General features: G+C 43.1%; 5 protein-coding genes across 8 annotated transcripts in view; 2 read left to right on the forward strand and 3 right to left on the reverse strand.

Annotated features, from left to right (window-relative positions):
* The first annotated feature begins 3,981 nt into the window (after positions 1 to 3,981).
* Positions 3,982 to 10,863, forward strand: LOC307246299 (NADH-cytochrome b5 reductase 3-like). Its single transcript, XM_080022196.1, has 9 exons — positions 3,982 to 4,139; positions 4,671 to 4,796; positions 5,428 to 5,500; positions 6,101 to 6,207; positions 6,330 to 6,459; positions 6,564 to 6,647; positions 8,610 to 8,695; positions 8,872 to 8,971; positions 9,883 to 10,863. Exons 1-9 carry the CDS (start codon positions 4,119 to 4,121, stop codon positions 10,053 to 10,055), a joined length of 900 nt encoding a protein of 299 aa, XP_079878322.1. The 5' UTR covers positions 3,982 to 4,118; the 3' UTR covers positions 10,056 to 10,863.
* Positions 10,864 to 17,655: 6,792 nt separating this feature from the next.
* On the reverse strand, positions 17,656 to 72,561 carry LOC307246233 (liprin-beta-1-like). 2 transcript variants are annotated; one of them, XM_080022096.1, is made up of 25 exons: positions 72,447 to 72,561; positions 38,105 to 38,184; positions 36,385 to 36,590; positions 34,161 to 34,250; positions 33,938 to 34,051; positions 33,712 to 33,822; positions 32,675 to 32,767; positions 31,390 to 31,492; positions 30,225 to 30,277; positions 29,946 to 30,012; positions 29,731 to 29,855; positions 27,969 to 28,048; positions 27,806 to 27,860; positions 26,505 to 26,658; positions 25,466 to 25,601; positions 25,237 to 25,365; positions 25,002 to 25,152; positions 24,517 to 24,631; positions 24,310 to 24,398; positions 23,909 to 24,031; positions 23,706 to 23,831; positions 22,805 to 22,993; positions 21,937 to 22,095; positions 21,757 to 21,822; positions 17,656 to 18,225 (listed from the first exon to the last, which is right to left on the reverse strand). In XM_080022096.1, exons 2-25 carry the CDS (start codon positions 38,166 to 38,168, stop codon positions 18,139 to 18,141), a joined length of 2,685 nt encoding a protein of 894 aa, XP_079878222.1. In that variant the 5' UTR covers positions 38,169 to 38,184; positions 72,447 to 72,561; the 3' UTR covers positions 17,656 to 18,138. The 2 variants fall into 2 exon arrangements, with proteins under 2 accessions (XP_079878222.1, XP_079878221.1); XM_080022095.1 differs by lacking the exon at positions 72,447 to 72,561 and adding an exon at positions 44,885 to 45,017.
* Positions 72,562 to 96,732: 24,171 nt separating this feature from the next.
* Positions 96,733 to 108,271, forward strand: syt10 (synaptotagmin X; the record flags this gene model as incomplete). 2 transcript variants are annotated; one of them, XM_080022030.1, is made up of 7 exons in its annotated part: positions 96,733 to 96,934; positions 98,267 to 98,660; positions 100,388 to 100,949; positions 104,570 to 104,690; positions 104,808 to 104,979; positions 106,022 to 106,151; positions 108,200 to 108,271. In XM_080022030.1, the coding sequence occupies 7 exons, from the start codon at positions 96,733 to 96,735 to the stop codon at positions 108,269 to 108,271; spliced, it is 1,653 nt and encodes a 550-aa protein (XP_079878156.1). The 2 variants fall into 2 exon arrangements, with proteins under 2 accessions (XP_079878156.1, XP_079878155.1); XM_080022029.1 differs by having other exon boundaries at positions 96,733 to 96,919.
* Positions 108,272 to 131,083: 22,812 nt separating this feature from the next.
* tnnt2c (troponin T2c, cardiac) lies at positions 131,084 to 132,302 on the reverse strand. Its single transcript, XM_080022158.1, has one exon. It carries the CDS (start codon positions 132,216 to 132,218, stop codon positions 131,418 to 131,420), a length of 801 nt encoding a protein of 266 aa, XP_079878284.1. The 5' UTR covers positions 132,219 to 132,302; the 3' UTR covers positions 131,084 to 131,417.
* A 3,922-nt stretch (positions 132,303 to 136,224) lies between these two features.
* LOC307246228 (cryptochrome-1-like) overlaps positions 136,225 to 144,179 on the reverse strand; it is a 14,995-nt gene continuing 7,040 nt past the window's right edge. Inside the window, exons 2-14 of one of the 2 annotated variants that reach the window (XM_080022084.1) lie at positions 142,338 to 142,446; positions 142,064 to 142,206; positions 141,213 to 141,397; positions 141,028 to 141,116; positions 140,270 to 140,410; positions 139,835 to 140,146; positions 139,137 to 139,288; positions 138,477 to 138,679; positions 138,266 to 138,370; positions 138,028 to 138,126; positions 137,783 to 137,851; positions 137,110 to 137,217; positions 136,225 to 136,489 (exon numbers count right to left, since the gene is read on the reverse strand). In XM_080022084.1, coding sequence (XP_079878210.1) covers positions 137,114 to 137,217; positions 137,783 to 137,851; positions 138,028 to 138,126; positions 138,266 to 138,370; positions 138,477 to 138,679; positions 139,137 to 139,288; positions 139,835 to 140,146; positions 140,270 to 140,410; positions 141,028 to 141,116; positions 141,213 to 141,397; positions 142,064 to 142,206; positions 142,338 to 142,446 — 1,711 coding nt within the window. In that variant the 3' untranslated portion in view covers positions 136,225 to 136,489; positions 137,110 to 137,113. The remainder of the gene's footprint in view (positions 136,490 to 137,109; positions 137,218 to 137,782; positions 137,852 to 138,027; positions 138,127 to 138,265; positions 138,371 to 138,476; positions 138,680 to 139,136; positions 139,289 to 139,834; positions 140,147 to 140,269; positions 140,411 to 141,027; positions 141,117 to 141,212; positions 141,398 to 142,063; positions 142,207 to 142,337; positions 142,447 to 144,179) is intronic. The other variant, XM_080022085.1, reaches the window with a different exon arrangement.

Here is a 144,179-nt window from a genome sequence, read left to right on the forward strand (position 1 = left end):
TATCTTAACGAAACAAAATGAATACAAAAACAAACCAGAGAGAGAGAGAGAGAGATTAAAAAAAAAAAAAAAAAAGCGACGTGGTTGTCGTTCCACAGGAGTCTCTCTGTGGCGGAGGAGCGCTTCGTGTATCACTGTGAACTGCCGTGCGTGCGTAGCGATGTAGACTTTTGTCACTAGGTTTAGCCCCAACCCCTTCCCCCCCGAAAAAGAAGAAAAAAAAAAAAATGTTTGTTTCGTAGTGATTGTTGTAGCGTGGACGCCACCGACCCTCCCTCCTTCCCTCCTTCCCTCCCTCCTCCTCCTCCTCCTCCTTCCACCTTGCACATGCAGCGAGAGTGCCCTGCGCCCCCGGCTGTCCTATGTGGGACACCACCGCCACCACAAAGCAACGAAAACAAAACAAAAATACGCAGCGGGCACCGTGCAATACTTGTGTGTTCATCCCCATGGCGTTATCATATGGGTGGTTCAAAAATAAAATAAAAAACAATTATATTGGATAGAGAGAGAGAAAGATTTATTTATTTTATTTGATCCTATTTATTTCTTCTCCAGAGAGAGAGAGAGAGAGATGTTCCTCCTTTCCAGTTAAAAACGGTTGGGACGAACACGGCGGCCACGTGGATTCTGCGTTAAATCCCCCATCCGCCATTCGTTTGTCATTATGTTTTTCCTTTGTTTTCCCCCTCCTACTTTCGACACAGTTCCAGCATCATACCCCTTTTGTCAGGGAGTGTTAGGGAAAAAATAAAAAAATAAAAAAACTAGACCCCCGCCGATCTTTCTTCTTCTCCCCACCTTGAAATACTACTGTATATATATATTTCCATTAATGTGTCAAAAAAAACTGTATATCTAGAAAATAAAATATATATAAAAATGACATGAATATACAGAAAATTAAAAGTGTCATAAAATGCCATTCTAACTCTTCAAATATATATATATATATATATATATATATATATATATATATATATATATATATATATAACTGCACCATAACCGCTGTTGTAATTTACATGGAGGATTTCTCATCATCTTTCTTTTTCCTGCCCCGTTGACCCTTTTATATTTGAGATGAAAACTCTGAATGTACAGTATGGACTGTGTGTTGGTGTAGATTACTTATACCGTGAGTTTAGATGTACTAGGACTTTTTTTCCTTGTAAAATGTTGATGTTGATTTTTTTTTTTTTTTTTTTCATATCTTCATTGAATTTTGTTTTTGTCCAACCCATTACGTTTGACAACAAAAAAAAAAAAGGAAGAAAACTTTCCGACCCTGTTACATTCCTAAATTACCAACTCATCCCCTGCATCAAACTGAGGGGGTTAGATATTGTATTTGACATGTTTTTTTTATTTTTTGTTTACACTGAGAATTTTCAGTACAGCTTCAGATATTAAAGGGATTGATGAGGGGAAAACGTTAAATACTGAGGAAATTAAAAATTATCGGGGCGGAAATTTTCAACAAAAACAAAACAAAAAAAAATCCTGCACAATTAACACATATGCACATGTGTCAAGGTTTTCAGGGAATTCCAGTCAGTAAGAGGCATTGCAGAACCCATTGGATCGCGGGGCCGTGTGGATTAACCACTACATGAAACAAAACAAGCCATTATCTGCACTGAAAATGCGATGCCAGCCCTTATTACGGTTTCCTACCAAAGTATGCGTGCATAATCAACCCTCCTCCCACCCCACAAAAAAATCTAAAATAATACCTTAACAGACTCAAAACCAAAGCCCGCTTCACACCAAATGCGTATCCGCATCCGACAGTCGGCGCCCCCCCCATCGGCCGAACTGCGTCACAATTCACTGACTTAAAAATGGATTTGTTGACAGTGAGTACGATGGTACGTCACAAAATTCTGACTCAGACGTCACTTCCGGTCGTACTGTCGGACCCACAACTTGTCGCATGAGTTGGGAAAAAGTGAAACCCCCGGAGCCCGACTCTCTCCACAGAGAGGAACGAAACTTCCGGTTTGTTCTTGTCGTTTGTCGGATGAGGTGTGAAGCGGGCTCACCACTTTTTCGGAGACAACGCTGTGTTAAGTATTAGAATCTGATGCTGTAGAAATATCCTAGTTGCCTTTGTGTATAATCAACTGCCTGCTTGAGTGTTTCTGTGCGTGGAAAACTTTTTTCTCTGTGATATCTCTCTCTGTGGAACTCTGTGCGGGGTGTTTTTTCTGCCATATCACTCGCTCGCCAAGTGGGACCCCTCCCCACCACCACCCGCGGGCCCCTGCCAACGGTGATATTTGCTGTGTATGCCTTCATCTTTTCTTTTTCTTTTTTTTCTTGTTTTCTTTCCTTTCTCGATGATGGGGTGTTTTACAGTTTTGTTTCACTTTGTGTAGTGAGTCACGCGGTGGAGTTTTCTGACTGTTGTTATATAACTTCATATACACAAATGATCAATAAAAAAAATAAAAAAAAATGTTTTATTTCCTGTTGATAAAGGAAGCTCCGCATGTCATCTGTTTTATTCTTGTTTGCTTGTTAAAAATGTTAAATGTCCTTTTAATACTGGGATCGCTTACATGACACCCGATTTATGTCTTAAAATGTTAATATTATTATTATTATTATTATTATTATTATTATATAATTATATAAAACAATTACACATGACAAATGTTAGAACACAAATAAAATATAAATCTAAAAATATTTTATTATTAGTTGTAGTAGAAGTAGTAGTAGTAGTGATGATTGTAGTTGCAATAATAGTAATGTTAGTATCAGTAGATATATTAATATTAATAATATTAAGTATCAGTAGTATAGTAGTTGGGTATTATAATTGATAGCTGTAGGAAGACATCCACAGCTATGTTCATGTTACCTGCACAACCTACCTTGATATGTACCGGGAAACATTATACAATAGAAAGACATGTCATTTATGACGGACAATTGCCATTTTTTTATGAATATCAAATTGTCATTTGGTCGTAATCATCTTTGAGTCACTGCTGCCAGCTAGCGGTCAGAACGGGACCCCGCGCTGAGGCGGCCCCGGTTCCATCAACACAACTTGCGTTTAACGGACGTGAAAAGGTGTGAAATCCGACGCTAGCGTTGACAAAGCGGATTCCGAAACGGTCGTCGGGGCTTGCTTCGGCATTCACCTTGTGTTGCCTCGGGTTTCCCCCCTCAGCCCCTACCAGCACCTCACGCAGAGAGCAAGATCCACGGGGTGTATGGGGCACATAACGCGTACGCACGTCCATACACATACGCAGTGGAACGTCTCCCCGCAGCGCCACCCGGAGCTTATGCGCAAAAGCTTTAACGAACCGCACACAACAGCTAAGCTCATTTCTACCGAGCTCAACGAAATGAAACGAACCGATTCCTAAAACGTAACGCAATTAGTGAATAGAATTGAATATTAATGCGATAAAAATTAAAATAAAGTAGGACTGAAAAAGATAATACAAAGCGGGGGGTACAGAACAGAAGTGGAGGGAGTAGAGTTACGTGTATGGGATAGGTTATTTGTATATACAGATATTATATATTATATATTATTATTATTATTATAATACAGGTATATACAGTGTTGATAAATACTAGTCATTGGTCGCCACTTCGTGGTTCCTGTCTCATCGTTTCATAATTTAAAAAAATATATAAATATATATTATGATGAACATGTATAATATAATATAATATAATTTGCAATATAAAAATGTTATAAAAAAAAAAACGCAGATAAAAAAAAGAATGCATGAAATAAAACAGAAAATCGGAATTTTAAAAAGATCCGCCTGGAGCGGCGGAAGCGGTCGGGGCTCTTACTTTTGGAGTATGTCGTGTTTTGCGTTTCCTCTCCGGGGGGGGGGGGGGGGGGGGGGGGGGGGGGGGGGGGGGGGGGGGGGGGGGGGGGGACCTTTACGTCGAAACTCGTCGCCCCACACTTCCGACACGGAAGTCGGCCGTTCGCCACCGCCAGAGGGGGAGGAGCCGTGTGACGCGTCGCTCTCGTCCCCACAGCGCTGATCGTATCTTGCGGCTGTTTTTTTGTTTTGGTTTTTTTTTCGAAACGCTGTCAAAACGCAAATCCCGCTTCGTCCGAATCAAGACCAAACATGCTGTCGTACATCGTCGGCGTGAGTATAAAAGTCCTGACACTGGGGGTCCGTTCATCGGCTGCGTTGTCGCGCACGTTCGCGGGAGCTGACATAGCCGGGTGGGCTCGTAGCCTCCATGCCGCGTTCGAGTCTAACCTCGCAACTCCGCCTTGTCGAGTTGCTGGCGCTCACATCCGCGGTAGCGTGCTGGGGCGTGTGTGTTTGCGTGGCGTTGCGAGCTCCGGGGGAGCCCGCGGGCTCATAAAGCCACGTTGACCCGACTTCTCAACCGCAGAAGCGTTTCGAATCGGAGCCGGGCGTGGAGGTGGGGGGCGGGTGGCGGGTTCTCCCGATTTTTCTCGCCCGCCGGAACGCGGCGTCAGTGGGAGGCGCCGGCCGAACGGTTCCTTCGCTATGACTCATGTGTTCCTAATGTCAGCAACACAAGCGGACGCAGTTTATTTATAAAAGTGGACGCTTGGGGAGGTACCACACCCCCCCCCCCCCAAAACCGTCCTCCCGTCACACTCTGGCCCGCTGAATCACACTTGTGTGCCGGGGTGTCTGCAGCTCATTCGCGGGGGATGGGACGGCATCGTCAACCTCATCCTCCGGCTGTTCTTCTCCAAGAGGAGAGCCGCCATCACCCTGGAAGACCCCAGCGTCAAGTACGCCCTGAGGCTGATCGATAAACAGGTAATACACATCACGTCCGTGCATTGCAGCCATTTAAGGGGTGATGTTCAGCCAGCCGGGTCATTATCGCGAAATAACCACCAACGGCCAAAACGACAAGATCGTTATTAGCAGATCAGGGGTCGGTATTCAGAAGCTGACCGCTATTGACCAATCAGAATCGAGTATTCCACAGAGCCGGTAGTAGTACATACATTACATACTGTATACCTTTTATTTGTATTTATTTTTTTTGCATAAAACGTATATTTAACTTCTTTGAATCTGGTTAAAGTGTAGATCGTTGACCTTCACTGCATCTAAGAGGATATAATAAAATATATATATATGTGTGTGTGCGTGTGTGTGTGTGTGTGAAAGCCTTGTTTTCCTTCATTTGTATGAATTGAAAACAATATACCTTTTTATATATTCCAAAACGCATATGTAAACAAACACGTATGTCCATTTTTTTTCAACCAAAAGGTGTAGCCAAAAATAACCCTTTCCAGCCATCCCATGAGGGAACTCGGCGCAGTGCAATTACACACGTGTCTGATTTAGTTGTTCCCGGCACTCCGCGGCTTTGTCGAGGCTTCAATTTAATGTGTCGTTTCCCACAACGTGCTTCCTGTGCTTTCCATCCCGACAGATTGTCAGCCACGACACGAGGAAGTTCCGCTTTGCGCTGCCCACTGCAGAGCACGTCCTGGGGCTCCCCATCGGTCCGTACCGTCTCTAATCCCCCTCATGTAATATCATTTAAATGTAGCAGTCGGGACCTGCATTGCACATAGTCCACACATATGAATAGGAACAGTCGTGTAATTATTCTCTTTGTCTATTGTGTCCGGACACAGTGTCAGATGACACTCTCATCCGAGGTGTCATATTTTGAATGTCAAGGTTTATTGTCCATTGTTAATTTTTGCCTAATCTTTCTTGTTTGGTGTTTATTTTAGGATTATTTGTATTGTTTATTCTTACATTTTTTTTGTTTAACTACATTTTTTGGTTTATTGTATATTGCCAAATTATGTATTTTGTAGTTAATTATTAGATATATTGTATATTGGCAAATTTTCTATATATATAATTTTGTACTTCATTTTTAGGTTTATTGTGTTTTGCAGAATATTCTCTCTTTTAGCACATTTTGGGGTTTTTGCATATTACCAATTTCAGTCCCCTTATTTTATTATTATTATTATTATTATTGCCTATTGTTCTAATGTGAACTGCTGTAACAGAGAGCACCACACCCCAATTTGGATGAATAATTAGGATGAATAAAGTATCTCTCTCTCTTCCTCTCTCCCCCCCAGGGCAGCACATCTACCTGTCTGCCAGAGTGGACGGGAAGCTGGTGGTGCGTCCGTACACGCCGGTGTCCAGCGACGACGACAAGGGCTGCGTGGACCTGGTGGTGAAGGTAGAGACGCCATAGACATAAAGAGTCACACTATACTTCAAAGATCTACATCCCTCTTTACCGCAGCGTTTCTTCGCCCCCCCCCCCCCCCCCCTCTCCCCGCGCCAAAAAAAAAAAAAAAGATTTACTTCAAAGATGTCCACCCCAAGTTCCCTGAAGGCGGGAAGATGAGCCAGTACCTGGAGAGCCTGAAGCTTAATGACACCATCGACTTCCGTGGGCCCAGCGGCCTGCTCGTCTACAAGGGCAAAGGTGGGTTCAAAAATGCTTTTTTCCAGCAACGGAAGCTTATTGTACGGGAAGCAAATTGTGAGGATTCGCTGCATCGCGTACTGCATCTAACTGTCTCTCTACAGGAACGTTTGCCATCCAGACGGATAAAAAGTCACCGCCTGTGATCAAGAAGGCCACGCAACTGGGCATGATTGCTGGAGGAACAGGTAAGGTTATCTGCGATTATCAACAGGGTTTGTTTGTTTTTTTTTTGTTTTTTTTACCAGGAGCTCGATGTGCTTGAAGTCCTTGAATTCTGTCCTCAGAAATGTCAGTACAGTACTCCTCACTCAACGACCTACCTGTTCAACTGACAATACCGCGGCGTCTCAGCGTCAAGCATCTCATCTCATCACCGTTCTCTGCCCCAGTCTCGTTCCCGCGGTCTGTCAGTATTCACTACACTAGTGTTCACAATGGCCCCCTTACCATGAAATAACACGGGTCCGAGCTTATCGACCAATTCACTTAACGACCTGGTCCTAGCAACTCGGCCGTTATGTGAGGAGTACCTGTAATGAAATATCTTGAAAAGAGCCCCTTTTGTGCTGAAGTGTTTGAAAAGTTCTTGAAAAAAGTGGTCATTGAAAACCTGTGATATTCACACTGGTTTTGTCATTCAAATCGTAACGTAATAAAATGTTTCCAGAATCACTTTCAAGACATAGATCATAGATATGCTGATATAAATAATTGACAATGAGACTTAAGATTATATGATATTAAATTAACAAAATCACATTGAAAATTTATAATTTTTTTTGCATATGAAGTATGAAAGTGCTTAACAAAGTGCCTAAAAAGTCCTTGAAAGGCCTTGAATTTCATTTTGTAATGCTAGAATGAAACCTGGGTTGCATTTTTTTTTTTTTTTCTCTCTTTTCTGAAATGACTTTCCGAGGAAGTCTACATCACCATCCCTTCAATATCTCACCCCATGTTCTCTGCCAAGACCGTATAACCTCCATGACCTTGAATTTCAGTGGATCTCAATGGGAACTTGGTTACAAGACTAGATTCAAATGCCAAACACTCAAATATACTGTGGGATGCACAGCCCGCTAAATTAGTGTACATTAGGTTTAGGGCGATCGTGCAAAATTCCAATATAAGATTTTATCGGGGCCGCTCGTGCATAGAACGTAACTTAATGTGGCAAACGCAGTCTCCCCGTTCCAGAAGCGCAGGATTTATTATTTACAAGCCAAGTATTTACACAAAAACGTCCAGTTTTTACTAAATTAAGTCCCATAGCAACGGGGAGACGTGCGACCCGACAGTGGGGACGCACAGGTTTTTTTTGGAACAGTACGGAGTAAGGACTCGGAGCATCCCTTAACTCAGTTGTGTTGAAATATGTTGTTGCGTACATGTAGGAAACAAACGAAAATAAATAGATCTAAAATACACACACACACACAGATAGACACGTATACGCACACACACAGATACACATACACACACAGATACACATACACACACAGATACACACGTATACGCACACACACAGACACACATACACACAGATAAACATACACACACAGAAACACACACACATACACACACAGATACGCACACACACACACACACACACACACACACACACACACACACACGGGAGGCAGCGTTCACCACTGCCTGGAGGGGAAACAATAAAAATACGCTCAAATTCTCTGAGTTAGGTTTACGTTTTTTCTTTTTCCATACAAGTAAGAATCTAAGGAAAAATAAATTGATCTGTAAATCTTTCTCTATGAGATGATATTAGATATTGCTATATTATTATCAGAAGATTTGCATATTGAGCGGCAGGTTCATGTGGGGGGCCCTGAGCGCCTGCCCTATGGTTCCCTTCTCATCAGGTGGATCGTGATTGACGATTTGATAGTAAATCTGCCCAGGCCTAGTGTACGTGGCATGAAGTTAATGTGTGAAAGGATGGCAGCTATTTCTCCATAATCATTTCATCATTGACTTCAGAAGGACAGTTAGTCAGAGGAAGCTTCTACTGTCATTACTCGCTTGGGTTCTGGGATGAAACAGGATGTAAAATGCTATTTCGAAAGCGGGTCACTGAACGCGATTGAACTCAGCGACACACTTGAACCCACTTCCTGTGTTTGCTGTAGGGATTACTCCAATGCTTCAGATCATCACAGCGATCATGAAGGATCCCCAGGACCCCACGGTGTGCCATCTGCTCTTTGCTAACCAGGTGGGTTTAATGAACAAATACGTAGGAAGGTCACTCGGAGAGATTTGGTTGAATTTAACATTTTGAATCTAACCTAATATATAACCACGGTAGTGTTGCCGAGGAGAAGTGCTACATTTCCCTCCTGATGGCATTAGCATCGTAGCGTAGTCATCTGTTCTCTCGTGTCTTCGCAGACCGAGAAGGACATCTTGCTTCGGCCGGAGTTGGAAGAGATCGTGGCCGTCAATCCCGACCGCTTCAAGCTGTGGTTCACCCTGGACCGGGCTCCTGAAAGTAAGAACATCCTCCTCTACGTTCTACTATCTCACACATTTCAGTCGCCACCTTGTTGTTTTAGTCTGGATGTCGGCAGGTTGGCACCGTTTCTCTTCTGTTCAGCAAAACGTTAATTTCAAACCTTGTCTTTTGGTCATTGGGAGTCAACCCGAGTGCTTGGGAACACTCCAAAAACCTGTAACCAGGTATGTTTTTGTACCTCTTACGAAAAATAGTAAAATGGTAAAAAATATATACATATTGAAATGCTTGAATTAAATATAGGTCAATTGAAACTAGCTTTTGTGTTGCAAGATCACAATTTTAAGGCTACACTAATTGATCGAATTAATCAGTTCAACCCAGAATGGCAGCTCTGTTCATCACCACAAGTTTCACACTGAAAGTGAGGACTATTACTGGGCCGTAATAGTGAGAGTGGTTATATTTTGAAGTTTATTAACGGGGTGTGTGGCTGAAGAGGTGGTAGTGTGACGCGGGATTATCTCATCGTAAAAAGTGAAATATTCGCGTTCTTGCGTCGCAAATTTGTGCGTTCAAATTGTGAAGTGCTTTGCAAACGTGTCACTCACGTTTCCCATAGAGGAGCTAAATGCAAACACTAATCAACAAACGGCACAACCGAAGGAGTAACCGTTTCCGGGAAACGTAATCTGAAATGGCAACGGCAGATGCAGAAGACACTTGTTTCCTGGAAATACGGCCGCACGCCTCAACTGGGGTGACGTGAGGTCACGTACCTGCGTTCACCTGTGGTGGCTTGCCTGGCGTACGTAAACAGGCCTAAGCGTCGCTGACCAATCTCAAAGCTTAACGAATGGGTGTCGGTTCTGACTCTCTCCAGACACCTCCGACATTCCCCATCCTCTCATTTCCCTCTGTTCCCCCTCCCTCTCCCTGCGTTCCAGACTGGGACTACAGCCAGGGCTTCATCAACGAGGACATGGTGCGGGACCACCTGCCTCCGCCCGGCGAGGACACCCTGGTCCTCATGTGCGGGCCGCCGCCCATGATCCAGTTTGCCTGCAACCCCAACCTTGACAAGGGCGGCCACTCCGAGGGCCGCAGGTTCACCTTCTAGAAAAAGAGCCCGGAAGACCGAGGATCCAAGACGGATCCTCGGGGCCGGAAGAGCTTCCCCCCACCGCCAGACACCAAAGCTTGGAAGCACTCCCACAGCTGCCACCAGCGTTGCACTATGTATTTATGATCTGATAAGAGTCACCGCATGGACCATGTCATGTGTAGAGGGAGTGAGCGAGGTGGCATTGATTGTATTTTGCGAAGAAAACACTTTTTTTTTTTTTTTTTTTAACTTTCACAGATGCACATGTCATTTTCAGCATATTAACACCCGCTACCTCCGGTGTGTGCTGCTCAAAGTATAAGGGACCTGTGACCCCAAGCATGTTGTTGTGGTGGAAATCGGTATGTGAGTAAAGCCGTAGCAGACGAAAGCCACCGCCCCCCTGGCCGTGGAGCAGGAACGATATATTCAATATTCTATTTGTAACCTCTGGCTTTTCCCTCCCCGAGTGCCTTAACACATGCAACGCTTTGGTTAAGCAACACTATTATACATTTTTATAATGCAAGCTGTGAGAGTTGTGCTCCCTCTCATGATGCGGATCATGCAAAAACGATTTCATAATCGCCATTTCAAAATGTGTTTTTGAACTACCTACTTACCGTATATGTGTCGTCCTGACGTATACTTTATATAGTGTGCAACAAACCATGTACTTGTGCATTGCAATTGACGTGGCCATAGTTACTGATTTTTATATTTTGGATTATACGTTATGGCTTCAAGTTTGGTATCCTTTGCAAAGTGTGATGGTTGTTGGTTCCATAACCAGTTGTGTCTAAATAAATATCAACTTCTCTTAGGAACTGCAAGTGTGCTTCATGTGCAAAACTATATACACTTTGTAAAACCTGTGTAGATGTCAATGGAGCCTCGGCCTTTCTCATAATTCTCATAAGTGAAACTTGTCATCTTGACCAGGAATGAGTGTAATGGGACATATGGAACATCATTGTGTAATTAAACTACAACTAGTTACCGAGAAACCCAGTGTGCGTGTGCGTCGTCCCGAAGCACAGGAAATCCCTGCGCGTCTCGCTCCAGTGGATCCAATTCCGGTTAACCGTATACCGCGCGGTTATTCCCTGGCTCCATCAGTGGCCGGCCCACATGTCTCTCCACATAAACTCGCTGGAACTCTCCACCGTGTGGAAAGTGGACCAGCATTTCGCTTCGGACAACGAAGCGACAGCAGCCGCACAAACCGCCAGCTGTTGAACAGCCAGACGGCTCCACCGCTGGGCGCACAAACACCCACGCTCCATCGGAGCAGTGTATACACCTGGCGTACAACGTTGATTGCACCCTTCATCCAGAATTGGTCACCCGGATTTGGAGCAGGTTCGGCGAAGCGGAGGTGGATCTGTTTGCCGCACGCGGAGGGTGGGCGCGTCTGAGCATCGGCCGTGGCCCCGGACGCTCCTCACGTTCTCCCACCGGTTTATTCCACGGCTGGAGGCTATTCTGATAGCCCCGGAGCGCACGGGCGGAGACTCTCTCCCTGCCAAGCGGAGGGAGCGATCAGGAATTACCCGGTGACGGGCGACCGCCTGTGGGCTTGGCTGCTGAACGTGAACGCCTAGAGAGGCTGGGTCTCTCCAAATGTTGTGCGCACTATCCAGGGCGCGGGAGCCGCTTCCACCAGAGCGTGGACAACTGTCGTGTTGTGCAAAATGGGCAGCGTTTCAACGCTGGTGTGTGGGGGGAGAAGACCTGGATCCCACGGCATGTCCCCTGCCCCAGGTGCTTTTATTCCTCCGGCTGTTGGTGGGTAGGACTTTGGCTGCCAGCGGCCGCTATTTCATCCTGTCACGAAGGTTTTGGTGACAGAACGTTGTTTAGTCACCCTTCATCGAAACGCTTCCCAAAGGGTGTGCGGAGCCACGGACCGGTGTCGCGCTCCTTAGCTCCTCAGTGGGACTTAGCACTGGTTTTACGCGCGCCGGGTTAAAGCCCCCTTTGAGCCTTTGGACCAGGTTCCCTTTGAGTTCCTGTCGGAGTGAGAGGAGGGCGACGACTCTGGATGGATTCTTCCCCCCGCGCGCACGGCGGCCTTGCGCCGTTCCCAGAGCCTGTTTCGTGCGCTACGGAGAGCGATCCCCCGGACCCCCGACCCTCCCTTGTGGGCGCAGCGCCTCTCGCACCGGCTGTGTGAGGCTGTTCCTCAGGCATATCTGTCCTCTGGGACGTACCCCCCCCCCCCCGGAGAGCATCAGGGCGGTGCACTCCACCAGGGCAATTTCATCCTCCACGGCGTTCCAGTGGAAGACATTTTGCGCTGCAGCTTCTTGGTCTCCCCCCCCGTTCTTTCATCCGGTTTGATATCCGGGATGACTTCCGTTTCTCTGCGACTCACTCTGTACTGAGGGTTTTGCCAGAGTGATTGGTACCGGGTGTTCTTCTGCCTGTTGGCGTTGGAGAGGCTCCCGCCTCCTTCTGCGCCTTGTGGGACTGTTGCAGCGGGATACCCTCGTCTCCACCCATCGCAGCAGGAGGAGTATTTGTTTCCGGCCCGCATGCCACCATAGAGAATTTACTATTCTGCGGTGCCTTAAAAGGCGAAGCTTATACTCTAGAATCTGGAGTTACAATAGGTAACTCCCGTTCTCGGTACTGAAACGCGCTTCATGGGATACACGGAGTTACTGCAGGGTTTTGTTTCGCCAGGGACATTTGCATTTGCATATACTCGGAACATGCCTCCGTACAGACCGGGCGGCCGCCTAGTGCGCCATGCGGAGGGTACGCCTGTCTCACCTGTCACACCTGTCTCCGTGGGGCGTCCAACATTGTGTTTTATTTCTTTCTTTCAAATGTAGGTTATTTTATTTCATTTTATTTTGCGTCTCCTTATGGAAAAAAACAAGCACCGTGCGTAATCATCTTATCATCTTCAACTAAACCTGGCGAAGACGGAACTGCTGGTCTTCCCGGCCAAACAAGGTATTTATAACAACGTTGATATTAAAATTGACTCTCTATCTGTTGTTCCTACCAAGGCTGCAAGGAATCAAGGTGTCATCATTGATGACCAACTTACATTCTCGGACCATGTTGCCGCCGTCTCCCGGCCCTGCCGCTTTGCACTATTCAACATCCGAAAAGTCAGGCCGTACCTGACCCAATATGCCACTCAACTGCTGGTACAAACCTTGGTGATGTCCCGTCTTGACTACTGCAACGCCCTCTTAACAGGCTTGCAGGCCTGTGCGGTGAAGCCACTGCAGATGATACAGAATGCGGCGGCACGACTGGTGTTCAACCAGCCAAAGAGGGCACATGTCACTCCGCTGCTCATCGAGCTCCACTGGTTACCTGTAGCCGCCCGCATCAAGTTCAAGTCTCTTATGCTGGCCTACAGAGTGATTGCTGGGAATGCTCCCGCCTACTTAAATGCTCTTGTAAGAGCACATGTTGCCCCCCGGATGCTGCGCTCGTCAAATGAGCGTCGCCTGGCTCTGCCGGCCATACAGCAACGGCAATCCAGGCTGTTCTCATTTGTAGTTCCACGTTGGTGGAGCGAGCTGCCAAAAACGACCAGAGCAGGGACCTCCCTCTCTGTCTTTAAGAAGCACCTGAAGACCCAGCTCTTCAGTGAGTACCTCCTCTCCTAACTTACATTACTTAGCACTACCTAGCAGTACTTATTGTTACACTAATGTCTCTGTCGCAATGTAGCTTGAATGTTATTCTCCCTTGTAAGTCGCTTTGGATAAAAGCGTCTGCTAAATGACTAAATGTAAATGAAAATGTAAATGTAATGGGGACACTCCGTGACCCTCTTAAGCCCCCCATTGGAAAAATAAAAAGCGTAACAGTCAAAATAAAAAAGGAGAATAACAATACAATTTAATAGGATATAGCATAAAATATAATTACAAAAACAATAAAATAATAGCTTCATTTATATAGCACCTTTAAAAACACAGTTTACAAAGGGCTTTGACGGATGAAATAAAAGCAGAGTGTTCAGATCATGAATTTAAAAGGCAAAGGAACATTAATAAACAGGAATTCAATAAATTAATTAAATTGGGGGAAAAAAGCTGATAAAGAGACAATACAAATAAATAAATACAAAAGGATAATAATAATAAGAAGATATATAAAATAAAAAAGAAAAGAAAGGGTCGACATCACATAAAAGCAGATCTACAAAAATGAGTTTTGAGAAGCGTTTTAAAAGAAGTCCCTGATTCTGGCAGCCATCTCTCCTCAGGCAAGTCGTTCCAAATGTTAGATACAGTATATACAAATTGACAAATATACAAAACAAAAGTCAGATAAGCAACGTGCCAACTGTAATATGTACTACTGTACAACTGGGTAGGAAACAAGCACGTGGTTCATTGGCAATTTCAGACAAAAACACACTCTCCCTCCTCGTGGGGGAGCAGTGGACTCAGTGACCGGTGGATCTAGGATGTGAGGCCGGATAGTGGCCCGGAGGACCAACCCAAGGAGACTGTGCAGCGACCTTCACCAGAGGAGAGAGGATGTGTACGTCGCCGTCAAATAGGTGTTTTTATTTTTGAACGCCAATCATCTTCGAAGTTCAAACTAAACATAGGTAAACAATTCGACCGAAGGACATGGCAATCCAGAACTATATACACAGAGGTATCATGTAACATGTAACTTTTCTAATCTCCGTAAACAAGTTTTGTTTTCCCTCGAAACCTCCACAGTTGGAACAATTGCATATTATTCTAACCTTCATAGTGAATTTAAATTAAGGCTTTTCCATGACCCTCGGATATTTTATTTTTGGTTGCCTTGTGATAACAACAATGACGAATTTCATTTATAATTTTTTCGGAAACTATCGAAAACATTCCGATTTGTAATAGGTATCACATATTTATCTAGTATCCACCTCTCCTCTATTAATTCATTAATTAATGTATTCATTTTCTTCAGTTTCTTTTTCAAGTTTCTTATTTATTCTTGCTGTTTGCATGATTCATGTCTTGCTGTTTAGTTATGTCACTTGATAGCACGGTTCAGTATACTGTTCAACTTCAGCATTTAAGTTAATGGTTTAATATATGAAGGTTTGCAATACAAGGCTGCAAGAGGGTGCAGGTTGTTGACAAATGCGCGAGGGACCATTTATTTAATAAGATAACCTATGCTCTTTACTGTGTTTGTGCATCCAGGGCCGTTTCTAGCTTTTTGGGGGCCCTGTCCAAAACGCTGTTAGGGGGGCCCCTTTTTCATGAAACCACCCTCTGAGGTAGTCCGGGGGCAACCATTTAACCTTTAAATGCGTTGATCTGGATCTAGATCCGTGAAAAACTCATCTTTCTTTTTCTCAAATTCAAATCAGCACAACTCAGCTTGACCCCAGCAATATAAACCTACAGAAAATGAATAATAAACGGGAAACACTGTGGCTCCCCTACATAAAGAAACTCCTGAAAACTTACAGGATTAGCGTTATAATATCTCCCAAATCCGCATAAATAAGACAGATGCTGCATTTGCCTTCAAATGTTTATTTTAAATGTTAGCAGAAAATTTCTTAAGGAATCAAAATGAAGGCAAACATTGCAACTGATAAATACTAAACATATCCGCCCCCCCCTAAAAAAAAACAATAAATAAAATACATTTGGCCACTGCACCGAATAAGAGGCCAAATAAACTCTTGAACCTGAATTTGGCTAACAAATCATTTTTTTATCCCAAAAAAATATTTCAAAACAAAACGGCCCATCAATAGTTGACATATAAATTTTGCAAGAATCATATGGATCCAATAACTAAACATGTGACGTGGCCAGTGACCTCACAATCTTACTTATGACTCATGTACTATGTACAGATGATTTTGTAAACCAATAGGCTTACACAGTTTTTTTTTCACATTTCACAGACGTACACACAATATCACTATTTTAATGTATATATATTTAATATAGTAGTGATTATTGGCTTCATAATCTGATCTTTGACTGGAATTCAGAGTTTAACCACTTTTTATTCAACCACTGCATCGCTGGTGGAGAGACAATGGTTAGACATGGAAGGAGGAACGAGTGAAGGCAGAGGAGTCCAACGTCCAGCCGGGACATCACCTCAGGGGGCGTGGTTCTGACCAGGTGTATGAGACCATGTGACTCAGATCACATGACTTACCTGAGTCAGGCAGGGCTCAAACAAACTGAAAACGTCTCAGACTACAGATTGAGCAAGATAATTATACGGCGTCCATTAGGTGAAATGCTGCCTTGCATCGGTGTTAAAAAAAACATGCTGGTAGTGCATCAAACACTATACTCTTAAACAGGCATTGGAATACTAACATTCTTTCAGAATTTGATGTATTTCAGAAAGTGACCTCGCTTTCATCTACTGTGATTCATAATTATTTCATCCACAAAATATTAGTAACCCAATAAATTGCCATAAAAAAACATATATTTTATTTGTAAATATGAAGCCAACATAAGAGATGACTGATGTAAGAGTTTATTATGGAGATGTCTCTGGGTGACCACCAACGACGCCACGTCACTGCAAACGCCATTACGTTACTAAGCACCTTCATCGGCATTCATCAACTTAATAATAAAATAATAATAATAATAAAACTAGATAATGCATAATAAAGACCTCAAACGAATCCCAAAGGCTAAAAAGAGAAAGAAAACAGGCTTTTAAATTAAGGCTTTGTAATTAATTCCATAACTATTTAAGGGGAACATCATCTTGTTGGTACATCTATGAACATGTTTAGTCAAATTCACATTCTTTTTTTAATGTGTAGTATAACATATGCTGTGTATACAGTATGTATTATATTTAATTGTAATGTGTATAATGCATAATAACTCAAATTAGGTTGTATTCTGTTGTGGTTAATTAGTAACCTGTTATGGCTTAAATAGTAACCCCACATGAAAAGAACCCACTACATGTTATGCTAAATCTGGTGCTATAAAATCAAATTGAGTGCATAAAAAAACCCTTTAAAAATTATATCTGTCGTAACGCCAGCAGAGGTAGCCAAACTATCCAAGGCTGGGATTGGCTGTCAGGTTAGTGACATCAGAAAGCAGACAGACAGGCTAAGAACTGCAATTGGCTCAAAACGGGATTTTGATGGATTTATGACACAAAAGAAGGCTGAATAGTAAAAGAACAGAGCTTCTCCGCAACTATAATATATGAGAACAAAGGGATGGAACATCAGTCAGTTTTGCGACGCCAACTCAAGAGCTTGTTGTGTTTATTTTTCTGATACACAATATACTTGATCGCATCAGATTTTGTTTTGTTCCAGCGGGTTTTTCCAAGTATTGAAGCCAGAACAAGTTAGAAACGTTGTGCAGAGATCCAGGCATTTTTCAAAGGCCCAGGCCTAAATCTATTTGTCCACAACAATTCATCTGCCACCTACTGTCCTGGTGGGACTGTGTTCTGCAATATGAATATCCCTATCCCTTTATAACTAAATCTTCACTACATTTAAGTCCTATATTTTACAGATCCTGATGAGTTCTGATTAACATGTATTCAAAGGACATTATACATCATACAGAGATAAACTCAATTAATGAATTTCAAATGACTGACCACAAATCATTACAGCCATTCTCAAAAGATTTATTTACAAAAATTATAAAATAGCAAGTTGTTTCATGGGTTGCTGCTACAATCCAAACCAGAAAACTCAACAAAAACGTCAGGTTCTTGTCGAGTTTGAAATCATGCTTTTTTGCATGCTGTATATAAAAATCGGGCGACTTGGAAATCCAACCCACAGACGGGTACAAAAATGTTTATGTGGAATACATTCAGAGAGGAAAGACTGACATCAACCCGAGCGACAAACTGGGGTTGAGTCAAAGCACTTACGGATATTACAAAAATAACACAAAAACTGCAGCCAGGCTATAAGATATAAAGTCACATTTTCAGTTCATGCAGTACATGTTTGGCGATCTCAATAAATATCTAAAATGGGACATGGGAATGATGGAGTTGTCCAAAACATCCATGGACGAGGGATCTTGGCACCGTTCACCCATTCACTTCCACACAACGTCGGCTTGGTACTTGGGTTAGGGACTCAGACGTTGGAGTCGTCTTCCCCGGTATTGGCCTCGGTGGAGCAGGACGACATCTCCCTGAGGAAGTCGTCGTCCTTCAGCATACTCTGCGCAACGTTAAGCAAAGTTTATTAACGGATTGGAGCCAACGTGAAAATGTCTGATTTGTTGCCGGTGGGCCAGGTACGAGACAGGTTTGTGCGCCATGGCTTTGAGCCTTTAGTCCGTTTTCAAACCTAGGCCCAATTAAAATGTTCTATTCTCATTTAACCCATTTAGCATTTTATAACACATCCCATCATTTTTTATGATATAGCACAAATTCGCCAAATATTTTATTATTGAGAAACTGACTGCTCTGCTGCAGACAGTAACAGATTGTCCATTACCATACCAATCAGTGTACTCAATTGTATATACTGTATTCCACCTGAGTCACATAGGAATTACGGTTCAGGTTGGTAGTAAATTGACAATAATTTGAGTCATGACTCAAATTAAACCATTACATTTATTAAATCATTTTAAAATGTGTTGAATGAGTAGTTGTTTAATTTTAACGCTCACAGTTAATGTTGCAACATGCGTACGAGTGAATCGCCTCCAAATGTATGCTGGGTAAGACATGCTGCCTTGGTCATCAACAACCGCCAAAAACATCCATACGTCATCATCAATCATTTGTCGAAAGTTTCGGACTCTCCTCGTCACCGTCGTGACTGCCCAGCGCTCGTTCTCCAAACTAAAACTAATTAGCAGCACAGTGGGACAGGATAGACTGAGTGGATTGGCCATCAATTGAAAATGACCGGGTGAAGAAGTCGGACATAGACTGTCGGGCACATCGTGGATGACTTTGCTGAGCACAAGGCTCGCGGAGCCTACAGTACGTAGCCTACCTGCCCTGCGTCATTAGTCGAAGCAGGTTCCAAAATTACATGATGACTGTGACAGTGAACACAACCTGTGGTGCTGATTGTACGCACTGTCATGCACGATTTGTGCTGTGCGGGCAGGCACGCATTGTAGTGTTGTTTCCCATGTTTGTCCATTTTAACTAATCAAACCACATTAAATAAGACCGATAAATAACAAACCAAAAATGGTTGAAATAGCATTTACTTGTATAGTCTACGTGTGCTGCCACACTGTCAGAGTGGCACAAAGAGACATGGAAGGGCCATCGGAAGACGCACTGGAGCCACCAGCAGGTCAACGGGCAGCCACAGCACCAGCCCTCTCCTGACTGGCAGTAGCAGCACCCAGGATGTACAGCAGAGGACTGAGGGAGAAGCAGCCGCAGTAACCACCATGGATAACCCCCTGCGGCTAGCCCCTCCGCCCAGCAGACAACGCCACCATCCAGCAGCCCAGCAACCGGGGCCACCCCTCCTAGCAGCCCCCACAACTGCGAAGCCACACCCCCACCAGCCAGCACAGCTGCCCCCTGCCCGGATTTCAATTGCTCCGCTAATGCGCCTTGCTGTGGGCGGGGACCGGTCCGCGTACACTCAGAGCAAAGGGTCAGCGTTGACGTCGGCTACCCACCTGACTCGTCTTGAAACACAGACAAAGGAGTCTTACGCACGCACGAGTCAGAGGGTCTCACAAAACCCCGCCGCGCAATCAAAGTGCGGGTCGAGGTGGGATCCCGGCCCCCCGGGGCTCAGGCCCACCTCCGCCTCCTGCCAGACAGAGCTTGAGCTTAAAGCCAGAGGAAATTCTGGTGGAGGCCGGTAGCAGTCCTGATGTGCATAGGCATAGATTTTGAGGGTGACGCAGGGTATACACCCCCCTTGATATTAAAACATGTTCACCCCCCAATAAAAACATGAAATAAGCTTTCATCAACATAAATAAAGACATTTCAACCATAAATTGATGCAGAAAAGGCACACGTTGACACATAAAAATTCCCCATAATGCAGGAAACTAATTTCCTGGGGGACGACCCCCCCCCCCCCTTGCTGTCGTGCAAATTGGTCGTCCGTCCAGGGCATAGGGGCAAAAGACTAATCAAACCATCTAGAAGCTGGTTCCCTCCAAAGTTTCCCTCAGGATAGCTGGTGCCCGACACTCGCAGTCTTATCTGGTAAGTCGCTATCTCAAACTTTGTATGTTACATTACATTTCATTTAGCAGACGCTTTTATCCAAAGCGACTTACACTTGTTCAATCACCGACGGACGCAGCCATCAGGAGCAATTAGGGGTCAAGTGTCTTGCTCAAGGACACTACAGCATGCTAGCAGAAGGAGCCTGGGATTGAACCAGCAACCTTTAGACCACTAGACCGACAGCTCTACCGCCCGAGCTACCATCCTCCTTAATGTTAACATTTGGGTGGGATTAGTGTTGGGTTTGGAAATAGGGCCTCTCTGTTGAAAATGCCAGGGATGTTTTTTGATCCCAGACCGTCACTGGCTGCATTGTGTTCTCATTGTATTTTAATGCAGTTCAATGGGACAAACGTTTAAGCCTAAAACAAAAAAAAAAACAGTTTTTTAGAAACAGGAAGCAAATAATATAGTCAGACAGTCTTTGAGTTTTTATTTTTAATTTATGCATTCACGGGGGGAAAAAAATGGTCTCAAATCTCTTTTGCACTTGGGCGTGGAGAGGGAGTGATCGGGGCGCATTTTGCACACCTGCCTCACTCCCCAACGGTACCGATGATGCACGTGCCCGGCGTGCCAGAACAATGTGTTGTTATTTTATTTCACGTCTCCTTCTGGAAATAAACCGTGCGTAACGGGGACCCTATCACCGTGCCCCCTTCGCCTATAGGGATTGTTTTAACCCTCCAGGTGGTGTGTGCTGCTGGCGGAGCCCGGAACACATGTAGAGTCCAAACAGAGCCTCTTCCAGAACATCAAGATTAGTGTCCGTTTGTTTTTTTTTTTATTTAATCCGCATCAAACTGTCCCTGATCACACAGAGTGGTGCTCCGTGTATTTGGACATATGCGACGTATGCACGCAACGTTTCTATAAAAAATAAAACATCTGCTGAACCGCTGCATATTTTTCGAATTTTAATTTTCAGACTGGAACAATTACAAGTCTTGAAGTTTAATCAAGGAGTCAATATTCCAGTGTGATCGAAGGTTTTTCTTTTGACAATTCAATAGTTAAATAAAGATTTGTTATTCATATCTATTCATGCGTCAATTCATCTCATAAGACGTAGGCCTGGCCTACAGGAAAGAGCAGTTTATATGTTGACTGTATTCAGTGTTGTGTTGGTCATACTATAAAATGATTTATTGCTTGAGTCTAGTGAATAATACAGAAGATAAGAGCCTTAAAAATTGCATACTAAATTGCAGTATTGGTCTATAAATAAAAAATAAATTTAAAAAACGCAATCAGATTACTGTCCCAAATCGTTGAGCCCTAAATATGAGTTTTAGGTTTTCAAAAAGGATATAAAATCTTTTTAAAAACTTAAACGTTGGCCCCATTGGACTGCCTTGAAGCACAGTGAGAGGCTGCAGCACAGTGGTAAGTCTCTCAACAGTTTTGACAATTTCCCAAGCATTCAGCGAGTTAGTTATAGATGATGTGAACGGACATTTTAATAAGAGCTGGGTCAAAAAATAGCCAACCCATCCTATTTAAAATAATAAGAATTACTTACTGTTAAATTATTGATACCCTCAGAAAACGCTCCTATCTCTCTAACAGTCCCTTCGGAGTCTTCCATCTGCCGAAAAACGGGAAAAAAATGTTTTAAGTTAAATGACAAGCAGGAGTGAGAACCACTACTCACACAAGTTACTTGTGCAATTTATCCTAGTGCCAAATACTACAGCTGGACCTGTTCCAGCTGGTCCAGGTTGCCGTCATAGATCCGCAGCCCACGCTGGAAGCTGGCGCTCTGGGGCATCTCCACATCCAGCGGGCAGACCAACTCCTCACTGTCCTCCTGGCGCTTTCTCCGCAGGGTCCCAAAACTAGCGAATGACAGCCGCCTGGGCTGGAGGAGGGGGAGGAAAAGAGGAGACGGCGTGTCACTCAACTGGGATTGACTGTGGAACATCTTAAAGGTAGATAGGATGGGTAGATAGAAAGAAGGGACGCTAGGTAGGTCAGTCAGTAGGTGGGTAGATCGATACATTATTCACCCCTGGAGGGACATTGGCGTATTACAGCAGCTCACACCAAGGCTATAATAATAACAATAATAATAATGATCATAATAATAACAACAAAAGAGTTATAGAATAAAGATCAATATATAAATTGACAATATGAAATAAACCAAAACATGTACAAAACTTTGGTAATAAACAATAAAATAAACTTAATATAACAATCAAACCTAAAACCTCACTAAAAGAATAGAAAAAAATAGAACATTTCTTTACAATAACCAATAAAAATAACCCTTAAAAATAAACAAAAACAAGAAAAACAACCCTCAAACAATAAAAAAAAGGGCAATATACAATAAACCTAAACAATTAACAATAAACACTTAAATAAACAAGAAAATGTGGCACTACACAATAAACCTAAACGAATAACAATAATTCACATTCGGACAAAAATAGGAAATTGTGCAAGTTACACATACATACATATATACAGTATATATGAAAATAGAAAATGCACAAATACGATCAAAGTAGAGGCATAGAGCTAAATTTAAAATAAAAATTAAAAAAATGAAAGGCCAAACCTACCTTGACCCTGGCTGTGGCGGTGAGCACGGCGTAGTCGGGGTTCTCCAGACAGTCCTGCTTCAGCCTCTGGGCCTCGGAGCCGATCAGCAGATGGAAGTGCGTCGCCAGGTGGCGCCGCAGCAAAGTCTTGCTGGGGGGGATGTTGAGCAGGAGGGCCAGCGTCTCCACGTTGAAGCGGGGCTCCAGCACCTAGGGACCGGGGAAGGACGCAAGGGGAAAGGAGGCGTGAGCAAGAGACATTTCGTTTCCGACCTGTACACACAGTGTCGGTACAGATTTTATTCCATGTTTTTATCTTGAGGTGTATTGTATATTTTCATTTTAGCCTCATTTTTATTTCCATTGTCTTTTGGAAATGTGTTGGTTTATACTTGTTGTTTATCATGAGGTTTATTGTTGAATGCCAAAATTAGTATGGTTCTGCAGATTTTTTGGTTAATTTATTCTAGTTTATTGTTAATCTTTTAGGTTTATTTTAAAATGTCCCATCTTCTATTCAGTTATTAGGTTCATTGTATAACGACCAATTTGTATTCAAATCTGTTCATTCTTTATTATTATTTTTTGTCCTAGTTTAATGTTACTGTTCATGGTACATTGCCATTTCTTTCTTTTATGTTATTTAATTGCTTTTTGGAAGTTATTAGGTTTATATTAATTGTTCATCAGTAGGTTAACAGTATTGTAAATTTTGACTTTTTCTATCTTCCAGTTGATTTTTACATTTATTGTACATTTCCAATTTTTCGACCGATACTTTGGTCTACTGCATGTATTATTTATTATTATTGCCAGTTGTTTTGCTGCCGTAACAATAGCTGCCAGGCTTGACTGTTGCGGGGGCTGTTTTGAGGGGTGGCCTTGCAATTTAATACAGTATCCATCGATCCATCTATCTCACCATGAGCCCCCCGTGCACGCCGCTGCCCCTCAAGTTGGGGGCGTACTCCGCCAGGTCGGCCGAGCGCAGCCACTCCATCACCCTGTGATTGGTCCACTGGGCGATCTCCGCTGGCGTGATGTTGTTCTGAAAAACAAAATCCACAATGACACGACTGCATCTCAGAAGTGTTTCAAAATCCGCTTCAAATGACAATTCCATACCTCGTCGGAAGGGCGACGCCTGAGACAGTTTGGCTCATAGGAGCTGAGCCGCAGGATCTGGACGGCCCTCTTGATGCTGAGGTGGTGGAGGACGCTTCCCACCTTCAAGGACAACAGGTCGTCCTGGGACAGAGGCAAAGAAGGACCATTTGTTTCATTCCACAACAACAACAACAACAAAAGACCTTATGATAATAGAACGACTGCATGTGACTTTTGAAACATGGGACAACCAGCAGATTCTGCTTCCAGTACAAAGGCTCGAGGTTTTAACAAGCCTAATGCAATTATGCGTAATTGAATTTCCAGATGAAAATAATGATGAAAACGGAGAAAATGGATTGATCTTTTCTCCGTTTTAGGAATGTTCGGCGAATGTTCCAAGATATCTCGCGACTTACGACCGTCATGAAGTGCAGCATGCGGCCGTCCACGCGGCCCTCGTCGAACTGGCTCTTGTACTGCGGCAAGCCGATGTCGTCCAGCCACCCTTAAAAAGTAAATAGATAAAAAAAATCACCGTAAAAAGTCAGCACCGTAAAAAAGACAACATTAAAAAACACCACCAAAACGTCAACTTTGTTGATGCATGAACGACAGCAACTCACTGGTCACCCAGTTATGGTCTAGTTTGCCCTGCAGGTCTTCCCCCTCCCCACTCCCTAAGGACTGCAGGGCCAGCTGCAGCTTCTTCCTGTGGAGAGGCTGCCTGATACACAACTCCTGGGGAAGGTAACCACAGAAACAGAACTCCAAATATGTCAATACGTATAAATAGGGCTGTCAAAGTTTCAGCCTTAAAGGCATTAGCGTGGTAGATGAATGCAGTTTTTTTTTTTTGCCATCTCCCGCAAAACTCGTGATTTCTACTGATGGTTGTTTTGATGGCATATTAGGGACCGTCTACAAAGTTACACAATGCCGTTTTCAAAGTGCAATAACTCAGACTACGGTGCAAATTTCAGTCAATTTAGAACACGATGCACCATGAATCTTGATTTATTATTGTAATCGTTCGACAGCCCTTATATATGGACAAGATATGCTAAACATGGCTTCAATTCTCTTAATAGTCTTGTAATATTGTTCTCACCTTCTCCACTTCGTGTTGCGACGCCTGCAGCAGGGTCTCTCCGGACCGGATCCAGCCCTGGCCCTGGGCCACGTACATCCCCAGACCCTGCTCGTGGAGCCACTCAGACACCTGGTCGCTGCTCCACTGGGAGAAGGGGACGTCCAGGGCACTGGGAAGGGGACGCAAAACAATCAATCCGGTCGCCGAGATGAGGACGGTGTGGAGGTGTTGGACCTCTGGCACTGACACCTACTTGCCGGCTTGCTTCATGTCCCGTGACCACCCGAGGCGGGGTCCCGCCGTGGCTCTGACCCCGCCCCTCCTGAACTCCATCTCGGACGCCTCGTCAAGGTTGAAGGAGGTGGAGTGGCTCCTCTTTAGCCTGCCAAAGTGAGTCCGGTCACCGCCACAAATCTGACAAAACTTCCTCTACATCGATGGTTTTCCAAGAAAAGACACTCAGATGGGTTTCTGAGGGTTACCTGCCAAAGAACTTCCTGAGGCCTCTGGACTTCTTCTTTGGTTCCGGTGAGGACGGCGTAGGAGATTCATTGGTGGATTTACGTGGGGGGACGCCGGCCAGGTCCAGATGCTCCGTGGCCTTGCGCTCCGTCTCAGCTGGGAAATATGGTGCCCCCGTTAGAAAGACAGAAACCATCCCACGACCCAACCCCACTGACCGAGAACTCAAGCTGGAATTCCAAGACGCAAGCATCAACAGGACATCTCCGAGACCACCACAACGAAAACAAAGCAAGCCAGTTGAAAAAACATCTGGGGCTAAAGGACACAGATGGTGTCAACATGATGGATGATGGACAACTGGATATCGTCTGGTCAGATTGTTTGGATTGCTGACCAATGAGCGGGGAGCGGGCTGGGAGGACCTCGCACCACAGGAAGAACCGCACCTTAAACGCATGTGAAAACTCAACGTTTCAATGGGTTTGCGGGTTAGAGAAAGGAGGTTACAAAGTCTTCTCAGCAGAGGATAGCAGACGCCTCAGCGTTAACCCGTAGTTCTCACCCTAATGCTTAAATGGCCATACTGGCGTCAAATTGAGTTTTAGATGGTTTACCAGTCAGCATACGCAGTGACAAAGGGCTAGAAAAAGGGCTAAAACATGATTTTACGCCCATCATGGTCCTTTAAAATCATAGAGCAGAAGGGGACGTTCCCTGCACCTATCCAGCTGTATCATCCAGAGCGGCAAACACTGCCCTCTACCATACCTCTGTTCTACTGTACCTAGCGTTGGCGCAATGGCACTCCGGCTGCAATCTCAAAATCCCCGGCAGAGAAACGAAACGTATAATAACTTTGAAATCGAAACAAAAACAACAGTTACGTAGGCAATCCTCCAGAAACAGAATCAATTCAGATCAATCCATCCACCCATCGAGTCCATCCATATCGAGCAATGCCGCTTCCCTCGTCTTCCCTGCTATGGCTAAAGGGGGCGCTATACTCATATTGATGAAGCTACAGTATATTTCCCCCATCAGCGCAGTGATCCTCACCCAGGTTGGGGGCGCTGGCCGCACGTTTGCCCGCGCGCACCTTGAAGAAGCCGCGGCCGAAGGAAGAACGGGTCTTCTTTGTCCCGAAACTCTCGTCGGCGGCGGCCATCGGTTTGGACGGCAACGAAGGGGAGTGTCCTTCCGCGCTTTTTGCCTGGATAAAAAAAAAACAGATGAAGACAATTGTGACACTTGTTTAGGTGGGAATTAGGGCCGTCAAATGCTAAAAAAAGAATTAATCACATGATATTGGTGCGATAAACGTGATCAATCGCATGATATTTGGTGCGTTTAATCACAATCAACTGCGAATAATCACGATTAATCAGAATTTGAAAATTTGACCGTAAAGTATCGTTTTTCTATTTAAAAAGTAGTGAATCAAGTTAGCCATACTGCTAACACACACACACACACACACACACACACACACACACACACACACACACACACACACACACACACACACACACACACACACACACACACACACACACACACACACACACACACACACACACACACACACACACACACCATACTATATCCATTTTATAATCAAGTACAGAAAGACAAAATTATATTTACTACGTTTCATAGTTTGAGCCAAACAGTCAAACTTAAAAAGTGCGTTGACAAATTCAAGAGTAGCCAGAGTATAGTTAGAATACATTGAATCAATGCAGTATCAATTAATTATATTATGTAACAATAAAACCCAGACACAGACAATAAGCTCTGTTATATAATTATAGAACCCAGACACACACAATTAATTCTATTATATACTGTAATTATAGAACCCAGAAACAGACAATTTATTCCATTATATTATTATAGAACCCAGAATTGCAATTGCGGCGCCCGCGAGCGCCTCGTGTCGATTATGCACATTTTAGTATTTTTGTAGCTTATAGAGGTTATTGTGCGTAATCACCAGGTGTCATGACATTTCACTGCATATATGTATGACCGTATGAAGACACATGTGACAAATAACCTCTCGAATCTTGAACTCAATCCAGACCATCTGCCACACACACACACACACACACACACACACACACACACACACACACACACACACACACACACACACACACACACACACACACACACACACACACACACACACACACACACACACACACACACACACACACACACACACACACCAAAAAGGAAAAACGATGTGACTTTATAATTCCACCACCGGGTGGCGCCAGTCAACAGTGTGAATCCTATAATAACAAACTGGCATTTCATAGATAAAAGTACTCAATAAAAGTATTTATCCTTACCTGGTCGATGCTGCTGGACGTTTGGCTCGAGCCAGCGGATGGTGGGAGATCCAGACTGCGGTCATGATAAACACAGATACTTCAGGGAAACAATTGACGCATAAACAGAGCAGCAACAGGAAGATGGAGTGCAATCACCCGGTGCATTGTGGGAAGGGTTTACCTTTCTGCGGCTTGTGCCTGTAGCTGTCTCTCCCGGTCCAGCTCGTGCATTTCTGAAAGCACCGCGATGCAAGGGATGGACTGGGGGGGGGGGGGGGGGGGGAGGAACATTTTAAAAAGGTCCCATCGCACGCTCCTTTTCAACAAGTGACCGGTCTCTGAGGTCCTTGAAGTTTGACGCTGAAAATACCACTCAGGCTGTGCATTCTAGCCATTCTAACCTGCCTCTAAACTCCCCCTGTTTTTCGACGTGTCGCTTTAAACGCAAATGAGCTGCTTGCTCCCCGCGCCCCGTCCGGGAACAGTTTGTGGCTTGGCTCCATGTCACCCCCGTTACACACAGGGCTTTTTTTTTTTGTTTCACCCAATTAGGAAACGGAGGAAATAAATACATCTACAATAAAAACTAGGGATGTTACGATTTTCGATTCAAAACAGGTTTTGTTTTTTTTCCCCCAGCACTGATATCTATGCCTTTTTTAGACTATCGAGTGTTCATTTGTAAAGAAAAACATTTGTTTCTCAATAAGTAACTTTGAGTCCAGTCACATTAAATCATTATGAATGATGTTATTTGTTTGTAGTGGAATAAAATATAAACAAAATATTTCATAGATAGATCATACATAAATGCTTGGGAGCCGTAAGAGCCGGCTCTTTTCAGTGGGCCGGATCAACTTTTCAAAACTACTGCAAGTGTGTTTCTCCTACTCCGCCCTCCACGTCCCCTCTGTACGTTCTTCTCTATTCAGACTTTTTTTTACTAATTCTACTCCTCACATCACAGCATCGTGTTCCGCTTAACATCATTATCTTATCCTCGTTATCACAATCCAAGTCGTATCCACAACGTTAACTACTGTTATGGAGCGCGTAGCGGTGCGTACCGGTGCCAATCACGAGCTGCCGCTCCCTGTTCTGCTCTCTCAAGTGGACAAATAAAGTGGAGAGTAAAATATATCAGATTTCATTCAGTTGGAGCACACTTTTTCTTTCAATTACTGGAACGCTGCGAACTCCAGCGCCTGTGGCCCCAACAAGCGAGCGGGTAGGAATTTTATTTTCAGATAACGTTACATTAGAGATCACATTTATTGATCCATGTCGGACAATATTACCCACAAAAACACTGGGAGTATCGCGAACCTGCTTGTGATCTCGAAGTTTGAAATCGAACGCTCATTTCGATCGATTTTTCGATTTTGAGACAGCCCTAATAAAAACACCCTGTTTTATTGGTGCTGTTTGGAGAAACGCGCATTGGATCGCAAACATCGCTCTGATTTATTTTATTGTTTTTTTTTTTTTTTTAGAAAGATTTAAAATACGTGAGAGTTACAGGAAAATATTTTTACAGGAGGACAGTGGAAGAAAAGGTTAAAATACGGGAGAATCCCAGGAAAAGTGGGATGGTTGACAGGTTTGCCAAAAAAAAAACGAAAAAATGGCGCACCTTCACAATGGTATTTCTCTTCTGAAAAAGTCAGTTTTTCCTAATATGTCCCCTTTAACTTATGCTTTAACAGAAAACATGTACTTTCTTTTTCACCTAAACCTTATTTTTTGATCATGGGGAGTCAAAGAAAAGACTCTAATCACTGGGATTAGAAAAATGAAGCTTAGGTTAAAAAGCCCTTTAGCCGTCAGGACAATTTCAGGGATATCGCAGACCTCCTCCCAGAAGGAAGAATTTGGGAGTATGTCAGGAAGTCCAGCGTCTGGGGTTCATCCTGTGTGTGAGCAGGGGTTGTTTTGGCATTTACCTCGCCGGAGCTCCTTCCCACACCTCCTCCGTCCAGCAGCGGCGCTGTCGTCTCCATGGCAACGGGGGCGGATGGGTCCAGGTCAGGGTCGGGGATGTCGTCGTAGTCGGCTTCGTTCAGCTTCTCTGTGGCGGGAAATAATGAGTTGTTATTTTTCTATTATTAGCGGACCCCTGGTTTAGGAATGCAGATGTGTGTGTTGATGGTCATCCCACCTTTGACCAGTTCCTGCATGTCCTTGTACTGGGCCAGAGACTCCTGCAGCTCTGCTATCCTCCGCTCCTGTATATAAGTTTAGTTTTTAATATTATATTTCAGAATGTTACATATTTTCATATACAATGTTTTTTTTTGGTCTAATCAGTCAACAAGACAATATAAATACACAAAAATAAAGAATGTACAAAATATGATCACACACATACACAAAAAATTATGAATAGAACAATATAGAATTAAAAACAACCGCATGGTACGCTGTGACTCCACTGTACCTTCATGTCATTGGCTGACAAAAGCGACTCCAGCGCCCTCTTGACTTCGGCATCTACAAATAAAAAAATTAAAAAATGAATGCAAAAGTCAGCAAAATAGTACAAAGCTGGAATCATTAACGTTTAAGTATTTTCAACAGTGGGAATATATGGCGCTATTAAAAAGACACTTAATTCCGAGTTAAGCTTCAACGCACTTGAGGATTCTTTCTATTGGTGAAATTCATCACCAACAGGATGGACCCTTCATTTATATAAATTACTAATGTATATACTAATGTATATTGTATTTGCCAAGACTAACTGCACATGCAATGAATTTGCGCCCTAAAAAATAAATAAATAATGCTTTGAAATGGATTGGATTCTAGTCACACTATTCATTCCTCCCGGGGGAGAAATTAACCCTTTAAGGCAGTAGGGGGAAAATGAAAAGCATCAGTGTAAACAATATACAGGAATAAATAAGTATTAAAATAACATACTGTATATTGTCTCTCTGAGCCAGTGTGGGACACCAGAGCATTTTTACAGTGTATTTCCATGCATAATGTACAGATAGTGCATATAGCATGTCTGAAAAGTGGAACAACCCTTTACCACAACATGAAAACAACAGCCATAGCTACAAGGACGGTAATTTCATCTATACTGTTTATCTAAAATAAAGTGCTGTTGCCCAGAAGCCAAAATGAACCCACCACAGATTACATCAGCTGCTTTTCATTCACCTGTCAGACACTCACACCAACCTCTTGTTTGTATAAAAATGGTCAAGATCACCTAAAAATCTTAAATGACGGTGCCGATTTATAAAGGCACATTCCAATATGTATATGTGAGAGGGAGGGAAGGAAAAGGGGAAAGGTGGTGGGGCGATCATCCATCCAGCCCAAAGATGTGTGGCATGCAGCGGAGTAGGCAGATAAGACGCCTGGGGGAGGAATGCACCCCCCACCCCCCCAAAAAAACAAATATTTACATCAATTTAGCTTTGACTGCATTTGTACGGTGAGGGATACGGGGAAACTCCAGTTCTTAGAGAGAGATGTTGGGGGGGGGGGGTGGACAAACATCTAATTATTTCAGGACGGAATGTGAAATCTCTGGAAAGGGGATCAGCGGCCCTCTGAAAAGCTATTAAAAATGCAAGTCCCCCTCCCACCTTTCTCCACTTGGTCTTGGCTGGTGAACCCGAGTCTGGCCTGGTTCTTCCTCAGTTCCCCCTGGCGCTCCTCCAGCTGCCGCTGCGCAAGCTGCAGCTCTTCCTGGGGAGGAAAATCAGTTAAGAATAAATGAACAAATAAAAGAGATGTGGAAGTTTTACAACTACCCCGCAACCCGCTGGGTCCTACCCCCCTATAAAGGGCCATTTACACGCTAAGCCTTTGTGCTAGTGCTGTAATAAATGCATTGAGGTGCTTATGTTAAATTAGAGAAGATCCAAGCATTTATGGTTTCGCAGACGGGGGTTTCATCTAAATCAGGACTAAGATAATCCTACCTAACAAGCTACTGAATCCAGATTTAAAAATGCCTTTCTGAGACGTTGCTTAATTTAAATTGAATGAGTTCTAGGACTAGGAAGTCCGAGACTAAGGCCATGAAGGACTAGTCAGCTCCTTCTGTCCGTTCTTGGTGCTGGTCTCAGTCCAGATCTTCCGTTTTCTCTATTGTCCAGGTCGACCTGCAGGCCCCAGCTCCAATCAACCAGAGATAAACCTGCCTCTGGCCAGGTTTCATTTAACCTTCACTTACACCTAGATTAGCCCTAATCTACCGTCTGGAAATCTTTTTTATTTTATTAAGTCTAAAACTAAGCCTAATCAGTGTAATCCACAAAACCCTGATAACTCTTAAATTATAAAGATGCACAAAAACAGGGGGCTGTGTCATCTCCTAAAATGGGAGAACTAAAACAATTATTCTGTGTAAAATACATGCAGAAAAACAAACATGAACGCTCTCAATTAAATAAAAAGGGTTTTGAGCTGAACCCAGACAGAAAAAGAAAAGACCCAACGCGGGGGGATCAGTGTCTCCTGAAAAATCTGCAACGAGCCAAGAGGAAGCACTTACAGGAAACGCGGAGAGAGTCAGGAAAGCGGCGTGCGGCGGTGCAGATAGAGAGCGGGTTGAGAAGATCTTTAGGATCTTTTAGGGCAGGAAGGAGGGAGCGCGGACCCCTCCGGTCTCCGGCCCCCGCCCCTCCCACCCCACCCCGGCCGACAAGGCAGGACGGGTTAGCGTTGTGGTGAGAGAAGAAGTTAGAAAACGTCAGCGGGGGGAGAGAGAGAGAGAGAGAGAGAGAGAAAGAGGGAGTGGGAGAAAAGGCTGAGGGTGACAACAGTGGAGGGTGGAAGTGAGAGAAAGTGGACCAAGTTCATCATTCTCAAAAGAAATAGGACAACCCTTGGAAGGCCCCAAGGCGGGATGGCTAGACCGCTCACTTTGGTGGCTTTCAGTTTCTTCTCACACAGTAGCCTTTCATTCTCCATATCAGTCACCCGGAAGCGCAGCTCCGTCACTTCCTGGTACAGTCCCTGGGGGAGGAAAAACAAACCCCATAACCCATGAGGGCCTCGAGGGTTCGGAGAGAACACATTTCCAAGGCACGAGACATTGACTTTCAGACCAAACGCCAACAAAATGGCGAAAAACAACCTTCACTTAAAGGGCAGCCCTCGCGGTCAATTACCGAACCACTTGTTTTTATCCAGAACCCGTGATAGCACCAGACTTGCAGTCCGGGCCAACTCTTGCTAGTTTTACGACATTGAACATGCATTTTCTTTACAATGTTGGTGTTTTGATATTTCATTTGGCACACTTTCAAACCCTCTGCACCGTGTTATATCCCCTGTTGGCAAAAAAAGGGGATATTACCGGGTGCGATATTACAGGGGATATTTCTCGACGGGGGTGAATAAAGTTCAATCCAATCCAAAAGTGTCGATGAACGGTCAACGAGAGGCGATGGAAGTCGTTGAAAAAAATAGTTTAAGTGCCTCCAACAATTTCAAAAACCTTTTCATTTTTTAAACAGTGCTGATATTCTCCAAATGTACGTACGTCCAGGCTTAGTTGACATGTTACTGTATATGGAGACTATGGCGCTCTCTCTCTTCCCTTCCAGATGGGATAGAAAAGGGACGGGGGTGGGTGGGGGGTTGAGGGGGGGGGGTTTATGGGAGGAAACAGCTGCTGGAGCCAAAAGGGGGGTGGGGGCTGACCCCTCCGTAACTGCTGGATAAGTTTCCCCAGCGCCCCGTGACAGATTTCACATGGACTCCATCCGAGTGAGACGAGAGCTCTGGACGCGGGTTTAGTGATTTCTTTTTTTAAAACAATGGCTGGACGAACGCCAGGATTCTACAAGCGCAAGTCTTAAAAAGGGCATCAGCCTCAGGGAAACATCTCATCCAGCAGCCTTGGATGAAACGCTGCAAAAAAAAAAAAAAAAAAAAAAAAAAAAAGGTCTGCTTACCTCCGTGTCCCTGTGATCTCTTTCCACGGCCGTGAGCTTATGCTTCAGACCAGAAACCTCCGTCAACAGCTCCATCTTGCGCGTCTCCAGGGCCGTCCGGTTGAACAGCTCCTGCGGAACGAGACGCACAATCATTCATTCATCAAGACATGACACTTTTTTTTTTTTTTTTTTAACTTGGATCCGTGTGAAACGTATACTCCATGCATTTTGGAGGGAGGCTCACCTGCTGGAGGAGCTCCTCGGTGGCATTCAGCTTCTGCCGGTGGTCCTCAAGGCACGTGTCGAGATCCCGGATCTTTTCCCCTTGCACCTCCACCTGGTCCGTGAGGACACTCACCTGGTGCAGGAGGAGACACCGCTAGCAACTCACTCCGGAAATAACAAGTGCCTTACTTTCCATTACGATTTTTTTTTTTTATTGTTATTTCCCCATGAAGAACACAGACCTGGAGAACCAGACACTCCTTGTCGCTCTCAAGCCGGGACAGGCGATCCTGGTAGGCCACATCGGCAGACACCGAGCTGTGGCCGTTAATCTGAAATGAAAACAACCCGTGACTGGGAGTGCGAGTGCGTTGAAGGCCTTCACCTGCCATTGCCTTTGAGATCAAATCTGATTAGGAAGAGAGAGGAGATTTGCGGTCAGATTAGACTTCCTCATACAGTAACCGCAAACTAGGGCTGAAAGATTTGGAAAATTAATCAAATTGAGATTTGTTTTAGACCAATATTGTGATTGCGATTTATTATGCATTTTTGAAAAAAAGTTCCTTATCTTCAGTATTATTCACTAGACTCAAGCAATAAATGATTTTATGGTATGACCAACACAACACTGGATATAGTCAACATATAAACTGCTCTTTCCTGTAGGCCAGGCCTACGTCTTATGAGAGGAGATGAATTGACGCATGAATTGATATGAATAACAAAACTTTATTTAACTATTAAATTGTCAAAAGAAAAACCTTCAATCAGCAGAATATTGACTCACTGATTTTACTTCAAGACTTGTAATTGTTAGAATCTGAAAATTAGCATTCGAAAAACATGCAGTCTTTCAGAAGATATTCATTATGATTTCTAAAAATGATATGTGTATATATCCACGTGTGCTTAGGGACAGCTTTATGCTGATTAAATAAAAAAGGAAAAAAGGTAGAAAAACAACAACAACAAAAAAAAACAACAACAAAAAAACAACAAAAACAGCGCTCCGTGAAAACAACCGCCATAGGCAGGGGTGGTAAGAGTCACGAGAAAGTGTCCCCATTAGGCGGTTTAGTTCCATACGCACTTATTTTGTTCCATAAGGAGATGTAAAATAAAAACACACTGTTTTGGCGCGTGCATCGCTGGTACCGTCGGACAGGGAGAGAGGTGCGCAAATATTGCCCTGATCGCTCCCGCCAATAGGAAGAGCTGAGCCTGGACAGCCCTATAGATGAGATTGTGTAACATAAAAAATAACCCCCCCCTTTTTTATTTTTATTTTTAATTATTATTATTTTTTTGTTTTTGTTTTTAATCGCAGCCTTTGCAATTTGCAAATTGAGTTCTATTAAATTGTGACGTTGGGTTTGAATTTGATTAATCGTTCAGCCCTACTCCGCACCATGTTTGGTTTTATGGCCACTTTATGAGCGAACTCACATGGTTTACCTGCATTAAGTGATTTAAGCAGCTCGGTTGGAGGTTGCTGGATGACCATCCCTCGTTGTCCACGGAAAAACAACATTCCTAATCTCCAATCGTTTCCCTCTGATATTATCAGCGGAGTACCCAGTTTTGGCAATCGTTAAAAAGGCTTAAGTTCGGTTGGAACATACTCCTTAGCGTTACAGAAAACACAATTATTATACAGAAACGATTAGGTTAAAGATGTGGAGTTAAAGATAAAGGTAAAGTATGAGGTATTGATTCTTGAAGGCCTTATTGACCAATCCCAGCTACTGGAACGCAGGGATTCAAGGATGCAGAGAGGGAAGGTTGTCTGGCGCACAATGATGACATCAAAGGGTTAACGGGTGGTTGAGGAATGTTATTCCGAGAGCAACAATAATGATGTTTATCTAGCACCGTATCCTACTCGCAGAACTCCTGTTCTGATTTACCCCCGGGGTAGACCAGGCCCGCGGATATGGATATGCGATTTGGAGCTATGGGAGAAAATCTTGAAGATCAATAGCATTCGCACATGCAAGTGATTTGGAAAATGAATCAAAGGCAAAACTTCTCTCTCTCTCTCTCTCTCGCTCAAATTCCACAGATGGGACCAGAGGACTGTGGCAGGAGAAGGGAAAAAAATAAATAACAAGAGCTCCAGTAAGTCTGAGTCAGCTCTGGCTTGGAGGACATAAACCATTTCCAGGATTCAATTTCCAGGATTCTTATAGAAACTCCATCATCCACGAGGCACGTCATACCACTCGTACAATGGATTCATGGTATATGGACTAGGTAATGGAAAACTACGAGCAGCGGCCAACCAAATCACATAAAAATGGATACACTCCAAAGCACATGGCTCTTAAGTAAAATAAAAAAAATAGAAAAATAATTTTATATATATATATATATATATATATATATATATATATATATATAAATTAAGGATTTTTTTTTTAAGTTGTCTAAATGCCAGGCTTTGCAGGGCGACCGTCCACGTACCATGCTTCCCAACAGCCACTCCGCCAGCACCTCAGCGGTGGAGTCCGGGATCTGGCACCGCAGGTTGTCCCGTTCCTCTGGGTCCATCACCTCCAGTGCAGACCGCAGGTCCTCCAGCAGGTGCAGCGCCCGCAGGCTGCCCAGGAAGGGGGAGGTGGGCGACTGGCAGTCAAACAGCCCATTGGAATAGTCCATGGCCTTGGAGCCTGAGGAGCAAGGGTGGAGATTGTGGAAGGTATAGCTTTCCTCAAACACACACAATGCAAAAGTTGTACTGACCGGGCATGAATATCAGGCCGAACAACTCAAATCTTTTAATTGAGTCAGTATTGAGAGGACAGCTTCAGCTGCCCAATAGGACAATCGCGACCGACGTTCTTTGGTCACTCGGTTTGACTTAGGTTAAAAAAATAAAATAAATAAAAAATAAAAAGAACCCTAAGCCTTAAAATACCTAACAGGCACATCATTTACAGGAGAGAAAAGAGTGTCACCCTACAAGAAATAATTAGCATTATCAATTATGCCAATCTCTGCAAAGAATTAGCATTATTTTCATACACACTCACTTTACCTCATTTGGAAATTGCTGCGTATTATATAGCTCACATAGTGTATATTTCTTTTAACGTTAACTTTCTTACTTGACCCTTTCTTAGGGTTAGGGTTGTGAACATCAGACGTATCTGACAAGATCTGTCAGTCAGCTCAAATGTCCGCCTTTGACAAGGATGTCCAACAGTAATAAAGAGGGAGATAAATTCATTATTATGTCTTTCCAATGATAGCAAGGAAAAGAAGGGGGCAGGCACGGCATTCGCTGCCATAACAGAGGCACGGGGGTGGCGGGTTGTCATGTGATCAACGTTGGAAAGGTCAACGCTATAATTACACACATCAGCGGAAAGCAAGGACATCGTGAAGGCCCGCTTGTTTCATCAGCAACTCCATTGCTTCAACGCATGACCAAAAAGTTCCCTTTTAACAGCATTTGAAATTCAAAAATCACATTAACCGGGGCCTGAATAATCATTACTTTCCAACTCGGCGTGGACTATGGAAAATTCTCATGGTGGGGGAAAATAAGCTGAGGCAGACATTGGCCAGCCAGGGCTGGTTTGCTGCGTCGAGAGTCTCACGACACGCATCAGACCATTTCATCTGGTAATTAGGTAAAGGGAATCCAATAACCTCTAACGTCATTAAGCGGGATATTAGTAGTTATATTTTAAGATGTTTGCGAAACTTTTGTTCGGTTTCCAGTCGCTCGCTTGCCTTTCGTTTCCATGGCGTTGGGATGATCGGGTAACATGTCATGTGCTTCACTGATTGGATTGGTTTGATTTAAGGTGGATCAATTGTCTTGATGACCTCACTCATAATTAAAGTAACAATGGGTGGATAGTCCCAAAGCTGGATAGTTTTTGCCCCAAATGGATCTATTTTAGACATATACCCAGTTGGTTTTGCCAGAGGCCCAATATGTAGCAGCACAATTGCATGCAGTCCACACAAGCATTCCTTTAAAACGGTGCTTCAGCCTATGTACATTTAAAAGCACTTCAGTATACTGTAGACAGATGTTAAATGTGCAAGACAAGCAGACCTCACAACCTTATGTTAGCGATATGCCTTGTTATGCCTCTTTTCATTCCAATGCTTTTTAGTCATGCTCATTAGATGTGCTAAGGCCCTGTCTCAAAATGTGCACTACGGTCACCTGCTATGATCCCGTCCATTTGCTCCAAGGCTGCAGCCAACATCTCACTGGCGTCCGACATCATCCTCCCCTCAAAGGATCTGGGGAAAAAGAAAGTAATGGATAAGAATGGGAGGTAAAGAGCAAAGAGAAGGAGGCTAAAGAGGAAAGAGGTCTGCATCAAGACCTCTCTCTCTTTTGATTCTAGACATTACCATCAATTCTGCAATTTGAGAATCTAATTTAAACCGCATTAATCTGAACATATTGGTCAACAGAACTTGTATTTTTCCCCCTTTGCCGCCAGCAATGATGGGCAACTGCAACACACCGATCAGCCACAACATCAAAACCACCTGGCATATATTGTGTAGCTCCCACTTGCGCCACCAAAACAGCTCTGACCCATCGAGGCATGGACTCCACAAGACCTCTGAAGGTGTCCTGTGGTATCTGCCACCAAGACGTTAGCAGCAGATCCTTGAAGTCCTGGAAGTTGCGAGGTGGGGCCCCCATGGATCAGGCTTGTTGTTCCAGCACATCCCACAGACGCTCAATCGGATTGAGATCCGGGGAATTTGGAGGTCAAGTCACCTGGAACTCTTTGTCATGTTCCTCAAACCATTCGTGAACAATCTTTGCAGTGTGGCGGGGTGCAAATACCCTGCCGGGAGAGGCCACTGCCATCAGCGAATACTGTTGCCACGTAGTGTTCACAACAATGTTTAGGGAGGTGGTATGTGTCAAAGTAACATCCACATGCATGCTAGCAGAACATTGCCCAGGGCATCACACTGCCTCCGTCGACTTGCCTTCTTCCCATAATGCATCCTGGTACCATCTCTTCCCCAGGTAAACAATGCAGACGCATCCGGCCATCCACATGATGTAAAAGAAAATGTGATTCATTAAACCAGGCTATCTTCTTCCATTGCTCCATGGTCCAGTTCTGACGCTCATGTGCCCATTGTAGGTGCTTTTGCCTGTGAACAGCGGTCAACATGGCCACTCTGAACAGAAAGCTGCTATGCACTGTGTGTTCTGACACCCTTCTATCATAGCCAGCATGAACTTTTTCAGCAATTTGCGCTACAGTAGCTGTTCTGTGGGATTGGACCAAACAGGCCAGCCTTGGCTCTCCGCGCGCATCAATGAGCCTTGGGCGCCGATCGGTACAAATGACAGTTCAAGTTATAGGTGGAAGTAGTATCAGATATTTGTTAAGAGTGGTAAAAATACAGTTTTCTTTAAATTGCAAACACGTCTCATAAAAAGTACTATATGCGTCTGACGGAAGCCTACAGGTGAAAGGGTCTATTATGCAAAAATATATCTCATAGATTTAACGTCCAAGGAGTTTCAATAAACTACTTACATTGATTCAGGAAGAGTTTTGAATCACTCACACATTTCAGAGTCCCGAACAACCATAATTTCCAACCTTATTCACCTCATGAATAAAAAGAGGTTCTACGTTACAATTTTGGCTACCAATGAAAGATATTACCTATTCCATCTCTGCATTTAACTTTAGTCACTAGAATATGTGCATAAAAAGCAGAGCCTGTCTGAAAGTCAGACCGACAAGGGAGCTGTGAGCGCTGTTGCCTAGGCCTTCTCTCAGGACCCGTTTCCGCCGGCCGAGTGGTCACGGGAGCCGAGGGTGGGCTCCTGTCTGGAATAATGGAGACATTCTCCCAGGGGTCCCAGGCCTCCTGGAGCTGGCATGCTCGGAATTTCCAGCTCTTATAACATTATAACACTGGACTGTGTCATTTGGATTTCTCAGAGTGCTTGATTCAAACAAGTGTCCTATGCTTACTGTTTCACCCTAAATTGAACCAAATGGCCATTTCAAACCTCAAAAGACGATTCAATGAAGAAGAAAATTAAAAGTCACCAGAGTTTGTAATTGAAGAATCCCTGTACAAATGGCTTGGGTCCCAGGGTAATAAAATGAAAAATACTAAAAACTCTCAAAGAAAATTCCATAAAACGTGGGAGGGGGTGAAATATAATAGGGCTTTCATAATTTCCTGACTCTCGAGGGTTGGAGCATGAAAATGTCGATTAAGACCACAGGTCTTAATCGACATTGCATTTGCACACAACAGTATTTAACTCCGCCCGAGCTTGGAGGGGGATGGTGTCTCTCCTCTGTTAGTACAAGGGACAATAACTCCTTCATTGCCTAATTTGAAATATATGCTCTCAGGGCAACAGTGGACCAGCTGGTGTTTGAAAACAGGGTAACGCTTACACAGGACAAATACTTTCACTGTTTTACAACCATAATCATCAATTGAAGATCGTCAGGAATTACGTCAGCATTATGCAAAAGCCAAGAAGAAGGAAAAGAAAAAAAAAAAAAAAAAGAAAATCACAGAATTATAGAGCGAAATGACAGTGCCCAGTTTGAACTGGAATTCCTGCCAGTTCCTGCCCTTAAAAAAATGGACATAAACAAAAGTACTACTCAAGAAGTATCTTGGGATTTAAGCATAGCTTTCTTGGCAAATAACTCCTAAAGTGCCCCTGGGAGTTTGAGGTGGAGGAGTGCCACAGGGATCCCCCTTAGGACCACCGCTTTTTCTTTAGAAGGCATTTCCAGGCGTAGTGGAAAATTGTGCGTCAGTGCTACCATAGTAAAAACTGTATTTGGACAGCTGCCTGATTAAACCTGTGGAAGAAACTTGAACCTTCCAAAAAGAATGGAATTTTTTTTCTAGGGCTGCCCCCTAATAGTCGATCAAACATTAGTCGACATGAATAGTCTTAGTTGGCCAAGTTTTTCCATTGGTCGGTTGGTCGCAGGAGAGAAAAGAGAAAAAAAAAACAAAAAAACCCTCCATCCAAGGAGTTGCACCTTGTCAAAATCAACCTCCAAACCTATATAGCCTGGCCCGTGTATGAAACGCTCAAGGGCCTTTCATTTGAAACCAATTTTAACTAAAAATAACAATGCATCAATGCAAATTATGTCAATATGTAATTTACATGTGTACATGAATAAAATAATAATAGGGCCTAATAAATTTAACCGATGCAATGTTTAACTGGTGTAAATAACGGGCGGCTCGCTTTGATTGTGCAGTGGTTGTAAATTACATTCATAATTTAGAGGCTGCTTATTAGGTTATACACTATGTATCTGTAATGTAGCACAGTGCTAACAATGTTAGTTATAACATTCTTTCTCAGCACTAGTATGCAAACCATTTTTTGGTGCCCCAAAAACATGTATGTAACATGTAGAATTTAATATCATAAACGTGTGTATACCAGTCGACTAATGGCTTGAACTGGCAACTAATAGTCGACTAGGAAAATCTTTAGTCGGGGGCAACCCTAATTTCTTCCATTATTCAATCATTTTGGACTATATATTTGATCTTACACTGTAGAGCCAAAAAAAAAAAAAAAAGTTTGTTATTGTAACTGTGCTACATTTTAATCAGAGGATCATGTCAGAAAAGGTCAGCAGATACTTTATGACAGATCTGGATCTCTACAACAGTCATGCAAGTTTCATGCTTCCATCTTATTTTGCCTGCTCTCTAGCGATTAAAGCCACATCAAATGACAGCAAATAATGTGTATCACGAGAACACCCATTTTAAAAAGGGAGTCAAGGCTACAAAGCAGCCAGCATGTGATGTACAAATTTTGGTCATTGCTAAATCAAATCATAAGTTACGTTAGAACAAGCTAATAAAATATTGCTTTAATGCGCCGAGCAATAAGCGCCACAAAAGTCTTCATATTCCAAGCAACCAACAGAGCTCTTGGAAATGGGAAAGGTTGGGAATGTTTCCATTTCGGCTTCACCAGCAGGTGGCTAGCGGACCAAGTGTGGACCATTTTGAAAACACAAAGTGCAGGGGAACCCTCCATGGAGCTTGGGAACTTATATTTGTTATCGCTGCGGCCTACGGGAGTGTTTGCATTGACAAGTGATAATGCGGCGGTGTGGAGGTGAACAACACACGCAAATTCCTCGCGAGGTTAGCCGTCCCTCACTCACTCTGGTGCCCGGTACCAACATCTCCGCCGACCTCTGTCACACTCATCCCTCAAAATCCACTCACAGCTAATTTACGAAACAAAAAGCAAAGGGGGAAAAAAAAAAAGAAAAAAAAACTCAAGACATTCCAGCCCACCTCTTAAGTAGACAGGCAACAAACAAAGGACTGGGACAAAAAGTTATGTCGCATTTATTTCTGTAGTCTGACAGGGATGACCAACTAGAAGCATTGCAAATAAAAATATAAAAGCTGAACCTCTCTAGCGGTCAACACTGCCCGACAGTTTGAGCCGCTTTTAGGTGTGTTAGCGGTGATTTTACGTCACAAGCAGTCAACGCAGTCCATGGCTTTTAAACCTTTTGAAGGCATTCCCATAAGAGGTGTACAGAGAAAGAGGCTTGATAATGTAAAATGAGTCTCCAAGGGCAGGCCCTGTTTAAAACTCATATTTTAACCTGTTATCTCTGTGATTTTAAATATATATATATATATATATATATATATATATATATATATATATATATATATATATATATATATATATATATATATATATTTTTATTTTTTTATTTTTTTTTTTTTTTTATACGTTTTTAGCATTTCATTTACATGCTTTTATACAATGTATATGACGCCTTATATATAAAGCACTTTGAATTGCCATTGCGTACGAAATGTGCTATTTAAATAAACTTGCCTTGTCTACAAAACAAAAAAAGCCATTTTGCTTTGTTTGTTGGTTTGTGTAAAGAGGCTATTTCAATGAAAGAAAACCCTTTTTTGCCATCACCAACCCAGCTTTTTGCTCAATTTCAGCCACGGATCGACATGTCGTGTTTTTGTTTGGCCCTATGGATGGAAGAGATATTGGGGGGTGGGCAGCCCATTTAAGAAAGAAAATGGGTCTGGACTGCATGGACCTATATAGCGTGGCCCCTATGGCATCTGGCAAACACACACACACACACTCACTCACACTCACACTTCCAGCTGTGGTACAGATGTGGCTCTCAGAAGCGAACTGTCTCCAGCAGTTGACTACTTTTTCAGTTATTACAGCAGTTATGGAACTTCGACAAGGAAGGTAAAAAATTAGCAGCGGCCCACCTGACATTAATTCAAATGGCTAGACTTGTAAAAATAATCTCTAAAAGACAGTGTGACACAGACCAATGGAGGCGTCCAACCTCTGGAACGTCAGCCTTTGTTTACACTTCCCCTTGAGAGATTGGTCTGGTGGACTTTTTTGGGGGAGGGGGAGGAGAGAGGGGAGGGAAAAAAAAAACAAAAAAAAAAAAAAACCCTAGGGTCAGGTAGCTGCCCTCCCAACGGCTACGTCAGCGCCGGGGTTGTTGCTCCACGCACGGTAGTCCTGGCACTACCGGGACACACAAACAACTCTTTGTCTCTGAGAATCACATGGTCGGGGGGAAAAAAGACGGGGACGCTAATTCCACAGCAGTGCAGTCTTTCCACATGGCCTCAGTAAATCACATAGATGAAATAGAGAAAAAAAAAAAAAAAGAAACAAAGTCACATTGAAGTGGAAAAAAAAAAAAAAGAAGGAACTTCTGGTGGAACCGGGCCCAGAGAAACTGAGTAACATCACAGCTCGCCAGCGGGATAATGGCCAGAGAGGATATCTGCAAATGTTATCAAGGTCCAGAAGAGAACCGCGGGTTTGAATTCATTCGAAAAAAACCCAGATAAAATAGGCCGTGGGCGAGCAGAGCCGACCGACCGCATCCCCATCCCATCCCACATGACCGTCCCTTCACTCAGGAAGTATTTTCTGGCACATCCTGGATAAACATCTTCCTTTAACCACCCGCAGAACCCCAGCACCATATGGAAAACAAACCCCCTTGAAACTTTTCAAATAAATAGGCAAGAGAGATAGCATCTCAATCTAGGCTCAGTTTAGACTGCAGAATACTTTTCAATAAACCCACGACACCCCCCCCCAAAATAAAAGCAAGGCCATGGGAGGTTTCATACCGCATAATGACTCTGATGACCGAGAACATTTTGGAGTTTAGATCAACACAAGACCAACTATAACAGAGGAGTTTCCTACAAGGAATGTGTGGTATGCATGGAAGGAGGTCTCCATCCGAGCATATAGGATCGGTCCTGGCTTTGAGCTCGGTCCAAAAAAAAACAAAAAAAAAAACCTACTGGTTGTTTTGTTGCACTCCACTGCTGAACACCAACCCGTGCAACATCAATGGACTTTGACTCTGTTTGGCTTTTCTGAACCACAAATCCACAAACAATAGTGAGGAGTGAAAATACCGTGTGTCAATATTAGAAGTAATAGTAATAAATAAATTAAGTATAAAAATATCTCGATTTAAATAGGTTCTAATCGTGTATTGTTATTATTAGGAAAGTATTCATTTGAAAACATAATAATTATTATTATTTATTATACAAAGGATAGATATTGTTCTTTTTCGCCAAATTACAGTCACTGGATGAACTTCAAAAACTTCCCAAACTTGTAAAACTTTTTATTGCCAAAAAGTGATTCACATCAAGTGCTATTTCCGAGCACCTTTTTTAAGCTGCGAAAGGCGAAACAAATTAAAATAGACGGGTTTAGCTCGAGCATTTCTGCCTCAAGTTGATCCCGTGGCTCCAGGTTCCCAGACCTGGCCAGTTGCTACCCTGGACTCCCGGCTTCAGAGGCTCCCCAACAACCAACGCCGCTCTCGGACTCCGGCCTCTCTCTCTCTCTCTCTCTCTCTCTCTCTCTCAAACTCCCTCAACTCACCGTTGCGGCGGACTCCGGTCTCCCTCGTCCCTCTCTGCGAATGGCGAGGTCTCAGCGGCCCCGCGTACTCACGCTGCGGGACTCCATTCCATCGCGCCGGGGCCCGTCCTCCCTCTCGGCGACTCTCCCCTGGAACGCCGAGACGCTTGTGCAGGACACCTGACTGCGCCTGCGCAGGGCCTAGCCAATCACACGCGGCCCGAATTTATGCTACGAATGCGATGATCTCGATTTGACTGAAGCCTAATAATAATAACCATAATAATAACAATAATAATAACAACAACAATAATAATGACGATAATAATAATGATATATATATATATTTTTTTGTCTTTAACAGCTCCTTGGCCCTTTTTCGGCGAAAAGTGTCCGGAACAGAACAACCCGCTGCAGGTACGGACAGGGTTGCGGTCTCGTTAGAACCGGGACATCTCAGACATCTCGTGCTTCACGTTTCAATTCGACTGCTATCGTAACTCTACGTGAAAAGGTCATAATTGACGTATACGAGACAACCTCACCTCCCGTTACTGAGACTCCAGATGTACTTAAAACAAGGTAAGTTATAGCAATGAAAATATTTAGTTTAAAGTAAAAAAAAAACATTTTTTTTTTTAATAGACGTCATGTATGAACATTTTTCTCCACCTAAATTTCAAAAACTTGAATGAAAAGGCAGAAAGTGTTTGTAGTATTGACAAATTCTTCCATAATTTTCTTTTAACGCTAATTTGTCTGACGACAAATTCATGTTAAAGTTCCATAAATGCTGTCTGCATTACAATAATAGACAAGTCATGTATTTTACTGAATTTTCCAGTTGAAGATTCTTAACAGAAAATAAACAATAAAGTATTAAATACAACTAAGATGTATTTATGCATTAAGAAATTAAGAAATAATTGTGAAATAATAATGATAGATGCTTATTTACCATTTCTGGTAGTACATGTAAAACAATTAAGCAGAAATCCTGTTATGCAATCATTGATTCCCATCGATTTAGAGCTTTAGAAATTTAGAACTGAACTATCATACGACTCTTGGGAGATAACCCGCTCCGGGCCGGTTATCTCCCAGATGGGAGCCTTTCTGTGAGAAGTTTGCATGTTCTCCCCGTGCTCACATGGGGTTTCCTCCACCTAACGTCAGTAAGGACCCCCACCAAAAACATGCACACATCATCGTCCATCGTCTGACCAGCGACGGACACTGGTCACCAGGTCCCCGTGCGGGTCAACGAACGCTGCCCACTGCTCCTGCCTGCCTCCCCGGAGGAAGGACAAGCCAGGATGGGTTAAATGCAGAGGCCTCATTTCACCGGCCACAATCCAAAAGCATGCGTGTGTGTGTGTGTGTGTGTGTGTGTGTGTGTGTGCGCATGTGTTGTAGTGTGGTGTTTTGTGTGATAATTAAAGATTCTTCTTCTCTTTCTTCTTCTTCTTATGTCACATTACAACTTCAAATCAATGGTTGACGTCTGGTTTAAATTAAAATGCTTCATATGTAAATGTGCCTAAAACGAATAAACTGGACCACGTGTATTGCTGATTATCGGTGATTTTTGCAACAAAAATCACCAATCACCGTTATGTACATGAGAACTTGGTTGAGGTCTCGTTGAAATGGGAACGTTTCATACATGTTGCCATCCGAGTTTGAGTCAAGTTTGCACCAATTTACATTTGTATCAGGAAATATTGATAGAACTTTACAAACTCACCAAAAATTGAAAAACTTGGCGCTACATTGAGAACACAGTCACTTTGTGACATCATGAACCAACGCCCTATAAATCCACGGTTCGTCTCTGAGCGGTCGTAAACCTCTAACATTTGTAACTGGGCTACATTGCACAGAATTCGGACATCTGTAATACATATCTAACATGACTAAACTGGACCCTCTGTATTGCTGCCTGCAGCTATAATTATAATAATAATTATTATTATTATGATTAATAATAAATCATAATAATAATAATAATAATAATAATAATAATAAAAACGCTTTGTGATGTTGTTGCAATGTTTCGTTTCAGACAGTGTTGCCAAACTTGTAAAAACTAAAAGGGTAACGGATATTTCTTTTTTACCTCATAAACCTAAAAAAACAGAAATGTTTGTCTTTTTTTCCTGATATAATTTGATGTGCAGTGTTTAAACATTTCTGACTGTAATTTCGTTTTCATATTGTTCTTTTGTTTTGTACTTGCCTTTGTTTACCATGCCAACAACGCTCTTTTCATTGAATTTAATTGAATTTATCAACAGCTCGAAAAATACACGCAGAAGACAAAGACGTGCGTGTCCTCCCCTGCAGCGCCACAGGGTGGAGTCATAGTTATTCTCGTCAACCTCTGAGTGCAAAGCATGAGGGGTTTTTTTTGTCCCCACTTAGCACTGAATTTAAAATAATAACTAATACATGCATTTTACTGGAATCCCCCCGGGAGATTTATAAAATCTTATCATATACAATAAAACAATAATAATAATAATAATAATAATAATAATGCATGATTATGGCAAAAATGATCACAATTATTTATCACGATCATTCATCCATTTTGGGGTACATCGTTGTTTTATGGCACTTTGTAAATCAACAGAAAACTGCCTTAACAATAATAATGTATATTACGAACCTACAGTATAAATAAATAAACTCAAATGTACAAATCGTTGAAGGAAGATGGTTATCCAGGGTGCACCAGAAAATACTTCCTGAGTGAAGGAAAGAACGTGGGATGGGATGCAGTCTGCTCGGCTCACCCACAGCTTATTACATCCAGACAAGGTCAGTTACATTACACCTGCAGGTTTTTTACAAGAAAAAAAAAAAAACAGCCATCCCCCAAGCCTCCCCAAACAAAACCAATCAAAAATGTGTGTTGTTATTAAATATGTATTTATTTTATTTTATTTTTCGACATTTACACGAAAACAAATAAAATCCCTGTGTGTGAGTCCCGGTGTCCTTGTCTCCCACGAGCCTGGAGCAAGGCAAAGAAAGTCGGAACAAACTTTTAAATGAGGTCTTGTAGATCTAATATGAATGAAGATTCCTTTACTGGGTTGCCTATTTGTTTGCGAATTTGTTCAGAAACAGATTTCGGTGGACTGACAAGGTGTAATCAGTGAAAGTCGCGGAGTAAATAGAACAAAACCTGGAAGCCATGCTCAAACGCCATTGGCTTTCAAAACCCAGAAATTGTGCTCAAAACCCATTGGCTCACGGAACCCGGGGCCTCAGGAGGGCGGCTCCACCCACTGATACAGCCTGTTTTCAGGCAGGCTGGATTGGACGTGTGTTAAAATGGCTTGGATGCGTAATCTGAGTGGTATTTGCAGCAAAAAAACTTCAAAAACATGTTTTGTGGACCTCAGAGACCTATATTAACTCGTGTAAAAAGGAGCATAATAGGTCTCCTTTAAGTTTTGTATTTATTTAAGACTGATAATTCGTAAAACAGGCAAGTTTAGAGCAGTGGCGCAAATGGAGACTCCAATACGCATCTATGCTCTGCTGTGCGTGCTCGTTTCCCGTTTCTCGATATGAAACAAATAAAAAACAGTGAGTTTTATTATTTTTAGATGTATTTACTTTTTCCTAATTGAACGAAACAAAAACACACACACACACACACGCACACACACACACACACACACACACACACACACACACACACACCCTGTGTGTGTATGTGTATGCATGTAGATGTAATGCCCTTAAAAGAACGGTCTATGTTTGCCTGTTAACCAGCACTTCTCATTGTTATAACTCACTGTGTTGCATGTGGAAATAGAGCTGCACTTTCCACTTTGTGGAAGGCGGTGATCCACTGTGTTCTCCTTTCTGCTCGGACAGTTAATAAACTGCTTGAATTTCGCTAGTTCGCGCCTTACATTCCTTTGCCTGCCAAGTCGCACAATGATGACGGAGTGACGGACAAGTGACTGACTGCTGTGTGGGGCAACGAAGATGGAGTGACGTAATGCAATGCAATGACGAATCTACTTGATCATAGTTTTCCGAGTCCTAGTTTTACGATGCGTTCCAAGTCCATGGAACGTATCATGGACTCCTACAATTTGTATGTTACGACTGGCTCCAATCCCATAAATAGGGAGGGACACAACACCGCATCTAACAGGGGGTTAGATGCAAACATAATGTGTTTATTTACAAAAAGGGCAAAAGAGATAAAATATCAAATGAAAAGCCCCGTTGATGTCAAGCAGGTAAGAAGATACACACACACACACACACACAAGGTTTGCAACCACTACAGACCTACTGTATGGAGTCTATACCACGCACATTGTACGGTGTGAATGCGTGCCCAGAGTCACAATTTGCACATGTAAAACGAATTGGATGATGCGTTACGCTCCACAAACTCCACAAAATCGGTTCATGATGTCACAACGTGCCCCACTCCACAAACTAATCAAGGTATGCTAATGTTCTTCAACTTCCTGTAAATTTGCAAACGCTTTTTCCCCAATTCCTGCAACAAATGTAGATTGATGTGGATGAGACTTGCACCAGAAGACGTCTGATACGCCCCGCCTACAACGAGACCTCAACCATAACCTTATAATAATAACAATAAATATAGCTGCAGGCAGCAATACAGTCCAGTTAAGTCGTTTTAGGTACGTATTACAGTTCGCCGGGTTCGGTGAAACGCAGCACAAGGCACAAAGTTACAAACACCGTGGTTACGTCTGCACCAATCAACGTGCACTTACGTCACTGCATGTTGCTCTTCTGGCGTTCACTTTAAATATCCCTGAAGAACGATGTTTTAAGAATTACGATCGTTCCTGGGTGACAGCAGTGCGGGCACAAAAGGAAAAGTCGGTTCCTCCAATGGTTCTTCGAACTTCCTGCAGTAGGAAAACGTCTTCTTTGAACGATTACAGTTTCCGGGGTTTTGTAAAACGCAACACAAGTTACAGTTCACCAAGTTTCAAGCGCCTCGTTCTAAGTGTACAGTATACAAGCGGCCTCTTAATTTTTATGGTACGTGCAAGTGGTCAGTCTTTATAGTACTCAATGAGTCAAGTCATTTGCTCCCTGGTGTCACATACTTGATGTCATTCATTCACCAAATAAATAACAATATACAATAACATAAAACAGTTTTACATAATATTAAATAATTAATTTGAAATAAGGATCAATGGGCAAAAGTTAAAAAATGTGTGTGTTATGGTAACATATGGTACATTATAGACAACATATGGTAATTATAGACATTTGTACTACTACTACATTGTAGTAAAATCCACACAGAAGAGTGAAGACAGCACGATGGAAAAGTACAAACACAAAAGCAGGTTTCCAAACAGGAAATTTAAGGAAGTAGCCGAAAAAGAAACAGCAAAGCTTCTAAAAATTAAGAAGAAAGGCAAGACTCGTCAGAGTTTTTTTTTACTTGGAGTACATTCTCAGTAAGTTACGTTTCCATGAAATACAAAAAACGTTTTTCTCTTGTTCGGTCAGAAATTCGATTTTTCCAATGCCTCACTGGATCTTGAACACATCACTCAGCACATTTCCGTTTCGAGTGGACGCGCTGACAAATCTTTCAGGATTACTTTTTATTGTATTTTTCATTATACCCGCAAAGTAAATTGGACCACAGATTTAAAATATCAATCCAACTGATCTACTGACATCTACCGGTAAGAAGCTATGTAAATATACACATAGTAATATACAAATTGATAGTTTGATAACGTCGAAACACTACAGAGTGACCGAGTCCATGCCGCACAGGGTCCAACTGGACATTCTCAATCGGAATCTGTACATTTATAGCAAATAATATGATGACGTCATGAAGTGTCTTACTGTAAATCTCATCTCCTTCATTTTAGAACGAGACATGTGACGTGTCAGTTAATCGAGAGCAGCTGAATATTTTGGGTCAAAATTGTTCGGTTTTTCCCTAATATCTGCTCCATATGTGGATCGATTTGGATTAAATTTGAACCATGAGATCCTTGTGACATAGCAGTTGAAACGACACCTCAACCGTGTACGTAGCTCGTGCCGAAGTATGTCTTCCACATAGTTCTAGCTGGTTTGGACATATTTTGGCGTCAAATGCATTGGCTCGCCTCTGTAATATTGATCTAAATTTGGGCGGCTTTTCGCTAATATCTGCTCCGCGTGTGGATGACTTTGGATGAAACTTCCACCACAAAGTCTTTGTGACAGCGCGGGTCAAACAAGACAAAATGAAATTGAATTGCTGAAATTGGTGTTCCAGATAGTTTTAGGCTTCAAAATTCTGAGAACTTTCACCCAAACATTAACAATAGAGCTGCCAAATAATTGCAATAGGGCTCCTACAGGCTGGACCCATAATAAACACACAATTCATACACAATATGCAATTCCAAGTGCATCACAACAAGTGAAAGAATAAATAAATAAAATAAATAAAAACTATACAACAACAATGCTGATGCTCGACTTGAGGGCTCTCCCTCGCACTTTGCCAATGGTTTGAACAGAACATAATAGAATATCTTTGTTTATCATTGTACAAGTAGGCTGGAATGAACAAAGTTAACCCTCTTCATTGGTCCCATCCTGTCATTATGAGCAGGAGGCAGCCTCCCGGGGACCAACTCCAGTTCATTTGCTAGTGCCTTGGTCAGGGGCATCAACAGCATTATTAACGCCTAACATACATGTATTTTGATAGCGTTTACTAACTAGGTATGTGTCAGCTGAATTTTCATCATCTCAAATAAAATCAAATGCCATTTTTAAAACGGAATAAAAGTGGTAGATGAATAATAAAGGCTCCTCTCTACTTTAGAGCAGAGGCTCTATATGAAGGAGCGAATTCCCAAATTCCCCACCATGCTGACAACTGGCATCCCCCCCGTGGACCCTCCTCTTCAGGGTACAGCAACACCCCCACCGCCCCCCGTGGCCCCCATGCACCCAACGGTGATCCTTGTACACTTTTTGTTTCGCTTTCTTTCTTTCTTTCTCTTCATTAACATGGCCTCACACCGAATTCCAGCCGGCGCATGACCGACCTTCAACGTTGAAATGTGGTTGAAATAATGTCAAATGTTGTTTCAACGTTGAAACAACGTTTAATGCTAAATGGTTGTAAAGAAGTTAACAAAATACTTATTACTTATACAAATGTTACTTATATAAAAACTTAGAATAACAAGATCCGTGCGTTGAATCAACAGAACGTCTTCAACAAGGTCTGGCAAGAATACCAACAGGTTTGACACTGAAGCGGAGTCCTTTGATTGAAAAAGAGTCCTTTGATTTTGCGGCTCTCGGTTAAGTTGGTGTAACACGCGGTGAGCAACGGTGGAGTTGGCTGGAAGGATGAATGCGATTTAGAGTCAGCTCCGAGCCAAGAGTGGAATTCTCACAAGAATCATTTCATGCCGGAGTGACTCTTGACTCTCGAGTCATTTCAAAGATTTGTTTGCTACGAATGAATGCTACTGGCAGGGCGTAATGATAAGCAGAGTTTTGCGGGTTTGTGACGTTTTGTCATGTTTTTAGTGGTTAGCAGTGTGGGTTGTGAGGGTTGGAGACGATTTGAGGTGTAAACGTTTCCTAAATAGTCAAATATCGATGATCCCTGACTAAATGTATGACTACAGTATATGGTCTTTCTACCAAGGAAATAGAAGCAATTCAGACAAAAACGACCATTGACCCTGAATAAATACATGAATATATATAATGCAGTGTACTGTATATCTCATCTTTTAAATAAATGTGGGCGGGCGGGGCCGGGGGGGGGGGGGGTCTCATCAGAGAAGAGAGAGAGAGAGAAAAATCTTTAATTGTCACACGACACCGATTGAATCAAGTTTCATTTAAGGGGGTCTCTGAGGTTAAAAAAGTGTTTATAAATAAAAAGATGATTGGGAACTCGAGAGGAATGTTGTAGAAGTGAGGTGAAGACAAAGGACACAATGAGGGACAAAGATGACATTTAAAAAAATAAGATAACTATGACGATGGGAGCCATCCCTGACTTAAATGAAAGGAAAATAAAAAGAATTCAATTTTGGGGAAGCTTCATTTTACTTTTCTATTACAGAGACAAAAATGCCTAAAATACACATAAGGACTTGAAAAGACATGAGATGCATCTGTATTAATCTTGACAGGGCAATCGTATCGGTACTTCTTTTAGAAAGTGGATTAACTTTATGCTTTGATTTGATCTACTACTACTTTGTTCGGATTCCCAAGCCTGCTCTCCTCCTCTTTATTTCATGGCACTTCCTCTTTTACTTCCATTACAAGTCTTTTATTTTTTGTTTTTCCCCAAGGGGAGGGGTTGAAACATGTCCGGCATCACTAAAAGCCCAAAAAAACACAAATTCACAATAACAGACAAGAATAGCTTTGTCTTAGACAAATGGGTAGTGGTTTAAATGAGCTAAAATTAATTGCGTTTGGTGTCGCTGTGTATAGCGCCGGTGAAGGTTTCGAGCCCTCTTCTCAAGTAAAAAGTTTTAGACGACAAAATTCAAAAGGCACGACTATTTTTAGGAATAAAATGTAGAAAAATACAATTAGTAATTATCATAATACATTTAAATAATTAATTAAATAATTAATGTGGAATACGTACAAATAATAATTATTTAATATAAAACCAAACTTCATATTATTTTTATGTATTCATTATTTTATGTAATTCATTCAATAAATGTATGTAATTTGATATTTATTTCATGAATAATTACAATTTAAATGCAACGTTGTTAAATTTAAATGTGTTTTATGAACAGAGAAATAAAATTATCTTTCCAAAAAAGAAATGAGATTAATAAAGTGTTATCTTTACCTGTAACCATATAAACACATTCTAACCAAATATAATGTTCTGACCCAAATAAGGAAAAGAAGTGCTGAAGTAATTTAGAAATTCCTCCTGGGTAAGTCATCCCTCATTCACTTCCTGAGGCTTTTCAGGCCTCAGGAAGAAAGCCCGACTTTTCCTTTTTTATTTCGTCACACCGCTCCCCTGTGACGAGGTCAGAGGGATCGCGCCACTCGGTTATTTCTTTCTTTTTTACGCAATGTACCTGACAGAGTGGTAATTAAGCAGACGAGGCCTCCGGAGACAGAGGGTCCCCGGTGGGTCTCAGAAACCCCTCCCCGGCTGACAGGGGCCAATGCCTGGCACACTTTGCATTGTGGAAACCATCATTGCTTTAGCCCGACTTTATCAGCCCTCTAAAGTAATGCTTTAATGTCATTCTGACGGCTGAAGTCTGCGTACCACAAAAATACATGAAAAATAGATTTTCTTTATATATTTGAGCACATTTTAATGCAAAACGAGGTTGATTTCAATGTAACATCGCTTAAATGTATAAGTTGTGAAAAAGTATAGTATATACTAAGTATACTTTCAGATAACACGCTTAAGTATTCTTGTTTTTCAGTTAGGGGCGGAGGCACCATTGCTTTGACATGAAATTTGTGGACAAAGTACCGTCACCACCGTACCCTCTATTTGAGAGTTGCCCGGCCCTATTTAGCATTTAGAAAACAAAACACTTTGACACTTTTATGATATATTATTATTGTATAAGGCTATACTTGGTTGTGGTGTGGGGATGGTGTGCTTTGAGCAGCCACACCTGCCCTGGGTCTAGGTAATTGAGCCCAGGATTAGTGTGGCTGCCACTTCGGTGGTGGCAGCCACACTCCCAAAGTACGAACAGAGTTGGCCAAAAAATGCAAGTCAATATGCTTGTTTTATTTTGGAGTGGTCTGCCTTTTATCTTGTGCATTCAGGATTATTGCCTCGTAAAACAGATTTTGAACCTCAACGGGACTAAACTGGAAAAACGAGGGTAAAGTGAGCTAAGATCAGAAGTGTTGTAAAATATGTCCTCTGACGGGTAGACAGGCTAAAACTTGATTTGACAACGACCGGGCCCTTTAATGTCATCCAGGATTCCCATGACCATTCTGAACGGTGAGGGGCGATTTTCCAGTGTCAAGACACCGGCAAACTTGTTTACAGCCACTAACAGACTTTCTATTTCTGTGTGGAATGAGTCACTGGGGTCTGCTGTCCCTAATGTTGCACCAAAGTCACTTGGAATAATTAAGAGAGGGACATGCCGCAAATAGCTCCAGTTGTCCATCAGTCCTAGAAAACCTCCTGACATCCCATAGTTAGCCCCTCATTGTCAGGGGGGGCTGATGATATAGTGGCCAATGCCAGAGAGAGAGTGTGTGTGTGTGGGTGTGTGTGTGTGTGTGTGTGTGTGTGTGTGTGTGTGTGTGTGTGTGTGTGCGGCGGGGGGCGGGAGGGCTGAAGGCAGCACTTAAGACACCCATTTGGGCAAACAAGACGGACGAGAGCAATGGATCACACATGGATGGAAATCAACACTAGAAGAAGATTAACATATAGAACAGACCAATATCGGTTTGAAATGCTCAAAAATCCCACGAGTGCATTAGGAAAATGGCTTCCAAAAAAAACCCGATGGTGTGGCCGAGAAGCAAGCAGAAGTGCAATGGCTAGCCCAGCTCCTCTACAGGCCTACCGGTGTCTGAAGCCGATCTAAAATGTGCAAAGTTGGGCGTTGCCGTTGCGATAGTGGAGCACGGGGCATAAGGAACCGCATAAAACTGTGGTGCGACCAAGTCGCAGGTATCTGATCACGAGGAACAGCTGATCTACAGGAACAGACTGGACATGGGAGGGGTTGACAATGACGGACGACATCAAGATCCTGTGGGACTTCCCAATCTAGATAAACAAGCGCTGGCCCACCAAAATGACATCACAGTAACGGACAAGGAGCCGACAACCACGATGGTGATACATGAAGTCAACAGCGTGAAGAAGGAGCATTAGAAGCTGGAGAAACATCACTGATTAGAGGACATGAAGAAGTCGTAGCGGTCTAGGAACAGCACAGATATTGGGGGCGGGGACCCTGAAACTCCCAGATCTCTGGTAGAGGGTTAGGAAGTCACACGTCTATACCACACATACAGGAGTTAAACAACAAACTTCATGGGACTCAGAGGACTTAATCTGTTTTCTGGGTGCCTTATTGCATTTTCAACCCGGACGGCTTTTGTATAATCAGAAAAAGACCAATAGACCTTGGACTCCCCCCCCCCCCCCCCCCCCCCACACACACATTTTCAATCTCCAAACAATTCAATGAAAACAGCTTTCATTTCCTCGGTTTAATAAAATCCATAAAGCCCCAAATAATTTCCAACTTGTTTGAGCCCATTTCTAGTAGACCTAATAAATAAACGGAACCCAAGACTTGGTGTCTTTGCATTTCTCTCAAGATGTCATGTAAGGGGGAAAATCAAAGTGCTATAAAAGTCAAAGTGACACAATTTCAAAGACTACATGTGGGTTATTTTTGTACTTTGACATTTTGCAACGAATGGTTTCTCATACTTGGCGACTAAGTGTCACAAATAAAATGCCATGAAGTAATGATGATGGTAATTAGCTGTTTGAAAAGAATGTGTACTACTCCAATTGAAACATAATTTTCACCACTTCCTGTGGGGCAGTGAAGGTTGTGCAAGAGTGGCCTTTCTGACGCACAATAATGCTTAGCTTCAAGATGTTTATTGTAAATTACGGATTAAATTTATATACGATTTTATATGGATTCACAAAGAAATACATCAGCAACAATACTGTGTTAATATAAAAAATAAAAAATAATAATAATAATCAAGATTATGTCTTGAAGCAATATACTGATCAGCCACAACATTAAAACCACTGACAGGTAAAGTGAATAACATTACTCATCTTGTTCCAATGGCACCCGTCAAGGGGTGGGGATATATTAGGCAGCAAGTGAACAGTCAGTTCTTGAGGTTGATGTGTTAGAAGCAGGAAAAATGGGCAAGCGTAATGGATCTGAGCAAATTTAACAGGGGCCAAATTGTGATGGCTAGACGACTGGGTCAGAGCATCTCCAAGACGACAGGTCTTGTGGGGTGTTCCCCTGTATGCAGTGGTCAGTACCTACCAAAAGTGGTCCAAGGAAGAACAAGCGGTGAAGCCCTGACAGGGTCATGGGCGCCCATGATCTAATTTTTGCAGATGGGGAACGAAGTCTAGCCCGTCTGGTTCGATCCCACAGAAGAGCTACTGTAGCACAAATTTCTGAAAAAGTTAATGTTGCTATGATAGAAAGGTGTCAGAACAGAGTGCATCACAGCTTGCTGTGTATGGGGCTGCGGAGCCACATACGGGTCAGAGTGCCCAGGCTGACCACTGTCCACTGCCGAAAGCACCTACAATGGCACTGGCACTGGCAATGTTAGAAGGTGGCCTGGTCTGATGAATCACGTTTTCTTCTACATCATGTGGATGGCCGGGGTAAGGGTCCGATCCAATCCAGCATCTGTGGGATGTGCTGGAACAACAAGCCTGATCCATGGGGGCCCCACCTCGCAACTTACAGGACTTAAAGGATCTGCTGCTAACGTCTTGGTGCCAGATACCACAGGACACCTTCAGAGGTCTTGTGGAGTCCATGCCTCGATAAACTGTATTGGTGGCACGAGGGGAAGCCACACAATATAAGTGGTTATTATTTTATATTATTTGCATTATAAAATAAGCACCGAATGTGAAAATAACGGCATATTAGAAATTCAGGGTGGAGTCCGGGTTTCTTCAGACAGTGATTAAGTCACGTGGGAGTCTCCTCCTCTTGCGTGCGTGCGGGACGTTGAAGATCACGCACCCAGCGTTCCCTCTCATGCAGAACGTGTGCCTGTCTGCACTGGATGATGGATGATGATGTCACAAATCACCCCACTTAGTGGAATTGGATGATGACGCACAAATTAGCCCACTAAATGGATTTGGATGATGATGTCACAAAGCGTACCGGCTGCACGGAGTGGCTCGCTGTACACTTGTTAATTCCAAATTTATGAATATTACAGCGATAACTAGAATTAGAGATGGAACTCATGGATGGAATTCATTAGTTCTGAATAACAATGCTGGTATTAAAATCAAACAGCATCAGTGGTAATTAAAATATATATATATATATATATTCAGAAAGGCAGATAAACAATATTTAACAATAAAATATTTTAACCAAATGGAAAAAAAAGTGAAACTACAGCATATAATACATTAGAAATATTTTCCTCTCATGAGTGTCTCGGCAGTTCTCAGTTGTGGAAAAGAGAAAGCATCTCCTCCACCTACAGCGGAGGGAAACCTAGCAACAGGCGACTTACTGCCCAGGTACAAACAGACACGTGGACACACACACACACACACACACACACACACACACACACACACACACACACACACACACACACACACACACACACACACGCACACACACACACACACACACACTCTCACATATACCAGCCATGAGGAACACTGAATGTACAATGAAAGCACATACCCTGCAAAGGAAAGGTAAGATAGATAGATGGGTAGATTTGATAGAATAAACCAACAAATACAACTAAAATAAACAATGAACAATATGAATTTGGCAATATACAATTAACCAATAAATATAAATTTTATTTTAGGTTTATATAAATATAAACATAAAATTGTTATATAAATATATAAACAGGAGCAATTTGGCAATAATTAATAAATGAGTATATACAGCTGATATTTAAAAAAAAATATATATGTATATATAGATGTATTATATATATTTGCCAGGGTTCACAGTCATATATCACAATTGCTAAAAAATGTCCCTTTTTTCAAGAATCAGCGTTGAAGGGGAACAAGGAGAGTTGCAATGTTTTCAAATGACATAAAAACTATAATTTGAATTCCTAATTGGAATTTAAAAAAAACTATGTGTTCAGCAAGCCTGTGGTACTGATCTCTTAGAGCGTTGTGTTCTAAGAATCTATCTAATATGTTTGTGTGGCTGTCTAAGCTTCACACTATGACACGAAAAGATACAGAAATCATACAATAACCTTTTGTGAAGACAAAATAATGTAATCCGATAATGTACTGTTCTAGACTACAAACCCCAATTCCAATTAAGTTGGGACGTTGTGTAACATGTAAATAAAAACAGAGTACAATGATTTGCAAATCATTTTCAACCTATATTCAATACACTGCAAAGACAAGATATTTAATGTTCAAACTGATAAACTTAGGACAGGGGCATGTTTACCACGGTGTTACATCACCTTTCCTTTCAACAGCACTCAATAAGCGTTTGGGAACTGAGGACACTAATTGTTGAAGCTTTGTAGGTGGAATTCTTTCCCATTCTTGCTTGATGTACAACTTCAGTTGCTCAACAGTCCGGGGTCTCCGTTGTCGTATTTTGCGCTTCATGATGCGCCACACATTTTCAATGGGAGACAGGTCTGGACTGCAGGCAGGCCAGTCTAGTACCTGCACTCTTTTACTACGAAGCCACGCTGTTGTAACACATGCAGAACGTGGCTTGGCATTGTCCTGCTGAAATAAGCAGGGACGACCCTGTATAAGACGTTGCTTGGATAGCAGAAAATGTTGCTCCTAAACCTGCATGTACCTTTCAGCATTAATGGTGCCCTCACAGATGTGCAAGTTACCCATGCCATGGGCACTAACACTGATACATGGCTTTCGCTTTGCATGGTAGAATTTCAACTTGCACTTGTAGATGTAGAGACGAACTGTGTTCACTGACAAGGGTTTTCCAAAGTGCTCCTGAGCCCACGTGGTAATATCCTTGACAGAATGATGTTGGCTTTTAATGCAGTACCGCCTGAGGGATTGAAGGTCACAGACATTCAATTTGGTTTTTCGGCCTTGCCACTTATGTGCAGAGATTTCTCCAGATTCTCGGAATCTTTTTATGATATTATGGACTGTAGATGATGAAATCCCTAAATTCCTTGCAATTGTACGTTGCGAAACGTTGTTCTTATACTGTTGGACTATTTGATCACGCAGTTGTTCGCAAAGTGGTGAACCTCGCCCCATCCTTGCTTGTGAACGACTGAGCCTTTCAGGGAAGCTCCTTTTATACCCATTCATGACACTCACCTGTTTCCAATTAACCTGTTCACCTGTGGAATGTTCCAAACAGGTGTTTTTTGAACAGTCCTAAACTTTCCCAGTCTTTTGTTGCCCCTGTCCCAGCTCTTTTGGAACGTATTGCAGGCAAAAAAATTCAAAATGAGTGAATATTTGCAAAAAAAACAATAAAGTTTATCAGTTTGAACATTAAACATCTTTTCTTTATAGTGTATTCAATTGAATATAGGTTGAAAAGGATTTGCAAATCATTGTATTCTGTTTTTATTTGCGTTTTACACAACGTCTCAACTTCATTGAGATTGGGTTCTGTACATATCAAACCATTAATACTCTTTGATATACAAAGGGTTTTTAATATTTCAAAGGGAATACGGTCAACCAAATAAAGTCAATTCCTAGGTTATCTTAACTTATCGAGACCTCTTTCCCGGACCACTCTACTGAACGGTAAATGCTGTTTCATACGAGGCTCGGTCATTTTACATCATGTTTAAAAAGGAACATCGTCTCCATTCCGCCGTTCATGAATGGGCCGTGGAGCAAAGTTGGCTGCTTTTTCTGCTTAAACATCCAATCCAAATTACAAATTTACTTCCACAATGATTCCACCCTTCTGAACAATTGCTTAATCTCACAGCTTCTGTAGAAGTCATTGCTAAAACACCCCGCATTGGACCCCATCCTAGCAATTTAACAGCCATGAGCAGCCATAGCAACCATGTCCAGCTCTAAAGTCAGCGCCTCGGTCAAGGGCATCAGCGGGAGGGCGAACCCGGGAATCATTTAATGGGGAGGAAACTCACATTAACACGGGGAGAACATGCCAACCCCTGCCAAGAAGGCCTTCCAAAGAACCTTCCACTAGTATAGACCTTGCACTGTGTATTTGAGCTGTACATGATGGTTGGTCACAAATGGTTATGGTTTTAGAAAGCTGTGAGATATTACCAGCTCCAACATCGAACACACGATCTGTAACATTGGACAATCAGCAACACATATCATGATGTCATTTATTTATTCAGGAAAAGTCCCATTGAGATAAGGATCTCTTCTGCCTTGCGTATAAAACACAGTGGTGGGTATGGATTCTCAAACCTGTAAAGCACAGCATCGCTGAAGAGACTGTAAAGAAGCCTGTGTTAGGCAGGGTGCATATCTTGTGCAATGAACTGAAGAACATAGGATTTATATAGATATTGAACAATAACGGTCCTAAAGAAAAGGCAATTGTCCTATATAAAACATGTAAAACGTGATTTAAAGAATTGATCATGTGCATTTTTCTCTCACATGCACTGAGACGCTATTTGTATGGCAGTGCAGTTAGCGATGGATTTCACAATTTGCGAGTGCCTTGTGAATTGGACACTTGCACCCAAGCTAATCAGCAAGTGGAGTTTAAATTCCCGATCCACCAACAGTGCCCCCAGATGCTTTCTCTGTTATTTGGGCCGGGTAAAGCAGCAAAAGCTGCACACTCCTTTTGTGAATCTTGTCATTGTGTTTTTATTTGAGATGTATCGTCGGCCCACCCCACTGCTCCGTGGATATTGTTTTGTGACTCTTTTACTCCCCCCGACCTGCTAAATTAGGAGCCTCTCTGTGATCCTGATTTACAAATTAAGCACTGCTTTCTTTTTCCTTTTTGGGGTGTGTCATGTTCAGCGTCACGAACACGCTGGAAAAGGGGTGTGTCATGGTTCCAGTGTGATTGTGAAAACATAGTGGGAACAGCAAGGAGAATCCATGCCCGCACCGGTCCTTCGGCGGTGGGTAGCGGAGACGCTCCTCCGGTTCAGAGACTGGGCTTGGGGCGGTGTCCAAGTGGCTCGGTGCCCAGCATGGAGCGTGGGGGTTCTCCGCTGTGGTTCCCACAGAGCGATCCAAACGCTAAAAACATTTTGTGGTCGCCGCATGCAGGAAAAAAGTGGATAACTTCTGATTTTGGATTCTATATCGAATATGAAATAGTCGAAAGATACATGGATATTCTTGCCTATTTGGCGCCAACGTCCAGAACTTCAATGTGCATCGCATCGAGCCAGTAAAGGGCCGAAGATTTGCGCGTCTACTCGGGTGTCCTGTTTCCATCAGAGGCGATCGGAAGTGGAGCTGATAAAAACCTGCAGGGTCATTTGTCCCGGGAATGAAACCCGGGTGTACCGGGTTTTTGGTGCATTGGGAAAGTGGTATTGGTAACTGTTGGCAATGCTTTAGTGTTTGCCTCCCCAATCCTGTAAACCAGCCGTATACAGCTATAACATCGTGCGTGCCAAATATTGTGTGCTAATTCGAGCCCCGACAGGACGAGGTATACCTCTCTTACGTATTATTTTGAACGGATTATATGCTGTGCAAAATTTTCTTTCAAGTTAAGTGGCTCCAACACCACAGAATGACAAGTTAAAATGTATAGATATTTGCTCTGAAATGTAGTGGCGTAGAAGTCAAAAGTGGTCGAATACACTGACTATACTTGAGCAGGAAAAGGTACTTGAAAAATATACTTCAGAACAGTAACAAAGTACTTGTGCTTGACACGCTTCCATATGTGAATATCTGTCTGCATGCAAGACAAAAAAACATTTTACTTGCAAAATCACAAAAAAAAATACATAAAAGGGCTTTTCATCTGGTGGGCTCCATCACTATGTGAAAAAAATTGGCATTAAATTGGCATTGAAACTTCCTTTACAGATTCTGGCAAGCACTGCTGGATTTTTTTGGGGGGAGTGGGTTTTGTATAAAGGCGACCGGGCTTCACAGGAACTCGACGGGGGGCGTAACAGTGGAGCCAAGAAAATTTGTGCTCCACCTGCGTGCCCTTCAAACAGCATAGAGGGTGAAACGGTGGGGAATGAGCCTTTTTGACAGCCTGTGGCCAAGTTACATCACAAGGCTAACAAAAACACCAAATCCCCCCAGACAAGCACAGTCAAGCTATAACTTCGGTATTTCACACAATGATTAGTTTTAGGTCTCCTGATAAAAATGAATGATAGTCAAATGAACTCTAAAGGCGTTGAAGTTCACAAATATCCATTTCTTAGGGTGTTTAGGTTGGTGAAAATAAATGTGCTTAAAATGTTTTGAAATGAAAACATTCTAAGCCTATATGTACTGTGTTTATCCTAAAAGGTCAGGTCACATAACCAGGCCGCTCATCTAATGAAAAAAAGAGAAAAATAGAAATCCAAAAAGCTAGTGGGATCCATACAAACCGTGGTTCTTACTGAAAGGTCAGCCGTCGCCCAGACAGCTCGCTTATTACTCGAATAAACCTGACGGCCTTGTATGGGCAAACTGAACACAGCTCCTGCTGATATCTACCTGTAGCCTTCATGACTTAAACAATGACGAGCGTCTCAGTTTTAATCAAGTGGAAACTTATATGAACTCTGAGCATGGCTGTCGTCATTCAAAACACTGAGAATGGTTGCAGTCTATCAACACACACACACACACACACACACACACACACACACACACACACACACACACACACACACACACACACACACACACACACACACACACACACACACACACACACACACACACACACGTGGGTGTGAATGGTTCGGGTGGCCATTCTAAACAATTTTAACCTCAGATAAAATTATAGGCACTGGGGTTTCCGGGATGAGTGGGGCGTGGGTGGTTTGGCGTGGGTGTGTCGTGGGTTAGCATGTAGCCGGATGGGCCTCCTGCTGGGTGTGCTTGTGTTATGGCATCATGGGCTGTAGGGTGACAAAATTGTTGCTCAGCAGAGACGCCAGGCTTCTCTGCGGGTTCAGGGGCTCTTCTGTGGCTGTGGAGCATTGGGCTCGGAATGTTCTCGCAGCCATGGGCCAGTTGGGAATTTGAACTCCACTGTAGGATCAGCTTGGGTGCAATGAACAATTACCAGTTCCCTCTGTTGTATGCCCTGTTTTCTGAAAGCACAGATTTGAATGAAGTCATTCCATTCAATACATAGTTTTTACTGAGCTCACACAAGTGCTTTTTCAAGGAGCTTTGTGTGCCAAGTAATATTTCCTCGTCAGAATCGTTCTTTTGAAATAAAAGAGCTGCTTCCTGCATGTCATTCCTTCGGTTCTGAATCATGAGTTACATTCCAATCGAAAAAATATTGAAAACAAATTGCACTGTGTGGTGTGTGGAACGGACGTAGGCCAGGATCACCTACAGAACGCCTCTGGCACGGCCAAGGATGTGGGCTGATGGGTAGCGGGACTGTGGAGGTGAATCGCCACATCATGATGCTGACGTAGGTTCTTCGGATGATTCGATGAATTAGAGCAGCCTTTGAATGATGGGAAGAAGGAAGGATCATCTGGCATATAGGTCCACTCCATAAATCGCATGGGATTTTCTGTCTCGGAGTTGGGTTGTAGTGCTGGCTTAAGTGTCTCATCCAGTAAGTACCTCACCCCGGAGAAAGAAACTGAAGGTGGAGAAGTTCGCTACGGCTGAATCATCGCTGGAAAATGAATAATACAGCCCTGGACAAGATTCTCTTGTCGAGGTTTTTTGGACTGTACGTGAAGCAGATTCAAATCGTGGCAGCCGATGTGTGATGCTTTCTCCTCCTCAGCCTCAATTTCCTCTTTCCATTACGAGGGACTCAAATATGCTCGACGGACTAGTAATATAATCACTGAGAATTAAATTATCATTATATTCCGCCCACTCCTCGTGTCTCCTTCGGAATTCAATACCACACCGTCTGGACAGCGTATTAAAAAATGTTTTCTTCCTTCTAAATCAAAGGTTGTGGCGAAGAAGAAGTCATGGCGTTGTCTTTATCTCTGGTGACAGCCAAGCACTTTGATCCAAGAAACACTCGATGGACACCTTTAAAGTTCAGCGTTGTACCCAACCACATCTGGCACGCGCACACACACACACACACACACACACACACACACACACACACACACACACACACACACACACACACACACACACACACACACACAGTCTAGGAGGGCCATAATGTTATGAATCCAAGTTCCATGCTTATATCTTTTGACTGATATATATTTTTCATGCTTACATCTTATACCTTTTACTACTTGGGTATCTATTTCATTCTAAATTAGAATGTTGAAAATCTTGAATTCAACTGAGTACCTCTTTGGTTTGTATGATCCTTCCAAGAAAATCTTACATTTATATTTTACACCACCATTTGGTGCTTTATATGTGTTGGTAGTTGTTCCTGTACAGCCATTAATAACCGCAACAATTTTGGAAATCAACAATTTTAACTTATTCATTTGACATAATTTCTAGCCTCAAAGTTAGGATCCATAGGCATAGATGGAAGATCCAGGGATATTCACTGTTGTAATACCATTGCAAATATTGCCCACGTTTCTCCAGTGGTATTATTAATAACAGTCATAGCGATACGACAGTAAAGCTGCTTGACAACACTTTCATCATCTGAAAGTGCATCATCGCTCCAACCTAATGGGCCTGGGTGTCTCTGCCTGTTTCTTTCTGCTCTGTAGCAACCATTTAATTCTATTAAACGATGTTTCACGCTGGAAGTAGTTTGTTATCGCTATTGTATTGTATATTTTGGACTTGTGTAAATAGAAAACACTGGCTGGTTTAATTTTAGTTGTAGGAGCACCGTTTGTAATTCATTTATTTTTACAGCAAGTTAGTTTAAATCTGGGCTGTAATCACGGTATCAAGATATAATGTACTGTATTGGGAATGGATATGAATGAACGGATATTGTGACCAAAATATTTTTTCTAGAAAATAAAGAATGTAATATTTAATATACAGAATAGATTATACTGGAAAGAAGATTCAAGATTAGAAAATGTTTATTATTATTATTACATTTATGTATTTATTTATTTTATAATTTTTACATTTTATTCTTTTGTTTTTTCAGCAAAATTATTTTAGAGCCATTATTTGACTCCGCTCCACTATTATTTGACCCATAGATTCCCCATATATTTCTTTCAAAGCGTGTTTACACAATACCATAATTGTTTATACCATAACGCTCGGTAGGCTATAGGTTACATGTCATCCACGACAGCAGCATCCAGGACGTAAATGTATCATTACACCTCACCTGAGCTGCCTCTCAGATACGCAGGCAGGTCTATGTACACCTCTGTCGCTGACAGAATTTCGTGCCGCAGTCAGTCAGGCGTGCACACAGCCAGTGCTTAACCATCCAGCTTTCAATTAACCTTTTACCCCTACGATCAAATAATTAAAATACCTTTCCCGGCAACTGGCAACCTCGTAACAGCGTTTTGTCCACACACACACACACACACACACACACACACACACACACACACACACACACACGGAAGGAAATTGTCGCAGCCAATTAAATGGAAAATAATCTCCCATTTGTAACACTTAAAGTGTGTGCCAACAGCGGTGACCAACCTTTTTTGAGTGTTTGTGTCTAATGTCCTCCACCATGACCTTCACTTTCAGTGTTTTTCTCATGACCGAGGTGTGAACACATTTTGGGATGACACTGGGTGAAACGGAACGGGACATACGGCCTAGTAATTGCGCTGGCGGGACTTTTTGTACCCATTGGCAGCGCCGGGTGAGTTGTTTGTTTGTGTGGGGGGGCTGGCTGGCTGGCAGGGAAAATAGAAGCCGCTTCAGTGATAAATGACAGCGGTAGTGTACGATTTCTATGCCCTTGAAATTTGTATTAGTGATGCAACACTCCACAACAATTTGTTTCGTAGCGAACAGATCTTTTCAATGAGTTGGGAGTCGTAAGGTCACTACAGATAAAGAGTCGTTTCGTTTGTGAACTGCAGCCAGACACACACGCTCGACTCAACTCTCAAACGAAAACAGCTGAGAGCCCTGAGGCGCGAGTGACGCATGCGCCCTAAGCAGCGGGCACACTCCTGAACCTGTTTGCGAACTGGTTCAGTGATGGAGATATTTTCAGATTGCTTTTCATTTAATGCTCACAACCAATCATGGTTTTCCTCTGTATATGTCCATATAATTAGTCCATGCTGTGTCTGCAATTCTCCAGCCTCCATGAGGCCGCACCACACTCCCTTCTCCTATTTATGTGTAGAGATAAGACAATTTGATACCCCCTTGTCGCCACTGAAACTTTTAATTGGCAGTTGCATAACTTTTGAGACATCCAGACACTCCCAGACACCAGTTTGTTTTTTTCTAAACAAACACATCATGTATTCTATTATTATATTATTGTAGGGGCATCATCAGTATGATGACACCCAACTCTGTTAGCACGCCTTTGTGCTTGGTCTATATGCACTATCTCTGATGATACCACAGCACTTGGCACTTCTCCGGTGTACCCTGCGGGGTGCACTTGGACAAGGTGCCCAGCTGTTAAGGTGCCCAGCTGTTATCAAATTTATTTAAAGCATTAAGAAGTAGTACCTTGACTTATTTCTCTCAGCATTCATCCATGCTCTTAGCCAGCGGACCTGTACAGGCGTGGAGGAGGGCTGACCCAGGGAGAAAATCTTCCACATCAGCCCCGCAGTGAATCTTATACCCACTTAAAGAAAATGATTACTGAGGATTCAGTTGATGTGAAAAAAGTAGTTTAGGTGAAGGGATTTGCCATTATTCATATTGAATGTGACTGGTTTACACTTTGCGTTCTTCCGCAATAAATAATTCTAATTTTATTCATGAGAATTTGTCACTCGAAATGGTCAAATCTCCTAAAGGAGTTAAACTTTTCATCACCAATAAGTTGATATTTGTTCATCAAACACCCGGTGACAAAAGTACAATGAAATACTGATGAAAGGTTTCACTCTTTTTTAAAACCTACCTTTAGACAGACCTATTATGCTCTTTCTCAACAAGTGAATATGGGTGTCTGAGGTCCCCAAAAGATGTTTTTGATTTATTTTTGTCCCGAAAATGCCACTCAGATTATGCATTGTAGCCATTCTAACATGGCTTTATACCATCCTGTTCCAAAACTGGCTGTTGTTTGTGGGTGGAGCCACCCTCCTGGGGGCCCCTAGTTCTGTGAGGCAACGGGGTTTGAGCTTTACTACCGGGATCTGTTGTAGTTAGGGTTAGTCCATAAATTTTCATTGATTTCGCCTCATCAATCCACCAAAAGTTTTTCCTGAACAAATTCGAGGCGAGAAATAAGTAATCCAGTTCACTCATATTAGATCTACAAGTCCTCATTTAAAAGTTTGTTCCGACTGTTCCGCACCAGGACGCGCCAGGACACAGCACACAGGGATTTTTTGTTTGATGTAAAGGTAGTCAAATAAAATTAAACTCATACATCTACAATAAAAACACAATTTTTATTGGTTTTGTTTGGAGAAACGCACAGCAAATCCCACACCGCAGCCTACAGTCTATCTACCACAGCCTACAGTCTATCTACCACAGCCTACAGTCTATCTACCGCATCTTTTTTTTTTTTTTTGAAAGAACATAGCAGAATTATTTTTTAAAATACTTACATCTCAATTGTCTGCAGTTTCTTCACGGACAGTCGGAATTAATCCCTCTCTCTTTTAAAAGATTTGTACTGGTCTTCTTATGTGATTTCTCCAGCCATGGGTAGAGTTACTCAGATGGGGGGCGGTTCTAATTCTACTGAGGCACATAGTGACGTGTGAAGGGATCAAAAATCTGAACGGGTTGGTTCAGGAATTGTTTTTTGACAAAGGTTGCCCAGAAAATAATTGTCTGGGTTGTCAGATGTCGCAGTTTGTGTGTTTATAGGCCCACGAGAGACCCAAATGTATGTGCACGAGCTCTGAAAAAGTGAGTTTTTCCATAATAGGTCCCCTTAAAGATCGGTTCCTGGCTAATTTCTCTGTAAAAAATGTAAAGAAGCAAAAAAGTAGTTTGGATTTTCAGACTCTTTGTTTGTTTGGTTCCGTCCCAGCTAAGGAGGAAGAGTCAGTTCAGCCCTTTTATTTACTTTTATTTGGTGGACCCTGCGGACGACAGCAGGGTTCCCGCTCCCGTGGCCGTCAAGCTGCCTGCTGCTGGGCTTGCGAGCAGCCCAGCAGCAGAACACCATTCCTCCTGCGCTCGGGTGGACCATTATTAACCACAATTATTATAATAACCCTCAGTGATATATAATTGTGGCCTGTGTGCCGCATATTGAAATGAACAGTACAACTTGCGCCATATCGGCGCACTCCTTAAACCCTTACTTGTGGAAAGAGACCAATGCCTTTTAACTCAATTTCCTATTTTTGTCAGAATGTGAATTACTGATAGAGAGACGTATTGTTTATTGTATTCAAAGTGTATTTTGATGAAAACTTGTTTACGTTAGGTTTATTTTTGTTAATTAATATTTTTTTATTGTTGATTAATTGAAATGTTATAATTGTTGTATTTTTAGGTGTTATTTAGGTTTTAGGTCAATCTTTTTTTTGCCTATTGTTTTGACGTATGCTGCTGTCACACTGCAATTTCCCTCTGGGGATAAATAAAGTATCTCTATATCTCTATCTATTCAATTAAACATCTGTACTCCACATTGTAATTATTTAGTATTTATTGGTTAGTAGTTTATTTACAGAAGGATTTCCCCTTCCTGGTGGCTTCACTATCGACAATACCGACTATTTCGGAAGAAATGGTAATGGCCTTACCTTGGTGACTACACCACACAGTCTTTGGAACCCGGGAGCAAGAGGCCACATTTTAATGAACGAGTAGCAGGTGGATTTCTGCTCATGTTGTTCTGCGTTGTGTTGTGTATCCGGCTGGTTATCTAACTGTACAACAAGAATAATAATAATAATAATAATAATATTAATAACAATAACAACAACAACAATATTAATAATAAATATAGCTACAGGCAGCACTACAAGGTAGTCAGCCTTTCGTTAAAGTTCAATGGACGAGTGTGCCTTGGCTCTCTGTTGCGGTGTGTTTTGTGAGTGCAGAAGTTAATTCGTTCCGGCCTGGTTACTGTGTAATTCTGCGAGCAGGCGGTGTTTGCAGCTGTGGGTGGGTTTCCTACGCCGTAACTGACAATAGTTATCATTCTGATGTAGGGCTGCACGATTATGGCTGAAATGATAATCATGATTATTTTAGTCATTATATACTGTATTGTCAGCACGATTATTCATCACGATCATTAATCCATTTTGGGGAACAGAATTGTTTTATGGCACCTTGTTAATCAACAGAAAATTGCCTTCACAATAATAATGTATTTTATAAACCGATAAAGTGCTCCCCGGGCGCAGCTATATGGCAGCCCACTGCTCCTAGATGTGCCTCAGTACTTGTACTCTGTGCAATGACAATTAGTTGAATCTAATCTAATCTAAATAAATAAACTAAGGTAAGTGGTTTAACTGACTTCAATTGTAGAAGACATATAATGAAATAAATTGCGTGCTGTGGGCTACACATTTGTTGTAATTGTACCAAATCCCAAAAACAAAAAAATAATAATAATAATAAAAAGAATGAAAATATTTCAAAACACATACACAAAGATTACACGTTCCTTGTATTATGTAATCGCTTATAACTATTGTATGGCTTTTATGGATATTAAGATTGTATACATTGCTATCTCTGGAATGTCTATAAATTCTAAGGGTGATGTCATTGGGTTTTTATTTTGTAGAACTTACTCTGGTGCATGCCGGTTGTCCTCAGAAGCGTATATATATTTGTGATGTTTAATACACTGCGCTTTGATTAATCCAATTGTGTTCTGGTAATACTATGACTTAATTTTTTTCAAACATAATAAAGATTAATAGCAATAAAATTCCATCTGTCACATTGTTATACGGTATGGTTAAGAGTTTGTATCTTATACAAATCTAGTCTTTGGTTAAGTCCAATCGCAAATATGTGTCACGTGATCTGTCAACTTGCGCATGCGCGCTGTGCGTGGCGTCATCTTGGTGAGGTTGGGATTCGCTTCGTTTCGGAGGTTGCTGTGCACCAGACACTTTCAGCCCGAAAAATGGCAATGAGAAAAATAATTATAAAAATCGGAACGAAAACAATCGTGTTCCAGCCTTGAGGGCTGGACCCCTAACTATAAAGGAATGAATCTGTCTGTCTGTAGGTTGGCCTGTATGTATGTATGTCCTTTGATTATCTCAACAACCCGATCCGATCTACTTCACACTTGCTACTATCTCTTGTTGTGGACCCAAGGACGTGCAGTGTCGAATTTGGTGCAGTTTTGGACACTTTCAATAAACAGCGTCAGGGCTCTGCGACTGATTCACAAAGAGCATCTTTCCCTGGTGTATGACTTTAACCGGCAGTTTCATCTTCCATTGTGGAACACAGGACTGAATCACCGACATTTTGTTCAGCTGTGCCATTAAAATGTAGAAAGTCTTCGATTTTGAACGGGCATGTGCTAGTTGTTTAAAAACTTAACATACCAGTACCTATACCAGCACCCTTAAAGTGATATTGATACCAATAGAGTATTTATTCCATCCCTTTTTTTTTTTCCATTTTAACCCTCATGTGAATGGAAACATTCAGTTGTGTAAAATTACACCACTCCTCCCCATCCAAATGATTTTTTACACGGATACATTTTGAAAGTATTCAAATGACTGAAATATTTATTAAATAACTGTACAAAACTGTACAAAGAATTATTTGAGCAGTGTAATTTTAAACAAATAGCCAGAACAGGAGGAACGATCACAGTGAGGAAAACCTCTATCACTGTTCATATGGACACTTGACTGTTGTTTTAACACAGACAGAAAAATTGTGAACCTGTTCGTTAACAGACTGTTGTAGCCGCCGCTGCGGTAGTGAGCCAATCACACGTCGCATTAATTCGACCAATGCTTGCCGTGATTGGATGGCTAGTAGCTGCTGCGATAGTGAGCCAATCACATATCGCATTAAATCGAAGAGCGCTTGCAGTGATTGGCTGCGAACAAAGCCATGCAAATAGCCATTTTCTTCTAGATCTGGGTGCAAAAAGGATTGAATGCAGGTATTGTTTGACTGGAGAAGTTTCGATACCACTTGCACTTGGTATTGCGTTATTTCAGTTGATACCTTAAAGGTATTGAGTACAAAAACCTAGTATAGTTGTGTAGCTAGTGAGTGAGACTCTCTCCACCATTCAGCTCGGCGCATACGTGCTCACTCAGTATACTATATAATATACAGTAGAGCTTATATTATACATACAGACCACAGTGTGAAGGTATAATGACTGCAGAATATAAAACAGTATCCAAAATATAGTAAAGCAGAATAAAGTGCAATGAAACAGTATAAAATTCTAATTCAGTTTAAAATCAAATTACAAGTTATTTATACAATGGAGACAGGACCGGCAGGTTCATCAGCACAATACAAATACATTACAGCGTGTATCACCGTCGCATAGTTTTACACAAAGAACAACGGAAAAATATAAGGTAAAGGAGAGAGCATTTTGAAAACGCGACTCACCAGCTCCGAGCGTACGTGCTCACTGACTCCCCAGGGGACCGAATGCTACAGAAAACCAATAGGGCGGAGCCTATTCACAGGTGGACACTAATTCTGGGGAAGGTCACAACCATGGAAGACAGAGATTTCAGGGGAAAACAAAAAAAAAGGGAAAGAAAAGAAAGACATTTTGGCTCGGCTGCAGAGGCGGCGGCTGACATTTAGCGCGAGCCGATCCGATTCCACTTATAGAACAGTGGGAGGACGGGGGGGGGGGGGGGAAACGCACGTGCTGAGACCGCCCCTGTCGGCGGATGCATCCGTCACCAGCGGCTGGTAATTTAACTCCGTCAACACTGAGAGGGAGCAAACACAAAACTGTGTTTTTCTCCGTCCAAATCTCCAGGAGCCTTTTTTAGGCCCTGAACCCCCTTGAGAAATTGAAAAATGCTCTTAATTGCATCGTGTTACCTTAATAGATTAGTGTTTTTTTCTACCTGGTACACCCCGAGCACTTTCCGTACACAGCTCATTTCTAGGACTATGGAAAAAACAAGTTTGATGGTGTTTCGATTTCCGGAGCGGATTTTTATGACCCGCTACTCCAGTCATCTCTCATGCTTTGTGGGATGGATTGTTTTCGTGAATGGGTTGCTTAAACTCTGGGCGGGCTTGGCGTCTCATCCATGGCCATCGATGGTCACGCAAACCGAAACGGAGAGTTATTCCCAGGAGCCTACTTTTCTGTGACATCAAAGAAGGGCAGAAGAGACGTTCCTTTGGTGTCATCGTCCCCACCGCCATTTCATCCTCCTTTCATAACTACATATACAAGTAGTACATCGAGTAGAATTGAAAGTATTGCAACCCTTTGGACGTCTTTGAAACGGGTATTGGCCTCTTTCAGGGATTCTTTCAGACCCGTCGCTAGTCAGTTGCATTTGTAATTCCCCTTTATTTACCCCTTTCTCCTCCACAACTGCATATGCACACAGTACTGTACAGTACATAGAGTAACACAATATCAAAATCAAAACACTTCTTCTTCGTGCCACCCTGTTATTGACTACTGGAGGGAAAGAAAGAAACAAGCAAGGAATGATTCTGCTGAGGGCTGACAGTAAACGATTATGCCGTCGACAAGTGTTCCACGCATCCGAGGCAGAATTTATTGTGGGGCGGGGGAAGAAACTGAGGCGTGCGGCGGCTGAAGCGGTCTATTTGAGGACCGTCTGTCAGGTGGTACATTGACACTTGAACACAATGTTCCCTGCTGCTAATGTAAATGCAGAAGACACCAACACACGTGTCCTTACGTCGCACATTTGACAGCACTGAACGATACATACGCACGGTTGGCACAAGCCGAAGTGTGTGTGTGTGTGTGTGTGTGTGTGTGTGTGTGTGTATTGCACTTAAGCATAGCCTAGAAAGGCCTCGATAATGTGACCTGATTGCGTCGGAATACATGGGGCAAAACCCGCACCATTAAGCGGCAGTCGGTTTGCACTGTCCCTGGCGGATCCAGAGCTTTCAGCTCATTACAAGGCTGTCAACCCACCATTGGCAAAACAGCGCTGTCTGTCACACTGAGTCAGACAGAGAAGTCAAAGGAAATGACAAAATTATGTACTGCGGATCAGAGAAAGCGCCCAGTTAAATGTGTCCGGGGAAAAGCCCACATGTGTTTTCCTCTGTGGCAGCTCCGCCTGCCAGACGCCACCCGAGTGGCGTTTTCAGGAACATCCGACACAGAGACACAGGCGGAGATGTTGCAAACACACCAGTTAATCGTAGAGAGTGGACAGGTGGAACAGGCCGGGAGCAGGTGGACGTGTCACGACGGAGGCTCTCCCTGTGTGTGTGTGTGGGGGGGGATGGGTGATTTACCTGTTGCCTGTTGATTGCTCTGACGAGCAACAGGCGTACAGCCAACTCTGTTCCCGCCCACTTATCTAGACCCAAGACAGGTGTGGCTGCTTGAACTACACCACCACCCTCGCGGAGATCGACGTGTGGATGGTGCATTTTCCCCTTAAACAGAGACTAAAATATCACTCATTGTGCCTTTAAACACAACTAAAGCAAAGTAGGTGGTGATAAAAAAAATAAATACATAAATGTTTTTCTCTGGATTTTCTCAATACGGAAAGCGCCTTGTGAATTTTCGTGCCGCACGCTCCGGCTGAAAGCGGTCTCACTCACCGCGCCCTATTTACTCCTGTCATTCCGTTTAGCGGTGGCGAGCCACTTACACGCCACGCCAGGCGTGCATGAGCGGCAGCGCTGCCATCTCCTGCAGAGAAATCAATTTAGCGCAGCTCACTTCGCCCCTTTTTCAGTACTGTAGCTCCATCCTCCACGCCCCTTTGTGTCTCACTTGTTCTTTCGTCGGACCCCAATTTAGTGAACACGACGACTGGTCATGGCTCCGCGTGCAGTTCATGTTTTTCAGTTGGTGTATTTTTTTGTATTTCATTGCCCCTGCTCACTGATCGGTTAATGTAAAAAAAAAAAAAAAAAGTTTTAACCTTAAAAGGTGCAGTGTTTAGAATTTACAGAACGGACTTGGCAGAAATGGAATATAATATTTATAAGTATGTTTTAATTAGTGCATAATCCAATGAAAATGTTTTTTTTCCCTCTTTCTCTCCACCTGTGACTTTCCTGTGGTTTGTCTCTATTTTTCTTGTGTATTCTTAATAGAGTTTTTGCTGTTGTGACATGACTTGCTGAAAATAAAGGAACCTTAAAATTTAAAAAAAAATTCTCTCTCTCTCTCTCTCTCGCTCTCTCTCGCTCTCTAAAAAAAACACGAAGTCCCTCTCATCTTTTGCGTCCATGCAGGAGAAGATTATCCTTTGACTTTGAAGGTTCCCTTCAGTCGGTTTTTCACCGTATATACGACTGAAGCAAATGTCCACGGTGTTCAATGGTCCGCAAAGCCGGTCCACATTCGAACGCTTAATGAGCGGTTTTAATGGATCGGCCGAGGGGTCTTGAGACCGATCACATCCTTAAACTTGCTCCTGATTAGGGAACTAGGAGACTCTTGAACCTTGAGAATTGGGCAGAACTGCTGGGGACCCCGGGAATAAACTGAAAGGCTTTTTCAGGTTATTTACTCAGGCTGCTACTGGGTTATTATTGCACACTCAACCGAAATAACCAATAACCCGAAAGGCTATTTGGGTTATTTAAGTTAATTTCCCAGTTGCTCAATATGAGCCCGAGAGCTGGGAAAGGGTCCAGGGATCCTCAAAGAGGGCGGCTAGTGCTTAGGTGATGGTCCCTGTCGTCTGACTCCTGAGTCCGATCAAGTCTTCCTTATAAAGGAACCGGGAGACTCTTGAACCTTAAGACGTGTGCCGAGCTGCAAGATTATCTCAATTCACATTTGCACTCGTGCACACACACACACACACACACACACACACACACACACACACACACACACACACACACACACACACACACACACACACACACACACACACACACACACACACACACACACACACACACACAACCTGAAAGGCTATTTCAGGTCTTTCATGTTATTTCCCAGTTGCTTGGTACCGGCCCTGGAACACAGAGTTTTCCAGCACAGCGATTTCTGTGATCCTTGAGCGACGGCTCGGATTAGACGTGGCAAAAGACAGAGATTTGTAAAGCTGACAATCTGATTTTTTTCCCGTAGTTAGAAGCGACCTGATGTTTCACACTTTGCTGGGAGTTGTCACATTGGGCCGGCGCTCACAAACAGGGCACAAATCATCTTCGCTGACACGCGGCGCTTCAGACAAACTGATTCATAGGTTGTGACATTTCGGTGTCGGCGTCGTGCACCACGTTGGCAACGGCCAAGGCGATCCGGGGATGGAATTAGCCAAGGCAGCGTAATCTGGACCCGCCGCTGACCTTTTTATGCCAAAATACAAAGTGACGGCAGAAGGTGAAATCATCTAATCCATCTTAAAAGTATTTGTAAATGATGAATTATATGTTAATGATCACAATCAGAATCAGTACATTTGTCATGATGAGAATTGGTGCATTGCTAAACAGACAATTATCATAAAAGCTTAGAAATTTGACAAAATATAAATAATTTGTCAAGAAAAAATATATAAAATAATGAAAAAATATAAAATAAATAAATAAATATAAATAAATATATACATATGGATGATATACTGGTCAGAATAATATAATGAACGAGTAGGTATGTTATTACAGCATTATTACAGTTTTATTGCATTCTTACAATATATTGCACAGTTATTGCACAGGTTGTGTGTATGTGTGGGTGTGTTGAAGCACTACATACAAATATTTGTGTGTCTAAATGTGCAAAGTACAGCCAATGCTGAAATGAAGTATTTCTTTTTTATTATTAAATCAATCTGATATATGAAATCAATGCCATTTCTTATGATGTAGAACTCAGTATTTATAATATGATACCAATTTGATTACTGCTATCAAGATTTATGAACAGGTATTCTAATTATTTTCTGTGCTTTTACAGATAAACTTTAGAAATGATCACTCAAATTGGCATTTCGCACACACATCCTGTTCTCCAGATGTGTTTATGTTTTCAGTAGAAGCCTCCTTGGTTTTTATTTTTAAAAAATAAAAAAATTCTTCCAAATCCCAGATATGATACTTTATTTAACTGTAACTTTATAAGAAACAGCCATCCAATGTATTGGTGTTATGCATGCGCTCCTCTACAGTATATGGTGTTTTCCATTGTTGGTGGTGGGGTCCACCACTGCATTCATTCTAGAAATGGGGGGCCCATTTAGCCTAGTTTTAAATTTCCTTAGAGGAGTTGCAAATATTAAGGGCAATATACTGCAGTAGGTTGACTTGCTTTTACATTACACTGGCAACTACTCTAAAAAGCCATCATTCCATAACTCGGAATTGTGAAACAGAAACATTTTTCAAGCTCCGAACTTGAAATGATATCCGGAATCATGAATCGTCATAATCCGCTGTCGTGGCGGGCCTTCGGGCTCATCACGAATGCATCGACAAAATATTGCAAATGATATGTTTTGGCTTTTTCCCCCCTGTTTCTCCAAACCCAACATCCTAAAATAAAAGCATCAAAATATATATAAGGGAGAGCCTCCACAGCAGCAGCAGAGGACATTGGCTTGCTCCATTCATTCTCAAATCCATTACCCTGTCTGATAATGCAGACTGATAAAGTGGAGATTCTCTCTCTCTCTCTCCCTCCCTCCCCAACAGGGGTCTATTGTCCTATCACCTCCCCGTAGACATCCTATCGCAGGTCCAGATAAGATCAAGCATCCAGCCTCCAGCCCCCGTGGGCAACAGGGATTAATGATTTTGAACCCAAAAAAAGAAGAGACGGCGATTTTTTTGTATTGTCGTATGGTGCTGGGTGTGTGCATAAAACAAAGGAAAATGACATCTCAAATTGGTTTGGAATTTTCAAATGTTATTGGCATTGGACCCATATATTTACATTGCCAATTCAAATGGAAAACAAACAGAACAAACAAAGAAACAAGAAAACATCAAAAACATTCATTAAAAAATATTTAAATACAGATAAGAAAAAATGTAAACGTGTATGCAGTGCAAAAATGTAATGATAAGCGAAGATAATCTAAAAAGTAGTTAATAAAAAATTATTTAATACTATAGATATATACAGTATATATATACATATACATATATACACACATATATATGTAGTGATAAATATAATTTGAATATGTGAATGTTGGAGTGAAAAAACCTATATATACTGTACATATATATATGAACATAGAAGTCCTGGAGATCCTTAAAGAGAGAAAAATCCCTGACCTGTGACAACAAGTGTTACGCAACTGTGTCTAGGTACATAAAGACCCCCGCCTCCCCGAGGAACAACCATTTAATCAGAGCCGCCGCTTTTCCCTCCCCATTGATCGCCCTGTATAGGAAAGAACATATAAAGAGGAAATCCCCGAATGTCAGATTGAGTCTGGGCACATGAATTAAAAACAGCCTCCGTCTGTGTCTCTCTCTTTGTGGAGGGAGCCGCACCCCTGCCCTCCTGCTTTGTAATAAAGAGGATAATGCCTTGTGACTTTAGGGGAGGATTAAGTGTTCCAGTATCTGGACTCCTTCTCACAGTACCATTGACTATTAAAAGCTGATATCGAGGAAGTGGGGGACTAGAAGGACCGAAGACATTGACAATAATCATTAATTTGAAAGTTAGGGTCCTACTGTATGTCTTTCATTGTATTGCTGGCGATAACTACATAGAACTGTATAACTCTGTATAAGTGTGTTATACATTAATGCAAACTTTCACATTTCCTATTTTCGCCAGTGAAATGTGCATACAGAGCTTTAGTCATTATTATTATTAATCATTTTTATATCTATATCATACAATATATTTTTCTTGTTTATTGTATTTGTTTATATTGTTAATTTTTAGCCTAGTCTAAGCTTTATTCATCCCTGTGGGGTAATTACAGCTGCATGCAGTTCAGGACAGACAAGCACTGACAGCGCAGTCCAAGTCAATAATAATAGTCCATCGTAATAATAATAATAATAAATATAGCTGCAGGCAGCAATCCACAGGGTCCATTCCATTCGATTTTGCAGATTTTCTGTACCTTTTTTATTCCGTATGTAATTTCCCATGTATTTGGCTCATGGTATATTGTTTTCCTCTTTTGTTCTGTGGGTGTTTTCTAATGAACAAGTGTTGTAGGATTAGATTGTAGTATTCACTGTACAGTATATGGTCCATATATTCCTTTTTTTTGTTATATGGATTACAACCGAGGACGCACACGCCCTTGTTGATTAATGGGACTTCTGTCGAAAGGGTGAGCAGCTTCAAGTGCCTGGGAGTTCACATCACAGAGGATTTAACATGGACTTTACAAACAGACACTCTGGTGAGAAAGGCGAGGCAGCGTCTTTACCACCTCAGGCAGCTGAGGAAATTACGGGTCTCGGTGAGGATCCTTAGGTCCTTCTACTGTGGAGCAGTGGAGAGCATCCTGACAGGCAACACCACTGCCTGGTTTGGGAACTGTACTGCTCAGGACAGGCGGGCCCTGCGTTCAGCTGAACGTACCACTGGAACTACACTCCCCTCCCTGCAGGACTTATACACCTTGTATAAGTGTATGGATGTACACCTACATCCATACACTTATACACCCCAACAACGGGCTGTTCCAGCTGCTGCGGTCAGGCAAACGCCTCCGCAGTCACATAGCGAGAACAGAGAGACTGAGATGGAGTTTCTTCCCGCAAGCCATGAGAACTGTCAATGCTGACCTCACCAGGGGTCCTCACTGAGGCACACACATAGGCTCCACTGCCTTACTGTACTGTATGTAGCATAGTGGACCGCATACTGTGTCACTGTGCTGGGTTGTTCGGTGTTACCGTATTGCAGCGCCGTACTGTTGTATACTGTGCTGTATATCTCACAAACACTACCTCACTTTATTCACACGCCACTTTAATGCACATATCTGTATATGCATAAATAGCCTATCCTATATACATAAGTCTATCCTATATACATAAGCCTATTCCCTTTATCTATTTTGTACACCCACCCTGCAATACCCTTGAGTTCTTATTTTATTTTATTCTATTCTATTCTATATATTTTCATTTTACTCTATAGTATTCAACTTAGTGCATTACGTTATAGGAATCAGTGAGTTAGTCAAGTAGAAATTCTTAGGTAGCTACTTTGTTCAGTCTAGGACATAGGACGTGTGTAATCACCGGGTGCATTGCATTAACATTTCTTGAATCCAGACTTGGATGTTTTTGTTGACTTTGTCGAGTCCATTAGCAATGTTGCCCAGACCAACTAAATTGAGTCTTCTTTCTTGAAACATAACAAACTGTGACAGGCTTCCTAAAGTCTACTCCGGTCAGCCAGCTCCCTGTCCTAGCAGGGATCGCCCCTGCCGCCATCAGAAAGGAAGCCGCCACCTACGCTCTGGCAAGAAAGGCCAAGGTGCATAAAGAGCATCTGCTAAACCAGACAACAACCACGGTAGCGCCCCCAAGCAGACTGGTCTCACTTCAGCCCTACAACCTGGCATACAGAGGTTACTGCAAGCGGCTCCAGAGGGACAGTCAAAAAGGGCATGGCTCGCCTCGTCCTGGACGGTAGAGTGGGAGACTGCTGAGCCCACGCAACTCCACTGCCACATCTGGGACCCAGGCGGAGGGTGAAGAACTGCCACGCCAACAATGGACAACACTAAACCGGCTGCGAACAGGTGTGGGTCGCTTCAAGTCCTCCATGAATAAATGGGGTCTCTCTGACAATGCTGCCTGCGAATGTGGGGAAACTGAGCAAAGAGCGGACCACTTTATCAATGGATGCGACTACCACAGTCTACCGTCTGAAGCTGGCCACTTGGAACTGGCCCTGGCGATGATGAAATGGCTATGCGATAGTGAACTGGACATATGATGTCCAAGAAAGAAGCTCATCACATTGTATGCGAGCTACTACGGCTAAATATATACAGTAATTTATCTCATTAGGATTCACCCCTTGAAATGCATCACCTCGTGAAGTTACTCAACATGTTTAGCAACTAGAGATGCACCGATTGCAATTTTCTGACCTGCAGATTCCGATTTCTGATCTGCTTTACGTCAATGACAAATACATCACCTGATGTGATCACTCTCATGTGATTGGACAGCTGCACATACAGACTACCGCTGCAATTTTTCGTTACTACTATAGTGAGATGGCTGATTTTGACACTGTGTTTATTATTGTTCATTATTCACTGTGGAACAATCATAGAAACTGTCACCGAGTTCCAATAAAATAGAATATGGACTGTCACCAAGTTTCAGGATAATTCAACCTGTAACTCTCACTGAATTTTAATGACACATCATGTAACTAACATGGTAATGTCCAGTTCAAACTTCAAATGACAGTCTCTTTCACTTTAAGTGCAAATATACATTTACATTATATTTATATGGTACTTTGCAAATAAATTGCAATCATTACAAACAAATAAACCAAAAAATAAATGGCAGACTCATCTCACTCTGGTTCACAAGTCTTCCTTCCCTCACCGTGCATTAAACCAACAGAATCAAATTGAACAACTCGTTTTACTGAGTGACTGGTCAAGAACCAAGTGTCAAAGATGAGCCAAACTTTTCATCATAAGCTGGAGAAATACAGCGGTAGAAACACAGTCTGCAAAATGTTGGAATATTGTCAGGCCATAAATAAATAATTTATCTAATCTTGTTTGTTTACCTTGAAGTACCTCTAAACAGCCGACATTTTCTTTCTTTCGCTCTCTATTTTGAGCGTCAACTACACTACATTACGTTGGTATCTGGTTTGAGTATCAGAACATTTTTACCAATAATGTACATGAGCACAGTAACTGTGTGTAAATTTGACCGGCACAGAATCTGAAAATATATTTGACACCAATTGATATAAATATAAATAATTAATATAAATTCCGGTCACCGGCCGATTGATCACTGCATCTCACGATTTATATGTTAACATCACGGTCACATTCTTGTGCTTTATTGTAACGCTCCCACTTCCTATTTTACCTCAGAAACGCAGCGTTACACCTCAGTGTTTGATAAAGTACCGCTCAGTGTGCTGCGTATCAGTGGATGTTGAGTGAGAGGAGAGGGAGGTGTTACAGAACCACAGGTCGTAGCATCTGGTCCAGTCTGGTCTGGTATTGACTGATTGATTTCCGTCATTAAATGACAATAATATAAATGTAAAAACATTTTTTTGCATTGTTTCAGCTGGCATTTGGGCCCTGCGTATTTTGACTAAGAATTGTTGTCCTGTTCCACTGACACTTTTAGTCCAAAAAGCGCAAAGGAGAAGAATAATAAAAAAAATCCTAGGGGATGGAACCCTAATAATATCATTTGAAATAAATAAGTAAATATATACATCCTACAACCATTCTAGCAATGAAAGGTTTTGACTCTTTTTTTCAGATTTGGCAAAAAGAGTTCAATTTTTCGACTTAATCAACACTTGTAGGTCAATCCTTTTGACTATTCAAGATTCAAGATGTTTAAAATGATGTTGCTGTTGCTTCTGGATCAAACAAAAAAAACAAAAAAAAAAAACCCTCTAAATTTTAATGGCTCCGTGAGCTCAGGGACATACCGTACAGTGCACTCGCAACAGTGCACAAATCCAACTTCATGAAGTTACTCGCATTTCAACCCCAACCAACGCAACCCTTCCTGACACCCTTATTCCTTCTCTTACACACCCAATGCTAAATGAAAAATCAGCCTGCTCAGCCATGTCCAAACACGCGCCACAGCGCTTAAGCACCACACGCGTCGCTGGGATCGTTTGAGAATCGTTCCGAGGCAAATGTTCGACTGATCACATTTTTTGGGCGGCACTTATTTGCTCCATTACGTTGACTGATGCAGAGCTTTTCTGAGAAGGAGCTTGTCACAGCCATACCCCCCACCCTACCACCGGTGGCTCCTCCAGAGGACCATAGAGGACGTAGCTGGTAGAGGTGGAGTTGGGTAGAGGATCCACAATCCACAGCTGCAGCAGGTGCCGCTGGAGGAGATTAGCCGCACAGTGCTGCGGTTCTAATGCGTGTTTAATTATAGCTTCCAGAGGAGAGACAGCTCAATCAAAGAACAACGCCGCTGAATTGTGATGGTCTCCGCAGGAGTCGTGCCAGGGCTGGGGATGGATGCTGATAACCATGCATGCAGCTTTCCATAAAAACATAAAAAATAACTAAAATATGAATAGTAGTATACATAACACACTAGTAACATAAAATATTAATAATATATAATGCTGTACAATATCCACATATATATAATGCCAGTATGATTTTGTTATAACAATGCAACAAGCAATGACTAATTCTAAAATGATTCCACTTAAGGAGTGAAGTATTTGGTAATGTGGTGGAAAATTACTGACTATATAATGAAATATAAGGTTCCTTGATAGGAAGTAGGGAGCCTTCCTAGGTAGGAACGAAGTAGATGCTGAGTGTTAAGGAGCTACAACTGCTGAAACATCTACAGTCTATACAATACGAGCACCAACATTATCTTTTTTACAACATGCATGAGATATCTTTCATATATGAGTAGGTTTCTCTCTGTTGAGCCATTTGAAGCTTTGTGACATGCCAGGACTTCTACTCTGTGAGGTTAGTACTAGAGGTAAGTTAAGGTAAATTTCATTAAGGAGGATTTAAAATGTATAATTATACAACACACAATTAATTGTATGGATATATATATATATATATATATATATATATATACACACACACATTTGAGTTTTGCTTTTGTGCAAATGCATTGTAAACATTACCAACAAGTCCAGAGGTTAAAATAATCCAAATCTTTGGACAGAGATGGCGCTATCTCCTTCCATGGATTCAACGGCATCTGGTTATTTTTACGCATGGATGGATGGTACAGATTGTACCTGTGGAACTCTTCACACAACCTTCCTTCAGACGCGTCCATCTTTAATTACCTGAAGTGCGAATTAAAAATTGGGAGGTGTCGTGAGCGCCACAATGACAAAATTTATTGTGTGCGCACTAAACGACATTTCGACTGCGGCGGCTATAAACCAGCCTTTGGCACTCCTCCGTCGTGCTGCGTGTCAGATGCCTTCTTTTGAGATCAATAAAGAACAATCTGTTATATGCTCCTACCCTGGTGGGTTCTAATTGTTTCTTGTAGTTTACAGTCGCCGATTAGAATTTTCACGAGAAGTAGAATGCTACAGTGATGAAATTACATCGTTGGAGTTTCGGGTCTCAGTGTGCTGCTCTGGTGGGAGTGAGAGCAGACTCCCTGAGCACGGTGGTTATTGATTAGATAATCACGGAAAGGTACACATCAGACCCACAGAGCGCACAACGCATCTCATCTGGGCGGGGGAGGGCACGCCATCATGTTTATATCGGTTGCGAAACAGAATTTCTATCAGTTGGAAAACAGAAGCAAATGAGGCTCAATTCTGCGCCCGACATGGACGTATTACAGAAATGAAAGTGTTGCTTTAATCTGCAGTTTGCCAATCGGTGGTCTTAAATAAAGAGGCAGACAGACACTGGTTTTACTTGTACGAGGGTCGGATCAGAGATGTGCTCTCGAGCAGCTCTCTGAGTCGAACAGTTTATTTTACGAAGTCCGAAACAATATATGGTCAGTTTGGCGTCACAGATTTGTACGTGTTCAAGACAAGGTGAACTCTGTGCCGGGTGAAAGAGTGGATGTTCTCGCTCTCCGCAGCTGCGTCGCGGTGAGGCCTAAACACTGATAGCTGCGTCTGGACTGTCTGTGGGAATTGACACTGTGCACTGAAAATAAAGATATGTGACTGGGGTTATATGAGGTTGTGTTCTTCATTATGTGTGTGCATATATGTTTATGTGATTACATAGATTTAGATATATTGTGACTTTTTCAAATTACTTTTGTTTAATTAGTTCTTATTGTATGTGCTACACAATGCAGACCCGGTGACAGAGTGCTTTGAAATTTGAGACATTAACTTATGCGATAAAATTAATATTTTACTCCTAACTGAAATCAAAATCATTGATTTTGACAAGTGTAGCCACTATAGCTTGAGTGTCGAGCGGGTGTAGGGTGTGTATAAGAGTAAATTGGCTCTCAGGTAAAGGTGTCACACTGCACAAAAAAGTGGGATTGTAGTGGCGTGTTGTGTTAACACCTTAGCGACGCAAGACTTGCAAACGACTCTTTAGTCGCGAACAGATCTTTTAAATGACTCAGGAGACGGGAGTCACTCCAGCAAAAGAGTGAATCTTTAACTCACAAACTGAAAATAATTACTGAGGTTTAAATGAATGTATACAAGGCTAAAAAAGACCTGGACCAAGGCAATTGGTACAATACATATTGAACGTGACTGATTCACACTTTCTTTTCGCATTCGTCTACTAAGATAAATAATTTTGACAGAATTAAAGATTTCTTGTGAGAATTCAATTCGCATCTCTTTTTGACTCTTGTTCATTGTTCATTGTTCAGGAGGTCCTCTGTGGTGTGGGGATGGTTTGAGCAGCCACACCTGACCTGGATCTAGGTAATTGGGTTCAGAGTGGCTGCATACCTGTTGCTTGGTCTAACAAGCAACAGGTAAAAACACCATCCCCACACACACTCAGGAGAGGAGCCCATGTCATGACACATCTATCGTCTATCTGCTCCAGGGCTAATTCCAACTAGCCCTCTCTCTACAATAAACTGGCGTGTCAACAACTCCGTCTTCTGCGCCTCTGAGCCGGAGGTCCCTGAAAACGCCATTTGGGTGGCACATGGTAGGTGAAACTGCCACATCCGAACCGAACCAAAAGTCTGAAAAGTTGAGCAACTCTTTTTTTTCCAGAGTTACTGCTCATGAACCGAATCTGAAATAAACAAATCCAACCTCTCATCACTAACAAAAGGTTGTAGTCCGATGGCGGCTAAAGAAGGTAACAAGCGATTAGGAGTTGTATCATCCCACCACTGTAGAAACAGGTGTTGGGACAGCAAGGAATGCCAGGCTCCTGGGTGTGACCAAAAATCCGTCAACGGTGAGCCTGGATTCTAGCAGGTCTGATTAACGATCAACAAACATCAACTTGGTGTGCACACATTTTGAAAAAACATTGTAAACAAACCTTTTTTACTGTAGATTATTTTGTCAGCGTATAGTACTGTATATGTGTGAGGCCGCGCCGTGTACTCCTCCCACATTCACTGAGTGCAAACGAGAGAAATCGTGTGGGAGGTCACAACCTTAAAACATAGCCATGACACAATTCAAAATGAAGAGAACTATTTAAGGGTTTAACGATTCACCGATACGAATCGGAAACCGGTTTAAACGTTAAAGATCCGACTACATCGATACGCGGACCCCTAGATTGATCTAAACGTATCATGAACCGGTCGATGGCCCGATTCTAGAGTAACGTCTAAAGTGGGTCTACTTTAGTATATACCAAGCTGTTGCGGAAGATTCACTGAACTAACGTTATCGGTCGTGTTACTTACAAAAATTATTTGTTTTGTTTGGAGAGACAGGGAACGGGACGCACAGTGGACTTGATGGCTCCCTTTCCATTACGCAATAAACTGTTCAAGTTCACTGTTGACCGATTCAAGGCGGAACGGGACAGTCCCTTAGTTGGGTGAAAAATGTGTCATACAAGTGGGAAATAAACTTAAATAAATAAATCAAAAATAAAAACACAGGAAAACCTGCACGTGCCTCCCCTGCTGCCCATACAGGAGGAGAACTCCACTCCAATTCTTTGAGTTTGGTTAACATTTTTTTTTGGTTAACATTTTTCATTTTCCATACAAGTAGGAAACTAAGGTGGGAACCCTGCGCTGCGTCTCAACGTGCTGTTCAGAGATTAAACTGATTATGATATTGTAATGTTCGAGACGGCGGAAGAAGCCACAGGTTGCTATTTCAAATGTCTACATTAAAACAAATGTTAAGAACTGTATCAGATTGCACCGATTCGCACAGAATCATTCCATATTAAAATGTATCGTGCCTGAATTGTATCGTAGCCCGTCGTGTATCTAGATTTGCATCGGATCTTCTTATAAGGGAGAGATGCAGACCCCTAGAAGTATTGATAATATTTTCGTCAAGAAAAGGGCTGCGGTGCCTGTTACACTTGTCCACGGCTCGTAAAAAAGACCCAGCCCAGTCCCCACATCATCGACGGTGGTGACCGACCGGTCTCCCCGGTCCTAATATGCCTCATCCTGAGCTGAAAAATTTTGGGCGCACCAAAATGATGTGCTGGTGCACAAATAAATAAAAAAGTTCAGCGCACTAAGCGGCAACAATGTAAAACAGTCTGCCCAGGAATGTGGAAATTGCTGCTGTTCACAAAGCCCGAATCGGACTTGCATCTACAAAATGCTCACAAATGACATTTTCCCCCCTCAGGGAGAGTGTTATGTTGAGGTAAATATTCAAATGAGGAAGAATAGATATGATCCTTTTTCTCGCGTGCGAGTAGAAGCCATGTAGATATACAGACCGGGCCTTGCTCTTCAAGATGGCCCTGATAGTCCACTGTAAATGTGAATTAATTGTTGTGACTGCGGCGGGCAGTCTCTGGTGGAGATAATGACTTCACCCGGGGAGGTCCCGAGCGGCAGCCAGGCAGATGTAATTGATCCGAACAACCCGGCGAGGTGTTCTCAGCGTGAGATGTGTGTGTGGAATTAGCTTGGATAGGACACTTGGAAGTACAGGTATACACTATGTGGCTTCAACTTATCTTTCCACGCATCTTGTCCTGGGTCGTCTATAGGCTCACACAGACACACGATTTGACATGACACACGATAGCGAAGCTGGAAATTGAAATGTATTGTGCGCGATGTATCACTTTCTATGCACTGCAAAAAAAAAGGTAGAAATGCATTCCAGTGTTATACAGTTTGAGTGCTTGAAAGAATGCTTTTCTTTTCCTCCAACAAATCAATCTTCACGGCTATATAAGGGTGCATCAGGGACGAGAGGAATTAAATTGAATCCGGGAATGGAATGTATTTATCGGCGACCGACAGGCGTCTTAGGCTCTGGAGCTGATAGCGATCACAGCAGGATAATTGTGTGTGTGTGTGTGTGTGTGTGTGTGTGTGTGTGTGTGTGTGTGTGTGTGTGTGTGTGTGTGTGTGTGTGTGTGTGTGTGTGTGTGTGTGTGTGTGAAAGGGTCGCATGGGGGTGTCTGGCAGTTAACCTTTGAATGGTCTAATTAAAACCATCAACCTGTTTTATAATCCACAGGTTGAACCTGCTGCATGCGGGTGGGCGAGGTATGGAGTTATTTTCCACTGGTGGAAGGCATTTTTCTTTGCATTTAACACCTACGGATGAAGAATAGAGCCTTTAAAATACAGCATTTATGAGGGTAAATAATAATAATAATAATAATAATGATAGTAAATATAGCTACAGGCTGCAATACATCCATTGTCAATACCAATTACAATTGTTCAGGTTTCCATGGAATGTATGATCAGTTTGTGCTGTCTCTCGTCTTAACATCAGCATTATGTCTAAAAAGAGAGACAATTTCCCCGAGTTTCCTTGTAATGACGCGGTGAGTCCTGGTGACACGCAGAAATTCTAATACAAGGATACACTTGTTGCGTGTTTTTATTTTATCCTAAAAATTAGAACGTGTCTGTCTGCTACCTGTAGACCACAGAGTCCTGCCTCACCGTGTCTCTGTGGAAGGAAATTACTCCGTGGGGAAGTTCCCAATAGCACAGTTCCATTCAAATGGCTTAAACACTGCATGTCCCAAAGAGACATTTCGTCAACTTTTTTTTTCCCTTTTACTTTTTGGACTTAAATAAAATAATAATTATAAAATGGACGCCATTCAGACCCGTTACTCTAGCGCTGCAAGCAAACTCCATGTGTGAGGACACAAACACAGAATATGTCTTTGACTGTTTGAGACTCCTACAGTTTGTATGTTACAACTGGCTCGAATGCCGCAAATAAGGAGGGACACGGCACCGAGTTATGTATATTATTTTACAAAAAGCGCAGAAGAGCACACACACACACACACACACACACACACACACACACACACACACACACACACACACACACACACACACACACACACACAGTTTGTAACGGTAATGGAGTCTACACCAGGCGCCACGCGAATGGACGTTCGGAACCAAAACCTGTGCATTTATAAGGAATTGGATGATGATGTCACAAAGCGTCTTTCTCCACAAACTCATCTCGCTTCACCACCCGACCTGTGGTTTTTGAACGACACCCCAACCATGTCCGTAGCTGCAGCGGTCGGCCTGTTCCAGACACTTTTAGCCTGACAAATGCCAAGGAGAAGAAAATCATAAAAATTATGGGTCCATGGACCCATAATAATAAAAATAATAGTAATGGAGTATGCTGAATGTGTAAATGCCAGCCCTGTTGTGCCTTGACCACATAGAGAGATAAATGGGCGAGATGAAAGCACTAAAGCTGCATTAACAAATAAACAGTATGGGAATGTAGAGTAACAGGCGGGGGAGGGAGAGGGGGGCCAAACAAGGCATATTATGAGTTAGCGTAAAAGGCTGTACCTGAAAAGGGCACCGAAATACAAACTGTCTCTCCCAAACACTGGTATTACCCAAAATCTTACAATATTGTCTTTGTACTGACTATCATACAGAAGGAAAAAAAAATGTGGCAAACCATGATTTTATCCGATTTCAACTGACTTCTGCGCCTTTGGCTATATCTGGCTGTTAGGGGCGGATATAGACTGGCTGCCTACTGTAGCCAATGTCACACTGTTACAACAGATATTGATGTTACTTAAACAATGTTAAAAAAATACAATGATAATGCAAGTTTCCCATTTTCAAAAAGGAACATTTTGTGGGGTTTTTTTTTAGGTCTAAACATTTGTCCCATTAGAATGCATTGAAGCGCAGTGAGAAGTGAGAAGCTGCAGCAGAGCGGTAGTAAGTTCCATGAACAGCTATAATTGACGGGAACCCATATTTGAATGTAACGAGTGATATTTTATATGTGATATTTTGGGATATGCTTAACATAACTCTAAGGCAGATCCTCAAACTTACAGTATCTACCCACACTAAATCCATACCTAGACCCAAAAGTCTGTAATGGCATGCCATTGTCATTAGCCAGCAAGTTTTGGACAGTTGTTGTGGTCATTCCAGGACAAGGGGCCCAAGGGTTGATGGGGCAAAGCAGGCCGTTGCCACCTGAAGACTACATGCGCTAGACGGAATCTTTTACTGACAGAATAGCGGTGGATATTAGTCCAAACAACCAATTTTCTGCCTGGAGTCTCAAAAATCTCTATAATCATCTCTTCTGATGGAAGGAACACTTATTTGATTGGCTGTTATGATTGCCAAATGTCCTTAGCGCTTCTGTATTCGACACTTGGCTGGTGATGGCTCATTAGGACTTAAGGCAGTCTTGCAAGCTACCTTGGTTGCCGGTTGTACAGGACCCTCCGGTGTTCTCAGGCCCTGGGGCCAGTGGACACTGGATCCATCTATGTTCCTGCGGAACAGTTGTTGGATTTTCTATTCCACCAACAAAAGCGGCTCGTCAATGCCCACGGTCAACCAACTTGTGATCACATCGTGTTCGGTGGACAGACTACGCTCCAAGCAGCGTCTACACCACTTCTTGTGGTGCTTCACTGCTTGTTTGTTAATGTGTTGGTCTTTTACCCAGTTTGCTATTTCCAACCAGTTGTGTGACAGTTCCAATATTAGCCAGTCTGCCCTCTGGCAGTAGTGTTTAGCCACCTTTACCTTGTAGTTTTATTTAAAACCTATTCAAGAGCCTCCGGGTAGTTAGGCAGCCTTTTCTGCCTGACTAACTGCCTAGCTCTATTTTCTGCACTTGGGTTCTCAAAACAACCCGGTTTTATTTTCCTGCAGTGTTTCAACTTGAGAAAGCAATCCCAGTCATGCAACAAGTGGCTTATAAATTTGCCGAATGGCACTTGGTAGGAAAAAAAACAAAAGCAGTTAAACGTTCTGAGAATCCTCGCAGGCAGCAAAATAAAAACGGTCGGAAATGAGTCACTAAATGCACTTGTTTGGCAAATGTTTCTCTTTGCGTCTCTTTGACTAAGGTCTTGCCAGGGAAAAGCTTGTAGGGGCAATTTAAGTGTTTTGCAAACAAAGTGTGCGAATTATCTTGGGGGCTGGAGCTGGGAAAACACAACAAGAAAAATAATTTGAATAAAAAGGGTAAAAAGTTGGGAGACAATAAAAGCTCTATTTTTATCCTGCATCCCCTTCAGATGGGGGACAACTTAACGGCAGGCAGTAATTGGGGCAAAGCGGAAAACTTGGTCAATCTATGTCTTAATTATCCTCCACTCCACACACAATCCACAGTGGACCGAGTTAAGCGGCGGTTGGAGCGCTGCCGATGCACACCGATTTCTGATGTCCTCATTTGTCTCAGAAATCATAAACAACGACCATCATTTGGGGGTTTTAGGCAGCGTGCGAGAGCCTCATGAATGATAATGATTAAATAATTTCTCACTCCCAGGCTCTGCTTTAATGTCAGCCGGTGCAATTTTCATAATGCGCGATCTGTCTGCAGCCCGGTTGGACACCAACGCTGAGAGGAAATACCACAACGAAAACAACAAGGAAGCCTTTTTACTTCACTCTTGTTTGTCGATGTCGAAAAAAAACCTCCTCGGTACATGGGAGGACGGAGACCAACGTGCCTCTGCTAGACATTGTAACTCCACTACTGCTCTTATTTTTGTGTGGCCATTTCCACTGACCTTTACCCGGACATTTGACATTTTAATCTAATCCGTTGGGGACCCCAGAGAGGAAAGCTGGGAGCATTAGAAAGTTTCATCTGGGATGGTTCTTGAAATTACTCTCAATCTGGACAATATTGGGTTTGAACGTTTTTCTCGTCTGCAGAATATCAAGTGATAAATCATGAGTTAACTCCTAGATTCCAGATAACTTCTCGTGGTGCAGACAGACCAAATGGAAATTCTGACTGATTCTTCTTCCGAGAAATGTCATTTTCTCTTACGATTCTATCATCACGTGTCCTTTCCAGGACGTAAGCCAATCTTTGTCGACAATTCAATGTTCCTTTAAATTCACAGAAGTGTATTTTTATGGGGGAAAAAGGCACAAAAAAAAACAACAAAACTATCCTTAAAAGCTGGTTTGAGAATGACTAACTTGAGTCCCTGGGGTGGCAATACTTCGATTTGTTTATTATAACGGTGTGCTAACTGGACCAGGGTGGTTAACTTTGGTAAAACTATAATATAGTTGCAAAGAGTATTACTTTGACAATATTTATCATTGGATATAGAACAGTGTTTTAAGATTGTATTGCCTTTTTTATTCATCATTTATTATGATTAATTGTATTTTATTAATATTAGTTGATTTTATTATTTGATTGTACTTCATCATAGTATCATAATTTTGAATTTTCGTGTCTTTTTTTAAATCGATTAATACATACATTTTTATTTTGTCACCTTCTGCTGGATTGTGTCATCATTGGAGAACAACTCCAGCAACCCATCTCTTCTTTTTGTTTGATGATCGATATTTTTTTAGATTTCATAAAAGGATAGTCACAAAAAGTGTCTTGCCTTACCTCCGTGATGATGATGGCATTGCTGTGTACGGCCACTTTGGAAAGACACGTAGGCCTCCAACCTACCACACCCTGACTTACTTATCCTTCTTCCTCTTTGGAAATGGTTGCCATTCCGCCACAGCGAGCGCACAATGGTCTTGAAGCGCCCGATTGCCAGGGCTTAAGTGACGGTCAGAGTATGAAAATAGTCATTACCACAGACAGATACAATCCACAGGGCGTAGGTTGGAAAGCCTTATACTGTCGTAACATTTTTCCTGATAAAGTGGTTTGAAAAGCCACTGAAACATGTCCCGATAGTCATTGTTCGTTAACTCCCTGTTCGTTATTCACAATATAGTCGTTTCAAAGATCTGTTCGTAACAAACAAATCGTTTGCCAGTCTGGCATCGTTGAGTCGAAGCGAGAGGACTGTGGCCCTGTCCACACGTACACGGATATTCTTTTAAACGTAGTATTTCCTCTGCTGTTCGGCCTCCCGTCCACGCGTGAACAGCGTTTTACTGTAGGTCGCTGGAAACCAAGCTTTTGCTAAACAGCCTTTCAAACAAAGGCTTCTTAAAAATCTGTCGTCAGGACTAGGGTTTAATCCTGGGAAACGTGATCCTGCAAATGTGCATTCAAACCATTCCTGTTTCCCGGGAAATAAAAACACAAAAAAGTGGATTTTTAATTAACAAACACAAAGCGCCAAAATATTTTTGTTTTAATTAGGGTGATATCTGTTTAATTTATAACTAGCCCCTGTCTGTTTTATCTATAGACCCAATCATATTTAGTTTGATTATGTATTACATTTTGTATTATTATAATTTATTTTTGCATAGGCTCATATCGCTAATGTTTCCTAGGCTATTATTTTGTTATAATGCAAGAGCACTGTAGTAGGCCAGCCCTGTTCTTAAAATGTTCGTCACGCAGGCCACTGGGATTGTTCACTGCATTGGCTTAGACGCACAATTGCAGTGTTACTTTGAAAGGCTGAAGTTAAAATAAATAAGTGTTACGTTAACTTTGAGTGATCATTGACTTTATTACTATATCTAGCGTTGCTTGGCTGCAGAAGGATCGCAGTGCGCACTGCACACCAGCAGCCTCTGAGCGATAACAGAATATGGAATCCATCTCAGTTGAATAGAATGATGTTGGAAATGCCAAATTACTTGTTTTTAACAAATGTCATTTGTTTATACAATGAAGAATTGTCAAATATGACTTCAATGAAGCCTCTCTCTCAGCAGACAGATCACAGGCAATGAACTTGGCATTTCATATTCCTCGCAGGAGTAGCAGCTGTAGTGAAATTCAAGCTCCATGCCAATTATGTTCATTCTAATGTTGATTAATATAAATGGCGTTCTTTTGCTTTAATAATTATTAATATCGCCAAATAATACACTAAGTGATAAAGCCGGGAACCCATATTTCTCCTTGTTGCATTTAGTGCTGCTTGAGATATGTGCAATGTGTTTTGACAATAGCTGAAAGCAAGAAGCCTGGGAAACAAATTAATCCGCAGCTCATGTTTCATTTGCTTTGCAGAATACGTCTGGCCACACCCATTCAAACAGATTTCCACCAGACCTGAAAATGGTCGGGCCAATCACAACCATTTATCTAATATAGGGCGGGTTTGATACGATGACGATGCAGAGGAGAGCCGTTGGTGCACCTTACCAAGATGGCTGCCGCTGACGTGACACGGTCTGTTGAATCCGCTATTGCGACAGTATTAAACAAACGGGACGGAATATTTTTTTATCTAAAAAGCTTTTGTTGATATGAAAGATGCGTTCGAGATACTTCCCACCGGATTTGGTGAAAGTTGACTGGTGACTCTGATCTAAAACTCTGATTGGGTGTAGGTGTATCCAATGCACTGATTGGGTGTAGGTGTATCCAATGCACTGATTGGTTGTAGGTGTATCCAATGCACTGATTGGTTGTAGGTCTTTCCAATTGTGTCCAGAGACATTTTGGTCTGCACCTGTTGGTAACACCCCTTGGAAATTAAAAATGAACTGAGAGATTCCAGACTAATATGCATTTGCCAATTAGCCTGGTGATACCAGGCTAGAAAACGAGTACATTTCCTGGGATAGTGTGCTTCTTTTCCCGGGATTGAAAATGTCTTATTTTCAGGAAAAATATTACACCCCATAAGTATTTCACCCTGGTCAGGACCTCAACTTGTGTCAGGAACCTACCGTACAAGTGATGGCCGGTGACCGTTGTTTGTCGTGTCTCCATTAAAAGTCTCTCCAACTTTAGGAATCCATAGCTACAGTGGTGTGTATGAATATTATGAAGAAGCTCAAAACACCTATGTTCTTCTGTGGTATTTAACTTCAAGTTATATGAAATACTGTATTCGACGCCCGCTATGGCCTGGCGCGCTCCGCCGAGCTTTTCAAGTCGTGAGCAGAGATGCGTTTTATCCATATAAATATCCATATAACACGAGGCGCATGTCTGCCCTGAATTCAGCTCGATGAAACTAAAACCCATCGACAAAAATACTTTCAAGGGAGACCGTGTTAACAACATAGGATCCACTTTGCATAATCGGCCACCAAACCCCTCTTTTTACAATCATTCAAAGTCCAATCGGTGACCTTTAACTGTCTTTAAGCTGCACTTTGAAAGGCGACCGCCTCTCCGGCAGCATACTGATGACACCGCCGAGCCCTTCCTCGGCCACTTGTTGTTTCCCTCCGCAGCGCCGCGCCGCACTTACATAAACACGGACGCGTGAGAAGACCCAGGGATCGCTCACATTCAGACATGTTCAATATGTACAATGATGAAGGAGGCAATCTCCTTCAGTGTTTGCTGAGAGAACAAATGTAATGTTGTCAAGGAGACAACCTCCCCTGCAACCCCCCCGCGCCACACGCGCGCGCACACACACACACACACACACACACACACACACACACACACACACACACACACACACACACACACGTCTGGGGACGTGGGGTTGGGAATAAACTGTCAGGAGGGAAAAAAATAAAGAAAAACCCACCGGGGGACCGTAGAGAAGCATCATCTATGTAACCTGATGGAGCAGACGGCTCAGTACAACACACAGCTGTCTGCGAGGAACATTACTGCGCCTGGCGAGAACCTCCATCACATGTGACATTTATTCCTGACTGGGAAAAATGCCACCGGTTCCTTCCAAACCAATATGCCAGCACACGTTGTGATTACGATTATTGCCAAGCTCTGTCCGAAAGAGAATTAAGAAAAAGTAAATACACATAATTATGCGACGCACGTTTACTCGGGGAAAGCGCCTCGCACCAAACAAAGTGGATTACACTACAGGTCCCAGAACTCCATTCTAAGCTCCAACGTTTTGTGTTCACTTGGAGCCACTTCTTCTGACCCATTTGATTTGGTTGTTTTGTTTTTCCTGGTCACTTGACGTGGCGGTAATAACGTTTTTTTCTTCCGGGGAGCTGTATTTTTTTTGGGGGGGGGGGGGAATGTTCATCCATATGGACAGTTTACTGACCCCAACTAGCGAATCGACCGCGGCTGCCATTCTTGCAGGGGAAAGGGGGGAACAAGCGGTTTCCTCTCGCTCTAGAGGAGCACACGCACAACAAAACGGTGTTTTGTTTTGGGGGTTGTTTTTTTTTTGGTTTTTTTTTTTAAAAGGACGGCCGGCCCGGACAACGTGTCTCCCGTGAGATTTTTTTTTCGACTGAATAATCTCGCGGATTTCCACTTTAATGACCCCATCGAGCCAATCAGCGCTTGCCTCCAGCCACCGTCTCTGGTCGGCTGCGTCGCGAATGGACCCGCACACACTCGCACAGCCGCTCCCATTGGACGGAGGCGGCGTGTGAGGAGGGGGGGGGAAGAGGCATCCACAGCCCCCCCCCACCCCCCCCCACCGTGGGGACGCACGGCGCGGCGCGCACGGAGCTTCCCCAGTCTCCGCGGAGCGCGCTGGCTATGGGTGCGGGCGCACGGGCTGCGGTGCGCGGCGCGTAACGGGTCCAGATGAACCGGCGTCCCCCAGACTCCTCCGGCGTGCAATGGCTTAACAGGAGAGACATGGGGCTCCGCACGGAGGACAGCGTCAGCCTGTGCCAAAAGGCCCTCCAGATCGTCACGGAACTTTGCCTGGCCGGACACGTAGACCGGGAGAAATGCTCGGACATATTCCCCCTGCAGAGCAATTTACCAGGTAAAGGACGCGCAGGTAAATGAGAGAAAATTACAACGATTTCTACCCCTAGGATGAGAACATTTGTGTTTTTCGAGTCTCCCAAGCGAGCGCTTGAGAGCTCAACTTTTTTTTTTTTTTTTTTCACCCCCTTTTTGTAGTTTATTATACTACACTTGCTCGGCTTTTTTAGGCTTAGGCTTCTTTCCGGTTCACATAGACGACCATCACCCCGACCCTGGCTTCTCGCCATTGGCTCGGCGTTGGGTTCAGAATTGATTTTTAGATTTTTCTGATGACTTTTAAAACCCGTCTGGGTCCGACTCCAAGCTATTTAACAGATATGTTGACCACTTATGAGCCAGTGCGCAGCCTCAGCTGGGGCCCTCCTGGCTGTTCCCAAGTCTAGACTTAAATCACTTCTCAAAATCCATTTTTATAGATCTGCTTTTATGTGATGTAACCCCCCCTTTTTTTTTAATCTCTTTTATTTTCTTCCTATTTATTTTTTGCGTTTTATTTATATTTGTTATCATATTTAATCTATTTATTTATTTTGGTCTCTATCCGCTTTTACAATTTAGATTCATGATCGGAACACTGTCAAAGCACTTTTTAAACTGTGTTTTTCAAGGTGCTGTATAAATAAAGCTTTATTATTATTAATAATGGTTATTATGGCTCCACGCACTTAATTATGGTGCGACTCATGTCTTGTCGCACCATCTGACTGATGAAATGTCAACAGGTGGTGCTGAAACGAAGTCTCTTTTCCTTTCCTTGTTTTAGCCTTTAGTCTATTTCTTTTATTTTTCTTCAAAGGCATGGCCCAAATGTGAAGTTCTCCTTGACATAATCATTTTATATTTTTTTTGTAGAAATGTTATTATAATTGCTTATAATAATTTATAAAAAAAAATGTAATTGTATTTTTAAACCATTTTATCATGGTAACAACTTTATATAGGTATGAAAGAATATGCTTTTCCAATAATCTGCACCAATCGTGTCTTGTTTTTCCCTCACTCGACGTGACTTTAATAGTCTGAGATGAATAAAAGTTACTTATGAGAGAAAAAATGTCACTACATATAGAAGGTGATGTAGAAAAAAACAGTAAAATATTGTTATTTTTATTCCAAACGCGATGGTCTTGGTGGTGTGGCACAATAGAGGTGCACATGTTGCCCCCTTTTTCTTACAGCTTGCTTTCTCTTCTTTCTCTTGCACGTGTGTCTGTCTCGCTGTGTCCTTCATGTTCTCTCTCTCTCTCTCTCTCTCTCTCTCTCTCTCGCTCTCTCTCTCGCTCTCTCTCTCTCGCTCTCTCTCTCTCTCTCTCTCTCTCTCTCTCTCTCTGGGTGTTTGTAGATATTTATATTAGTCTGCTTGCTGTGGTGGTGGGTTTCTGTGGCCTCTCCCTGTTGGTAGTGTCTCTCTTTGTGTTTTGGAAGCTGTGCTGGCCCATTTGGAGGAGCAAGGCTCTCTCGACGCATATTGAAAATGGCATCCATGTCAGTCTCCCCGAGGCGCCACCACCCAACTCGGCCGCCGAGTCCAAGTCCAAGGCGGCCGAACTGGAGAAGAAGCCTCCACCGGAAGTGAAGGTGAACGGGCGAAGCTCTGTGAAGCTCCTGGAGGCGGCCATGAAGATCAGCCAGACGTCCCCGGACATCCCTGCGGAAGTGCAGACGGCCCTGAGGGAGAAGCTGAGCCAGCAGGCCAAAATCCAGCGGCAGACCACAGAGCCCACGTCCTCTTCCAGGTAGTAGCCAAGGACCTCTACAATCCATTTCAGACCAGCACATCCCCACAGAGCATGTACCTCTGCTGGAATGCCATCACATGCAGCCCATAAATAGTCCAGGGGAAGCTCATTTCTAAGCCCCCCTTGAATCAGCACTCTATAGGCGCTTTTTGGTAGGTTTTCCCTGCATCACTGCAAGGATATGGACATAGTAAAGTTGTTGCTTATGTAACCCAAGAACTGTGCTAACAGTTTGTGACAATATGTGGCCATGGCCCCCGGAGGTGGTTCGGCACGTGTCAGGGAGTGTATGAGGGATTGGCCAGTGACCTTGGCGGGATGACGTGCACATGTCATGTCATGTGGGATGCTAGGGAGTGCCTTGCTCTGGCTGACCTGTGGGATCACCTCCTGCAGGCTCATCAGCCAGTGCGATGGCACATCGCCTTACACCTCGATTGAAACCTATAATCGCTCCAGGCCTGGCTTTGCAATAGGAGTGCATGTATGCGTGTCAAGCTGCCATGGCAACGCCGGGAAGCAATCGCTGTAATTAAACAATCAGGTCCAGTTTCTCCTTGTTTTCCAAGGCTGTGTTTAAAGGAGAGCAGCCATAATTAGCATGGCCGAGGGCAGGGGGATATCATGCTGGAAGGAAGGTTCTAGCGAGGCACACTAAGCAGCTGCGACCTGTATCTCGGAGGGAGCCATTATTGTCACTTGCTTTAGTTTGTCATTAGGAACATTAATGGCATTATATTGAGCAACAGTTCTTTATGAAGTACATACCCTCAAGGGGCACCGAAAGGGCACATTACTGATAACGTAGCTCCAACTACCAACCGTCCAATTTCTATTTATTCTTTATCCACACACTGACGCTTGCCCATGAAATGTGGTTTTCACAGGAAACATGAATAAAAAGGTGGTGTTGGAGAATATAAAATACAACAAAGTGAAGTGGTGAAGGAATAAATGAACAAAAACAATGAACAACACAACTCCAGTGTAAGTGTAAGGTTTCAGTTTACTTACTGAATCAAAATTACCGTTTGCATATACTGTAGATTCCCTGTTGTGCTGATGATCTCACCATGAATTACATCATAGCAAAAAGCTTGGAGCTTTGAGTGAATGAGGAGTGCGACACATAATGTTAGAGGCCACTCAGAGAGATTATTAGAGGTTGCTGCGCATGGTGTGCCACTGAAAACATGGGATGCCTGGTTAAAATGCAGTGATTTCTCTACCATCATCAGTGAAACAATTTTGCTCAGGCTTGTCCTGTTATATGCTGCTCACATTGGTTCTATCTGCTTTTACTGTTAACTCCTTAACTCTGAGAAATGCCAGTTGCTGAGTGGCAGCATCCATGAGTGAAGAAAGAAAAAAAGGTTTTTAAAATGTAACTCCCAACAGTCTCCAGAACTTGGCCCCAATGTAATTGTCAGTTTCCACGAAAGTATTTTCTGCTTCGGCGTAATTGATTTCTGGACCAGAAAATATCCTCTCATGTATAAAACCCTGCTGCTGTCAGGAAGTTAACAATTGGGATAAAGGAAAGTCAGAACTCAGCCTCCTCTGACAATGACTACTTTGGATTTAAGATCAAGGCTTGGCCTTACTATGTAGAACATTTGTTCTACACTTGTTCTATGTAGAACAAGTGTGCATTTTCCTCAAACTCAACTACAGGTGAAATCCAAATCATTTCTACCCTGAATAACTTCTACTCTTTCCGACAGGCACAACTCATTCCGACGCCACTTGCCCCGTCAGAAGAATGTCACCAGCGTCGACTTCAACATGGACACGCTGCCAATTCGCCAGTCGTCCACAGCGAGCATCGGAAGGATCAAACCGGAGCTCTACAAGCAGAAGTCGGTGGACTCAGAGGAAGGTCAGAAGGAGCCCGTGGAGACGTGCGGGAAGATCAGCTTCTCGCTGCGCTACGACTACGAGGAGCAGGCCCTGGTTGTGCGGATCCTCAAGGCCCTGGACCTGCCTGCCAAGGACTTCACGGGCACCTCCGACCCCTACGTCAAGGTCTACCTGTTGCCCGAGCGGAAGAAGAAGTTCCAGACGCGCGTCCACCGCAAGAACCTCAACCCCATGTTCGACGAAGCCTTCTGCTTCCCCGTGGTCTACGACGAGCTCTGCAACCGCAAGCTTCATTTGAGTATCTACGACTTTGACCGTTTCACCAGCCACGACATGATCGGCGAGGTGGTGGTGGACAACCTGTTTGAACTCTCCGACCTCTCCCGGGAGGCGGTGGTGTGGAAGGACATATACGCAGCCACCACGGTGAGTGGACTCTCAAGCTAGTGGACTTTTACCTGCTGTAAAGTAGTGGTTAGGGGCAGTCAGCCAAGTAAATGTCTAAGTGGTAAACAATTTGCATGCCGTGTTTGTCTACCAGAGAAATTGTTGAACACTGAGCTATGAGAGTGGTAGGTGGATTGTATTTCATAATTTTCTGTGCCCTGGGAAATTATACAGACCTCCCAACTTGCATGCATTTTGTGTACCAATTCAATTACCCAATTCTTAGTGAAAATACGCAGGTAAGACATTCCAGCTGAAACTACGCAAATGGTTTAATTATTTATATATATATATATATATATATATATATATATATATATATATATGATTGGACCAGATGCTATGACCGGTGTTTCTGTAACACCTCCCTCTTCTCTCACTCAATATCCACTGATACGCAGCGCAGCTGTACTTTATCATCGCCCGAGGTGTAACCGTGCATTTCTGAGGTAAAATAGGAAGTGGGGTAGTAATTATCAACCACTTAAATGAGACCATAGTGTCAATATATAAAACATGAGATCCACCGATCGATCGGCCGGTGACGGAATCGGTTGGTTTTCACCGGCCGATCAGTGTCAGATTTTTTTTCAGATTCTGTGCCGGTCACATTTTCAGCCCAAACTGTTCCCATGTACTTTACTGGTAAGAATGTTCTGATACCCAAACCTGATACCCAATAATGTAACTACCGATGTAAACCCGATACCAACTGATGTAGTTGTGTAGTTGATGCTCAAAAATGAGAGCAAAAGGAAGAAAATGTCGGCTGTTTGGAGGTACTTCAAGGTAAACAAAGAAGATTAGATAAATTATTTATTTACTGCATGACAATATTCTTACATTGTACAGAATGCGTATCTATGGTCAAAGCGGAACTCCACTCATGATGAAAAGTTTGACTCTTTTCTGAGGCTCGGTTCTTGACCAGTCACTCAGCAAAACAAGTTGTTCGATTTGATTCACTTGGTTTAACGTGCGGTGATGGAAGTAGGACTTCCAGTGAACGAGAGTGAGAAGATTCATTTACTTTATTTTATTTTTTTGTAATGATTGCAATTTATTTGCAAAGTACCATATAAATATAATATAAATGTATATTTGCACTTAAAGGAAAAGCGATTGTCATTTAAAGTTTGCACTGGACATTACCATGTTAGTTATATGTGGTGTCATACTAAAACTCATTGAGAATTACAGGATTAATTATACTGAAACCTGGTGACAGTCCATATTCTATTTTATTGGAACTCAGTGACAGTTTCATGTTCTATTATTGTTCCATAGTGAATAATAAACTATAATAAACACAGTGTCAAAATCAGCAATCTCACTATAGTAGTAATAGAAAATTGCTGCGGTAGTTGGCAATCGCAGATCAGCAGATCGGAAATCGGAATCTGCAGGTCAGACTTCAAACAAAAATCTGAAATAGCAATCGGCCAAGAAAACTGTAATCGGTGCATCTCTAGTTGGTAAACATGTTCAGTAACTTTACGAGATGATGCATTTCAAGAGGTACATCCTAATGAGATTAATGAGTATAGTGTATATAGTTAGCCGTAGTAGCTTGCATACAATGTGATTAGCTTTGTTACAGGACGGCTACAGCGTGAATAATTGATGGAGTAATTTAGCTGCAGTAACTCAAATGCCATGGAGACTGTTACACTATTGTGGTACTCAAAATATTTTCCCAAGGTTGGCAGATCTGAATTATATTTCAGACATATATTTGCCAGACACCTACAGACATTTTTAAGTATGTGAGCACTACAAACTCAAATATAGTAACAGAGAGTAGGTTGCTTGAATTTATGAATGATATAATGTACAGTATTCAGGAATGCCTCAAACCTTAAACATGAAGAAGGCACATAGATCTTAGAAAAAGCTAAGCAGTTCATTTCAAGTCACTTCTCTCCTTCCACAACACCAACTTGAAATTGATCGTGGAATTCATCACACTCATTTGGGGACAATTATGGCACAATGATTGTGTGATGAATACATTGTCCAGGGTACTGCCTGGGGGTCTGCATTTGCTTCTACGTTCTCAATTTATCAACTGCATTTTGTTTTCTTTCCTAAAAGCATTTCTTCCTTTAAAATTATCTTTATTTTTGCATCATTTGGGCGGCAAGGTGTACAGCAAACAAAGGCATAGTGAGTAAACTAGAAATATAAGAGTGATGAGCTTGAAACCCCCCATTGGATGGAAGAGTAGAGCCCAACAGGTGGAACATACGGTTGGTGGAGGGAGTGAAGCAACGCACTAAGCAAGCAGGTGGGGCAGGAGGAATTTGCTGCTTCAATAGTCCGGCCCATAAGGAAGCACGTGGCAGCGTCAAGTTGTCTGACAGAACTAGCTCTGCAAACTACGAGTCATTTGAATCAAATTGCCTCACGATATTATGTTTGGCTTGCTAATGTAATGTTACCTCTACTTTTGTACTTGCTATATCATACTTTAGGATAGTTCAACCTCAGTCTTACCTGCAAGCATTTTGCTGGTTTCGATAAACCCGACAATTTGGCTTCGCTGAATGAGGTGCCATTCTGTTGTCAGTGTTTTTTTTGACTTTGTGAAAAAATATTTATTTCCCAACTCAGGATGTCCCTGAAATCACCAATAAGATGTAATGACATTAAGATCCCCCATTTTGAATAGCTTCACCAGAGAGATGTGGGGCCACGTCTATAATAAGTCATAAGAGAGTGAAGAGTAAAATCGCTTGATCAGTAAGTAGTGGTTATGATGCCTCAAATATGACCGCCGAATGTACAATATGTGTGCAACTGACGATCAACTGACATCTTTATGGCTTCCATAATAAATGAATAAGTAAGGCATAATGTGCTGCCAGCTGGTCGTTATTGCAAAATAACCCCTGACAGGGTGATCAGGACCTTGAAGGTCTTGTATCACTTTTGAAGGGGGTTATTTTGCTATAATTGCCGGCTGGCTGCTCATTATAGAGCTTATTACACTGCTACTTATTGAATAAAACAATATATGCAGACGGAATACCAATTTGAAATGATTTTATCGCTAGTAGGTCTAGTTTAAGAGCTTCCACTAAGTCCACAACAACGCAGCTTAATGTAGTTTGCTACCAACGTAGCAAACTATTCACCCCACAAAAAAACACTTTGCCCTACATATGACTAACCGCTTTACTGATAGTTATTGAAATTTGACATATCCACATTCATCTCTATAAATCTTCCACTGTAGTTTATATGCAGCATCACAAGATGTCGATTGCCTATGACATTAGTGGTTAATTACAGACAGTGGTCATTATTCTGAAATAACTGGCCACTGATTGCCGATATTGACTTATATGAACAGGGTATTCCACAGAGCCTTGTAATAAGGCATACAAATTGTTTTTTAAAAGGTTAATTTATTCATTGCTAGGTGTGTCATGGTGACAGACCACTGTTAGAGTTACTGGACAAGGTTGAAAGCTGATCACTTATGTTACCAAACAAAAAGTGTCCCTGGTTTTGTTGTAATAAGTTGCATGCTGGGATTCCTGCTCCCGAACTTTTGAAATGAACATTATGTTCCCTGTTGCCTTCGCCTTCTCCAGGAGAGCGTGGACCTGGGTGAGATCATGTACTCGCTGTGCTACCTCCCCACAGCGGGGAGAATGACCCTCACTGTCATCAAATGCCGGAACCTCAAAGCAATGGACATCACAGGCTCTTCAGGTAAACCCCACAGTGGGCTCTGAGCACACCAGTTATACTTTTTCAGAAAGCAGTGGTGGATGTGGTTATAAGCTACTGAGGTGAATGAGTTACTAAGTAAATGTAAATGTCCCTCAGACCCCTATGTGAAGGTCGCCCTGATATGTGAGGGAAGGAGGTTGAAAAAGAGAAAAACCACGACTAAGAAGAGCACTCTGAACCCCGTGTACAACGAGGCCATCATTTTTGACATTCCCCCGGAAAACGTGGAGCAAGTCAGTCTCTCCATCATGGTGATGGACTACGATCGGTGAGCAAAACTATCTGCTTGTGCTTGATAATAGTGTATTTTTAAAAATGTTGTTAGTGATATACTATGTACACAGAAATTAATACTATTTATTAAGCGTGCTGGCAGCGCTACACACTTACTAAAATTGCACATTGCACAATTCGCAGCGCTACTCCTCCCTTTGTTTCGAGCCACATATATGCAAAATACATCTAAATGATTGGCTCGATCCAGAGGTGTGTGCTGTAACTTTGTGGAAGGTGTCAGCCTGCGGTTTATAAGATATTTCACTTCTTGCGCCAATATTTTGCCCAAGGGGTTTCCCATGGGGAAATAATAGAATGTGGCAAAGAAATACAGTCGTCATGGAAACACATAATTAATGCAGCTGATCTCACCATGTCCACATTAGATGATCATTGAATGTTGTCTGTGTTTGGCATGCACTGTACAGACAGTACAGTCCGACTGTCATATGTGATGACAATGTATTTATGTTCAGTATTTATTTTGGTATTTATGTTATGTTTAAGTATGTTTTTTATATTGCGCCTGGGGTGAGGCAAAGGAGATTTTCCAGCAATGGTTTGATAATAAGGTCAAATGATGTTCTATTCTTTTAAATATAAAATATTACATATTACTGTAATCCTCCTCATACATTGTAGCTCCAAACATAGATACACATGCATACAAACACAGGGCCAGCACACTTTTACGATTTCTCCAGGAATTGTCTAGTTATGTTAATTATTAATTTCCAGTTGGTGCATAAAAAACTGATTTATGATGTATTTGGCTTGACTAGAAATACCGAATACCTGGCAGTAAGCAATTTGTACCGATGACTTAACAAAAAATTCATTCAAATTTTAATGTTTCATTCATTCAAATCATCTACAACTTTGCAACAGCAGTTTAACATGTTTTTATTTGTTTTTATCCATGAATAATCTTGAGACCCATCTGAAATAACTGACAGCTTTTTCATTTGTACATTTAATCTGTACATAATGTGTGCGATTGTGTGTGTGCGCGTGTGTGTCCGTAACAAAAACAGGGTTGGACACAACGAGGTGATCGGTGTGTGTCACACCGGGCCGGACGCCCAGGGCCTGGGACGAGATCACTGGAATGAAATGCTCACTTACCCCCGCAAGCCCATTACGCACTGGCACGCTCTGGGAGAGGTACAGACCATCTACCGTCAACATGCTTATAGAGCTTTCTAGAAACCCTCATAATCTTAAGCCACTTCACAGGAAAAGAAAAAAATCATATTGCAAAAAAAACCCGCTCCAGGATACCACTGTGACTGAGTGTGGAGACAAAAAAACATGCAGATGTCAAAATAAAAGCCCCGAGACACATCCTCTCATTAGTTGCCATTAGGCTAACCCCCCCCCACCAACCGCATTATTCTGCCATTTTAAAAATTACATAATGGGTTCTCTCTGATTATAGAATAACTCATTTTTGAAGCCAGTCATTTTTAAGGTTTTCCATTATTACATAAATGTAGAGCAAAATACAGATAAAAACAAGAAATTCCATAACTAAGGACTTATTTGCAGCCTGACTGTTGTGCAGACTGTTTTTCCTAGCGGAAGCCCTCTTGAGATAGGCATACTAGTTATAAAATAATTTCAAATCAATATTCTGTCTTAATGTATTTTTATTTATTTATTACGTATTAGGCTTGGGTGATATCCAAAATCTTCTATTGCGATGCGTGAGGGTGACTGAGAAAGTGTTCCCATTATGCACGATGGTGCACGGCGCTTTTTTGGTTTTATTCAATTACATTAAATACATCTACAGTAAAAGCACTCTGTATTTGTTTTCTTTGGAGAAATGTTGAACCTTTATGCCGGAACACGGAGAACAGCTACAGTATATGCCAGTCCAACTAGAAAGTTGGGCGTTTGTGTAACTTGCGGCAACCAAGCAGAGTGAGGAAATATACAGTAAGCGTAGAATTAAAAGAAAATGTATTTAACTTATTTTGGAGTCTCAGTGTGAGACATACGAGGTGCGGCATGTGAGCGTGTAAACTGGTTGATATGCGAATCTCGTGGTCAAATTGTATGCTCTGAATAAGAAATATTAAAAAAACTTTTATAATATAATTTTAGGAATGCAAGTAATAACCTGGAGCTGCAACTATATATATATATATATATATATATATATATATATATATATATATATATATATATAGTAAGATTCCTGTTCTCATTCTGGAAATAAATGCCATTGTTTGCCAAGGGCACTCTGCTCTATGTAAAGTGTTGCCTGTCACTTCTATTTAAGAAAAATAAAACACATTTCTCACGTTAAAGTACATTGAATAACATAAAGCATATGTCAGCAACCATTTTAGCTCTCATTTTTCTGTCACCATATTCCTTGTTGTACCCTGTAAAGTCCTTAGACAACCACAGGTTACTGCGACGATCATTAGCACTAGTTATTAAACGGCTTGATGGAATACTCAATTCTGATTAGTCAATAGCGGCAACCAGCAGTCTGTTATTTCTGAATTATTACAGCTGGCTGTTAATCCCTGGGAAAGTGGCTCAGGAGGTAGAGTGGGTCGTCTAGTGATCGGAAGATTGCCAGTCCCTCCTGGTAGCATGCTGAAGTGTTCTTGAGCAGGACACTTAACTCCTTTAATTGGGCGCTGCAACGTCGCAGCCCACTTCTCCCTAGATATGTCAGACACTATAGGATGCGTAAACTGCGGAGAAATAATTTCTCCGAATAAAGACCGTTGTCACAGTAAACCACTTCGACTCTGGTTTCACACTTCTCGTACCACTCTGCCCACATGCTAACGCTTGTTTGCGCTATCTTGTGACGCTACATAGGAACTACAGTGGAAGACTTGAAGAGATCAATGCGGATATGTCCCGTTTCACATTAATAACAGTAAATAGGTTAGTCAAGTCAAGTGTCATGTCAAGTGTCAATATTGTCATGTCAAGTCAATATTCCGTCTCTATGTAATCTTTTATTTAGTAAGTAGCCATGTAATAAGCAGGATAATGAGAGCAGCCAGCGGGTATTATCATAAAACAACTGCCAACAGGGCGATCAGGCCCTTGTCCTGAATCGCAGTGGTCTTGTATCACTCTGAAGGGCGTTCTTTTGCTATAATGACCGTCTGGCGGAACATTATCGTTGACTTATATGAATGACTTTTTTGTAATGGTTTTTGTGTTACTTGTTCTTGCAGTGGCCTGGAAGAGCGGCAAGCTTTGAGAGTCACGGTTCATGTCCCTCACCCAAACCTCCTCTCACCCCCTGAGGTCCAGAGGTGGGTGGGGGCGGGGCGGTGACGTTGGTCCCTTAGGCAAGAAAAGAGGTTTGTTTGTACTCGTTTCAAAGTCGTGCTGCCGATTGATCTCATAAATAAATAAATAAATAAACGACTCGAACTTTGAAATGGAAATGAAAATGGACTAAAGAAACAGAACTCATGCTTCTTCTTTTTTTGATTTAAGATCAAGGTTGTCAAATCATTGTTTTTTTTTTACTTCAAGTCTGGAAGTGCTCTACAGAGCTGGCTATGCACAGCACTTAAACATCAATTCAAAGACATTTTATTGTGTTCTGCATAGTCACATGGGCAATTATTTGTTTCTCATTTATTTATTTATGCATAAAACTGCCTCTTACCAGAATGTGTACTTACCGATAGCGGGGTTTTTACTAATTATGTCCCATTTATTTGCGTAGCCGCTGCACAGACCAAGCATAATGATATAAATTAGTCCTGCGCGGACAGCACTTGGCGGCTGGGGGGATATTTCCTAGGTATAGCTCTTTATTTGGTAACCATTTTCACTATAAATGGCACAATATTAAAGGGCTCCGCACCAAGCCACGGAAAATTGTAGTGTTCCCTTTGGTGAATTTCCATAAGTTCCTCAAATTACCCTTTGACCATTGTTCGTGGTACTATAGGAAAGACCGGGGTATCTTGCCACACTTTTTATATATCTTGGGATCAATACATCATATTGTTTAAAAAAAAAATGCATACCAAATGAAAGAACAAAGTCTCAGGCTTGTATTTTGTATTCATTTCATTTCCATATCTTATTTCAGTACAGAGTTATTCAAATAGTGAGTGCGCATATGTGACATTGCCCCATCAGCAGGTCAGTTGTCACACAGCCATGTTTTCTAATATTTTCTATACCTTGGTTAGCTTAAAGCAGAACCCTTAGCAAAACACTCTCTCTCCCCTACCAAGTACAGCTGTATGATTTCGAAGGTTTTCAACGAGAGGGAGGTTACAAAAAAACGTACGAAAAAGATTACGAAAAGTGTTTTTTTTTCTGTAGAAGGTGAAAAGCGCTCAATCAGTACTCACCCCGGCTAACAGGGACCTTCGCTTTCCCCCGGACAGGATATGACATCGGACCAAGTAGCCGCACAAAACCAGTATTCCACTTTCAAGTAGCGCCCCCCGATGGCGAAAATATTAACGATGCGACAACTCCCCCCCCCCCCGTGACAAAACGCCCCGGTCTCCCCAAATGAGCGCAGAACTGCCGACAGGTTCAGAGCAACTGTAGCCAGTGCATGTAGCAACGAATGTTCCCAAATTCACCATCATCCCCAAACACATACGCATTGATTTTATTTTATTTTATTTTTTTAATATATTTTCAATACATCTCACAAATTGGTTGAACCTTTTCGAAGAAATTGAAAAGAAAAAAAACGAAACATTTTTAATGGTTCGTACCAGAGGTAAGAAACAATATCGTGTTGAAAGAGACAATATTGCTTGCCGTGTAAGAGCGCATCCTTCATCTGCCAATTCATTGTTCTTCCGGCATAATTCATTAAATAACACGTAAAAGATTCAGAGACCGGAGAGAATCACTGAGGAGAAAGCATGTTTGGTTGTTTGTATGCATTTCAGTGGATTGAAATCTGGGAAGAAGTCTGGAATATATTTGAAATGGTCTTTGGTTTATAAAAAATGATACATGTTGAACTGCAATTTGATCGAATTGGAAAACATGAATAGCACCTCAGCAAAAAGAACGACAACAACGAAAAAATAACTCCGGCAATTTACCAGAGTTGGGAAAAAAAAAAAAAGAAATCAGGGAACTTGCATCAAATAATACATGTAGACAGAGATCTCCGAGACTTAACCCTCAAACAGGTCATTTTATATAATGTATATTTTTACATTGCATTGAGCCATATGTTGAGTTGATTCTACCATTTCTAACTATTCCATCGATTGATCTTGGTGTCTGTTTACATGTGAGTAATATGGAACTAATCAGAAGCAAACATAGCAATTGCAAAAGAAAAGACAATGACTGTGTACTGTTAACTCACTTGCACATATGAATAGCGATGCTTTCCTGTTCACTGCCCCGATGTAAAAAAAAAAAAAAAAAAAAAAGAAAAAAGACTATTTTTTACATGTAGCATGCATGACACTATAACAGTGATCTTTAATTATTCAATATTGTTTGGGTTTGGCGTCTGTGCTCCACTGCTCATAATCGCTGAATGCTGAATGAGCTACAAATATAGGAGTGATGAGCTTGACGTCGCCCGCTGGATAGAAGAGTAGAGCCCAAAAGGTGGATGCAGGGGAGGTGGAGGGAGCACAGCAAAGCAGGTGGGGCGGGAGGGATTGGCTGCTTAAATAGGCCTGGCCCATAAGGGCGAGGAAGTGTGTGGCGCTGTCGAGTTGTCTGACAGGACTTGGACTTGCTCTCCAAGCTACGCCTCATTAATGAAAATATGAGTCATCAAACGTCTAGAACTGTGCATAGAGTTGTTTCCACCAGTTTGTATGCGTGTCTATATTGTATATGTATATAATATACACATACATACATACACACATACATACATATATACATATACGCATACATATGGAGTATACTGTACTATATACACTGTACATACATACATACAGTATATACATACATACAAAAGTGAAGTCGTTACTTTCTGGATGTATGAATATGATATGTAATTTATATTGGTGTTATTTTGTACAGCTTCTGCTTGCCTTTAGGTCCATGAAAACACATTCTGTGCTCGCTGTGAATAACACGTTGTGTTGGAACTGGGTTCAATCAAACGCTAGAACTCACGACACGTTTAAGAGGCTTAGTCATTTCAGTTGACATTGTTTGCACATTGGTTAAATCTATAGAAGAACAAAAAATATAAAGAAAAAAAATGCAACTACAGTTCTGAGGTGTACAGTTTGTGATAATTTTTGTAATACTTTAAAGTAAATATTTATTCATTGTATCTGTTTCCTATGTATTTTAAGTAAATAAAATAAAGAAACTGAGACAAGCTGCTATTTTCTTTTTGTTTTATCTGAAATGACGTCATTATTATCCTCATTCCACACAAAAAACATCAATAAATCTTAATTTATTAATAATCTTGTTCAATGATGATATAAATCCAAGCCCCTTTCCCTTCATTTATTGGAGATTATAAAATTTTGTACAACTAACCTTTTATAATTCTTGAAAATATGTTTTGTTTTTTCCTTTTGGAAAGAAAAGTATTCCTTCTCCTTCCATTCATTGTTCAAATCCACTAAAACTCTAGATTTTTTTTACAGATTCAACAGATTTTAATTTGAGCTGCCATTAAAATCGGCTGACATTTTCCTCGATAATGTACTTCTCTCTACTTTGACCTTTCAGAATAAAAATGTAATATGAATTGTATGACTTAAATAATAACAAAGACAAGTTATTAAACGCAAATTGTAATAAATAAGCTTTAGAGCAAGAAAAATAACCTGGACAGATTTAATTGCAGATCTGATGGTGCCAGGACACCTGGCAGGGGGCAAAAAAATACATTACATGCCGTTTGCATGCTATGTGTCTTTAAACTAGAAGCGAGGGTTGAGTGTTTTTATACAGGGGAAGAAAAATCACCTTCAATGATTGTGTCGGACCTGAGGGAGAAAATGTACAATTATCAAACAAATGCATCACCAGTTGTCTTTTTCAACTGGCAATTGCGTTTGAAAGTACCATTTAATCAACCTGGCCAGGTGGAGAATTCATGGGTGGCACAGAATTGTTTCTAGTTTATCCACGTAAAGCAATGCAGCGCACCCCGGGTGGCAGATTTGAAGGAAATTACAGGGTTTTATGTATTTTTTCACCCTTAGATAAACATATGCTTTCATCTCTTAAGGTTTATTTTACCTTGTCAAGATAAATGTACAATTAAAACTCAAAGGCTTCCCAGAAAGAATCTTAGAAAGTGACGGCCAGACTTTAACTAAATGCAATTGACATACAGTATTAGAACCTTAATGAGAAATAATCATGAAATACTGGGACCATCGATTCGCCCTGTGGTCAGGGCTGCCTATAAGGGAGGAATAAGCTTTCTTGGGCCCAGCCCCTAGGGACGCACATGGAGGCCAACAATAATCATGTTCATCCTAAATATAAGCAATGACAACCAAATTTTATTTTGAACCAAAATACTCACCATTACTTTTTACGTTTTATTTTGTGTTGCTTTTGTAAAATGTAGCGTAATTTATAACGAAAACCCCCTCTCCTGAAAATGGTTCCAGTCAATTTTTTGCACACAACGTCAAAATGTCAAAACATCAAAAGTGCACCACAGGCGGCTGGCCAGATTACCTGAGAAATTGACTGATCTAAACTAACTACTACCTAATTTGGGAGTGAATTTCTTTGCTATGCCGGGACCAGCACATAAATCGGGATGCCAGAAACAAAAAGAAAAGGAAAAGAGGGAGATGGCAAGGGATTTAGATCCAAACGATAATAAAATGACAAACATTTTTCAATCAGCTCAGAAAGCTGCTCCCAGCCAGGCGGAAGAGGCGAATGATAGCCAGGAGGCTAACAGTACAGCTAATGTTACTAGCCCAGAGGTAGCTAGCATCAGTGAAGGAGTCCCCACCACCTGTGAGAAAGAGGATGATAATCGGAAAGACGTTCTGCATTTAACCCCAACATCAGGCGGCATCTGTGGAGAGCATTGATAACGATGTGGTTGAGTCTACTTCTATGGGGCCAGAACGAAAAACATAAACTGCTAGACATGAAGGGGAAGCCTACCAGAGTGTCCCGACCCCGGGAGCAACAACGATCTAGGAAAATGGCCCCAAAAAATTACCGATATGGAAAGATAGAAAAAATTGTTAGAGCACTGGCAGTTGTTGACACCACTACTTTGCTAAAAGACACCCATGGCAAAGGATGGACAACGAACCAACGTTTTATTGAGTTTGTAGACTCTGCAAAAAAAGACAAGAAAATAAATCCCCAACATGATAGAGGAATCTCTTCTAAGGCATGGAATCGACTTAAAGGTATGCAAGCCCAAATTAGCCAAGCAAAGTATCCATGTAGTCCTTCGGCCACCTTTTCCCCCTGCTCTGTTTCCTGGACCTTGCCTTCATCTACTCATCATCAGATTGTTTGCCCTATCAACTGACTACCTGCGTACCGAACCCCCTCACCTTTGTCTACTCCTTTGCCGGATGGTTTACCTGTTGCGCTGACTGTCTACCTGTGTACCGATCCTTTTCCAATAAAGACGGGTTTCATTTATCAAGATTCCTGTCTCTGAGTCATGCAATTGAGTCCCCTTGTCTGTCTTTCCACAGACCTTAGAAGAAAATGTTATTCACAGCAGTTGTCATGTGCACTCTCTGGGTAAAAACACTGGAACACATTTGAAGATAGGAACTTGCTCCTGTGGACTGGCAACCTATCTTTGGATCAGGAAGCAGCAAACACTGAAGCACTGCAGCAGGAGTTAATTTCTTTGAGAAATAAATGTGATTCAATGCTTGCTGAAGCTCAAAATCCCATCTGGTTTACCCATAGCAGGCAGAGAAAGAGCCAGCGCACTGAAGAAAGGTCAAATGCACAGTGGACTCCTGATGTAACATTTAGGAATTCTGTGTATCATGTTGCAGTGGACAGTATCATTGCACAGCTGACTTCTAGATTTCAGTCAACCAGGGACATTTGCCATGATTTTAAGGGAATACTCAAGTTCCGGCAGTTGCGTGAGGAGGATCTTAAGTCATCTTGTAGAAATTTGATAACAAAATATTCCAAGGCTCTATCTTTAGATTTGGAAAAACTTTTGCTCCATCCGAAATTATATACAGTGCCACATTCTCAGGATCATCAACACCCACGGAGTTGCTCAGAGGGATTAATGACATGAAGCTTGAGAGCATCTACGACGACAACGAGGACAGAGTTTGGGTGCTCCACTCCAGTATTTGATCGGCGAGCAGCTGCTGCGCATCCCCTTCTAGAATGAAGGTGGTGAACTTACGATGTCCCGGGTTTTTTTTCGCGACGATTTTTTGTGACCAATCAGTAGTCTGCAGTGTTTTCACGTGACCTTTTGGTATCCCCAACAGGGGTGACAAAAACACAGTTTTTTACTAACTTCTCAACTACAAATACAGACCAGTGTCGATCAAACTTGGATCCCGGCGTGTGTGGACTGCCCCAAATACAAATCTTTTTCATTCATGTCCATGGGACCAACGGTTTCGGAGCACCAGATACTTTGACATGTGATAATGACTAAAATTAACAAAGAGGGTTCCCTGCAGGCTGGACCCCTACTTACTTGCGCTCCCTAATGAGCTGCAGGAGAGGCTCAAAAACCTGGAAATACTTGCCATTGAGTGCAGAGTCCTGTATTGGATCGGGTACCCTGCTGGTCGGATCACAGGGGTTGGATAATACATTTATTCAAATTAAATTAAAATAACAATAAAGCAAATATGGCAAGATATTGGAGTGGTATGGGAGCATTATCTATTGCCAGAGTAAGCCATGGCAATGGGAAAGGAGTACCCACACAAGAAAATAAGTGGATGTAGCCTAAAAAACTTTACCACTGCTTTGACACACAAAGCAGAGGTAATGTCTGGAATGGCTGGAATATGAGAGCCGCTTTAATCAGGCACGGTGCGTAACAGGCACGCTAACTGTGGAGATGTGCTGCTCAATATTATGAGAATAAGCAAAAAAATATTCATTTAAATTGTATTACCTGAATTACCGTCCTTTAAAATATATTATCTTAATTTCACATTTGCTGTATGAAATCGTCCAAAATTATCACTTGAAACGCACTTGATTAAGCCTAACCAAATTATTCAAACAGCACTCGTACATGCAGTTTCGATTGGGCCACGGATCTTGTGTCGACGGGTAGGGTCGGGAAGCGGAACTAATTGGACATATACTGTATGTGGGTAGCGGGGCAGGTACGGTATTGCACGGCGTGGGTGTGGGGCGGGAGCAGGTCTTGAAAATGAGACCCGTGCAGGACTCTGATAGAGTGTGAACAGGCTAAACAGATGGACCTTCAAAAGACGTTATAAAGAAGAAGAACAATCTTTATTTGTCACACAGCACACCACACTACAACACGTGCTTGCACACACACATGCTTTGGATGGTGGCCGGTGAAATGGTTCCTCTGCATTTAACCCATCCTGGCTTGTCCTTCCTTCGGGGCCACAGCCAGGAGCAGTGGGCAGCATACGTGGACGCGCCCAGGGACCAGGTGATGAGTGTCCATCGCTGGTCGGACGATGATGTGTGCATGTCTTTGAGGGGGGTCCTTACTGACGTGAGGTGGAGGAAACCCCATGTGAGCACGGGGAGAACATGCAAACTCCACACAGAAAGGCTCCTATTTGGGAGATAACCCGGCAGAGCACGGTGCCAACAACGCCGCAGGCGGGAACCGAACCCAGGACCTTCTTGCTGTGAGGCAGCAGTGCAATGCACTGCTGCCTCACAGCAAGAAGGTCCACACACATGCACACACATGTGCAATGCACACACATGTGTTACCATGAATTTACTGGACCTTTTCAGGGGCCCAGCCATCTCTGTGGGCATTACCTACAGTACACACCCACAGGCTATGGGGATGGTAGCTCAAGCGGTAGAGCTGGTGGTCTAGTGATCTAAAGGTTGCTGGTTTGATCCCAGGCTCCTCCTGCTAGCATGCTGTAGTGTCCTTGAGCAAGACACCTAACCCCTAATTGCTCCTGATGGCTGCGTCCGTCAGTGTTTGAACAATTGTAAGTCGCTTTGGATAAAAGCGTCTGCTAAATGTAATGTAATAAAGAATTCACATTAATCCCCAAGCAGCGTGACAACGGCATATCTGGCTTTATTAGAGGATGTTGCTGATCAAGGGTGTCACCAGAGTGTGTTTACTGAGGGTAAATGGACTGCATCTTATATAGCGCTTTTCCAGTCTTGCGACCACTCAAAGCGCTTTATAATACACGCCTCACATTGACCCATTCACACACACATTCATACGTCGATGGCAGCGACAACCGTGCAAGGTGCACACCAGCTCATCGAGAGCACTTTAGGGTTCAGTGTCTTGCTCAAGGACACTTTGACGTGCTGCCAGGAGGAACGGGGGATCGTACCCTCTGATTACTGCACGACCCGCTCTACCTCCTGCGCCACCATAACCCATCTTGGGGTGGGGTTTGTGCTAATTAGAAGTTGGGGGAATTATGTTTTCATGCATTACTCACTTTTGTGACACGTTGTTTTGTGTCGTGTCTTGAGCGGCTTTCTACAATGACAGAGCCACATATACTGGTAAAGATGAGATAAGATAAGATGAAAGGAGACATTGGGATCTGCAAACCGAGGCTCGATTCTCATTCCAGCTTAACCTGGGGGAGTGGAGAGTTATATATCCTTCAACCGGTATAAAACTCAAAAAAAAAAAACAAGCCGGCGAGTGTGTGCTTATTTATGATTCTGCTACCCATAAACAGGAAGCCCCGCAGTGCATATAAACATCTTTTGCATGTTCCTCATACTGCTTCTTCAAAATTGACTCAACTAAATGAAAATTGCTAAATCATTAAAAAGGGAAAGTATCATTTTGTAAACACGTACCGTAATATATTAGCTGAGCGAGCCAGATGTGATATCCGGACCGTATCCATGGTGACGGCAACTTCAGGTGGAGAGTGGAGAGACGTCCCACAAATCTCCACCCTCCCTCTTTTGTTGAGCATTGTAAGATGTTGTACTGAGTGTTCTTCACAGCTGCAAGTGTGACCTAATGCAGAGTGGCACTCCACGGGGAACATGTGAGTAATGATGCACGGTGGAGGCGTCCGGATTCAGGAGGAAAAAAATGGATGAGAGGGAGGCAAAAAATAATAATCATTGACCATCTCTTCTATTATTTTCCCATATCGGGACAGCTCATAGTGCGTTACTGCTCTTATACCACGGACACTTGACAAAAAAACAAAAAACAAGAGGCTGTTAATATTCAAGCAATGTTAACATGCTGAAAAATGAACGTAAAAAAAATGCATTACTGACACGTGTCAACTAATTAGAAACAAGTATTTTCCGTTATTTCCGTTAGGTGAAATTCGTTTTCTCAATGTCTGATAAAGGTTTATATCCAAAATGAAAAATATATTATAATATATTTTTTATTCAAATATATCATATATTATATATTTATTTTTTTCTAGTCGCAAATATATCTTTTATTTTAAATTTTTAATTAAATAATTTAATTAAATAATATATATGTATTTTTATTTCCATTTTTTTATTATTATATTTTTTATTTATTTTTTTTATTTCCAGTACCTGTATGTATGACATTCTATACCACTTCTATTTTCCTGACTACAGATCTTAGCCACCTTCTTATTTATTATACATCGACAATAAAGTAGTCTTGTATTTCAATTAACAGCAACAATCACAAAAACAATCTGACTGAATCCATCTTTCCATTTAATATATGGCAAAAGAAAAGTAGCAAAATGCCATGCCATCATCTGACTCTCAACACCCGTGCACTCACAAGTGTGTAATGTGAGTCACCTGGGAGGGGCGTTTGCACCCTGTCGCCCAGGACGAGGCCCCTGGGTCCGGGGCCCTCGCCACAACACCGTCATACTAATTGCAGTACAGCCACTCAGGCTGGGCAGCCTGATTCTTCTAAGCTTCACATTCTAAGTTTCTTCTATCGTATTGCCTCTCTATTGTTTTCCCTCTCCTTAAGGAGAGTTTGTCATGTGCCCTATTGTGATGTTTGTGCGTATTTTTTTTTGATTGGATTTTCCCTTGACTGTGGGCTCGAAAGCAAAAAAGGCCAATGACTTTGTGGTGCGGGGGTGGTGTGGTCTCAGCAACCACACCTGGTTTGGGTCTAGGTAATCGGGCCCGGGATCGGGGTGGCTGTACACCTGTTGCTCGTCAGAGCAATCAACGAGAGCTTCTGTCATGATCAGTTTCCATCTGCTCCCGGCCTGTTACATCTTGCCACTCTCGTCAATAAACTGGTGTGTTTGCAACATCCCGAATTATACCTCTGTGGCAGAAGGTCCTGAAAGCGCCACTCGGATGGCATGTGGCAGGCGGAACTGCCACAGACAAGTTCCTAGTAATAGCAGTGCTCCCAAAAAAGACACTTCGTATTTTTTTCATTTGAGAGTTGTTCAAGAGCACCATGTATGATGTGTAGCCTGCGTATTTAGTTCTGTCAGACAACTTGACAGTGGCACACGCTTCCACGGCCTTATTTGGCCAGCCTATTCAAGCAGCCAGTCCCTCCTGCCCTGCCTGCTTTGCTGCAGTCCCTCCACCTCCCCTGCATCCACCTGTTGGACTCCACTCTTCTATCCAATGGGAAGATTCTAGCTCATCACTCCTATATTTCTCACTCACTAAGCATGCCTGTTTTATACATATGCTGTCCAGATAATGCCGTCGAAAACCCTTGTCGGAGAACTGGCTCCATCTCTTTTTTATCTTCGCGTCCGTTTGATGGTCGAGTTGAAGCAGAACATTTTGATCGTCCAGTGTTGAAGACGGCTCGACTCCCCTTTGATCCGTGACATTGACGACGAGGAACAAAAGAAGGGATGTTACATAAGTTTCCTTAGTAAAGAGGGCCGCCCACTCCCTCAGCGCCAAACCCATATTTAGAGCGCAGTCGTATGTTTAGTCAGCGCGAGCCACTAGCGCCACGTGGTGATGCATGTAATTAAGCCTTTGTCATCTCCTGAATGGTTCTTTGCGCCTGGTATTTAATGCCACAGCTCTATGAAGACTTTGAAAGGAGATCAGGAATCGCTCGCCCTGTGCGTCACTTGTGCGCTCTTGCATTATTAACAGGCTGCGTCATTATTCTGAAACAACTGCTGATTCCCGTTGTTTCCCCCGTGCTCCGGTGGGTTATCTCCCGAATAGGAGCCTGTGTGGAGTTTGCATGTTCTCCCCGTGCTCACATGGGGTTTCCTCCACCTAACGTCAGTAAGGACCCCCACCAAAAACATGCACTCATCGTCTGACCAGTGATTGACACTTGTCACCAGGTCCCCGGGCGCGTCCACGAATGCCGCCCACTGCTCCTGCCTGCCCCCTCGGGGGAAGGACAAGCCAGGATGGGTTAAATTCAGAGGCCTCATTTCACCGGCCACCATCCAAAAGCGTGTGTGTTGCGTGATAATTAAAGATTCTTCATATTCAATAGAGAGATGAGTAATAATTAATTTATTGTTTTGGAGTTCGGTTTAGGTGTCTGGTTATGTAACAACCTTCTCCATCATTGTCAAATTTTACATTTGAAGATACAGGGTTCGAAAATGTCTTTTTACCCCACGGCTCCTCATTGAGCCTTCATTTGCCACTGGATATGGAATGTTTAAAGCCAAAGCCATTACTGGCGAAGGAGAGGCACCATTTCTATTCTGGGAATCATTACAGGTAAATGGACGGAAGACACTGATGTAATGTCACTGGCCATTAAAGCCTGATGGTCAATTTTTATGATCCTGAAAATCTAGAGGCCATCACTGTCACACAGTCTTGTTAAAGGTACAGATTATCTCACATAACCTTAAGCACATCTCCAATATCAAATCTCTTAATTTAAAAAATGAATGGCAACAGCTGAGAATGATAAGGCATCGCCGACATTTATTAACATCACTTGTCTTAAATTTGTAAATAAACTACGCTTTAAAAGAACTTCAAGAAAATCACATAAATAAAACAGTAGAAATATGAGCGAGTGATTCCTGAGAAGAATACAAATCTTGTACACAATATATGATATTTCCTTTGTTCCGCACCATTATCAGGCAGATTTAAAATAACGATTTTGTTTGCCGACTCATGCTTTCCAAAAAATAACTTGTGCAAACTGAAATTCTACCTCACATTAATGTGGTAATCCTCAGTATTATTTGGCTTAAAAAAATCCCATTTGATCCTTTCTTAGCTGGCACTTTGCAAGAAACAGCCTTTCAGTAAATTTGCGCTACTCATATGCTCCTCTGTATGGCGTTTCCATTGTTGGTGGCGGGATGCGCCACAGTGAATTTCATAAAGCAGCATAGATAGTTGGGGTCAGTTAAACTGTCGATATGGGCGAACGTTCACTAATAAGAACAGCGCCCAAGAATTAGCTAAATATCCCAAACCACCTCAAGTGACCAAGAAAAAGCAAACAAATCAATCCATCAGAAGATGAGTTTGACTGTTTCTTCAACATCTGGGTAAACCGTTGCAGCGCTGAGTTGCCACTTCTTCCACTTCAAGGTACATATTACACAACCTTTGGCGAGGTTGTGCCATTATCAATATATTAAGTAAAAAAAAAATAATAATAATTCACCAGAGGCCAGAAAATGGCTGAATCTCAAGCTGTCAGTGGCATGTAAGCCGACAGCTTGTATTCGGCAGCCATCAGTGTCAGCGGCAGAGCGGAGATGAAAGCTGTGAGGGTTGTGTTTTGAAGCATTTGATGGAGGGAAGCATATTGATGTAAGTGGCTGAAAATAGATGCTTTACCCCATGGGTAAGAGCGCAGGAATCCTCTTTTATTACTCTTCTCCTTTTACTTGATCCGTCTTGACACCAGCATGCAGCTCATGAATTTTCATGCAATGTTAATTCACATGCCGTGGAAATTCTGACCCTTAACATTTGTATGTTATTTAACAGTGGGGTCCCGGAGGCCTCTGTTGTTTGCATCGAGAACAAGAATATGCATCTCATGTTGTAAACAGCGTCTACGGAATCTTTGGTTTAGTTTACGGTTTGATTTTTACAAAGATTTGCAACATTTTGAAATGACTGGAAACCGTCCGTAGACATATATGTGTAGATGTGTGACATACGATCTGGACCGATGGACATATTACACATTCACATGATTTCAACTATTACCCACAAATCTATTTGATAGATATGGCAATTGGGACACGGATGATCGAACGGTTTCAAAATGTTTCATCACTTCCGATTTAGGGGCCCTGGGCACGACATGAATTCACAACAAGCTGAAAGTAGAATAGGACCATTATCATCATCATCAAGAATTAGATAAATAAGTGAGTGACCGGGTCGTGCATGAAAACTATTTCATGATCTAAGTGTCGGGTTTTGGGGAAAGGGAGCCTTCAGTGCACTTATGCTACGATCACACCGCTGGCGATGGGGCTTCTGTCGGCTCAAAATCGACCCGCTGTTGTGGGTGCGTCAAACATTTCAAACCTCTCCTTTTCCATTTTTAATAAACGTTATATAGATAGATGGTGCCGTGTCGACTTATTTTGTATTAAAATGGTTATTAAAAAGAATTACGGAAATAATCTTGTCAACCGTCCCTTGAAATTAAGAATTTTCCTTTTTGAAGAAACATAAAATGCCTTCCTTATTTTATCAACAGTCTAGGAACTCTAATCTAGGAACAATACAGGGGTCCAGGCATTCACTTTTCAAGGACCAGTGCCATTGAGAGCGTATCTTCCCTCCTATTGGCTGTTGCCCGGCGACAGATAACACAAGACGTCTCGGCCGTCTCTCAAGAAGGTCCCAGATGCGTTGTCTCACCCTGAAGCGCACACTGTCTCACAAGCTTGTTTAAATTTCCTCCGAGCACGGTAATTAACACAAGGGGGAGGTGTTGCGCTTCTTTTTCTCGCGAGAAAAAAACGAATAGTTTGAACTGCTGGCCCAACAGGTGTGTGCGTGCGTGCGTGCGTGTGCGTGTGGGCTGGCACTATCATCAGCGTCTGGAGGACGGGGTAATAGCCGCTCCGGGAGTCGGCCAAAGTCGCTCGTTCAGCGTGACTCACGGCGGAGTCGGAGCGAGAGAAACGGCAGAGCGGGGAGGAGGCGGGGGCGGAGGAGGACGTGAGCTTGAATCCAAAAAGCCACGGCCGCTCTGGAGGCCACCGTTTCCGTCGAGAGTGACGGGGTGATCGTCCGGCGGCCCGGGCGTGAATCACTCCCCGATGTGCAAAGTGAGACACCGAGGAGAGTCAAAAACACAGGAGGGATACGAGTCAAGGAGAGAAAACCAACAAAAACAACTAAGCACAAATCTGGATACTAGGTCTCGGGGGACAGATACCTGGATATAGATTCATTTAATTAGTAATGTGGATTATTAGGACCAAGCAGGTAGAGGCCTTGATTAAAACACCACGAGCAAAGTCCCGGACGATATCGAGTCACGTAGCGCGAGAACGATATTATATCGACGTATAACGGATACATGGCTGTTCCCTTTTTCGCTTGTGTGTCGAGCGCGTTCAGTACACGAGGACGCGCGTAGTACATGCAGGCGCATACAAACAGTGCACGCGTCAATCAAAAAGCGGCCGAGCAACGCCGCGCCGCTAATTTGATCTGGCAGCGCATCCCGTCTGACCCTCATCCTTCAGACTTTAGGTGCGATAGCTGGTGAAGTTAAGCCCACGCCAACTCAATCGCGCACACACGCACGCACGCACGCACGCACGCACACACACACACACACACACACACACACACGCACGCACGCACAATTTAGCCCAAGCAATCATCACATCCATGGCGTCACATCGAGGCAAGATGACTCAGACCGGTGGACTTTGGTTACGGGGATTCGTCAGACGTCACCACATAAAACTGTTCATTCCGGTTCTTATTCCGGCCGGGCAGATGCGCGGTGCCAGGGGACGCTGCCGGCTCCGTTTCTGTGAATGAACGGGCCCCCGCCCGCTCCCACTGAGCGCTGAGTGGTGAGTCACTCTTTCGGGCCCGCGTGAGAACCTAGGATGTGCCGACGGGCGCCACCGGCAGGAAGCCGCGAGGTATTGGAATACGGTTCTATTTAGAGCACGTCCTCCCGTCTCATGACAACGCAAGGACACTCACACACCCTCACACGCACTCACACACACACACACTCACACACACTCACACGCACTCACAACGCAAAGTGACTCATAGTCACAAACCCTCCACTGGAGAACACAAATACATTTTTGGTCACCACAAGGTTGACCAAGTAAAATGTATCGAGTAAATGGATATTAACTCACACAGAAATTATTATTAGTCAGGATCTAGAGCAGGGTTGTTCAACCGGCGGCCCAGGGACCAAATGGGGCCCGCCCCATCAATGTAGGTTGGCCCTTTGAATGAAATACCAATAATCTACCAATGAACTAAAATACCAATAGACTACCACTAAACAAAATAAATCCACCATAAATGTGGATTAATGTGGATTAAATGTCCTCCGACAAAAACGGGCAGTTTTCACTGTTGTCCCTCCCGCTGCCGTCTCATCCCGTCATCACTCCCTTTCTGTTAAACTATTGTCATTTTTGTCATATTTGGTTGGCAAAGACAGGCCCAAATAGGAAAACATATATTGATGGACTGGCAAAGTTACACAAGGTTTTGATTCGATGAGATGAATGTGATAAATACCTGATGGCTGAAAGTCAGTGAAAAATAAAAAAGATTAAAAAACCAAAAAACAAACCAACATTTTCTCCTTCACTTTATTCTTTTTCTACCACTTCACTGCCACACTATTTCAACAACAAACCAAAAAAAGAAAACCGTGAACCCCAGACCGGTGACGGAGTCGAAAAGTGTGGCTGCATGGTGCCGGTCGGGGAGATCCCCACGTGACTTCCCATCCCTTCCCAGCTTCCCGCTTGAGCCTCTCGACGACGAGACTCGATGGCCCTTCTGCCGCCCGCGAGCTCCGCTCAAGAGCAGTACCCGTTGAGTATCGCGGCCATTAGGCCGCTTATCGGAGACACCGGTGATCCCCGTCGCCACCTTTTTCCTCCGCTTCCACCGCAGCGCGCCGGATTGATAGCAGGAGAGTTTCGCAATCAAAATAGAGCCATGCCCCGCGCATGAAGAACGAGCTGTGTGAAGGGCCTCAGCGCCTCTTTGTAGCTCCGGAGGGATAAGGAATGTGAATTTGGGGTTGTGTCTGTGTGTGTGTGTGTGTGTGTGTGTGTGTGTGTGTGTGTGTGTGTGTGTGTGTGTGTGTGTGTGTAGGGGGGGGCCATGGAGATTAATGCCCTGTCGGAGAGGGGGATAGGGCCAAATCCTCCTTCTTTACCCCTGGATGGTACAGAGTCCCATTTCAATTTGGAAAGGACGGTCTTGGAGATAAGCCCTGGACGGCTCAATCTCCGGGGCAAGCTAATTTATTGTGTGTGTGTGTGTGTGTGTGTGTGTGTGTGTGTGTGCGTGTGTGTATGTACCTCTGGCAAGCGCGCACGCCATGTTCTCAAAAATAGGAAAATCAATACGCCCGCTCGAGCATTCAAGCCTCACAATTTTGAGGGAAAAAAATTTTGAGAATCAAGAGGGGGCGACGTGTTGTATCGGTCGTTATCGCAGAAAAACCCCGAAACAAAGTGATCAGCACCACTCCGGAATTTTGAGATAATGACCGACTGGCTGCTAATTATCCCGCTCATTACGCTCCTACTCAAATAAATGAATACATCGAGACTGAACGCGTCTAAGAGCTTCCACTGAGGAAAAATAGTCCACAACAACGTAGCAAACTGTTGTCCCCACATCCAAACCTATTTACTGTTATTAACGTGAAATTGGACGTATCCGCAGTCATCTCGACAAGTCAGAGATGACTCAGTATTGACCAATCAGAATCGAGTATTCCACAGAGCGCTGCCATAAGAATAAATAACCTCTGTTTTAGACCTTTCTTTTCAGATGCTATGTCCGTCATTTCCATCTGCTTTGTAATTTAATTAAAAACTCAAACTCAAAGCCTGCTGTGTCATAGCTGTGCGGCTATTGGACATTAAAACTAAATCAGTATTCAACCCGGGTCATGGGTTAAATGAAAAGAAAGGGAAGCTCCCTTGACCATTATTTTTTTCAAAAATGCATTATTTGCTGCAAACCTGAATTCAATAAAGTGTCGTCTCAGCTTATTTTAAAAATGTATTTTTACTTATTAATTTGTTTTTAATCGCTCACACTAAACCTCCAATCTAAAGATCAGTTAAATACATAATGTGGTGGGTACAGTAATGGAGACCATGTGACAATGTGGTTAACAGACGGATTCAATTTTTCCCGACCTCTCAACTACAGAGTGGCACCGTCAAGGACCGGTTACAAAAGCTGTGAAAAGAGCCTCATTTCCCCCAGAAAAAGAGTGACTTTAAAGTGCAACGGCTATAAGTAACGAATAATGTAAGACCAGTTGGAAATTTTTCGCGAAATAACCCCTGACTGGGTCTTGTATCGCTTTGTCTCGGCCTCAATCCGCTGCCTTTTGGCCTGAATGTGAATTATAATGCTTCCACTTTAGTCAAATGGACTGCATCTCATATAGAGCTTTTCGGGTCTTGCGACCACTCAATGCGCCTTAACAGTACATGCCTCACATTGACCCATTCACACACACACACACACACACATTCATACATCGATGGCGGCGGCGAACTTGCGCCGAAATTGCCAGGGTAAGGCGTGTAGATGACGAAATGAAAGACCGTCTAGAACACAGTGGCCGTGAACGTTGGATTCCTTGACTCTAGGAATCGGTTCCGGGTTCTCAAACCACGACCCACGAGCCTCACAGGGCACTACCACTAGTACGGGGGAAAGGTCCATTCTGCCGTCAAGTTCTTCCAGGATAAGACGATGAATCGTATTAAGGCCGCGCCCTCCATCTTGAGCTCAAGGCCCCTAATGCACAGAAAGGGGCCACAGGTTGAACCTCTCCTCTCACCGCTGACCGTTCCCCCACCCTCCGACAGTTTCTGTTGGCACACTCAAAACGTGATTCTGAGGTGGATTTTGATTAATCAAGCGCCGAGAACCGCTCGGAGCATGAAAACAAATGCCTTCCTAATTGCATATTATACTAAGACGCCTGGTTTTATTATGACGGGGAGTCAATTAGCCGGCTCTTGTCGTGCCATTTCCACGTTCTCGCCGCGGCCAGTGAACCGCGGCAGGAACGTGGGGAATGAAAACGTTACAACACACTCGAGGGAGGACAAGCGACATGATTTTCGACGTTAATTCCCAATCAGCGGCATCGCTGGAGTCGGGGCTCGCTGATCTGGGCGCATAGGGGAGAACCAGGGGGAAAATTTCCGGGCAACGTTCGAGACACTTTCGCTAAAGGAGCCACAAAGAAGCCCGACATGGGGATCAAAACTGGAGGCAAAAGATACTCAGACGGAACGAAACCTACTGTACTTCTCTATACAATTTGGATGATAAGTGCATAGTTATTATCCTGACGGGTTTCTCATTGCGAATGTTCATTTCAAATGTATTTGTTGCCTCGTATTACTTCTATGACCAAGGCAGCCACTCGTCTTGTCATTCGCTCCCCACAATTGTATTTATTTTGGGCTTATTTTAGGCTTTTTACAGTTTACCGCGAGGTGTATTCACATATTTATTGTTAATTATTATTATATTTTGATTGGGTGGAGAGCGAATTTCCCTGGCCTTCTACTTAACTTCTAATTTATTGGACAGTGCCATTTTTTTCTTGTTCGCTGTTAGAATTTTAGGGTTATTTTTTATTTATTTATTTATTATCAATTTATGGATTCCTATTTAATGTTCATGGTTAGATCTAGTGTACATTGCCACACTTCTACCGCTCATTCTTTTATTTATTTTTTTTGGTGTTTATTGTTAGATTTATTATGGGTTTATTATTTATTAACTTCTTAGGTGTATTGTACATGGCAAATGTATCCATTTCTAGTCAAGTGTAGTAGTTTCTAGTTTGTTATAGTAGTTTAGGTTTATTGTACTTTGCCAAAATTGCCTAATCATTCTCGCTTATAATTTGTGATTATTATTATTTTTTTTTTATTGTTTCCTTGTTACTTTGTGGGTTTATAATTATCGTTTATCATTTGGTTTGTTGCCATTTCTGTTATTTGCTGTTGATTGTTAGGTTTGTGTATTCTCACAGGTTCCATCTTGTCGTAACGTTTGAGGGTTATTGTGTGTTGCCATCTCTGGTGCTTATCCATCAGTCTATCTGCAGAACAAGGACTCCATCTATCTATCGTTTTATTGGTGCTTTCATCCAATTGTGTGCTTATTCTTGGGGCTTCCCGCGGCGCTTCCGAAAGGCTCTTGTACATTGTTGTTCGCCGGACGCCCTGATGGAGGGCAAGCAAACTCTCAAACTTTTAGCCGCCGCCGCCGCCCCTTTCCCGCCGCGCTCTCTCCCGTGAAATGACCTAACTTCTCACTTCTAACCTTTTAATACACCGCATGCGGCTCCGAGCGCTTTTTCGTGAGCGCAAGTGTTGACTCGTGCAGATTTCAGCCACGTCCTTCCAATTTGTCGTTAGCCCCGGCGGCACCGTCAACGGCATCTGCGTCAGGGCTCGGCTTTTTGGACTTTTTAATAGTTCGATGTTCCCCTCCTCCCGGGCACTGACAATTCCTCTTTTGAGGCGAATAAGGGGGAAAGGCGGGAGGAGAGGCGGCTGCGGCCTCTTCTTGGTTGCAGCGGCCCAAACGTCTACGCTTGCCGCTCATTGGAGAAACGCCCCCCCGTGGCGAGCCTGCAGCTGGCGCGGCCGCCGACCTGGAAGAGCATGCACCAGCACGTGCACAGACGCACACACACACACACACACACACACACACACACACACACACACACACACACACACACACACACACGCCAGACCGACACACTTATCACCATCGAGCAGCGGCTCCCAACCTCCTTTGTTCCACGGCTCACTTTTCCGAGTCAGGTAATCCCACGCCGCGCCGCCGTGCATTTGGCCGCTCGAAACACGCGCCTCGCCCGAAATCAAAATGCGCGGAGAGTGGCAAGAGAACCCAATCTCAAGGTAAAACAAGGCGAGATAAAATAAGGGGGTCGACGGATTCGACGAGCGAAGGAAGCCTCGCCACGGCAGGACGCTCGTTTGCGTTCCTCGTGGGTCCTGGGGTGGGATTTTCACCGCGCTTTCCACGGCAACACCCGGCGGAACTCCAGCGTTTTCCCAACCACCGCACTGGGGCACGTCTCAGAGGCGTTGATCGTACAGGAGCAGCGGTGGGTGGGAGGTGATGGATTTGCTCTGCCGATACTCGGCGGCACCTGATAACGGCCGGCTGTCACGCTATATGGGACAGGGGGGGTGGTAAAAAAAAAACGGGTGGTCGTATGTGTTGTGGATTGAGAAACGGTGGCGCGGCGTATTTCGCACAACCTCATCAATACCAGCCCACACATTTTCCATTGAGGTTGCAAAGTGGGAAGACGGCGGCGGCGGCAGCAGAGATGGTCTCCATGGAAACCGGTTCGCCAAAGAGCGCTGTCTGGAATGGATTTTTACAGCTGTGGAGAGCAAGAGCAACGCCGCTCAGGGCATCTCCTGCTCAGGGCCAGGCCGACGGAGACGCCCCCCTGTTCGGATACGGCCTTCACCCAAACGTATTGATTTTCTGGAGAAATAAATGGAATTCTGCGATGGGTGCAGATCATCCGGAACCCGATAGGCATCAACTGGAGAGCGGAGGGCCTTGGGCTCAATTTGGAGTTATGTCAACAATTTTGGTCAGGTCTTAAACTGGGCTGTTTCAGCTGTGTGTGTGTGTGTGTGTGTGTGTGTGCGTGGTAGCGGTTAAAGGCTTGCCATGGGGCTCCGATTCCAAACAAATCAGAGCCGGCGTGTGTTCCAACCTCTGTTCCAATGTCTGATCCAAAATCAATCATACCTCCTCCAGCCGATACTCGTCCGCCTGCTCCGACCTGGTGCTCCAGTGGCACCTAGTGATGGATCCATGTAAAGACCCGCGTCGATCGCATTCAACAGTGATTCAAAATGAACGGACTTCTGAGCAGACGCCCTCAGCTCCGGTTTTCGGAACGCCGTCTGTTTGCAGTAGCTACTCTCATGTCAAACAGATGTGCATTATTGGACACTATACACGACGAGTGTGTTTTGTGCACGTCTGAATATAATGTCAAAAACATCGCTATTTACATCAAATAAATGACTTTAATGCTGAATTACCAAAGCATTATGGCCATTTTTGCAGGAACAAAATCTAACCCTTAGTTTTACTCAAGAGGCGGAAAGTGTAAAGCATATTCATATTCATATTTGTAACATTATACCATGGATAGATAAACAGACAGACAGACAGACAGACAGACAGACAGACAGACAGACAGATAGACAGATAGATAGATAGGTAGACAGATAGATAGATAGATCCATCAATATATAGATCGATAGATCGATAGATAGATAGATAGATAGATAGATAGATAGATAGATAGATAGATACAGATAGATAGATACAGACAGACAGACAGACAGACAGACAGACAGACAGATAGATAGATAGATAGATAGATAGAGATAGACAGACAAGATGGATATAGCCATATATCAACCCGGCACAACCACTATCCTTTGACCACTAGAAACATGTAGAACATTTCTTATTATCAAGACTCGCAAACTATTCGTCCGTCGCGAAACAAATCTTTTCATTGACTCTTCAACAGAGTAAATAAACAAACCGTCTTATACCGAGTGATTCGTCAAGAATGGAATCTTCAAAAAATAAAAAGAGTCAAACCTTTCAACGCTACAAACAGTCCCCACTTTCAGAGTGAAACTTGTTCTGCTGGAACTCTGAGTGGAACTCAGAACTCAACTCATCCAATGCATCATTGGATGAGTTAATGAAGCCTTGCAAATTTGATCTTGCAACACAAGAGCTAATTTCCACTTTTTATTGTTTTTAGGTGGAATTTGAACATGTAAAACAAAAAAAAAAAGGTTCTGTACTCAAAACCACTCAAAAGCCACATCAAATAACATTCGTAAGAAAAGGACGCGGCTGAACCAACCATCACCATCATTGTAGTGAAGGACCATTATTACCTTGTTTATTTGGTCTTTGGCCTCAGATTTTAAGAATAATATAGTCCCACTGTCGGGGAAAAATTAAGGATTAATGCACAACTTGTATTACGTAGGCCTTATTCTAGTATGAGTAGAAACACAGACTCAAATTACGCAATTACAGTAACTTGACAGTTTATCACTCCATTTTATGTCATATTTGAAGTTCATATTTTTCTTTGTGCCTCACTTCGGTAAGTAAGTAGGAACATTGGATTTATGTGTGGGAAAGTGTTATCATTATTGTCCAATTCTAATGATACTGCACGTATGTGTAGTATTCAAACCTTATCGTATCTGACAAATTGACATGGCCTCGAACCCCCCTCGGCTCCACTCCCGTCTCCCTGGCTCCTGGCTCCTGTTGACTGGAGCTGATGCCCTTCAAATCCCAGACACCAAACGCCCATTTAAACCATTGTCACCCGGGGGGACACTGATGACGATGAGGATGATGATGATGATGATGATGATGATGGGCTCCATCCATCAGTCTACACTTAGTTGTTCTGCATCCAAACGTTGCGGGAGAGTGTTCCCCATTCCCAGAGCGGAGCTGGAGAGACTAAATTAGCATCCATAAAAGAAAGTCAGCTGTGCGCCACACCTGTCATACATCACCATTTCAGCCATTTAACACAACAGAACGACTATGCGGTAATTAGTGTTAATGGTGTTTGTGGAAGAGATATATATATATATATATATGTATATATATATATCCTAAACAGCTGCACTGGTGAAGCCCTTGGGTAAATGCACAAGGATATAAGAAGGAAAAAAAAACAAAACATGCACATCAGGTAAGAAAACAGCACCAAATGTTTACTCCATTTTAATCGCTTCCTCCACCATCCCCTTGGCAACATCAAAATAATCACATTGCAAGCGAAAACAAATTATGAAAAAAAGCAAAACCTATTTGGCAACGCTGTGGCCTAGCTTACGTCTTTAAAATCCCATCCCGAACATAACTCACCAAACACGTTCACAGTACACACATCATGTGACGGGTATGATCCAAGCAGGCAGTGGGAGCTAAGAAGTCAGAAAGATAAAAATAAAAAATAACCCGAAAAGACCGGACACCTCTCGGCGGGACGTTCGTCAGGGCCGACGTCTACGCTCACTTCCAGGACCCGGACTTCGCCTTGGCCCCGCGGGAGGTCTTGGACGCCTTGGAGCCTCGCTGGTGGTCGCTGACGCGGTTGCGGAGAACGTGTATGTCGTACTTCTGCCTCTTCAGCCTCTCGGCGAGCTCGAACTTCTCGGCGTGGAGCTGGTGCAGCCACCGCCAGAGCTCCTGGGCCTTCTCGGCCAGCTTCTCCTGGCCCAGGTGGTCGATGCTGAGCGGCTTGCGGCGCTCCATCAGCGCCTTCTTCTTCTCCTCGCGAGCCGTCAGCTTCTTGCCTTTCTTCTGGTCCGCCTTCTGCAGGTAGCCCCCGAAGGACTTGTTGGTGAAGATCTTCATCTTCTTGGCGCCCTCCTCGGCGCGCAGCTTGGCGGCCTCCTCCTCCCGCCGCGCCCGCTCCTCGGCCAGCCGCGCCTGCCGCTGGCGCTCCTGCTCCGTGCGCACACGCTGCTGCTCGGCCCGGTCGGAGCGGCGGTTCTCGATGCGGGAGCGCAGCGCCACCAGCTCCTCCTCCTCCTTCTGCCGGGTGGAGAAGTGCAGCTCGATCAGCGACTGCAGGTCGTTGAAGTCCTTCTCCACCCTCTTGCGGTGGAGGTCGTCGAAGTCCACCTTCTCGCCGTCCGGCAGCTTGGGGGGCGCGATGTTCGGCACGTAGGTCGTCTTCGGCCGGGGCTTGGAAGCTTCTCCGCCGTGTTCCGTCTCTTCTACGTCCCCCTCCTCCTCCTCGGCTTGTTCATCTTCATCCACGTCCTCCTCTACCTCGTATTCCTCGACGATTTCGTCAGCGTCCGACATGATGAGTAGTCAGTCCAGGGAGGAGATATCAAGAGACACACCCGCAGGCCGGCCGACGTCTTCTGGGCAAGAGGCGAGTGAGGGTCTGGCTTGGGGGCTTGGGCGGATTTTTAAGTCTTTGCTCCTCAACCATGTGACCGACGCCAGTTAAAAGTCCCCAGCCGGTGGGTCACCGGGGGAGATTTTCAGACAGATGGAATGGAGTCTATTTTCTCCTTAACCGACCCTTGTAATCCACCCGCCCCTCCTCTTCAATCCCAACACCCCTGCTCTCTACGCTGACCCCAGAGCTCCCACTCCCCTCCTCCTCATCATTCCTTTGTAAGGACAAGATGAGTGACTATTTCAGATACACAACAGATGCACGCACACTTGTGCCTCTGTGGGGCCTGCAAACGGCAACAGGCGTCCATTGTATCCCGGGCAATTATCCAGAACAAACAACATCCGCACTCTCGCACTGACGCACCGCTGACAGAGAAAACAACCTACTGTGTGGAAGCAGCCAACATTAAAGCTTCTTCCATCCTTCAAAAATGATGAATCGCGTCTGTACAACGCTATTTCGGGACGTCACGCGCCCGTCGTCGCAACTTGAAAAGGCCGGAAAAGAGCGTCGCTGGAACGTAAGCGCACGAATCTCGATTGAGACGATTTACGTTTATATCTGATATCATGTTTGATTCTAAATGGCTATTCTTCTCAAAACAAAACATTTGCCAAAGGAAAGCGGGTCCAAAACCGGTTCATCATTGAGAAACCAGGTCATGTAAGATGATCTTTGCCATACATCGCTTTTGCTTGTGGCTTTGGGGAACGTAATTAAAACATTCTTGCCATCGGAGATGGAGACGTCAGCCCTAAGTGCGGACGGGATTAAAAGCAAATTGTTTCCGCGTGGTTCGCTCCTCGGTTCGATGGCGGCGCCGACACGAAGATGCGGGTTACGCGCGTTCGACTTTAAAGCCGCCGTGCGAACGACGAACGCCATTTTTTCCGGAGCCGGGATAACTGATGGGGAGGGACAGGTGTCTGTATCCAACCCCTGAGACCCTAATTAAACTCTCCGACATAGGATCAATCCTCTGACGCAAATTCCCAGTATATAAACGTGCGGCGGATGACGCGATACCCTGGGATTTGGGGTTTCTGGAGATTAAGGGGTTCAAGTAAAGTTTTAACCAAAAATGCGTTCATACAAGCTGTCCGGTATGTCTGCAGCTTGCAGCTTGTAGATCATTCCCGCACTGCCAACGCTGCACAGGAAGCCCACTCCACTCCAGCCCTGTCTACACGGAAGTTAAGGAGAGCAGGTGGCCCTCGTTGCATTAATCCACTCATTGGTTGCCCGTGGCCTGGGACAACTGTGTCTATCAATAGGGGCGAAGAACAGCGGCAAATGGCCCGGGCTGGAAATAGACACTTCTTGCCTCATGGAATTGAACACAACGCGATGGAATAAATCACTCGTCTCGTCCAGCATTTTTATTCAACATGGCGACCAACGGCCAGGCAGCACATACAATAAATCAAATGAGAGGGGGCGTCTGAGGCCACGGGGTGTCATAAGTTCCAAATGATGTCGTCATTAGAATGACTAAGAGTAGAAATAATGAAAAGAAGAGATTCGGTCGATATTTGGTTCGCTACAGTGCAATATTCTCAACCATTTTCATATCAAGGACAGGCATTTTCACACACATTAAACAATGGAACCCTCCAACCCCCAAGATGTGGTTCAGTCCAAACTATCATATCTGTCTGAATTATAGTAAGGGAGATAAACAATTTAACTACGGTCAAAACAGTCATAATTGTACATTTCTTTAATGGTAATTCCCTAATATCCTGTATATTAAATAATTTACACTTAAGATTAAGGATTTTACCATTTTGCTGGGGACCCCCTGGAACCTCTCGAAGGACCCCTGAAAGGTCCCCTTACCCCCCATTTAGAACCACTGCTCTAGTTCAAATGAATTTGGTTGTTTTTTTGGTTCCCTCATAATCAAGTTTCTGTGACATGACTTACTGAAATAAAGGAACCTTAAAAGCCAAAGTCTAGTTCAAAAAATACATTTTTATGGGCTATACCACTGTATACACCCCGGGGATGTATGATCACATCTAAACCAGTTAGAGAATAACTACATTTGAACTACAAACTGCATCGTAGTTGGTGGCGGACCCCACCACCAACAGCAGAAACAGCATAAAGAGGAGCGCGTGCGTAACGCAAATACATTGAGCGGCTGCTTTCTATTAAGTGTGAGCTAAATAAAGCATAATATAGGGGATTTCTTTTTTTTTTTCTACCAAATAATGTTACGGATTACCACTTTAACATCAGTTTCGTGTGTATTTCAGAGGTGTTGCGTTCTAACCTGATGTTTCTGCTGTTTGTCTCCAGTTTCTTTTTAGACATTTGCAACTTCATCCTATAACAAATATTAAAAAAAGGTGCACTTCCAACACAGGCCGGTGCTGTTAACTTGACTTGGAAGACGGTTGACACATGTGCTGGTATTTGGTTGACACGGCTCTCCTGGTCACCATGTGGTCCGCAACGGCGGCCCCTATGGGTCACCGGTGGGAATGACAGCAGCGTGAAACGCTAAAGTTACAAGTCATTGTTAAAGTTGATTGTAACTTTATGCAAACATTTATTTAATGCATTTCATGTTGATTCTGACGAGATCATTTCATAATTAAAAATAAAAATAAAAATGCGTATTTCACGTAAATAAACATGCCACGACAAGAGTGCCAGTTTACACCTCGGGCAGCAGAGGGCGCTGTTTCGCACCGCTCAGGTCTGCAGAGGCTCTTTCCCCCGAACAGGAATAATCTGCTCGTCAACGGGACCTCCTCTTAAAATGTGTCAAGTAGAGCTGCAAATAACGATTGTTTTCATGATCGATCACACTGTAGCTTATCTTCTCGATTAATCGGTTAGTTGTTTTGTCCATAAAATGTCAAATAAGCTCTTGAACTTGAAAAGGCTGATTGCCGTTTCCCAAAGCAACACCCTAAAATGTCTTGTGTCCTCCACAACCCAGAGGTGTTCAGTTTATCCTGTATTCAGTCATACGGGACTAAAGAAACCAGAAAATGTTCACATTTAAGAAGCCAGAATCAGAGAATTTGGAAATGTTCTTCTTAAAAAAATGATTCACAACAATTGTCACAATAGTTGGGGATTCATTTTATAGTTAGCAACTAAATGATTAATCGACTTATCTTTGCAGCTCTAGTGTGAAGGCTTAAGCGTTTGGTTCTGTTAAAGGGGCATATGTTTTGCTCGAGTCTCGGTGCTCTGCAGCTGGCCCAGAGTTCTACGGCCAAATAAATAAATAAATAATAATACATAAATAAATAAAATGAAAAATAATAATAAAACTCTCGATTGCCGATTATGTCGTCCACGTCCGTCGCAAATAACAGGTGTGAGACGTATCGTACATGAACCCAGTTTTTAATGAAACATGAACACTGAGAAAGAACAAGAGGCGAAGAAATAATACTAATAACTACACAGCGATGGTGATATTTTTTTGCTTCTGATCCGTGCTTGAGAGTAAGAAGGCGCTCTACTGAACCATGACGTACTGGGATAAAACGTGGAGAGAGGACGGGAAATGGTTTTGGGGACATAACACAGTTCAATGCAGGAGAGCTGGTTTTACAGTATTAACAGGCGGTGATACGATAACGTTGCCCTTGTCGTCCAAGGACCGGACTGTTTTTAGAAATACTCTTGCTTTATTATTGACCCCCCCCCCCCCCCATCCAAAAAAGAAAAAATGACATCCATTTATTTTTTATATCAAAAATATATCAATGGGTCTATGGCTACACAGAGAAAAAAAAACACATACAATATCAAATATGTACACGTATGTGAGTCTTAATTAGCAAATTTCATTATATACACACACAAATATTGTTTTTTCACCCAGCTGAGTGTTTCCGAGCCTTCCCCCCCCCCCCCCCCCCAATGTGATGGTTGTGATTGTTTTCGGGGTTGTCTTCAGCTGGGGATCGTCATGTCCATGTCGTAAAACGAGATAAAAAATAAAAATAAAATAAAAATAAAATAAAATAAAAAAAATAATAAAAAAAAAAAAACTCGTGCAGGATTGTCGTGTGGTCCCATTTTAGTCGTGTTCCAAGCCCCCATTTTCAGCGCCACGGGGCTGCTGCGACGGGGCTGGCCCGAGTGTCCGTACTGTGTACTGCGCATTGACAGCGCGGCGGATGGCGCCCCCCCCCTGTGGGAAAGAGAGGAAATGGCCGTTTGTACTACGTTTGTACCAGGAGTTCGTACCAAAAGTTCCATTGGTTCCAAGTTGTAACAACCTCTATAGAAAGGTAAGGGACACTGGGCAGCTGGTCGTTCTCGCGAAATAACCCCCGACTAGGTGATCACTCTGAAGGGGGTTACTTTGCAATAACGACTGGCCCACTATCCCACTTATTACGGGGCTACTAAACTAAATAAAATAATATATTGATATGGAATATTGTTTTAAACTTATTTTATATAGCTAGTTTCCCTAGTTGAAGAGCTTCACTAAGAAAGTAAAAATAGTCCATGACAACATGTTAAATTATTTGCACTACAAAAAAAACAAAAAACTTCAGCCTACATATGACTAAACTATTTACTATTAATGTGAAATTGGACATATCCACATTCTTCTCCAGTCTTCATTGTAGTTTCTACGTAGTGCCACAAGAGGGCGAAGTGAAATGAGCAACGTGAAACCAGGCCGAAAAAGTGGTCGCCGGTCATTACTAACAGACGACGGTCATTATTCCGAAATACACGACAACCGATTTTTATTATCGACCGATCAACGGCTCACGGCTGTCGGGGATCCACACAAACCTGTCTAGTGGCTGCACTGCCGCTGGATTTTGGAACTGGTGGCGCTCCCACACTCCTCGCTGTGGCGTTTGCCGCTGGTCTGAGCGCTGATGATGTGGTGTCCGAGCCCTGGGAGCAGAAGGACGAAGAGTTAGACGCAACATGGTTAAAGACGAAGCAACAACAACAACAACTACAAATACAGTTGGAACCTGAACCTGTGTGATTATTATAACGGTTACAGCCACACGTTAAAGTTCTCTGAGACTGGTCGTTGTGGTCTTGTTCCTCCACCATTAGCTTCTTCCCCAATCCCTGTGTAACTTAAATAATGTTCATTGTGTCTACACTCTTACCTATAACTTAACAACCAATAATGGTCATGGCAAATGCCCTTATCAGCAACAAATTGTTTCATAGTTAATACTTGATCACACACACACACACACACACACACACACACACACACCAAAGAGCGGAAATTGGGATGGACGTTTTCCGTCCGGTATTAGAATCAACAAGCAGGTAGTTTAAGCGGGAGCGCTAAGTGACATGCTGCTGTGGTGATGCGTTGTTACATTTAGGGCGGGGACCAGTGGTTGAGAACCATCCATCAACAAGCAAGTCGGGAAAGAAATAACACACACACACACATATATATTTTTTTTTTAAGCAGAACACGGCCAGTACACACCTTGCAGGACCTGCTGGGTACCTTGGTTGTAAGACATGGCGCTGCTACGGGAACCTGCGTACGCTGCAACTAGAGAGCACAGGGAAGGGGTTAGAACCAAGCAGGGGGGGGGGGGGGGGGCAGGACACATTATGAGGACACACACACACACACACACACACACACACACACACACACACACACACGTTAGGTCAAAAGCAGCTGGGCCAAGGGGCAGGGACGGGATGCGGTGACGTCGGGCTCACCTTGCTGGTGAGTGCCGATGCTGGCTTGAGGGTCGTCTTGGGCGTACACCATGACGCCGCTCTGAAAGTCGCCCTGGGAGTGGACTGGCATCTGGTACGCTGGAAGGCAGCAGCACAACGTTCCAGCACTCCAAAAACAACCAAGGATCATATCATCATAATAATAATATTAATCTGTCTGAAGACGCTCGATGAGTAGATAAACTGACTACGAGAGACTAGGTTAGGGGTCCCCTACCGGATGGAGTTGCGGCGTCGCGCGCACCCTCGACTGAGAACCCCATGGCGCCTGAGGATGCCTCGCCGTTCGCGGCGGCGTTGGAGGGCACGGTGGCTAGGAGACCTGCAGACACACACACACAGAATCCGGACGACGATCAGCATCATGAGACCCTCACGCCGCTCCCGGGCGCAAAGCGCGGGTTTTTTTTTGCGATCGGCGTTCTTACCCAGGCCCCTGTAGCAGGAGAGCTGCTGGTAGATCTGCTTCATGCGCTCGATGTTGAGCCGGCTGGCCTCGGCGTGGTTCACCATGGGCTTGGGGTAGTGGACGCCGATGACGCACTTGGCCGCCTTCTGCACGCTCTCCGGAGCGTTCCAGGGGTCATAGATATACTTGGCCGGAAATCCCCTCAGAATGGGCAGGTAGCGCCTGTGGGAAGAGAAGGGCTTTTTTTAGAGAGTGAACTAAGTGGCTAGCGTCCAGCAGAGAGACACCTTTATCTAGCTCTAAGTCATAAGGACCTCTATCCCCCTTTACAAAAAAAAAAACAAAAAAAAAACGCTAACTCTACTAATGGTACTTATTCGAGAGAAGGTGGAAACGGCTTTGACTGTGATATAAAATTGGTTTTGACTGCCACCGACAAAATGTTTTCACTGTTACGCTTCGCTGGTGCATTTGTATTGAAAAAGAAAAGCAAGAGAAGTGGGTCTTATCCAAGTCTATGGTGCCCTGAGATCTGTCTACTGAGCAAACAGAAGAGAAGGTGCTCCTCCCGATGGCCATACCGGTTAGTGCGCCGATAAGGCAAACTATATTAAGATTCGGCCGAGATGCTTTGTTATGCTGTGTTCATTCCCGTTCCCTTGCTGGCCGCGGCGCGTACCGGATGTAGTCTCCGTTGGGGTCAGTGCGGCGTCCGAAGCCCACGGGGCAGTAGCAGTGGAAGAACTGCTGGAAGAAGGAGCTGCAGGAGAGCCACATCCAGCTGCCGGCGTTGACGCTCCAGTCCGCATCCAGCAGCAACTCCTCAAACACCTGCGCGCACACGCACACAGGGAAACGGTCACCGCCACAGTTATTACATGATCGACTGATTGAAAACGCTCCAATGCTAAGAAATAGCTCTTCAGCAAACGGTGGACATGTATTATGTCCACCCCCCCAGTGCAAAACTGCGGGAAAATTGAGTTATGCTTTACGGCACTACGTCACTTCCTCGATGCTTGGCTCCAGTAATTACCCTTTACCCACTTTTACCCACAAGTGGCGTAAAATTCAATGTCACTCAGAAAACTGTAGGGGCCGGAAAATCCCAAAAGTTACATAGTGCCATAGCGTCACTTTGAATTTTAGAATATTTGGCTTTGGAGGGTGTTATATGAATGTATTAAGTCCTGGAGCATGGCCGACATCAATAACTACAATTGAAAAAAAAAAATGGCAGAAAATAAAGACTCAGCCTCGGAAAGACAGAGAGCGCTCAGGAATGCACAGGCAGTGTTTTCTACTCGCCAAGCGCTCCCTTGGCGCTCCCTTGGCGCTCCCTTGGCTTCGGCCTTCGGAATCTCCTCTAAAAAGTACCTTCATGCCCTCCTCCCAGCTGATCCACAGGTCCCCCCGGGTCAGGAAGCAGGCCACGGCGTGGCGGGCCAGGTGGTGGATCCAGCCCTCCTGCCGGAGCTGGGTCATGACGGCGTCTATCCAGGGGAAGCCGGTGCGGCCCTCGGCCCACTTGGCCAGCGCCTCTGGGTTGCGGTCCCAGGGGATCTGCATGCAGATGGGGTTGCTCTCCATCTTGTCGAAGCACGGGTTGTTGGTGGCCGCCGTGTAGAAGAACTCGCGCCACAGCAGCTGGCCGTAGAGCGACAGCGGGGGGGAGCTGTTCTTCTTCACCTTTGAGGACGGAGCGACAGGGCGGACGTGAGCGGGTACATTCACCCGGAAAAGAAAGAAAGAAAGACAAAAAAAAACAAAAAACCACAAGACAAAGACTTTTGGGTGTAAAACGGCGGTCACCTTGCGGTAGAGGTCGGTGAGCTTGAAGTAGAAGAGGCGGCAGGAGAGGCAGCCGAAGCGCAGGTAGGGGCTGAGGCCCGTGGGGCTGGCCAGCAGGGAGTTGGCGTTCATCCGCGGCCGCTCGAAGTTAGCGACCCACGCCTGAGGGGAGGAGAACCCAGCCGTCAGCTCTTTTTACTCTCTTGCGTATGAAAGCAAAATTTGGAGGAAAGACGTTTTGGGTTTTTTTTGGTCTCATTTTTATTTTTAGCTCTGAGAATTTGTACGTCATAATGAATTTGTATGTAACTTTATTTGAGTTGCTTTCACTTGTTAGGGTTAGGGTCTGGTCTCTGGTAAATCATTTTGCTGATATGCCGCTGCATGGTTGAGAATAAAAACTAAGCATTTTGGTGATAATCTGACACTTGCTGTTGTTTACAAAACCGTTTGGAACATTTTGTAAATAAAAAAATAATAATAATTAAAAAAAAAAAAGAAACTGCGTTACAAAGGCCTATTTGTTCTCTCCAAGCTCCGGGAGCCCAACCCCAAAAAAAAAACACGACTTCAGAGCAGTGTCTTGTATCACAAGTTCAAGTGCAAATGCGCCAGATTATTTGCCTCAACTTTGGAGAAAAGAAAGCGTCTTGAAAACAATGTTTCAAATGGAATTCTGAGTGTAATCCACCCAGCGGGCGACCTTATATACAAACTGGCATATGTTGTATATTTAAATTTAAAAAATTAATGAAATAAAAAAGGCATTTTTGACCGACCTTCCGCTCCAGGTGCCTCTCCAGTCGGGTGAGGGCTTCCGTCTCTCCCCCCGGCCACACGGCGGACGACAGACCCTCGGTGTCGAAACCTGCGGCGGACACACCGGCGGGCAAAGAACGTCAGGCGCTGCGATGCGCGACCGTCCGGCGCAGAGGAAAGGGCGCGGTGCGGCCGCTGCACTCACCCAGCTCCTCCAGGGTCGGGACGCCGTACTTGTCGTCGTGGTCGTCGGAGAGCGGCGTGGTGCACTTCCCCATCACCTCGGCCGTGATGGCCTCGGCGGGCACCTCCACGGGGTCCATGCGGCTGATCAGCGTCTGGAAACGCTTGTAGGTGAGCGGCGACTGGCCACCGTTCAGCTCTATGATCCTGGAACGAGAGAGAGAGAGAGAGAGTTAGGAAAACTGAGGAGGAGGAAGGGGCGCGCGGGATCAAATCCAGTGGCGCTGATGCCATCTGGTCGAAAGAAATCCTTCAAATTTAAATGGATGAAAAAATAACATATGACCTTTATATGACTTCATGGTATTTCTGTGGCGTCGTAGGAAGTATCGTTTAGGGACTGGAGTCCAAGGTGAGGTATCAGTACTGGTACCAGCAGAGGATCATCATTTACTTAATCACTATTTATTTATTTAACATAATTTTTAGGTTCGTTGTATATTGCCAACATTTTCAATTCTTAAATGAATTTATAGGTTTATTGTATATTGCCAAAACGTTCTATTTATTTAGGTTAATTTGTATATCGCAATTGTTTCTATTTGTTCTAGTTGTACTGTGTTGCATATTGCCTTTTTTTGTGTACATTTTTAGATTCATTGCACCTATTTTTCCCCCCCATTTCTATTGTTGTTACTTTATTATTACTATTGCCTTTTGTTTGGATCTAAGCTGCTGTGACACCACTGAGGATATCTATCTAGTATCGCGTTTCCTTTTTAAAAAGACCAAACCTGGCCCTGGTGTGTGGACAAACTCTCGTGTGTGTGGGGGGGGGGGGGGGGGGGGGTCATGGAGCGGCGTGGGACTCACTTGTCCAGGTCGTAGAGCGTGTGGGAGATGCGCACCGTCACCTCCACGCCGGCCTCGCACGCCAGCTTCTTGATGGCGGCGTCGCGCTCCTTCCCGAAGGGCTCTGCGTCGTACTCGTACGACAGGCGGCTGATTTTCCACTCCTGGAGAACACACACCGAGAGAAGTTAAAAAAGATAATAATAATAATAATAATAATAATAATAATAATAATAAAGAGACATTCATCATTGTTTTCTTCTGGAAAAGGGGGTTAAAGGCCAAAGAGCTCGACCTTGAAGAGTCGGGGAAAGACATCGGTGGGCTGGCCTCGGATCACGAAAAGACGGGAGTTGAGCTTGCGAAGGCTGGCATCCAAATCCTCAAGACTCTGCAGGAGGAACCTGCGAGAAAAAAAAAATAACAAACACTTTCGTATAGATATTCAATATTTCCGAGGGCGAATACTTAAAAGAGCATTAATAAGCATACACATAGGATGAACAAAGATTTTGAAAAACCAAACGACTCTTTACCGAGTGACCCGTCAAGAAGCGAATCCCCAAAAAGAGTCTGACCTTTCATCGCTATGAATAGCGCTCCCTTTCAGAGAGGAACCAGTTCTGCTGGAGTCCAGAGCTGACGAATTACATTCATAAGTGCAGCATTGCAATTTTGATCTTGCAACACAAGAGACCAGGGCAATTGTTGACAAAAACTCAGTATTAAAAATAGCCATTCAGCTGAGTTAAAACTAAAAGGAGCTGCACTTGTCCTTTATTACAAGCTATACTAAATATACAAAGAATACTTTCAGTAAACACACTTAAAGATACTTTATATATTCTTATTTATATATTTTATTTTTATTTCTGTTTTATAACTTTTCCCGTCATATTTATTTATACTGTATAACACACCACGCCACGCCTGGGACAAATTTATGCAAAAATGTCTTATGTAAGCCGGCAGCATGGAGCGCATCCAGGCAGGATTATGAAAGAAACAAAAATAAACCCTTCATCTGACGTGTACAAGCAGGGGGCAGCAGAGGACTGCAGAGTGAAAGCACGGAGGACCATAAAGGAACCTTGTTGCCTTTTGGTTCTTTTCCTCTGGTGCTCCTTTTAAAAAACACCTTAGAAGCCATATTCCGCAATTTCTAATATAATTAGAAATACATTTAACTGCTCAAAATCTTTTAGACCAGTGTTTGCCAACCTTTTTATAAAGATGAATGAATCCTACGGCACACTACTAAAACACCTCAGAAACACATAACTGTGCTGACTTTTATCATCATCATCATCATCATTATTATTATTGCCTACTAATAATTCTGACTTTCAGTGTGAAACTCGAAGCTTGTTCTGGTGAACAGAGCTGCCATGCAAACTGGAATTGATGGGTTGCGAAAGCCTTGCAATTTTGATCTTGCAACACAAGAGCTAATTTCTGCTTTCACAGCCGTTATTTTTGGACGCGCTACCTCCATTTTGGACTGCGTTCCGAGGCATCTGAGCCACGGCTGCTATCGCCTAACCCTGAGAGCCCCACCTCCGCCCTTCTGTCTGTTTCCCAAAAACCTTGGCGTCCTTGGTCCGTCCAAGGGAATCTCAGCGAATCGCTTTGTTGAGGGCCGCGACACGAATAGCCAGGAGTCGATTCGTCGATGCCAAAACTTCCAATGCGGCAAGCGCAACTCACTGAAACTTGCATGACGAGAACGCTCGTTTATTTATTTCCTTCTATATTTATCATCCCAAAATGATTACTTTGATGACTTTGTTTTATTGATATTGCGGGGAGTAGTTTGGGAATAACATCGAGGTCGCGGGAATGTAGGCCAGCGTAGTCGGATAAAGGAAACAGGAGCCACTCAAGCCCCACTTTTCAGACGGTGTCACGGCAAGGTGAGCGAGGCTGGTGAAACAAACTGGTGGAGAGGGCATCGATGGCTGGAGAAAGGCTGGTGAGTCTAAGGAAGTTATTGTGTTTTGAACTTTCACTAAGTATGCAGTGCAGTTTAAATCAGTCAAATGCTCCCCCCCCACATGAAGTCTCTCTCTCGCTCTCTCTCTCTCTCTCTAAGTAGGTCACTGGGCTGCACTCCTCCGTCATCCATTGGCAGCGCATT

Source organism: Zeus faber, assembly GCF_960531495.2.
Source record: "Zeus faber genome assembly, chromosome: 21".
Taxonomy (NCBI): Eukaryota; Metazoa; Chordata; class Actinopteri; order Zeiformes; family Zeidae; genus Zeus; species Zeus faber.

Excerpts from the sequence above, each read along its gene's own strand:
- LOC307246299 (XM_080022196.1), top strand. The coding sequence starts at position 4,119 with ATGCTGTCGTACATCGTCGGC. Across the intron at positions 5,501-6,100 it reads CGTCCTGGGGCTCCCCATCG|GGCAGCACATCTACCTGTCT; the intron begins GTCCGTACCGTC and ends TCTCCCCCCCAG. Across the intron at positions 8,696-8,871 it reads ATCTGCTCTTTGCTAACCAG|ACCGAGAAGGACATCTTGCT; the intron begins GTGGGTTTAATG and ends GTGTCTTCGCAG.
- LOC307246233 (XM_080022096.1), bottom strand. The coding sequence starts at position 38,168 with ATGATGTCGGACGCCAGTGAGATGTTGGCTGCAGCCTTGGAGCAAATG. Across the intron at positions 27,861-27,968 it reads CAGGCACAAGCCGCAGAAAG|TCTGGATCTCCCACCATCCG; the intron begins GTAAACCCTTCC and ends TCATGACCGCAG. Across the intron at positions 22,096-22,804 it reads CCGCCACAGCCAGGGTCAAG|CCCAGGCGGCTGTCATTCGC; the intron begins GTAGGTTTGGCC and ends CCCCTCCTCCAG.
- tnnt2c (XM_080022158.1), bottom strand. The coding sequence starts at position 132,218 with ATGTCGGACGCTGACGAAATCGTCGAGGAATACGAGGTAGAGGAGGAC.